The sequence below is a fragment of the Mus musculus genome, chromosome 15, assembly GCF_000001635.26.
Source record: "Mus musculus strain C57BL/6J chromosome 15, GRCm38.p6 C57BL/6J".
Lineage (NCBI taxonomy): Eukaryota > Metazoa > Chordata > Mammalia > Rodentia > Muridae > Mus > Mus musculus.
In genome coordinates this window covers 93,372,219-93,494,114 of record NC_000081.6, presented here as the reverse complement: position 1 = coordinate 93,494,114, position 121,896 = coordinate 93,372,219, and the positions used below count along the sequence as shown (strand labels likewise).

Below are 121,896 nucleotides of genomic sequence, written 5' to 3'. Positions count from 1 at the left end.
TCCCAGCACTTGGGAGGCAGAGGCAGAGGCAGGTGAATCTCTGAGTTTGGGGTTAGCCTGGTCTACAGAGTGCGTTCCAGGACATCCAAGGCTAGAGAAATCCTGTCTCGGAAAAAGAGTACTCAATGTTCCTCAGAGGGTAGAGTTTAGATCCCAGGCCCTGCAATGGGCAGGAGGAGGAATACATGCTACTCTAGCTCTGGGGAGGGATAACACACTTCTGGGACTCTGTGGCTAACACATCTACATATCCCTTGATCCCCAACACACACATACATTTAGAAGAATAGTCTGTAGTTGGGACAGACTCCTGTAACAGAAGAGAGATTAAGACGAAAATGTAAGTATATTAACATGCACAGTGCTCTGCTCAGGAAAAATAGCAACTCAACGCAGCAGGGGATGGGCACGGCTTGAGGAACATTTCAACAAAGACAACACTGCAGGGTCAAGCTAAAGGAAAGCCACCCCAAACGCTGAGAAGTGGGAAATACTGAGAATAACTTCACCGAAGGAAAATAGCAATCTGGAGGGGGAGGAGGAGGACAACGACTACCACAAGGACAACCACGGCCACCGCCGCCACCACCACAGGAAAGAGACAACTTGACAAGAGGATCAGGAGGGGCTGGGGAAATGGTTCAGTGAGTAAGAGCACTAACTGCTCTTCCAAAGGACCTGAGTTCAAATTCCAGCAACCACATGGTACTCACAACTACCCATAATGAGATCTGATGCCCTCTTCTGGTGTGTCTGAAGCCAGCAACAGTGTACTTATAATAATAAATCAATCTTTGAGCTGCAGCAAGCAGGGACCGAGCGAGCAGGGTTGACCAGAGCAAGCAGGGCTGACTGGAGCAAATAGAGGTCCTAAATTCAATTTCCAACAACCACATGAAGGCTCACAATCTGTACAGCTACAGTGTACTCATATACATAAAATAAATATATAAATCTTTAAAAAAAAAAAAAAAGAGGATCAGGAGAAATAGGACCACAGGGAGTAATGGGAGATGGATGAGATTAACCTATGTACACAGGAAAACATAAGGAAACTGACTCTGTATTATTAATGCAAGCTAATCCACATGAAGGAGGTCTGCTGCACAGACACCTGTGAGATGACAAGCGATCTCTGGAGATAATGTATACCCAAATGTAGACAAGCAAAGCAGGAAAAAGGGCAAGAAGGGTAGGTTTTCTTGAAAGACCTTTTCTGTTCTTGGTTGGGGGACATCAAACACTTTATTCGGAGATTTGGGTTTCAAGGTCTCCCCAACACTGAGAGACTGTCCCCTTCCGTCCCTTCCCTGTGAGTGTGAGCACACAGGCAGAGCTCCGAATTCTGGGTCTTCAGCTTGAGCCCTCCGGTCCTGTTTCCTTCACACTTTCCATTGCACGGAACATCCCGATTATTACCATCAACTTTACTGGACTGAGAAGCACCGAGATGATTATTAGAAAGGCACACTTCTGGATGTCTGAAGCTCTTTCTCAAAAGGTGACATCAAGGGGGAAGACACTCCCTGGGTGTGGTATCCAGAGGAGAAGGAAGAGGCCCACAGGTGTCTACTTCACCCCCCCCCCTCCCCCGGGCTCTATGCTATATATGGAGCAATTCTGCTCTGCTACAAGTTCCCCACCATGAAGGCACGCTTTACCACAGATCCAAAAATGGTGGAGCCCAGTAGCTGAGGGCCCACATGCCTAAAATCAAGATTAAAAAGAGAAATCCTATCACAGCAGTGAAAACTGACTTTGGCCACAAAGGGACATACCAACCTTTCCTTCTGAGCTCCTCACACCTCTCAGTCTGAATGAATCCTATTTCTCAAGTTTCACTTGAAGGTGAAGTCAGCTTTAGGCTGACAAGCACCAATACCTATAGCATGCCAAGCTGTGAACCAGACTGGTACAGAGAGCCCGGTTACTGCTGTGCAGGAGTGATGACAGCTCAGGAAGAAGACATTCAGCCTCGTAAGTTCAGCTCTGTAATTACTTAGTGTCACTGGGCCAGGCACTATGAGGACTGGCTTCTGTAACATCAAAATTCCAGAAACCGTCCAAGTTAACAGCGCCTCGATCCTCCGACTTCTACCTGGCTGTCGAGTGGTGAGCTGACTGCTAGAGTCATCGTGCAGGCACAGATGAAAACGCTTACACTTCAGTCACAGGAACCAGGAAAAACGAGAGGAGACGAATTTATTACTTAGTATCGGATGCTTTATTTTGCATTTACAGTATCTGCTTTCCCCATATTGATCATCAAGGCCTTATGGTGAGGCAATGAGAACTTATCATATGAATCAGGTCTATTGAAAAACAATGGATAACTTACAAACATGTCTCCGTAGAATCAAAAACATTTTATAAAACATACTCTAGTACACATGAATTTTAGATGTCAAAAGGCATTTAAAAAAAAACAAAGATGAAGGAAACATTTAACACTGTGGAGCCTGGCAGAACAGCGCGGACGGCAAGCTGGACACAGCTTCGAAGGCCCAGTGTGAGTGGAAGGAAGAGGATGACTGGCTGGGCCTTCACTTAAATAATTTATCAGTAAGATTCTCTTTTTAAATGAATGTTTCTACCAAGTGAACATTTTTTTTTTTTGCCTTGGAAGCTCCTCAAATTTTATACGTATGCTTGTTAATAACTTGATTTAAAGAGCTGAGAATTAGTGGAAGGGAAGAAGGAAAATCGCTTGTGGTATTACTGAAGTGACCGGCATTGCGCAGCACACGCTCAGAAGGGGAGTGTGCGCAGAAAAGGGATGGAAAGACTCAATGCCAAAACGTACAAGTGTTCTCACTTGGGGAATTTAAGAAAACAAACAAAACAAAAAACATGTCGTCAATTAGTTTTAAATTTTCAAAATGGCATAATACAAATCTTCACACATCTATTTTAGGGCTCATTAAAATTAACCATTCTTCTATTTCTACTTAAGTATAATCTGTATGTGGTTTAGGGATATCCGCAGACAGGATCATAGAGGCCACTCAATGGTCACGGCAAGCATTGGGGCTCAGGAAAGCTGAGGCAGGAATCCCGAAAGCTAAAGGCCAGAGCAGTTAAGTTTGAAGCCAGCCTAGGACACACAGCAAAACCCTGTCTCGAATCAAAAAGTAATAAGGACAGAAAAAAAATGAAAATGAAAACAAACAAAAGGATGCTGAGCAGGGTGGCCCGTGGGCTTAACGCCAGCATGTAAGAGGTAGGGGTGGGGAGATGTCTGTGAGTTTAAGGCTATCCTAGTCTACACAGAGATTTTCAGGCTAGCTAGGACTATACTGTAAGACCCTGACCCCCCTCGCCCCCCCCCAAAAAAAGGTAGATAATTTGATTGGGCAGTGATTTTTTTTAAGGTGCCTAATGTCACAAATTTAGTATTTTGCCTCAGTGAACCAGGGACCAGGAAGTGAGCAAGAGATCCTAAGTGTCTCTTCACTGATTCAGTGGCTCACTCAGGACCTGCTGGCAGCTGTGCTGGCCTCAGTGTGTTCTGAGGACACTTGTGAGCAGTGAGCCCCTCTACGCCCACAGAACTGAGATCACGGAGATGGACAGAGTAATCTATAGCTTAATCCCAAGCATGAGTGCCATGTCAGGTCCCGTTTTTGATATAATGTGGGCCTAAAACATAACTTAAGTGCTCTGTATATTCTAATTTTTTTATTATACCCATGAGATGGGTTTCTGAGACCATCTCAACTTAATATTCATCTTGCATCTCAGATTACCTCTCCTGTTAGTCCATAATATTGTCTAGAGAGAGCAGGTAGAAGCCTTAAGAGCACTTCATAGAAGAGATGAACCAAGTTTACTGACTTGGGAGAAGATTTTGTTCTAACAGATCCTTACAGATTTTCAAGTGCATTTTTTTGTATATTGAATAAGAATTATTCTCAAAGCAAATATTGAATGATAGCAAAGTTCTAACTCATTAAGACAGCATATTTTGACATCACCAACTCAAAATGCTAACGGTACCACTAATTGTATGCAATCTGGAATGATCTTAACTACAAATTAAACTCCTGAGACCAAATGATCACTACTGTTAGACTGTTTCGACCCCTGACTCCCAACAATAACACAGAGACTTTTTATTATTTATGAATGCCAAGGCCTTATATCTTAGGCTTCTTCCCAACTAGCTCCTATGGCTTAACTAATCCATTTATTTTGGTCCATGTTTGCCACATGGCCCGTTATCTTTCAGTCCCTGAAAGTCAGACTTCCTTTTGTGATGCCCTGCCCTGCCCTGCCTTTCCTTTCCTGACCTACAGGCCCTCAGTGTTTACCAATCAGAAGGTGGTGGAGAGGAGAGTTTACAAACTACAATGAAGGTGCTTAGCAATTCAAATAACAATACCAAAGAGTATTCAGCTGGAAATCAACATCTGAATACAGCAGTGGTGGCGCACGCCTTTAATCCCAGCACTTGGGAGGCAGAGGCAGGCGGATTTCTGAGTTAGAGGCCAGCCTGGTCTACAGAGTGGGTTCCAGGACAGCCAGGGATACACAGAGAAACCCTGTCTCGAAAAAAAAGAACAAAAAGACAAAAAACACAAAACAAAATAAAAAAGACAACCTTTACACGGTATGCAAAAAGATGACCATAGACGTCATGGAAGACTATGAAACATGGGTTAAATACAGGGAGCTGCTCTCCAGAGCTGCTTTTTTCTTTTGAACATTAAAGTAACTGAATATTATTTTTGGAGGGAGGAAATGTATGAAGATAGAGTAGAATATTCTACACATAGGGGAAACATTCTAATTAAGATACTTTAAGCTATTGTAGATGTTTATTTAGTACTAGAAATGTGCTTAGCTATCATAAAGTATTTCTCTTCATCACAAAATAGTAAGGATTTACACAATCCAAGGAGAAAAAAACAATCTAAGAAAACCTTTTGACCTGGGTACTTCTTCTTCTAAAAGGGGTCTCCAAAGTCCTGAGCAGAGTTGTCATACTCAGTAATGAAACGCTTGAGCTCTTCCACGCAGCGCTCACCTATCTCGTGTAAGTTCTGCCTCAGTGCAAACTGGACAGACTTTTCTAATGAGGGATCTTTTTCAATCAGCATTTTCACCACCATCCCGAAAGTCTCGCAGTCTTGTCGGTAAACCTAGGATGGCAAAACACATTTGGATTAGATGAGTGAATTAAGCCCATGGCTGGCTGAGCCGGTAGAACTCAGCTGCTGAAACCTGTAAGGGAGCTAAACCTGTAAGATGGCTGAACCTCCCCTGTATCAGCACAGCCACATGCCTTGGGTATCAGCTCACAACTGAATAAGCAGGCAGGCAGACAGACAGACAGACGCACCCATCACTGAGAAAAGCACAGGGCTTTACACTTGGGTTAGGTAAAGAAGGTAAGGACAAAAGAAAGGCAAAAAAATCCTCACTCATTTGTTAAGAGAAGAAAGGCTTTGTCATCAGCGTGCCAGCCACACATTTAATCCCAGGAGGGGCAGAAGGATCTCTGAGTTGGAGGCCAGTTTGGTCTACATAGCAAATTCTCTCTCAGCCAGAACTACTACAATCGTAAGACACTGTCTCTGAGGAGGGGGAGAGAGCTTCTGAACTTCAGAGACTCTGAGTCACAACCAGTCAACTCATCCAACAAACATCTGTAAGGACGCCGCGCATCTGTCTGAGGGAAGCACTTTGCCTACAAATATTTAAACAAAGCCGCCAAACAAAAAAATCACGCACGCACAGATGTGTACGCTACATCCATGTATATATAAACACACATGTACATGCGTTGTGTGTTCTTTAATAAATATACTTTTATTTCAAAATATGCAAACTTTATCACTAGCAATTAGATACTTACTGCCCACTAATTGTGTATTTCCTCTACACTAAATGTGTGTGTGTGTGTGTGTCTATACACACTGGGTGTTGATGGATCTGAACACACAGAGGATGGCAGTCAGAGGACAGCTCTGTGGAACTGGTTCTCTTCTTCCGCCTTACATGGGCTCACAGAACTGAATTCAGGATGTCAAATGTGTAATAGGATTTGACTGCTTAAAAACAGTGATTTAGGGGCTGGAGAGATGGCTCAGCAGTTAAGAGCACTGACTGCTCTTCCAAAGGTCCTGAGTTCAATTCCCAGCAACCACATGGTGGCTCACAACCATCTGTAACAGGATCTGGCGCCCTCTTCTGGAGTGTCTGAAGACAGCTACAGTGTACTTACACATAATAAATAAATCTTAAAAAAAAAAAAACAGCGATTTAAGGACTCAATAAATTTATGTTGCTAAATTTTACTAAACTCATTATCATGATCTTGAAATTAATTAACAAAGGGAGGTGTGATGGTGTGAGTTACAAAACCTGATGCAGGAGAACCATGCCTCAGTTTTAGGCCAACCTGAACTATAGAACAGGTTCAAATCCAGCCTGAGACCCAGAGCACACAGGGAGGGAGGGAGGGAGGGAGGGAGGGAGGGAGGGAGGGGAGGGAGGAAGGGAGGGAGGCTGACTGACCAGTTCCAAGAAAATTAAAACATTTTACAAAATGATATGACACAAAGTACAATATATAAAACCCATATCTGTGATCCGGTAAGGAGCTGCCTGCCAAGCCTGAGGGCCTGAGTTTGAGCTCATATGGTAGGAGAGAAACAACTGCTCTGGATTCCACACAAGCATGTATGCATGGATACATACATATCACACTCACACACACACACAGTTATGAAATTGGCTTGTTAGCAATAAAATACACACACACACACACACACACACACACACACACACTTTTATAATGATCACATCTATTTAAAAGCTATCAAGTTCAACTCAACCATTTATTCCAGTTTATCCTGAGGCTTCCAGGACATGGACCCAGTATCAGTATCTTGCAAACCAAGCAGACACAGTCTATTAGTCACGTTCACTACCTGGAGTACTAAGACAACAGCCACATTACAACTGGTCTTACAGCATGTGCTCCCCAAGTCAAGCCACCACAGTCCTACGGAAGAGTCGTCTCAGGATGCTTGGGCATCCTGGAGGTAAACCCCAGCAAACACACTGTTACCTAATAACAGCGCTCTCATCTCACACCAACCACAGGTCTCAGAGGACTCCTTTGTGGGTGGCCTACATTTTACTGGCTTTAAAAAAATATATAACAGATGCACGAGATAAAGATCATGTTACACTGAATGAACCTACAAAGTCTTAAATGCCAATTTAAACCCCATCACAGAACACAGTTGGGCTGCATATCTACATATGAAAAAAGCATGCTGAACTCCTAATACTGAAATCATCACAGGCCACAAGCAATTTTTGCTTAGTATATGTTTTTATTAAAAGTCTTCTTTGGGGGGATTCTGGAGAAATGTCTCAGAGGTTAAGAGCACTCACTGCTCTTCTGAAGTTCCTGAGTTCAAGTCCCAGGACCTAATGGCAGCTCACAAGTGTCTGATGCCATCTGAGAGTATGCAGATATACATGCAAGCAAAATATGCATACACATAGAATAAATTAATTAATTTAAAAATAGGTTTTAAGAGTCTTTTTAAAATTATTTACTGGAATACAAAAATGTTTGTACATTTTTCTACAGAAATAACCAAAACTATTGAAAGCAACCTAAGTCTCTATTTAAGGGAAGTTTAAAAAACAAAACAAAACAAAACAAAACTTTAATGCCCAGTTGCACATCAGATAGGAAATAGTTTTAGTTAAAGGAAGACCTCACCCTGTAACATTTTATAAACACAACATGAAACTGTCAGAAACCTATTTCCGAAATCTGTTCCACAGTAAATCCAATCCATGACAGGAAGGGCGCAGCTCTCTGGGGCGGAGCATGTTTGCTTACGGTCCCTAGTTGGAAATGCATCAATAACCCGCAGATCTGATAGCTACAGGCCACACAGGAAGACTCTATTGCTGATTTTGTTGTGTTTGGACCTGATCAAAATAGGAGGCAGGTCAGTGTGCGGGTGGAGGTCACACATACTGCACAGACAGCTACATTTGTCCGCAGAATGAAAACATCACCCATCGTGGTTTCACAGCCCTTTATTATCGAGGCCAGTGTTAACCAAATTTTACATAGGACTTCTAGGAATAAAAGAGTATATTAAACTAGATAAAATTTTAGTTACTAATTATACTTTCAGATCATATATAAGGTTTTTCAGGTAAATATAAAAGACACCTTGGCAAAGCAAACTCAACAGCAAACCTGCTCTATTAAAGCGGCTTTGCTGGGGCTGCACAGGCAGCTGAGCTGGTGGAGCTCCTGCCACGCTTGCAAAATTGACAGCACTGTAGCAAGTAATTGAACAAAGTCGTCTGTGGGGATGTGAAACTCTTCTAAAAAGAACTTTTATTCTGTGTTCCTGGGGCAGGAGAAGCACAAAATTAAGGCAAGATAAGCTTTGATTAGCACATGCATTCCAAGAATGGAAGACAGGTGGGGGTCGGGGGGGTGGGGACAGGGGGATGAGGGTGGGGGTGGTCCTCTCTGCAGTAAACTGCCTGCAGTGCTCCTTCACTATCCAACAAGACTCTTTCCTCTGCTGTTGCTTCCTCATCATCTCATGTGATTTCCTTTAACCAAACACATTTGCTTAACATGCTTCATGTCCTGCTTCAGGAGGGTCCTAGCCTCATGACAGAGGTAAGCGGAAATGATTCATACCCTTAGGAAGTACCAACAATCTGTCAAAGATTAAGGGTTTTTTGTCTGTTTGCTTTCTTATAAATCTAAGAATTGAACCCAGGGTCTCACCTGTGTTAGATAAACACTCTAATAACCTCTAGCCTAGTATAGTTACAAATAATACACAGGCCAAAGACGTCTCAAGGGAAATTCTAAAACATTATGAATTAAATACAAATAAAATATCCAAATTCGCAATGGGTGACAAAAACTATATTTATAGAAAAATGAAACAATTGAGTATTATTAGAAGACACAAAATTAGTAGTTTATGACACTAGAAATAAAAGATAAAATTCAAATAACTAGATGGAAAAGAAAATATTACAGAAAAAAAAAAAAACTTAAAAACAGGAAATAAGGGCTGGAGAGATGGTTCAGTGGTTAAGACCACTGGCTGTTCTTCCAAAGGTCCTGAGTTCAAATCCCAGCAACCACATGGTGGCTCACAACCATCTGTAATGGGATCTGATACCCTCTTCTGGTATGTCTGAAGACAGCTACAGTGTACTCATATACATAAAATAAATAAATCTTAAAAAACAAAACAAAACAGGAAATAAGGGGTAGGGAAGATGGCTCAGAAAGTAAGGCCTTGCTGTGTAAGCATGAGGGTTTGAATTCGATTCCAAACAGCTCAGTGCACTCCCAGCAGTGAGGATCTCTAAGCCTGGCACACAAGCCTAACCCTCACTCAAAAACTTAAGCAGAGGCTGGAGAGATGGCTCAGTGATGAGGAGTGCTCCCTACTCTGAGCTCATACCCAGGTTTCAAACCCCGGCTAGACAGCTCACAGCAGCTGGCACTGAGCTTTCTGTTCTTCGTACAAATGATTTGTTTATGAAATGAAGAGTGACTGAGGAAGACACCCCACCCCGTGCTCTGGCTTCCTTATTTATGTACACGCATAAAATAAATAAGGAGGAGAATCAGTGTATAAGCAAACGGTTTAGGCTTCTCTAATATTGAGACAGGGTCTCATTTAGCACAGGCTAATCTCTGAGCTACTACTGTGCAGTAGAGACTGGCCTTGAAATGCTGCTGCCGCCTCCAGCCCTGGAGTGCACAGGCATGTAATGACATGTAATGACCACCATGCCCTGTTTGTATCGTGCTGAGCATGGAACCCAGGCTGTAAGCATCCTAGGCAGGCACTCTTACAAGGAAACTACATCCCCAAAACCTGGATCTTTGAAAAGAAAGCAAAACTGCAAACTCTATAATTAAACTAACCAACTCTGGAAAGGAGAGAAGACAGAAGTTACTTGACTTCAAGGATATTCATTAGCAAATAAAGGGATACTATAAACTCTTTTTACTAATTAGATGAAACGGGCCATTTCCCTGAAAGACATAATTTGCTAGAACTCCTAGAAGAGACAGTTGCTATCTGAACAAGCCTACACCCCCCTCACAACACTCATTCACAGAGCAGACAGCACACCCAGATGCTCCACTTGAGGGGAATAGAACAGAGTCTCCAAGAAAACAGGCAGAAGTCCTCCCTAAGTCACAAAAATCTCCTATTTGAATCTACCAGCTCTGGGATGCAGACTCTGGGACTCAGTTAACAGCGCAATCAACACTGGTTTGCCAGCCACATCAATTCCAAATACTTGGGAGAGGAGCAACTCCAAGGACAAAGGTTATTCTCAAAAGTTTCTGCAAATAAAAACTATTTAAAGATTAGTATACGAATTAAAAGAATCAGTATAAATTCATTTTTTTCTTAATTTCTGTGTGTAGTTTTCAGTGTCTGTGTCCAATCACCGATTCAAGGATTAAATGAGACAATACAGAGCATTCACAAGAGAAAGACCCCTAGAAGAGTGTGTATTCTCTATCAGACACAGTGATAGGAGAGGGAGCCTTTCTGTTTTGGATTTGAGGCTGCTGGCCACACTGGATTCTCAGGAAGCAGAGGGGAGGAATTTTAGTTACTGCTGGGCTCATTTTTCCTTTATTTACTCTAGAATTGGGGTGAGCCTTTCACCTCAACAACCAACTGAGGAAATTCTCTCCTAGGCAAGCTAGACATCTCTGACTCCATAGTGAGACCCTGTCTCAGAAACAACACAGAATGTGAAGAGTGGTGGGGACTGGGTTTTCCATGCTTAGTCATTTCCAGGGATAAAGTCAGTACTGGGTATACCAGTCAGAAGCTGGGGGTGAGCCTGGACCTCAGGTAAGGGCAGGGAGAGAGGCACGGACACCATAATCATTGGCAACAACGAAGAAAAATCATTCCTTTTCCATTCCTGTAAAACAAAAGTCAACGAATGTTGAATGGACAGCAAAAGCAAGCTTTAGAAGAACAGGTAACATACGGGCCAAATAAGCTCATCAATTATTCGTCACAGAAGACACAATAAGAAAAGCAATAGCAAGAAAAAGTACCAGCACCAATGCTGGGGAGTTTATACACCAAGACTGTCAGTCAAACGCCTCCAAAAATTACAGAAACAGTCAAAGCACAGAGACTGAGGTCAGGAAATACAGGGCAAAACATGAGAATGTTATTGGGGGTGCAGTTATAAGACCATACTGCTCAGTACCATACAGAGGCCATCTATAGCTGTACACTTATACTGGTATTAATGAAATAACATTAAAGCCAACACTTGTCAGTTTCAAATTCTAGTGCCCGTTACATCAGCCAACATGTGTGTCAAGTACCTCCAGTCCTGCAGGAATTCTAGAGGAGAAAAAGCAAGAGCCGAGTAGAGAAGATGAATGGTGGAAATAAAAACTCTTATCACTGTTAAAGGAGTGCTGTAAAATATAATCAGTGCTCAGAAGTCTGCTGCAAACTTTGTTTCAAACCTGAAAATAAGCCAGGCATGGTGACACATGCTTTCATTCAGCACTCAGGAGGCAGACGCAGATGATCTAAGCCTGAGGTCAAACTGCTCTACAAAGTGGGGCTAATTAATTAATAAAAAAGATGGAAATATAAAAATGTATGTTAAGAAAGAAAGTCCAACTGGGGCATAGACATTCCAAGTATCTAACAGGTTAACAGCAAAAATTGACAGCACCGGTTAAGATGCAGACCAGTTTAAACATCTAATGTGTGTGTACAGAGATGCAAAATGCATGAAAACTTTATAGCCTATGTTGTTTCTAGTATTCTTGTTAATAAAAAAATATCTATTTTAGCATGTGTCTCAAAGCTGCAGCCCCACTGCTTTTTATAAGCAAGCTAAGAACTTATATATCTCAACTAACATTCATTGTGTATAAATTATAATCACAAATTCTCATATATAGCCTACTATTTACACATACATGCATGTGTATATGCATGCATGCATGCTATACACACACACAAGTTCTAAAGGCTGGTGTATAGCTGCTGATGGTCTAGCATGTGCAACAGTGTGTAGCTGCTGGTGGTCTAGCATGTGCAACCGCCCTGATGTCCATGTCCTGCACCACAGCATAAACAAAAAACAAAACAAAATTAAATAATTTCAAAATGAGGTTTATCTGTGATGTTTTCATATTTTAAACATAGAACACAGTCACAAATATTTAACCCTACACACTGGCATATATATATACTCATGTAGCTTAATCTGTTGCAAAGCACTTAGGCATACATGAAAACTAGGATGAGCTACTGAAAGACTAGAGGCAGTTGTCTCATCAGGGTCTACACATGCGTAGCTATGCACCCATGTGCACACTTCTTTTCACTAGAGGGAATATCTCATCGGGGTCTATACATCCATAGCTACATGTCCCACGTGCACACTTCATCATTACTCCTTAAACAGTATTCTACATTGAACTCCGGATTTCAAGTAATCTAGAGATGTGATAACATATATGAATGTTATGCAGGCGGGAGGCAGAAAGGGGCAGGGATCTTGTTGGTAGCAAGCAGGGTTAAAGCAAAAGCATCGACCCACTGCGACAGCGCAGTGTATCTAAGACTACTGCCTCTTAGGATCTTAAGTCTGGACGTGGCACTGGAATCAAAATGGATTTGAAACACAGGAAAGGCAAAGTTTACATTAAAAACCCAAACAAAGTAAAAGAACAACAAAATAACTTCCCCGGGCTGGGGATAGCTCAGTAGACAGACTGTCTAGCATATACTCCCACTTCCACGTCACTGGGCGAGTGATGGGATTACCGACGTGCAACACTGCGTGAGGCTCTTTACATGGTCTAAGAGATGACTCTGGCTATCAGGCTGGGGCAGCTCAATGCTGTGGAAGCTGCTGAGCTATCTCACTGGTCCAAAAGTCTATCAAGTCACACATTACCTATATCAAGGATCCAGGTAGAGCTTAGGGAATGAAAACTCACGTATTAGTTATATGCCTATATTTGTGTGAATAAGAATTGCTGAATATCATTCAATATTTCTGGTTGTAACAAATTGAGGGCAGATGACAATACTACAGCTAAATTGAAATTCTACAGGAAGTCTGCAGGGCTAATCATCTTTGCCACATGTATTTTCACTCCACAGTACATTCTATTGAATGGATATTTTTCAAAGTTGAGCTACTGGTGCACAAAAACTGCTTTAAAAAAAAAAAAAGATTCATTTATTTATTATATGTAAGTACACTGTAGCTGTCTTCAGACACTCCAGAAGAGGGCGTCAGATCTCATTACAGATGGTTGTAAGCCACCATGTGGTTGCTGGGATTTGAACTCAGGACCTTCAGAAGAGTAGTCAATGCTCTTAACCGCTGAGCCATCTCTCCAGCCCTGCTTTTTTTGTTTAGCAAAATCACCAGAATTAAAATAATAAATAAATTTGGAGTAAGAAAAACAGGGAAAATCAGAAATAAAACCTTTTGTTTGGATAACTGTCACCAAATATTCAATTGGTTCAAATAAAATAAGGGTGAAAGGTCTCTCACCTCGTCATGTGAGCCAAAAGAACTGCAAATGGTTGTTTCCTCTCTAATTTTCCCCTCACTGCATTGCCCTGTGCTTGTGCAGATAGGAGAGATGAGAGGGTTTTCATAGAAACACATCCTGGAAAAACGCACTAAGCCACTCTCATCTCCAAACCCATTTCCAGGGTCACATGACAGTAAAACACCAACTTTAACACTGTGACTCCACCAACCAGGGGTGTAGTGTATATATACACTGTGAAACTTAAAGCCCAGAAATTATTATTTATAGTCAGGATTTACCTCTTGAGTAAACACCAATCATCTGTAACTTAACTGGTAAATTAGACTATTATTTTAAAAGGGAATATTTACATGTGTTCCGAGGTACCAACCGCAGTGGTGAAGCCAGTTTCTGCTATGCAGCCTTAATGACTCTGGCTCTGCATCTGTGGCTATAGGTGGACAGGGCCTACGCAATCCAATACTGTGCACTTGGAGTTCTCACCACCACCAATAGATACAATGAGAAACGTTGTAAGAAAACAAGATTAAAGAGGGATAATACAGCTTTTGTAAAGACCCAAAACAAAACCAAGTTTAGAAATAGTAGCATTCAGGGTGGTACCATGTAAAGTGAAAAGGATTACATGTTACCAAGATAAAGCAATAGTTAAAGAGAGATGTTTCTAGTTTCTGCTTTTGTCTCCACTGTGCAGCTATATAGAAAGGCTCTGGAATTCTCTCTCAAATATTGAGTCATCTCCAGTGAGTTCAGCAGTTTTTATGCCAAACAGCTGAGCCGTGTTCCCTCAGTGTTCAGTAGTCTACTCTCCCTAAACAATGGCCATTTCAGCTTCAGAGACAAAGCAGGCCACATTAAACTGGAACAATTACATACAGCGTTAAGCCAGATTTGGATGATAATGTACTAAACAGTAGCAGCCATTCTACTCACGTGCACAGCACGCTGTCAACAGGCCAAATGAGAACCAGGTTAAACAGTCTGTTAGCCTTCAAATGATTTCCCACAGACAGAATTAAAGATGAGGATTCAAATCCAATACTTTGTATATCAAGCACCAACTGTTAAAACCTTGGAAAATACAGCCTTCATATCTGTGTGCACGCCACAAAGGGAAAAAAAATACAAGAACTGCCAGAGATGGGGGTGAGTATCATTTTCCTCTCAAAAAAAAAAAAGAAGGAAGATCTACGAGTACTTGTGTATCTATACTAACAATAAAAATGTAACTTAAATAGTTCATCTTCAAAACTGAAGGGAAAAAAAAGCCTCACTTTTAAAACTTCCATAGATATGGCTACTCTAAGAAGTGGATTACAGCACTGAGAGTTTAATAAACTGTAATTGAAATACAACAGAGCTATGATGAAGTCTATGGCCACAAAACCTCTAGGCTTGGGTGCTGGGAGCCTCTTTCCTAATTCTTATTTTAAGGACTACTACAGTGCCTTAGCTCCTTGGACTTTCCCAAGGGACTAGAAAAATACCATGAAATCCCAGCTTTCCCCTGGTATAAATTATGCTGTATTGTGCACGGTTGTATTCCACTCTCTTCCCACAGTGGTTTTCCTCATGCTTTGCCCCCATGGACTAGTCTGAGGCTGAAGACTCACTCTGCACCTTGGGCCATATGAACAGCACAGTGCCACCTATCTGTCAATGGCACGAGACACTGACTGATAATTCATTCCTAAAAGTACAGACAGTGCCATCCTTACCTGATGAAAGTAAAAGGGAGCCACAGGAACACCCAGACATAATCAATCATATCAAGAGACGCAGCCCAAGAACTCTATTTCCATCTCCACAGGGGTTCTTGGGACTCAAGTAAAGCACCTTTACTTGATAAGTCAGCCACCTTGCCAAAATCCACGCACAGAGGGAGGCAGAAGTGAGGACTGGATGTGTTCGGTACTGGCAATTCTAGTCTGTGAGGGTTCAAAGAAACTACTATAGTTCCAGCCTACATGCCACAGACTAGCACACCCTCCTCCAACACTCCACATGACCAGACAGTAAAACTAAGCCCCAAATATTTAGGAGCAGTTTCCTTTGTGTGAAAATTATGTACTGTCATGGACACTTCTTGCTGAAAACGTTAAATATGAAAATAATACTTTCACCGGGCAGTGGTGGCGCACTCCTTTAATCCCAGCACTTGGGAGGCAGAGGCAGGAGGATCTCTGAGTTCGAGGCCAGCCTGGTCTACAGAGTGAGTTCCAGGACAGCCAGGGCTCCACAGAGACACTTTGTTTCCACCATCCTCTGAATGCACTATGATCAATGTCTGAAGCTGAGTTACAGGCACACGTTTATTTTTATCTCTTGCTTCCTTCTTTAATTCTAAACTGTGCAACATCTAGTAGCTCATGAAGCTGATCAAGAATTAAAGGTTAAAAAGAGTTCCAGCTCTCTTTTTTAATGAAATCATTACCTTTGCTAAATTAGTGAGCATCTTTGGTTACTTGGCACCATGCAGAATATTTTCCCTTGGTCAACCAGCAAGGTTGACAACTTGGTTAATGAAGCAGCTTGGCTTAGCCTGTGTATCCTTACTGTCAGGATGCTAGGAATCGTTGGAAGAAGTCCAAAACTGCAATTATTCAATCCACTGTGAACTCCCTACTCTCTGGTAGACTTCTCTATCAGCACATAACACATTGAGTATTCTAAGCCCTTTCCACACCCAATGCAGGAACTCCAGCGGTCAATAGGACTCCCCTCTTTCCTATCTTGTTTCGCTATGCTCTTAGTAAAATTGCTTCTTTCTAACTTATGTTCGTTCTACCAAAAAACAAAAAACAAAAACAAAACACCTCAGCCCACTCTGTTCTATTCAGGAAGGGGTTGCTCTGAATTTTCAAAGTTAGCTACTCTTCCTTTAGTAATTACTCCGTTTATCTTCAGTTTCCCTCCTACCCTTACAACAAAAACAGCTCCACTCTCCCCCACCCCACCCAGGTGTAATCGGGGCTCTCTAAGGAAAAAGGAGGCAAATATCTCCATAGCTAAACTAATCTGTCCAATACCAACGGATCACAATGTGCCTGTGCTCCAAATTCATCCATAAGCTATTCTGTGCATCACACATTGTTCTTAAATCAAACTCCAACCCAAGCATGCTTATATAACCATGGTGGGAGATGTACTAATTGTTTTCTACAAGTTTCAGTAAATATACTTACACTAGCCCTGCTTCTCGCTCTTCATTTTCCCATCTGACCATCATCAACTGTGGGGTCTATAATAATTTGAATAAGTCAGGATGAAACAGAATCCTTCCATTCTGCTGGTCCCTCACTACCAGAAATGGAGCCGTACAGTCTTCTTGGGTTCTGAGTTATTCTAGTAGGGAGATGTCATTTCCCCTGGAATTCCATGTAAACTCGAATTTATAAATATAAACTAGAAATGCCACATCCCAAGCCCTCAGGGAACTTTCTAAACTGAGTAGAGTGTAAAGAACGGCAGCTGAGCTAAAGCCCCAGGACCTCAGACTCTGTAGTTACTCGGTATGAATTATAAAATGCTTCTTAAACACAGGCAAGCCCAAACACGAGCCTTTACTCTTACATAAAAGTGGCTGGTTAAAAAAATGTTTTCCATGCCACCATTTTTTTTTAATGCAAGGCCAAAAAGCAGTAAAGAAACAGGAAGTTAATTGACTTCATTGAAACTGGCCAGGCACAAAGGGAATCTTGCTTGTTACAGAGTGCTTGGCTTTAAATTTTTTACCCAGAGAAAAGATGTTTATTGATTGTGCTTTATGATTTGTGCAGCTAGTAATTAGTGACTATCTGCCAGTTATACAGACGCAGTATGTATCCTCCAGAGTGCTGCCTCCCTCTACTAGGTAGAAATCAACTTTCCTTAGGCAAGTACCTTTGCTTTAGTCAGCTGACAGAGTCCCTTTTAACAGCACTGAAGCAGTATCTGCAGGACCCTGCCCTGTGCAGTGTGGTTCTGCTGCTAGTTAACTGAGGCCAGTGGACATCAACACTACAGGCAATCTCCACAGAGTTGCTTTTGAAGCTGACCTAAATCTCTCCTGTGCTGTCATGAACTTATGATATGGTGGAAACATAATGAGAAGATTAATATAAGAAATTATGTGGTCTAACTGATCTTGACAACAGGAAGGAATAAGATTTTTTTTTAATTTCAAAATATATTTCCTTTTTATACATAGTTTCTTATAATGTGTCAGGACATGGATCTTTTGAAAAATGGGCTATATTTAAGATAATTTATGCCTGTGAGTTATATTAAAGCTAGTAAGTTGTAAAATGTCCTCCCTGCTGGGCATGCTGCTACACACCTTTAACCCCAACGCGCAGGAGGTCAGAGGTACCCGGAATAAGAGAGGCACTCCATAGGCATTCCACAGTAAATGTTTGTTTACATCTTGAGAAAATGTGACTGAGAGGCGGGGAAGGAAGGAGAGAAAACAAGTAAGAAATAAAAGAGCAAGCCAGGAATGGTAGAAGGTTAGGTCTACCTCATGTCAATCCTGCTCTACGTATGGGCTACACCGCAAAGGGAGGGAGCAGAAGACACAGGAAGCCCGGAGTCCAAGCCCCGGCAAAGCAGTTCTATAAAACACTCAAGGATCCAAAAGTAGTCACTCCCTCAGAGCTGCTAAGAAACGCACGAGTACTACTTAACCTTGGCATAAGTACTTGGGATTTCCGATACAGGGATGGTTTTCAGACAAGGTGTAAATCCTGCTACAGAACCAGTTCTTAATTACATTTAACAAATGTGCAAAGAGGCTCTGAGCCCATAAAGCACCAACTGAAAGCAGTTTCAACTACACTGTGCTTTACAAACGTCCTTAGTGCTTTCTGTAGGACAAATAAAACTACTGAGTTTAAAGTAAAGAGGATTGAGTAGCAGGGACAGTAATTTACTACCAGAGAAAGTCTGTCACACAATGCTGAATAGTGGCGTGAGTGGCCTGCGCCTGCGCTTGATCTTGCCTTACCCAAACATTTACCTAACAGCTGCCTGCATCCCTGGGGGCAGCATCCCCAAGAAAGGTCTAGCATGGACTCCTCATAGTTTGTACCTTTTACAGAATGGTTCTTATAAATTTTGTAAGTGACACTGTCTATATTTTTTACCAAAATGTCATTCAGCTTATTAGGGCCTAAAATGACTAATTAAAAAAAAAAAAAAAAAGGTAGAGCCTTAATTTTGATACTTCCAAAGTGATAGATTATCTGATACTAAGTTATCTCCTTCCCTTCAACCTTGCCGCACAGTCAAGGATGGCCTTGCACTCCTCAGCCTCCTGCCTCCGTCTCCGTCTCCTGAGTGCTGGCCTGCCAGCATGCTGCAGCACACCATGTTTCTGATGTGCTGGGGAAATCAAACCCGCTGCCTTATGCATGCTGGATAACTACCAACGCGGTCAGATCCCCAGCCCCACCTACCTACCTCAAAATGAAGACTTTACCCTAACACTAGAGCAGAAAGTTCCTGTAGTCATACCACAAGTAATATTTAACTAGTAAACCATACATTTCAAAAACTTTAAAATTTGGCAAACTAAATGATTTTTTTAAATTACTGTAGAAATACAATTTGTTTCAGAGGCAAATCTTGTAAGTTGTGTTTTACTAAATCTATATATACAAAGTCTGAAGAAGTGGCTGGTAATGGATTGTGACATACAATTGGGTAGACTTGATGTCTAGACAAGATAATACCCAGTAAGAGCTGTACTTTTAAGAACATTTGTAGCTTGTCTGATAACAAGGAAAAACAAAGAATGTGTCTATTATGTGAGGTGGGCTAAATGCTTCACATATGACAATAGCTAGAACTTCCTCTACTTGAAAACCATTTTATTTTAACCTATCACAAACTGAAAGCTGACTCTTCTCTGTGCCCACACTCTTACTACCATGTCCAGGATGAATGTTCATCTGCTTCATCTTTATTTATGGACTTCTTGAAAGGAGGAGAAGGAACAGGAGCTGGGGAGAGTGCTGGCACCAGGCTGCTGAGAGAAGCTGTGAGCAGATACTGTAAGGAGAGAGCTGTGCCACAGATAACTGCTCTCCCACTACAGAATACAGGCACCACTCTAGCTGGGCGAGCACTAATGACTCACTACGCATATCCAGCAGCTACTAAGAAGGTGGTTAAAAATTCAAAGTACGTAAAATTCTATTATTAAATCTGAAATAACATGGAAGACAGAGTGCAAAAGGCTGGACAGACAGCTCAGCAGCAGCACACTTGCTCAGCACTGGGAAGGCCTGGATTCAATCCCCAGGAAAACAATAAAACACACCAGGCTAAGATATGAAAAGAATATTGAGTTTTGAACATGAAATAATATTTAAATATTAAAAGTCAAAGATTATATAATCTAACCTTTGCATAAAAGCTAATTTTAAAAAGTTACAAAAATAATTAAAATGTGAAATTTAAAGGAAACTAAAAATTGACACACATCACTGGAGCAGAATAATATTTACTATCAGCTTATGACTAGGCAGAGAACAAAATGACTTCTAAATTGACTTGATGTTTCTTAGGTGGAGCTACTGGATAGCAATGCCCTATTGTGATACAACACATCCCAGGGCGATGACTGACAGGCCTGCGAATCTAGTGTGTGTACCTGAACATGTGCATGTGTACTGTGCGGGTAGATAGACATCACCTGAGTCTTCTCCAAGGTTAAAAAAAAGCCAGAATCCCCTTTACCAATGCTATAGGTTTCACTCTACTTTTTATGTTCAAGAACATTTCCCTTAAGATGTTGCTACCCTCAAGATGGGTGGTGGTGGTGGCACATGCCTTTAATCCTGGCATCCCAGAACTCAGGAGTCAGGGGCAGGCAGATGTCTGAGTCCTTTGAAGCCAGTCTAATCTACAGAGTAAGTTCCAAGACAATATCAGGGCTACACAGAGAAACTCAAACCAAAACAAAAACAAAAGCTACCAAACCAAACAAAAAAACAACCAACCAAATAATGTTCCCACCCTCACCATAGTCAACTAGGAATTATCCAAAAAAAAAAAAAAAAAAAAAAAAAAAAAAAAAAAAAAAAAAAAAAAAAATTCAGTGGTCAAGTAAAGTCTCATTAAGCAGCAGTATTTTAGGATGTACTATGACAGAGACAGAGGTGTGGGAATGAACTCAGAGTACCTTCTTTTACTATTATAAAACAAACAAAAGGACTAACTCTATAGACTTTAGGAACACCATGACAGGGGTGTCCTTTAGGCACCTTTAGGCAGAGGACAGAGGACAGAGGACAGAGGACATGCCTGTCAGCCAAGCCATTGCTTAAGACAAGAAATGTAGGTTAGCCTCTGCAAGACAGCAAGAACACAACAACAAAAAAAGATTATTTTCAGCCACATTCCTACAATTATATTTCCTAACTTCAAAGATTCACAAATTTTCCTGTACAAGCAGGAAATTAAGCATCCTGTACAAACCCATGTCCTGTAGCTCTTCTTTGGCCTTCCTCAGGCGGTGGCTTTGATAAAGCACATTAAGAATCTGTGAAACGGGGATCTGCTTCCCAGGCACTCACCCTGGTGACCCCTCTCCTGGGCAGTCTAACCCACTCAGCTCTTCCCTACTGGTGCTCTGTAGGCTGCTTGAACGGAGAGCAGACCCAGCAGGCAGGCAGCATTACCCACCGAGGTAATGGGGATGGGTCCATCGTGAAGCAGCAGCTTTTTCTGGTTGGATCTGAGCCCTGATCCACAGGAGGGAATATCTGGGACTGTACACATGATCAAAAGCCCATGGTAGGGAAGGTGCCACCATATTTTGCTTACATGTCCATGGCATGCTTGTTTCTTGCCATGTAAACAACTGTTTGTGGTCACAGAGCAGAGCTGCTGCCCAGTCTGGTCATGGAAGCTTCGTTCTCCAGTTAGTTGTGACTGTAGAGGCTAAAACATGGTCTAAGTGTCTAAAGTAAGTGATGATGTGGCATGCTTGGCTCTAAATAGGACATCTGTATCACCAACTCCTAGGATTGGGAACATTAAGGAAGAGAGAATGGGCAGAGTGTTATGAGATGTTTTATAGGTTTGCAATGGCCTGTGCACTCTTTAACTCTTAGCAAGTGTGATAACCCTGCACCAAACTGGTTCCCTCAATACTGCACCCTGGAGGGAGGAGCTGATGAGGCCCCACTCCCCACAAGGCTTTACACACAGAGGTTGCTACTGCAGGAGGGAGAGGCATTTCCTTTTGTAACTGATGTAGTCATTGTTGAATTGCCTGCACTCTTACAAATAACACCCTATCCATGTTCCCGTAAGTAACCCTAATTAAACTCACTAACTCACAAACAGACCAATCCTTGGTCCTTTATAATGCCTAATTCTAGGTGTGTGACAGCCACAGCATTAAAGTCAATCCCTAAAAGAGCTCACTCCAAATGCTTCCTTTCTTGCTAACTGCAGGTGGGCTCTCCCAGAGCAGCTCACTGTGTGCTAGTCTGGTGGCCCCGCCTTCAGCCATCTTCAAAGAGCAAGCATCCGTCTTAGTGAAGGTATTCTCAATCACGAAATTGTTTCAAATGGGCAGTAGCACACATGCAGTTAAGTGCCCAAATTCGTTATTTTTCCACCCAAAAGCCTTGAGAAGTATGATTCAGCTGAGCGCAGACACGATGAGCGCAGGCTCGCTGAGCTGAAGCAGTGGAGCGCTCTGCAGGAGCTCTGAGCTGGATGACTAAGTTCAGTGCTGCAGGGTTAAACCGCAGTGGCTGGTTAGACCATTTCTCATTTCTTACATTTTCTCATTCAAAACACAGATGGCTGCAAGCGGAACACACTCAAGTGACTGACATTTCTACGCATTACTTCTATATTCAATTTCAAAACCTTATAGATTGAATATGTTTTAACGAAATTGACATGGCTTCAAGTGAGCCAACCGGTTCTTGGAAATCACATTCAAAAATATAAAATTGACACACAGTGAAACAATGGAAGGCTAAATAATTTGAGAGGAACTTACACACGGAATTAAGACAATAGTGGGACACCGTAACGCAACCTGTGTGGCCCTCAGATGGCCTTTTCACGACGGGCCTGGCTAGCCACTGGTCGGGTCACTGTGCAGTAGGCCGTCTTTCTAGCATCAACTGCACTTGAGTGTGACAGTGAAGACATCGCAAGCACCACAGAACAGCACCCAAGGCCCTGGGCAGAATGGGACCGAGGCTCAAAGATGTGGAGAGTCCTAAAAAGCCTCCAAAGTCATAGCACTGAACAGCAGCATTCTCAGGCCACAGACGGAAAGAAATGCAGCTTCAATGTTGGGCTGTGATTGATTTACTTAACACAAGATTCTTGCTGCGACACATGTAAAATGTGCTGATGTTGACCTGTGTCTTCAAATCCACTCCAGTGCCAGAATCTTAGCAGATCAGGTGCTAGGATACCGGCATGACATTATAGTTAGTTACAGAAAACCCAAATCCCAGGAACTAAGGAGCCCTCATATGGTTCATTTTTTAGTCATTTTAAATATTGATTTAAGGGCCTATATAGGTTTTTTGTTGTTGTTGTTCACTATCGTTTTATATCACCTATATTCAGTATACATGCTTAATCACTGATCATGGAATTTTTTTTTAATTATTATATGTAAGTACACTGTAGCTGTCTTCAGACACACCAGAAGAGGGCTTCAGATCCTGATGGTTGTGAGCCAGCATGTGGTTGCTGGGACTTGAACACTGCACCTTTGGAAGAGCAGTCCGGTACTCTTACCCACTGAGCCATCTCACCAGCCCCCAGATCATGGAATTTTTTAACCAAGTCTTATAGTGATTATTTAATGCCTTTTTGTGTATTTTACTTGGTATTATAATGGGAAATTGCTATCTGATAATCTACACAGTTCTGGAAGCATGTCTTTAATAAATAATGTCTCCTGATCAAAAAAAAAAAAAAAAGCCTTAGGGTTCACATCCTGTTAAATGCAACTTAACAGGAATGGCCTGAAAAAGACAGGGAAGAAGGCATTACATACTTTTAGGAAAGCGTGCCTTGATCTTGTGCAGAGCATGTAGAGAATGCCTCAATACAGAAAATGTTTATTAAAAGGCAGGGATATGGGATATGTTCTTTCTTTGTAGACTATTTGTCCATCCACATAGACTTTTATTTGTATGTACACACACGCGCGCGCAGATACATGTCATGTAGGGGTCAGATACCTGGGTTTCTCGTTCCATCATGTAGAGTCTCTGGGATCAAATGGTTTGGTCATCAGCCTTGGCTGCAAGTGTTTTAATCACTGAGCCATCTTGCTGACCCTAGAGATACTTTCTTATTGTGGATAATTCTAAATCATAAAATGTCTGAAAATCTCTGAACTTGTTTCTATATCAGGACTATGTATTTATCAGCTCACTTTTCTATCCACATATCTATATATCAAGGAACACTGGTAGTTAAAGTAGAACAAAACATCACACGGAATCACACCATGGCTTCTAAATGCCACACTTCTGTCTGCTGTCACCGTAAATGCAGTTCTGTAGACATACGGCTGTCAAAACTCATTCGGTCATATATTTTATTTGTTCACTAACCACATCTCAATTTAAATTATAGATATGTAACCTTTCTAACCCATATCAAGGTGGTAACTGTTTACAGCCTTTCACTTATAAGTAACAGATGTCAGCAAAAAGTTCTCTCCTAATTATTTTATTCTAAACACAGGATGTCGAATCAGCATTAACTAGAAATATGCGAGAAAATCTAAAGCTTAACGGCCCACTCAGAGCTACTGAGTGAGAAGATGACTTTTAATGAAATACTCAAGTAATCAGCAAATGCTCTTGAGGAGCTCTGATACCTAACAGAATAGTTATTCTACATTCAAAAAGTTCTACCTTTCTTTAAGAATAAAATAAAATGTATCATTACTGTGCGCCTCAGCGTGATATATTTGGGCATGTGTGTCTTACACCCGTGTGGAGGACAAGTGGCAACTCTTTGGAGTTGGTTCTCTCACTTTGACATGGGTTTGAAAATTGAATTCAGGTCGTCAGGTGTGTGTGCTACCTTCCTCTGCTGAGGATCTTGTCTTACAACAAAAGCAATTGAGAACTACATAATATGCACCGTGGCTTTGAAGATGAAGACCCTGAAGGCTCTGCTTTCTTCCTAAAACTAGTTCTATTTGTCACTGAAGGCTAGTCACCCCACAGCTATCTAACAGCCACCCCTGGGAACAGCTTCTGCCACTTAACACTGCATCTCATCTGCACGGACCTGTACAAGCACCCGGTACCTGGTTACATTGTATTTGTCTTAACACTGCATCTCATCTGCACGGACCTGTACAAGCACCCGGTACCTGGTTACATTGTATTTGTCTTAACACTGCATCTCATCTGCACGGACCTGTACAAGCACCCTGTACCTGGTTACATTGTATTTGTCTTAACACTGCATCTCATCTGCACGGACCTGTACAAGCACCCGGTACCTGGTTACATTGTATTTGTCTTAACACTGCATCTCATCTGCACGGACCTGTACAAGCACCCGGTACCTGGTTACATTGTATTTGTCTTAACACTGCATCTCATCTGCACGGACCTGTACAAGCACCCTGTACCTGGTTACATTGTATTTGTCTTAACACTGCATCTCATCTGCACGGACCTGTACAAGCACCCGGTACCTGGTTACATTGTATTTGTCTTAACACTGCATCTCATCTGCACGGACCTGTACAAGCACCCTGTACCTGGTTACATTGTATTTGTCTTAACACTGCATCTCATCTGCACGGACCTGTACAAGCACCCTGTACCTGGTTACATTGTATTTGTCTTAACACTGCATCTCATCTGCACGGACCTGTACAAGCACCCTGTACCTGGTTACATTGTATTTGTCTTAACACTGCATCTCATCTGCACGGACCTGTACAAGCACCCGGTACCTGGTTACATTGTATTTGTCTTAACACTGCATCTCATCTGCACGGACCTGTACAAGCACCCTGTACCTGGTTACATTGTATTTGTCTTAACACTGCATCTCATCTGCACGGACCTGTACAAGCACCCTGTACCTGGTTACATTGTATTTGTCTTAACACTGCATCTCATCTGCACGGACCTGTACAATCACCCTGTACCTGGTTACATTGTATTTGTCTTAACACTGCATCTCATCTGCACGGACCTGTACAAGCACCCGGTACCTGGTTACATTGTATTTGTCTTAACACTGCATCTCATCTGCACGGACCTGTACAAGCACCCTGTACCTGGTTACATTGTATTTGTCTTAACACTGCATCTCATCTGCACGGACCTGTACAAGCACCCTGTACCTGGTTACATTGTATTTGTCTTAACACTGCATCTCATCTGCACGGACCTGTACAAGCACCCTGTACCTGGTTACATTGTATTTGTCTTAACACTGCATCTCATCTGCACGGACCTGTACAAGCACCCTGTACCTGGTTACATTGTATTTGTCTTAACACTGCATCTCATCTGCACGGACCTGTACAAGCACCCTGTACCTGGTTACATTGTATTTGTCTTAACACTGCATCTCATCTGCACGGACCTGTACAAGCATCCGGTACCTGGTTACATTGTATTTGTCTTTGAAGAAAGAGGAAGCTTTGTGAAAGTAACATTGGATGTCAGGATTCCAAGAAACCAGAGGATCTCACATATAGATTATTCTGAGCACCACTTTATCAAAGCAGAACGGACTCTGAATCAGCCAAGGCATTGCTGCAAACATTCAAGTGAGTGACTCGCTCATAGCCTTGAGCATTAGATCTCTTTGGAATTAATAAAAGGTCATGAGAAATTCTAAAATTTGTGCCATAAACTCAGAAGCCAGGAAAGGCTACCAACTGGAACCAAAAAATTTAACATGAAAAATGGACCACTCTTTGTTAAGGCTAATTAACAAAATTCTGTCCAGGGATGAAAAAGTAAAAATACATTAAAAGAATGTCCCCACACTGAGATAATGGCACCACAGTCTACCCTATGTCTCCTCAATGAGGTAATCAATCCCACCACAGTCTACCCATGTGCCGCCTTTAAACGTCAAGAACTGCTGTAGTGTGCTCACGATGAAACTTTCAAGTAGAATTTTATTTAAACTATAATATTGCCTCAGTTAAAAGACCTTGGGCTTTAAAACCCAAGGAGAGTTGAAGAGATGGCTCAGCAGTTAAGAGCACATGCTGCTCGCTCTCCAGAGGAACTAGCTTCAATCCCAGCACCCGCATGGCGGCTCACAACTGTCTGGAATTCCAGTTCTGGGAATCTGATGTCCTCTTTTAGTGTCTGGTGGCACCAGGCATACAGATATACAGGAAGTCACAAACTCATACACATAATGTAATTACTACTATTTATTTAAAAAATGTAAGGCGAAATTACCAAAACCCAATGTAGCTACGACCTTGTTTTTAGACCCTCATGACTTTCTATCCATTGATATTTAATCCTTAAATTGGAAAACGTTATCTTGAAAATTATTTGCTCTATTTAAAAATTAGCAATATTTCTAACCATACATTTATTATCATGTGCTAGCTTCCTGAATTTGGGGGGGAAGGGGAAATTCTGGCCTTACTTCTTGCTCATGTGAGGAATCCGAAGTCTCTAACAGAAGAGCGCCCCAGAGATCATCTCTTTCTCAAGGTAGTGCCTCATGATATACACCATACGTAACAAATAATTTTTTCTTGCCTCCATTTTTCATAAACAGGCACCTGTCACCTTGCTCAACTGTTTTATAATTCAGTAACCATTTTAATCCTCTAGTAATACTAAAATGTAGTAATTCCATTTTCTTTATTTATCCCCTACCCCTTGTTTGTCATTCCTTCTCTGATAAGTCTCTGGGTGGCCTGGAACTCAAGAGATCCTCTGGCCTCTGCCCCAGCATCGTAAATAAGTGTACCACCACCCCCATAATAGAGAGCTGGCTCTCCATTTCTTTGGGTCACTAGGCATCCAGTGAGTCTCAGCTTTAGCAACAGCTATTTCATGCATTTGAATAGCAGCTATATATAAACGTCTTTACACTCCAACATGTGTAGTTTTTCACAGAGATCTATAAAAATTGACCTCATGCTAAATAATAGTACACCATCAAGGTATGATAAATTTCTCACAATCAACGTAACCAATTGTAAATAAGAGTACAAAGAAACAGTGAGGATATTCATAAAAGACAACACAAAATACTCCCTGGTATTCCCACTGAGTTTTTCTTCTAGTTATACTCTTAAGAGAACTTGTCTTCAAAAATCTACAACTCAGGAGGCTAGACACGTGTTTAAGAGCACTGGCTGCTCTTCCAGAGAACCTGATTTCAATTCCCAGTACCCACATAGCAGCTTGTAGCTGTCTGTAACTCCAGTTCCAGGGGATCAACACCCTCTTCCACCCTCTGAAGGCACCAGGCACACAAGTAGTGCCCAGACACTCCTACACAAAGCACGTAACATAAAAACTCATAAATCTTAAAAGCGAATAGAGCATAGGAAGCAAAGGGCAGAACATGAATTCACTTATCCCAACAGCATCTTGTAAGCCAGCATTGGTGAGGGTGCCACCTAAGCAGGGCAGGCAGAAACACACGACAGCCTGTAAGTTTAAGTGACCCAGGAACCACCCAAAGGTCACTGTTAGGGTTAGGACTTGCCCATCATCCACCCGGTGAATCCTCTCATGAGTCGGCCACACTGAATGGCTGTTGGAGGTGGTAGAGACAAACCACTAGGCAGCACAAGTCCTGCCCTTGGGAAGTCTCTCTTACAGTAAAGAAACACAAGGAGGCCACCACATGAAGTGAATTTACAGGGAAAAAAAAATGCTGACACGGTGGCTCAAACGAAAAACCTAGCATTGGGGAAACTGAGGCAGCAAGACTGCAGTGAGTCTGAAGGTGGCTTTAGTTCCATATTAGCCAAGGCTACAATATGAGACCCCAACAGGAAACACAAAGGAACCGAAAGACCCAGAGACAGAGACCAGTGTACTCTGGGTCTTCCTGGGTAGCCACTTCATTGGTTCTGAACTAAACAGAACCCTGTCTCAGAAAAGAAGAGACACGCGGAACACCTGAGGCTGTCCTCTGGCCTCTACACACATTCAGTGGAATTCTGGAGTTTCAAGTGGAAAAGACAATCACTCTATTTATTCAGTGCAAACATTCACGTCACAGAACAGAGCGGCCGTGCCTGTGGAGGACGACATTCTCACCTGCTCAATCTCTTTGGTTTTCGAGGCAATGGCTTTAGAGCGGTTGCTGAGCTGGCTGTCTTCATACAGTTCTGTACCATCTACTGTGTTTGACTCGGGTTCTTCTGTCTGGTCAATAAATAAGGGTGCCGTGGATCCCGCCTTGAAAACAGAGGAAGTCCTCGGTTATTTTCTTGAAGGACATAGAGCATTTGGGACTGTGTATACGGTCACTAAGAGAAGATTATATTAAAAGGAAATGCTATTTAATCAATTTTAAGAAAATGTATACTGCCATGATACATAATGAGCGTGTATGAGGAAGGCCAGAGGACATGACTGCTACTTTTCTCAATTTGTTGTGAGACACAAACTAAAAGAATAAAGAGCTGGTTCTATGAAAAAAAATTAAAAAGTGACAAATGCTTTGCCAGATTAAACAAGAGAAAGGAAGGAAAACCCAAATTAGTAAAATTAAAAATGAAAAGGAAGCAAAACAGATGCCTATGAAATTCAGAAAACCATAAAGATATAGGTTTTAAAGCCCTACTACATTAGTGGTTGGAGAGATGGCTCAGCAGCTAAGAATACCAAGTACTCCCGAGGTTAAGGATAGTTCCAACCACTCACATGGCAGTCACTGTCTGTAACTCTGGGCCCAGGCACATACATTCCGACAAAAACTCATACACATAAAATAAACAACTGAAAGAGATCCATTGCCAGCAATAAAACTGGAGCGGTAATCAAGTCTCTGAACTAACAGAGGCCCACAACCAGATGTACTCACCCCAAAATTCTATCAGAATGCCAATAATACTTAAATTATTCCATAACTGGAAACAAATAAACAAAAGTATTCCAAATTATTTTTATGAAGCCGATATGGTATTATTCTGATACTAAATCTAGACAGACAGGCAGACACACACACATGAAAAAACACTTACAGAAGAATCTCCCTGATGAGCTCAGACGCAAAGTCCTCAACTGAACTTAAGATCATATCAAGATCACATCATGACTAAGCTGACTTTATTCAAGAGATGTGAGGATGGTTCAAATATATAAATTAATACACTGTCCATTAAGCAAATATACTTAACAGAAAATACATATGACCATCTCCTTAAATGCATCCTTTCTTGATAAAAGTCACAGCAACTTTACAGAGGAAGCATCTAGCGTCTCTCCTAACAGAAAGAGCCTGTGTAAACAAACCCAGTCAGTCGCCATGTTGTTAACTGAGGAAAGTTAAGGTCAGTAACAAGGCAAGGTTGCTCACTGAATCTGCTACTCTTTCGTGTAGAGCCTGAAGTCTCAGCTAGAGCAGTAATGCAAGCAAAGGAAACGTGTACACCATATAACTCTGTACATGAAACCCTAAAGACTATCCTAGGTTGCGTCCTATTGCTGTGATAAATACCATTACCTTTGTGGGAGAACAAAAAAGGTGTATTTAACTTAAACATCCTGCTCACAGTCCAGCACTGAAGGAATCCAAGGCAGAAACTAAAGCAGAAGCCATGGAGGATACTGCTCACCGGCTTGCTCAGCATGCTTTCTCACACCTCAGGACTACCTGCTTTGGGGTTACACTGCCACCTAGTAAGGTGGGCCCTAGCACATCAATTAATCAATAAAATGTTCTACAGGACATATATGTCTGGGTGTCTGCTTGTCTATACGAGCACTGTGTTCATGATACTCAAGGAGGCCAGAAAGGACGTCAATTGGAGTTAAGTGGCTGTGAACGACCCTGTGGAGGCTAAGAACCCAACCTGGGTGAATACGTTTTACGACAGCGCTCTCTCTCTACCTGCACTACCAAATTCTTATCTGGACAAATACTTTCAGCAAATTAAGACGGTTTTAAAGTATCTTAATCTTTGAAAATACCTAGACCAGTGGTTCTAAATGTTTATAATTCTGAGACCCTGTCATACAGTTGCTCATGTTGTAGTGACCACCAACCATAAAATTATTTCATTGCTAATACATAACTCTAATTTTAATACTCTTATGAATCCTAAATAACTGGCTTTGGGTGGTCTGTGAAAGGATTGTTGGATCCCTGGAGAGGTCTCTACTGACAGGTTGAGAAACCCTGTGCTGGAGGAAGAAGTAGGGGGTGCATGGTAAAGAGTTGGGAACAGGACCTGGCAGTGCAGAGCCAACAGGGAAACCACTTGTGCAGCAAAGGACACCGCCAAGTGAGTGAAGAAGAAGTTGACACAATGGGGGAGAAATCTTTGCCAACCACACATATATCAGAGGACTAGTGGCTGCAATACACAGAGACTAAAAAACTTAAACATAAAGAAAAAATTTTAAAACAGGCTAAGGAACTGAACAGAAAAAAAAAAAAATCAAACGGTTAGTGCACACAAAGTCTTTTCAGTATTCTTAGCTATAGTGGACATACAAATGAAATCTACTCTATGATTTGACCTCACAACAGTCAGAATGACCATCACCATCAAGATGGTAGCACATACAAGTGGCTACCAATGGTGTAGGTGTGGATCCCTAGGCACTGCTGGTGAGAATATACTGGCAGCTTCACAAGCTGATCTGCAGCTTAAACAAACAACTCCCTTTGACCTCTCCTGGGAATGAACTGAAAGGACTTCATATCTTTTTACAGAGAGTTACACTCATGTTCACTGTCACTCTGTTCACAACAACTAAGAAATAGAATCAACCACGACGATGGCCATCTCCTGATGAATAAATAATATAAATGTGTTACCAAGAACACAACTGAACATCACTCAACTGTAAAGGAAAGTGAAATCATGAAATATACTGCTAATGGAACTTGAAAAAATTATACTGAGGCCACCCAGGCACCAAAAGATAAACACTACATACATTCTCTTATGTGGGTCCTAGCTTCAAATGTTGTTTTGCGTACTTAACCTACAGTGGAAGCCAGGGAGCTAAGAAACAGGCAATTGGGTATATTTAGGGATACAGAACAAGATGATACAGGGGAAAGGGAGAGAGGGATATATATATAGAGAGAGAGCGCAAGAGAGAGACTGTGGAGGGAGACAGGGAGGGAGGGTCAAGCAAGCAGTGGAGTGAGAAGGGCAGAAAGACAAAGGTATGGGAGGGTTAACCAAAATGAAGGATAGATCAAGATGAGGTCCAATGATATAGCAGCCCAACTAAAGAGAACATTTAAGACAAGACAGCAAAACACATGTGATATGAAAAGTGAGGGATGGGGGTACTGGTAGCTAAAGAGTTAAGCTAGGAGAAGGCAAGGGGATGGAGCAGTGAGTTAGGTTAACCAAAAATAAGAATGCAGAGGCCACCAGTTTGTGCGCTGACTAAAAGCAACAGCGAAAGTTAAAGGAGTATGAAGAGACAATGCTACTTCCAGAAGACAGGGCTATTACCTGAAAACCTCAGTGCCAGGCGCACCAACTATCACCCCACAAGCTGTTAGTCAGGGAGGCCAGAGACACTGAAAACACTAGCCTCCCACCCTGGCCAGGGAACCTCTAAGATGGACAGGAAGAACCTAAGACAAAACTGGGAGAAAATAAAGCTGGAGGGGAAAGTTCGGAGATATGTTAGGGGAAGCTCAGCTGTATGCAGCTGGACTGAAGGGAGAGACTGAACACACATGATCAACATATATGTACATATGTATAAAATTTTCAATCAATTAAAATAAAATTTAAGAGATGCACTCAGGGGGCTGGGGATGAGCTCTGTGCTCTTCTGTCACTCGAGGAACAGAAATCCTCCCTTCAAAGCACAGGGCATTCAAGGGATCACATTAGAACTCAAGCCCGTTTTAGACTCCACAGCTAACAGCACCGTGACGCCGGCCTCCCTGAATTGTGGACTGCGTAAGCTTCTCAGCCTCAGGTACCCTGGGCACAGGCGAGCCACACATTGTCCTGTACTCCAAAGACGGCAGTATGGGAACAGAATGAACAATCACAGGCAACAAGAGATTCTGTGAGAGCAAAGACAGTGAGGAAAAAGAACGGAGCCGGCAAACGGAGCAAATGAAAGTGCTCCATCCACAAGCCTGATGCTCGAGTCAGATCGTGGGACGCCTCGGAAGGAGAGAAGCACCCCAAAACGTCATTCTCTGACCGCCGCATGTGCATGCGCACACGTGCGCGTGTGTGCGCGCCTGTACACACACACACACACACACACACACACAATTTTAAAAGGAAAAAAAGGGCTGGTGAGATGACTCAGCAGTTAAGAGCACTGACTGCTCTTCCAAAGGTCCTGAGTTCAATTCCCAGCAACCACATGGTGGCTCACAACCATCCATAACAAGATCTGACGCCCTCTTCTGGTGTGTCTGAAGACAGCTACAGTGTACCTACATATAATAAATAAATAAATAAATAAATAAATAAATAAATAAATCTTTAAGAAAAAAAAAAAAAAAAAAAGACAGGTGGATGGACTAGTGTATAAAGGTATTTGTAGCTCAAGTCTGGTGACCCGAGTTCATTATTCTAAATTATTAAAATAATCAATATTAATAAGTAAATAATCCAATAGTTTCCTTATCTATGCTTTAAGTTTTACTAAGTGCTAAGAACAACTTGATATAATTTATATATTTATTTAAGAATATTCAAAAATACCTGTAATCACACCTAAGATAACAAGAAAACTTTGACCTGTTTAAGAGAATATTACTATCTAAACGACAAACCAGCACTTTGCACACAACAAAATAACAAACAAACAAAAGGGAGACAACTCAGACATTCACAAACAAGTCCTTCTGGATACCATAGCTACCACTGCCTGGTGTACATTACCCAGTAAGCATTTGGAGACTGACCCTTTTATCATGCGTGAAGACATGGTTAAGACAGTATTTTTATACACAGGACTCATCAAACACTTTCTACGTAGGGTGGGGATGTAACTGACAGGCCCTGGGGACAGGCCCTGGGCTCACCCCAGGGCCGCCTAAGAGGAGGGAGAAGCAAAACCAAGTTTCTCTTTTTGTTTTGTTTTCCCTAAAACTGGTTTCTCTGTATATTCCGTCCTAGAATTCACTCTGTAGACCTCAAACTCAGAGATCTCTCTACCTTTGTTCCCAAGTGCAGGAACTAAAGGTGTGTGCCACCACCACTAGGCAAGCAAAGCAAGAAAAAAAAGCCATTCATTAAAACACTGTTCCCACACTCCTCCTGTGTGTGGTAAATTCAATAACAACAAAGCTATTCCCCAAGCACACGCCGAGGTACTTTTTGCCCTTTTTTTTTTTTTTCGTTTTAAAGATAGAAACCCATGAACAGCAGGCTGGCCTCAAAGACGCTCTGATGAGGACCCTGACCATCTGATGATGACCTCTGCCTGCACTGCATCTCCTACAGCATGGGATCACAGGTGTGTGGTACCACGTACGACTTCCATCAGTTTAAAACCCAGACAAAACATTCAGGTGTGAAACACAGAGGGGAAATTAAAGCATACCTCAAACTCATTCATTTCAGCCAAGTTACTTTCGTCTGACTTCTCTAGTGTTTCATTAGCCCACTTGCTTTCAGCCTCAGCAAGTTCCTTCTCAGTTAGCCTGCTGGGTTTGTCTAACGCCTATGGGAAATGAAGAGATGTCTTCGTTAGTGTTCTTAAAGGCCTCTAACAGCAGGAAGCACTGTGCATTGAGAGCAACCATACCCCCTTTCACTCCTGCAGAAACAACTGAGAAAGTGCCAGGCCCTTTAACCTAAGGCTGAGCCCGGAGAACTGCAAAAGCCAGAGGAACAGAGCTACACCAGGAGAGAACGTTTCAAAATAACAATAACAACAGGGGCTGGTGAGATGGCTCAGTGGGTAAGAGCACCCGACTGCTCTTCCAAAGGTCCGGAGTTCAAATCCCAGCAACCACATGGTGGCTCACAACCATCTGTAATGAGATCTGATTCCCTCTTCTGGAGTGTCTGAAGACAGCTACAGTGTATTTACATATAATAAATAAATAAATAAATAAATAAATAAATAAATAAATAAAACAATAACAACAGAAACATAAGACCCAACCCAGAATTCCTGTAAGTAGCAATTCACACATGAAGGGCACACCCGTCACTAACAATTTCATTTACATAGAACTTCAAGAACCCAACAAGGGCCAGTGTAAAAACCATGATAAATAGGAATAAATAATACAATGAGAACTGTATTAGGATACAGCAAACATTACACTGATTATTACTTTTTATCTTTAATTTTGTTTGACATTCACTAAGGTAAATCTTTTTTAAAATATGCATTTTTTTGTATTATGTACCAGTGTTATTTATCTGCATGTATATCTGTGCTCCACGTGTGAGCTTGTTGCCTCCCACCCCACACTCCCTCTGCACACAATCAGGCCGGAACAAGGAGTCATGCCCGGGGCCTCTGGAAGAGCGTTTTTCCATCCCTAAGGTAAATTTAATGTATAAGAAAGGCCTAACTATGTTATATTTATAATTTGTGATGAGTTATGTAAAGCATACTTCTTGCACAAGAGGTTAAAGACTTGAATGTCCTTGTTTCTGTATCAAATACCATGCAGTCAGAGCGTGGGCTTTGGAAGGACTGGCAGATTACAGTAGGCAGTGTTGCTCAGTCCCTTGTTAGAGCGGACTTATTTCCTTTACAAAGCAGTTGTGAGAATAACAATAAAGGACTTAAACAAAAATTTAATGTTTGGTACTTTCTCCTTTCTATATTCACTGACAAATTTATTATACTAAAGACGCTTTTGAAAAAAGATGAGTGAGTTCATGGAGAAAATATAAACATCAAAACACCTTTCCAGCCCACTCAGTGCCAGTGGGGGCCTGCGCTGTAGATAGTAAGAGCAGCAGCAGAACTCAGATTAGAAAGAAATCCTTACCTTAGGAAAGTCAAGATTCACAACCTGGATGACTTCCTCAAACTGCTAGCTGCTCTTTATGTACCGTTCCTTATGGCCTGCTGCTGACTTCATCCTATTTCCTATATACCCATTTACCTATTTACCAACTACAAGCCTTCACCTCTAATCTGATCCTGCCTCTCTTCTCTTAGAGTGTGTCCCTGACTACAAATACAACCCTCCCCCCAAGATGATTAATCTTGATTTTCAGCTTGAAGGAATTCGACATCACCTAAGAAATAATGTCTATTAGGCAGCTTCCAGAAGGACTGACTGAGTGGGGGAAGGCTTGTGCTCATGGGGCCTTCCAACAGGCAGCCAACAGGCAGCCAGACGTGAAAAGGTCCAAAGAAAGGGCTGCCGTCCTCCCAAGATATCCGAGCGGTGGTGCCGCACACCTTTAATCCCAGCACTTGGGAGGCAGAGGCAGACAGATTTCTGAGTTCGAGGCCAGCCTGGTCTATAGAGTGAGTTCCAGGACAGCCAGGGCTATACAGAGAAACTATGTCTTGAAAAAAAAAAAGCAAAACAAACAAACAAACATACAAAAACCCACTCTGATAAATACAACTCCTTCACGGAAGGGACTTAGGCAGGCCTCATTACTTCACATTAGAAAAGAGAAAAGGGTTTGATAGTAACGATGATAGAAGGGGACACACAAGCTTCATCCACACCTGATTTAGCTCAGCAAACTACAGACTGACCATGGGAAATATTTAGCATGATCATGATGTATGTGTTTGTATGTATGTATACACACACACACACACACAGAACATACTTGACTATTTTGACTCAAAAAAACTGCAGGTTTCTGAAAACTTAGGAATGGCACCAAAAAAAACTGTCACTTTGTAACAAGAGATCTACATAAGCGAAGTAAGAAAACCCAAAAGAGGCCTTTTATTCTAGGATACCCGTGTCTGTCTACGAAAGTGTATTACAGAGCAAATGCTTGGCCTGGAGAGGCTGCCACAGTGGTCTTCAGAGTCTACTTAGGAAAATTGGTCTGCATAATTTGGTTCCTAGCACCCACATTGTTGGTTCACAACCATCTGTAACTGCAGTTCCAGGGGCTCAGAAGCTGATGATATCTGGCACTAGCGCAAAAATACATAATTTTAAAGTAATAATCATTTTTTAAAAAGCAAAAACAAGATGCCTGGCATGGTGGCGCACACCTTTGATCCCAGCACTTGGGAGGCAGAGGCAGGTGGATTTCTGTGTTCGACGTCAGCCTGGTCTACAGCCTGGTCTACAGAGTGAGTTCCAGGACAGCCAGGACTACACAGGGAAACCCTGTCTCAAAAAAACAAAAACAAAAAAAAAAAACAAAAAGAAAAGAAAGAAAAAAAGCAAAAACAAAACAAGACAACCAACCAGAGACAGTCCTAAGCATCTAGGCCCCTGTGCCCTGCAAGATACAGAGTCAGCTGGGGCTGATGCCTTGTGTATGTGATGCTTGGGTGTTATGGCTCCCATGCTCACAATACACACTGTTAGATTTATCTTCCATAGATCTCTGCTGTCTGCTCATCCTCCTGTCTCAGCCTTCAAGTACTGGGACTACTGGCACATAGAATATAGGTATAAGGCACCTACCCAGCTCAGAAGGTTAAAATAGTATCAAAAGAAAATATATTAATAAAAATATTTTAATTTTTTTAAAAGAAAACAAAGGCATATCCAAGAAAACAATGTCGTTAATTTTAAAGAGAGGTTTATGTTTTCAAAAGAGTTATAAAGAAAAACCAAGCTAATGATTGCTAAGTTCTTGTAAAAGGTAGAGCAAAATCTACCACAGTACCTTTTCTATCTGCTCCTCCGTCACTGGATGTACCTAAAAGGCTATCACTCTGAAAAGATACTCTGAAAGCCATAGTGTGTTGGCAACAAAAAGCCATTGGCTGAGAAGGTAATCTAAGCGCTCAGGAGGCTGATGGGATGTTATCAGGACCAGCCTGAGCTACCTCTTAGTAAGTTCCAATTTCAAAAACACACATAAATACAGATTTTTCAAAGAGCTGGCTTTGTAAGCCTGAGGATGTCCTCTGTCAAAGATTGGCCAGGGCAAGGATTTACAACCCTCCTCCTGCCACAAAGCAAAACAGAAAACAATGTGACATCCCAGAAGCCTGAGATTTCTGAGGACCCTGGTGAAGCTTTGTCACCAAAGGTTATTTTTTCCTCTCAGGGTGAGAAACTGCTGCCCCCTGTAGACCAACACCAGATTGCCAGGTGATAACTATTTTTTCTAATGGTCAAAAACATTAAAAGAAAAACCAAAAAGTAGAGAGTATCTAAAGAAGTTCTGGGCAAGAGAAGGGTATGGGGCTGACAGAGGTAACTAGGTAAAGAACATGCCTTCCACCTTCCCAACACATAAGGCACAAAAGGAGCAGCTAGCACTTTAAGGAAATTATCAGGCTTGTGAATCTTGACTTTCCAATAGAACTGAAATTTAAACTAATTATAGAACTTTTCTATGAGTTAATAAGAGAAGAAATGCTGAATATTAAAATTGAGCTGTTTTAAATTCATGTTGCACTTCTTTCTTGCCTACATTCTCAGTTCCCCAAATCAAAGTAAACCCTGTGAGTACACAGGCCATTAAATACCTATTCCCATTTGGTTATTGGAGAGGAGCAAAGGCTACATAGAAACTTACAGGAAAAGATCAATGAGAAAAAGATCACTTATTTTTCCAGCTGGGATAACTTAAAACTCGAGGTTTCAAATGGGTCCATTTAGCACCGCGGGTATCCACAGTAACAGCTGCAATTCATCTTCACATGCTATGTCTAGCTAACTTCTGAAGTCACAAACCTTGGATGAAGCAACTGCTGAGGAACTTGAGGGTGACGCATCTCTCGAGGTTTTCACTGACTGGATGGATCTCTCTTTACCTATGTGACAATGCCAAGAGAGAATATAAGGAAAGAAACAAAGTAAGACGGGGTTTCTGCTTCGTGTGTTCCTAATTCTGTAGCTGAATTAATGGGGAGAGCTAGATGTGTTCTTCATCATGGAAATTCCTTATCATATTACTGTGTTTAACATCAAACTCTACCTCTCTTAGTAACATCACAAAACATTAAAGTCATGTAGAATGAAATAACACCATAGGCCACAGCACTGTCAGCTGATGACCACAGAAAGGCTGAGAAAGGCAGAAGACATTTCCATTAGTGTGTCTCCTCACACTTCCTTGTCACAGCTAAGCAATCTCTACATACTTGGGCTTCTAACAACCTGGGGTGCAGTATTACCACCTCTTCCCAAGGTCCTGAGGACAGGAAGCCTCTACCCCAGCTGCTCTCAGCAGGGACCATTCTCTTCTTACCACCTCAGTCTTGGGCAGTATGCAAACCATGAGGTTCCCTGTTACTGATAATCTTTAACATATCATAGTATAAACATATGGAATGTTATTACAGTTAGTATGCAGCTATCACAGGGCATTCAGTTAAGGAGCTATACACAGGACATTTAGCAGATACTCCTAAAATATCCACACCATTTAAAAGAATTTAGAAACCCATTAATTCCGAACACTGATCCAGAGCCTGGCATGAATGATGTTAACAAATGTTTTTGTTTATGAGATAAAGTCACCATTGTTAGTTATTTCAGATACTCACATGACGTCTCATGGAACCATCTTTAATAGAAATGTAAGCCAGAAAATATATTAACAAAATTACTGTAGTAGGCTCAACAACCAAAAACTTATTTAATTTAGTTTTTAGTTAGCTAATTTAGTTAAGCTAATTTGTTTAACTTTTAACTTACATTCAACCCTATAATCTTAAATTCTGAAAACCTAAAATATTATTAACACAAAGTTGTTTTAGAAAGTGGCCACACAAATGCTGCTAAAGCCTGGAAAAGGGGAGGAGAGCCAGGAGAGCAGGCAAGGGCGAAGCAGACAACCAAGCCGCCTGCAGAGCACAGCAAAGCCAGCTCCAAATGGCGCCTCTTTAAACTTCCAGGCTACAGCTAAGCAAGCTCTAGAGACCTGGGGCGGTTTTAAAACAACAGCTCTTCCCAAGGTCCTAAAGACAGAAAGCCACTCCACACAGTGGCTCTCAGCCACAGGACACAGCTCTTCCCTGCCTGGCCCCGGGCAGTGTGTAAAGATATTCTGATTGTGTCCGTTAGAGAGTAGTGCTGACTTAAAACAACTGCAGGCCGAAGTGATGAGAGTCTGCTGTGGGGCCAGGCTTTACTAATCATCCGGCTTTACTAATGCTGAGTCTAATGGCGAGAGCACCCTGCTCTAGGATTCCAATTCTGAAGTTCAAACAGGTTTTTGAATCTAGATTCTTGTGGTACCACAATCCTGGTACCATCGGTTTCAAGACAGCCAAGGCTGAATAGCGGGACCTAAAAATAAATTACAATGAATGAAAGGAAGGAAGGAAGGAAGGAAGGAAGGAAGGAAGGAAGGAAGAGAAAGGAAGGAAGGAAGGAAGGAAGGAAGGAAGGAAGGAAGGAAGGAAGAAAGAAAGAAAGAAAGAAAGAAAGAAAGAAAGAAAGAAAGAAAGAAAGAAAGAAAGAGAAAGAAAGAAAGAGGGAGGGAGGATGAGAGAGAGAGAGGAGAGAGAAAGAAAGAGAGAGGGAAAAAAAGGACTGGTACAACCATGACATCTTCCAACAGTCAAGAGCTTAATTCAGTCATTCCCAACTCATGTGGCAAATTCTTTACTACATTGTAAAGTCTATCTTACTGTCAAAAAGCACCTTGAACAACAGTTTGCAACCTGTAGGTCACAACCCCTTTGGGGTCACAGATTAGATATTTACACTACAATCCCTAACAATAGCCAAATTAGAGTCATGAAGTAGCAACAAACTGATTTTGTGGCTGGGCTCATCAGTGCATGAGGAAATGCATCAAAGGGTCAACAAGGGTTCAGGCTGAGAACTCTGCCCTAGAGGACCAAACACAGGGAGAGAGGTAACTTATTCCCTACACTTGGGTTACAAGGTCGTTGTCTTCTCTATTCTGCAACAGTCCTTTGAAAGAAGATGAGGTGCTGAACCAATCAGCACAAAATAGGCTACAAAGATATAATCATGTTAGGTAGCTAGTTGTATATGAGTAGGCTTGAAGATGACCTCTTGAGAGATGACCTCTCCCCCAAATACAGCATACTGTAAAAACTGATGGGTCAAAAATTGGTATATGAGTTATATACCTAGCCCTAATGGAGATCAGCATTCTGACTATCCAGAGGTCTAAAATCACTGGAGCTACATATGTCCTTAAGAGTTAATCCAAATGGGCTTGCCAATCACCTGTGCAGGAAAAAAAAACCTTTCTGAGCAAACTATCTGTCCCAGAGACCTTAGGAGTCCTAGAAAGACTGTTTACAGGTAAATGGGCAATGGTCCCATCGTCCATGGCCATTCTTACCCTGCAAGTGTGCTCTTCCAGTTTTGTAATCCTTTATAATCAACCCAACTGTCATCTAATATACTACACACTGTCTTCTGTGTGGCTCATCTGTTTTCAAGGTCACAAGGATAAGGAGCCCAGGGAAGGCCAGAGCATAATCATGGTGCCAGTTACATATTCAATTTTAGCGTGCATCAGCTAGAACACAGGAAAAACAAACAAACAAACAAACAAAAACCCAGCAACAACACACGCAGAAAAGATGGCAAACAACTGTCAATCTCAGACTTCGCCTTCCAGAAACAGGGCATTACTACTGTAGCTCAGCCAGGTATGATCAAGTGTAGCCCAAGAACGGTTCCTAATTTCAGATGCATAATGGCTAACAGAAGCAGACGTCAACCAATCTTGGTATGCAGAAGCAAAGGATTGCTCAGGGCGAATCTCACACACACTCATTTATATCGGTTACATAAATGAGTGGAGAAGCAAAAAGCAAGAGACAAAGACATAAACACAGATGACAGCAAAAACCGCAGAGTGAGCAGACATCTCTATCTCCCACTGCCAAGGCCTCATTCTACAGCTCTATGCACCCCTGGCAGCTATTCCTGGCCAGGAACCACTGGCCCAGACAACCAACTACCTGGACAGCTGTATTGCTATCCAACCTTGCCGACAGTGGACTTGAGAGCAAAAGATACTTTCCCCATTTCAGTAACTTCTCAAGTCAAACCTCCCACCCTTCAAGATTCCAGATCAGAACCTACTTCCAAACTCACCTCTTCCACGAATTGCTTCATTCTGTCGTTTGTAGGAAGCACCGACACGCGAGGACTCTAGGGAAAGGTGGCAGGGAGGGGTTAACACCAGCGGCTCTGTGCGCAGGGGAGCAAGGGAAGACCCCAGAAGAAGGAGCAAGGAGAAAGGGCCTCTGAGCTCTTGCTGGTGATACTCAACTCCTCCGAGCCCGCCTGAGGCAGAAATGCCAGAGCAGCCCTAACTGAAGAGAAGCCAAGGGAGAACCGGACAGAACATACTGCACTGGCTCCTCAGAGGACACACAGACACCTAGTGGTTCCCAAAACCATCTTTTTAACAAAGAAATGTATACTTATCTAGATTAATAAAGAGCAGAATCCAAGAGACTTTGTATGAGCCCCCTTAACCTGCCTTTAAAGTATCTAGTAATGATTTTCTCACAAGAAACAGACTGGAGATTAGGAGCCCAGCCAGACACTCATAGGCTGTCACCTATTCAGAGAGCTCCTCAGAGCCTATCTGAGACTGCATGTGTATTAAGAAAAGCTTTCTTTTCCGTGTGTCCAACCATTCAAACACCCACAGCTTAACATCTCCCCACCAGAAACCAGTAATCTGCATTCAAAAATTCTATAAAGTTCAATTATCTGGCCTTTGATGGGATATCCCCATGTGTACACACACAATAAATTGGAAGTCTTTTCCTCTGCTAACTTGTCTCCTGTCAATTTGTTTCGCAATTATAAACTATCAGAGAATAAGAAAAAGTTTAATTCTTCTATGAATTTCAGCCAAGTGGAAGAAGTGTGGGGAAGAGAGCAGCTAAGGATAGCATTAGAGGACATAAAACCGTTAAGTGGATAAGTACCAACATGTGTTCATACAATAACCATAAGGTTCACATTTAAAGATGTGACACAGGATCACATATCAAGTGGAGAGGGAGGCAGTCAGTCTACTGGAAGCTAAGTCACCATTAGAAATGTTACAGTGGGGGCTGGAGAGATGGCTCAGCACCAACTGCTCTTCTGAAGGTCCTGAGTTCAAAGACCAACAACCACATGGTGGCTCACAACCATCCGTAATGAGATCTGATGCTCTCTTCTGGTGCATCTGAAGACAGCTATAGTGTATTTAGATATAGTAATAAATAAATCTTAAAAAAAAAAAAAAAAGAAATATTACAGTGACCCAACTACCCCTGGGCATATACCCAGAAGATGCTCCGACATGTAATAAGGACACATGCTCCACTATGTACATAGCAGCCTTATTTATAATAGTCAGAAGCTGGAAAGAACCCAGATGCCCCTCAACAGAGGAAAAGATACAGAAAATGTGGTACATTTACACAATGGAGTACTACTCAGCTATTAAAAACAATGAATTTATGAAATTCACGGGCAAATGGATAGAACTTGAAAATATCATCCTTAGTGAGGTAACTCAGTCACAAAAGAACACACACGGTATTTGTTCACTTGATAAGTGGATATTAGCCTAAAAGCTCCGAATATCCAAGATTCAATTCATAGACCATATGAAACCCAAGAAGGAAGACCAAAGTGTGGATGCTTCAGTGCTTCTTAGAAGGGGAAACAAAATACTCACAGGAGGAAATATGGAGACAAAGTGTGGAACAGGAACTGAAGGAAAGGCCATCCAGAGACTGCCCCACCTGGGGATTCATCCCATATACAGTCACCAAACCCAGACACTATTGTGGATGCCAAGAGCTGCTTGCTGATAGAAGCCTGACATGGCTGTCTTCTGACAAATAGAGGTGGATGCTTGCAGCCAACCATTGGACTAAGTGAGGGGTCCCCAATGGAGGAGTTGGAGAGGAGACTGAAGCAGCTGAGTGGGTTTGCAGTCCCATGGGGGAGCAACAGTGACAAACTGGTCAGACCTCCCGGCTCCCAAGCTCCCGGGGACTGGACTACCAACCAAAGAGTATACATGGAGGGACCCCTGGCTCTGGCTGCATATGTGGACATCAGTGGGAAGAGCAGTACTTGGGCCTGAGGGTGTTCGATGCCCCAATGTAGGAGAATGCCAAGGCGGGAAGACAGGAGTAGGTGCGGTGGGTGAGCACCCTCATAGAGGCAGGAGAAGAAATGGGATAGGGGGTTTCTGAAGGGGAGACCTGGAAAGGGGAAAACATTTGAAATATAAATAAAGGGGAAAAAAGGAAATATAACACAGTAACAGGAAAGTTGTCTGACTTGTTCTTATTAACATGTTTACAGTACTCTAATAGTACAATATCTAAAACTTACTGATTTTTCTGTACAAAGTTTCCCATATATGGATTTTCCTCAGGCAAATTTATGGCTACCATCCTGGCTGAACCCTTTATTACACTGTATTTAGAATCTCAAAACATTTTGTTAGCTTCTTGTAGGGACAAAAAGACCAAAAATAAAGGGCCCCAAATAAAAGGTAGACTCCCTCACTCTCTAACAATCAGGGCCTCCCTGCCTGATGCCTAGCCCAGTAAACCACTATGAGATTCCTAATAACTCCTGAGCTTCACCCCAAATAGCCCTTCTCAAAAAGGAAAGGTATTCGAGAGACCCTTCCATAACAACATGATCTTGCACTTGCCAACTTCTCTACTCATGGAAGACCCGAGCTGTCCCAGAAGGCCAGGCCAAGCAGCTTTTCTTGACCACTACATAGAAACACTAGTGTTTCTAGGCATGTTTCTTCCATACGTCCTCTCTAGCACAGCCACTGTGATTCTAGCGGCTCTGGACTGGTAAAATGCCCTTTTGCTTGGGCACTGTGCACCCCTGCAAAATCCTCAGGCGTTCTCGCCAGGAAACACATCCTGTGCTTCTCGTAAGGTCTCTTGATTGGGTGTCTGTGGTGGCAGGAGGAAGTGGCACTCGAGCCAGTAAGAAAATTCCAAGCCTTCTGGACTGTGCCTACCCACAATCTTCACTAATAAAAGTGTAAACTGACAGTCCCCTGTGGAAAGCCTTACTTCTCATTTGCAACAGACAAATTCTGGTCAGCCTGCTAAGGCCTCCAAGCACAAGGAGCCATGTTTTCCTTCTCTAGGACTGTCCTCACTTTCACCCTTTGGCTGAGGCCAGGGACAGCGTGTCCAGGCTGAACCCACACATACACTGGTGAGCCCCGCCCCATTTCTCCACTCACTCTGTCTCCCAGCCCATCACTGGCTGTCCAGAGCAGGGGAGCCAGAATGTATGATTGACAGGTTTGTGCCTGCCATTTTTTTCCAGGACAGACTTTACAATCCAAGAAGCTTAAAAGCAATCGTGTCTTGTCTGTGCTCAGGATAATAAGCCTCTCCACACTCTTGACAGTTTGTAAAAAATGTACTTCATCTCAAAGGTGGCCTGACCAAGATGGCTTCTTCTCCACAGGCTGGGAGGCCATGTCCTCTTTGGAGGATGTCCAGAAGGGAACACACCTTCGTGTTGCTACAGTGAGACTGGGAGTCACTCCTGACACATAGTAAGTAAGATCCCCCGTCTGTAAATCCCTCACAGGGCCTAGTGTGCTCTACTGGGATGTATTTGCAAACGGTGGCTCTCACACTGAAAAATGCTTCTTTCTTTGTCTTTGGTTTTGGTTTTTGTTTTTTCTAATTGGCCTTAGGGGTAACCTCCAGGGAGTCCAAAAAGCCTGTGGGCTACAACACTGGCCTTCTAATACCACATTAAGCTAAGTGCAGCCTGTAATTAGACCTACTTTGCATAAAGCATAATTTAGGAAAAGATTGAGATTCATTATATCTAAGTTTTCATGGCAGGTCGCAGGACCCTTCACCTGCAGAAGGACGGCACATGCGCCTCACAAAAGCCTCTCTAGCCGCTGCCTAACCTCTCAGCTAAGGTCACATCCTCCCAGATCTCTCCACTTGACAACCCCTGCCCCTCCTCCTCTCTTCCTCTCCATTGGCCGGACAGCCCCGTCCCAACTGGATTCTACTCTCTGTCACGTATTTACTCCAAACGTTTCTCTGGTACAGAGAAACAGGACAATTCATAACTTATTTCTCTCAAAACAGCTAACATGAACAGGCTCAATATCTCTTTAAATACAGAGGTTCACACTTGGGCTTTCTTGTTTGTTTGTTGCCATTACTAGGGCTCTCTCAATGTCTAGTTTCTGAGACTTTCTGTTTTTTACTAATGATGTCTTCAAGTCTATAGTACTACAGGCTTTTTTTTTTAAAGATTTATTTATTATTATATGTAAGTACACTGTAGCTGTCTTCAGACACACCAGAAGGGGGAGTCAGATCTTGTTACGGATGGTTGTGAGCCAGCATGTGGTTGCTGGGATTTGAACTCTGGACCTTCGGAAGAGCAGTCGGGTGCTCTTACCCACTGAGCCATCTCACCAGCCCTACTACAGGCTTATAATGACTGTACATACATGCAGGCAAAATACCCACACACATAAATAAGAAACTATGTTTCTTAGAAACCAAAGGGCTCACTCATCCTCCATCAATACATTTTAATGACTCATAAACAAAATCTTAGTATTTTGACATTAGATTTTTATCTGTGCTGTTCGGCTTTTACCACTGTGAGAAAAAATACCAGAGATAAACAAAATATAAGGAACAAAGCCAAGATAAACAAAATATAAGGAACAAAGCTTATTTGGGCTCAAACTTTATGAGTTCTCACTCTGCAATAACTGGGCCCAGCTATTGCAATCTCTGGTCCTATGACAATCATGGCAGATACAGGTGATAGGAGAGGCCTAGACTTAACTCAGATGGGATGTCAGGAAGAGGACACTGTGCTAGGAATACAGGCCCCACCACTTCCCAGATCTGGACTGAGGACCATGCCTTCCTTCCCCAGGTGGGACTCTCGGTACATTTTGGGCCATACTGCCTTTGTGTCTCTCTTCCTGGCCACATCTTTCTCGCCTCTTTGTTGGCTAACCAAGTCTAAGCAGTCTCTAATCTCATCCCTTTTCTCCCTTGGTACCAACTGAACACAAACGTCTTCAATCCATCTCAGACACTCACTGTTATCAGCTACAGAGGCAGGAATCATCCTCTCCTTTAGAACAGGTAAAAATGCAAGCCACAAACAATCCTGCTTTTTAGTGATACTTGCTTAAAAATAAACAAACTGATCTTTATATTAGGATTCAGGAAAGAAATCAGAAGGGAAATTATGAAAGCAATGGAAGAGTTGAAAGTTATTTATATTTATGATTTAAGGAGTGATATACCCAGCATGGTGACACATGCCTATAATCACTAACACTCAAGAGGCTGAAGCATAAGGATTTTAAGTTCAAAGCCAGGTTGGGCCACAGTTCAGCCAGATCTAGGTAGCATAATCACATCAAGTTCCACAATTTCCCTTTCAATACCTACAGATTCAGGCAGCTCTCACCCCTCCTAGGAAGTTTCCATCTGAAGTAGCTATTAATATATAGTAGTATTAGTATATAGTAGCTCACACACAGCTGGTCAAAGTGCACAGAATAAGCCTGTTAGGTGTTGACAAGGGCATCAGACCCCTTCCTCCCGAGCCTAAAGATCTCCCCTGTGGAAGAGGGGCAGAAGGACTGTTGAGAGCCAAAGGTTCTAGAAGAAGATTGCTGTGAAATGCAGTTTTCCAGATACGACATGGTCCTTACACACAAGAACTCAACAGTGCTGTGACTGCATCACAAGACCTGCACAAGACAAGCCAGCCAAAATCCCAGAATGGATGGGGACAGTCTCACAAAGTCCTGTCCCTGACAGAGGAGCTACTGGCAATTGATGGCTACTGGGAAAGAAATGCATACAGCCCCTGAGAGTGTGCTGAAAGTGAAGTGGCTGTCCCTATACCCATGCACACACTGGCCACAATCTGTGAACTCAGGTTAAAAATAAAAGAAAAAAAGGACCATGAAGTTGTTAGGAATGAGGAGTAGGGAAGGGATATAGAGGATGGAGGATAGAGAGTTTGGTATAGATTATCAAAACACTGTATACATACATACATACATGCAATTTTCCAGTAGTAAAAAAAACTACTAAGAAAAAAACATTAGTACCAATAAAAAGCACAAATGAGGAAGAAAAAATAAATTTCAAATCTTCATTGATTTTTAACTGTTCAACTTACATATTCCTATGTAATGATGGTAGATTACCCATATGCCTTCAAAAGAAGCCTATTCTTCAATATTTGATCTTTTCTAGGGCTGAGGGGTTAATTTTAATCATCTACTTTACATAGTCTACAAATCACCTGATAACAGAGTTTCAATGAGGGGTCCTCTAGATCAGGTATGTCTTGTCTAGTCTGTGGAAGAAGCCATAACTGATTAAATATCTTTATTGATATGGAAAATATCGGCAACTAAGGTTTGTACAGTTCCTAGGCAGGACCCTGTATTGTGCAACACTGGAGGAAGAGAGCTGTGCACGAGGTTCACAGCTCATGGCTACCTCTTGATATGGACATAACCCGACTGGTCACTTCCAACCCCGGCCGGCACCTTGACTTCCCTGAGAGATGGACTAAAACCCCAGCTGTGAGCTGAAATAAGACCTTTCCCCTAAGCTACTTGTTATCAAGATACTTTATCATAGAAATGAAACTAAGTAGTGTCACATGCTACATGAAACACTGGATGCTATCAGGAACAGTAAGCCATTCGGATCATGACAACCAGCAGCCCAAACCGTAAGGTGCTGTTTCTAATTATGAAGCTTGGGGGGGGGGGGGGAAGGTGTATTATTAAGTTCATTACCATCTTAAAGACATATTCAACTTCTAACTGAAACTGGTGCCATTGGAAGCACTTCCACTGGGTCCATATACTAGCGATAAAGTGCTTGGCACTGAAGTGAAGCAAAGTTATAGACATAACTTAAATGCTTCAAACAAATATTAAGTCCTCCAAGAGTTTGTCTTTAGTGACTTCTTACAAGTAATAGCTAAGGATATATCTAATACTCCAAACAATACTTTCTTTTTGAGATAGGATTACCTGCTAAGAGAAGGATAAATGTACCTGTGGGAAGCCGCCCCCACATTCGCCGTTACAAGATGGCGCTGACAGCTGTGTTCTAAGTGGTAAACAAATAATCTGCGCATGTGCCAAAGGTAGTTCTCCACCCCATGTACTCTGCCTTCCCCGTGACTACAACTCGGCCATGGGCTGCAGCCAATCAGGGAGTGATACGTCCTAGGAAGGATAACTCCCCTTAAGAGGGACGGGGTTTCGCTTTCGCTTTGGGCTTGGGGCTTGGGGCTTGCTCTCTTGCTCCTAAAGATGTAAACAATAGAGCTCTTGCTCTGCGCTCTGGCGCTCTGGCGCTCTGGCTCCTAAAGATGTAAGCAGGGGGCTTGGGGCTTGCATTCTTACTCCTGAAGATGTAAGCAATAAAGTTTTGCCGCAGAAGATTCTGGTTTGTTGTGTTCTTCCTGGCCGGTCGTGAGAACGCGTGTAAGATGTACCCAGAGACATCCACTTTAACAACTGCTTTTCTTCAAATCACACAAGAACAAGGGATACTGTAGAAAACCCAAACCAGAAAGCATAATTATAGATAATGAAGTTATTGGTTATATAATACAGACTACTGTACTGAATGCAGTACTTAACAGGCATGGACATGACAGATATATTTTAATTCTAGAAACAAACTCCACAACACAGATCCTATACTGAGTTTCTCTTAACAATGGAAGGTTTAAAATTAAGATGCAAGCAAGGGGACCACAGAGATGACTAGGAATTTTGTGAAATAATTACAAGATTGTAATGACTGAGATAAGGAGACTCAGAAGAAGAAACACTGCATATTTTCTCCCATCTGTGACCTGTGACTGCAGTGTTTAAATGCAGAGGGATAGTATAGATATAGATATAGTATAGATATAGTATAGTATAGTATAGATATAGTATAGTATAGATATAGTATAGATAGGGGAGAACAAGGGGATCACAAGATGGGAGACAGTGGGACAGAAGACAGATGATCAAAGTACATTATATAAATTAATAAAAATATTTTGTACAGTTAATATACACTAATTTAAAAAATACAAGGACTCTGAAGAATGAGTGTGGAGTGTGAACTTAGTGGTTCTGATGTCACTTTTAATGCTAAGCAAATTATAAATGATTAAAGTATAAGGAAATAAAGTAACCCTACATGGTTAGGGTAAGTATGGGCAACTAAAGCCCATGTGCTCACAGCTCCCATGAGGGAGCAGAGAGAAAACTTCCAGGTGCTGAGGTCAAGCTGAGGACTCGGGGCGTGGGTGTGGGTGTGGGGCGGCACACCTGCAGCTAAGAGCTCAGAGAGCAGAGCTAGCAGGCTCAGAGCTCGGAGAGCAGAGCTAGCAGGCTCAGAGCTCGGAGAGCAGAGCTAGCAGAAAGCAGAGCTAGCAGAGAGCAGAGCTAGCAGAGAGCAGAGCTAGCAGAGAGCAGAGCTCCCAGCCAGTTCAGCAAAGTCTGAAGCCAACTTGGGCTACCTGAAAACCCTCCCAAAGTAAACAAACGAAACAAGAGCAAAAAAATCATTCGATGGCTTGTTAATTACAAACCTTGCCAATTGTGACAGTCTGAGTTCAATTACACGGGGCTCACACGGATTTTCCCCAAGCCGTACTCTTGGGGAAAAATCCACTTGGTGACATCCACCCACACAAGGGCAGGGAAAAGACACACTAGCAATAAGGAAAGAACTGATGTCTGGGGAAAGATGGCACCTGCGGTGAAGTGCTTACCTCAGAAGCACGAGAGCCTGAATGACCCCCAGCCTCCAAGTGGAAAATCCAGGCATGCAGTCAGGGAGACGGCTCAGCGAGTGAAGGCAGGAATCTACTTGATGAAAGGAGTTTTCTGACCTCTACACATATGCCAAATGTGTGTATACCCCCACCCCCACAGAAAAATTAAATAAATAGATGAACTTTTTCAGTTGAACAGAAAAATCAGACATGGTTACACATGCTTGAAATCTTAATGTTGAGGAGGCAGAGACAGGCAGAGCCCCAGACCCTGATCACTGCTCTACTCTTAAGTAGAAAGTTCCAGCAAACAAGAGACCTAATCTCAAAGAAGGCAGAAAGCATTCCTGAAGATGACACCCAAGAAGTCCTCTTGCCACACATGTGTACATTCGCACATGCATGCACCCACGCATGCACGCGCACACACACACATACATACATGCACCCACACACGCACATAAGGGCTAGACTTAGCCCAGTAACAAAGCTACTGTATTCATCGAAATTCTTGTTCCGCCCCTAGCTGGAATAGGATTGGGATTGAAGAATTAAAAGAATAAGGGTATAAGGAATAATAAAATTGTTATCTTCACTTAATATTTGTATTTATAGAACTATTTAAAATCATATCAGGATTTCAATTATAAGGTACATTTTAACACACTCTGAAGGAGCTGAGATTTCTACATCTTGTTCCAAAGGCAAACACTTCCTCCAATAAGGCCACACCTACTCCAACAAGGTCACACCTCCTAATAGTGCCACTCCCTGAGCCAAGGATATTCAAACCACCACAACATACTTTTTAAAAAATTCTTTTTTTCGGGGTCTAGACAGAATTTCAGTGGTTAAGAGCACTTGTTGCTCTTCTAGAGGACTCCAATTCAATTCCCACCAACACATTGTGGCTCACAGCATTTATAACTCTAATTCTAAGGGATCCAGTGCCCCCTTCTGGCCTTCTAGGGAACCGGGCAGTCACAGACATACAAGTAGTACAGCTGGTGCACAGAGGAGCAGACAACACATCCATACACATTAAATACGTTAAAACAAACAAACAACCTTGTGGGTGTGTGCATATTCACATGTAGGAACACAGACACAAAAGGATCATGGCACACACGTGGAATTCAGAAGACAACCTTGAATGTTGGCCCTGACTTTCTGCCTTGTGTGAGATGTCTCTCAATGCTCACCACTGTGTACAGTAGGCTAGATGATCGGCAAGCTTCCCATCTGTCTAGGAGAACGAGGAATAGAACCCCTGTGTCTCCCTTTTCTATAGGTTCTAAGGATCAAACTTAGTGCGCAAATTGCTCTTATCCACGGAGCCTTCCTTTTAGCCCTTCAGTGCTACCTCTTCTGTCACCATTCACACATCTATATGCAAAACAGATGTGTTCTGTGAAGCTCTACTGCTTTGCCAATAACAGAAGACTTATATCGATATTCCCTGAACACAAGAATCCAACAAGAACGATAAGTTCTTGTTTGGACTGCTAGAAAGGACGGGGGTGGACTGACTTAGACTTGATGACAAGACTCTCTTTTACACACCGCAAGAATTGAACATGAGTTGTCACACAGAGAATTGAGGAATGCTATGTGCACCACTTACTATACTATTCTGTCAAGTCTCTGAGTGTTCGCAATGACAGAAGAAAAGCATGCCTTGTAGGAACATCTCCCTGGAGATGCACTTTAGAGAGGAAACAAGAAAAGCAGACATACTTCTATGCTGAGACTGATGGAAGGAGTGAGTCCTGCTTCGCTCTGGAGAATAGCTTCTGCTGCTGACACTGGAGCCGGATCTGCTGTGTGGGGAGTCCTTCCGGCCGACAGGGGATTCTCTGAAGAAGGGAGCGTCCCTTTTATGGGGAGACCGATCTCTCGAATAATGTGAAGAGTAGAAACTCTTTCTTCTGAAGCCGTCTCTCATGTCCCTTTGAAGGATAAAAGAAAGATTAGTTAATTGCATTCTCTATCCAGAAATGTACACAAAATGGCAAGTTTCCCCTAGTTAACGGGAAACTTTTACCAACCTATGATTAAGCACATACCACTTTTCTCAGCTGGGGTTTGACCAGGAGATTAAGTGTGCGGCTACTGTATTCCAAAATGTGAAGAAAAACAAACAACAACAACAAACCAGTCTCTTCTGCTCTCAGAAACCCCTAGGAATTGCAAAACTTTCCAAGGAAAGCAGCTCATAAATAGAGGTTTCTCCCTTCTAAACATGTTAGTGATGGGCATCCTTCATCCAAAGGCTGCAGAGTCGGAAGCCTGTCTCCAGCAGCATGGCGCTCTCCAAGAGCATGGCGCTCTCCAACAGCATGGCGCTCACGAGGCTCCCTGCTGGGCCACACTTCAGAGTTCACACCCGAGATGTTCACCCATAAAGTTTATGTAAATGTTTCAAAACATGATCTGAAAATTCCTCACCAGGCACCCAGAAGAGACACCCCACCTGTACATACATTTATCTCCAAAGTTAGAAGTTAATCAGTTTGTTTTCATGGGGAGGCAGGGCACTGATAAGAGAATAGCACGGATACCTTAAAATCCTGAAAGACCCAAGACACCAAGGTCAAACTAAAGAGATCCATCAAACCCAGACATTATTGATGCTGTCTCTAGCTACTACATCCTGGGCTCAGCCTGGTGCCCTCAGGGCACAGACTTACCGATCCTACCACCTTTATAAAATCATTGTGGTCTTTTTCTGTAAATTCAACAACCGTATTAAGCAGTATCAATTCAAAGCGGTAAGTAAGCATAAATAAATAAATCTTAAAATTTAGTCAGGGCTGAGGATACAGCTCAGTCGTTGGGATCACTTTACATGCTCAACACTGGGTCTGATGCTAGCACTGAAAAGAGAAACACAAGAGGTAGGGAGGAAGAGAAGGAAAACCTTATACAGGAGAAACATCCAACTAATTCAAACTTACTAAGTAAATTCAGATATAAACCTCTCTAATAGGAAAAGAAGGCCTGGAGCGATGGCTCAGTGGTTAAGAGTACTGACTGCTCTTCCAAAGGTCCTGGGTTAAAATCCCAGCAACCACATGGTGGCTCACAACCATCTGTAATGACATCTGACGCCCTCTTCTGGTGTGTCTGAAGACAACTACAGTCTACTTACATGTAATAAATAAATAAATCTTTAAAAAAGAAAAAAGAAAGAAAATTAAAAAGAACCTCTATAAAGAGAAGGCTCAAAGAAGTTTTAATTAAGCATATTTCCCATGTTAAATTTAAGTTATCCATTTTTTCTTTTGTCTTTTTTTTTAAATTTATTATGTATAGTGTTCTGCCTGCATACCTGAAGAAGGCATCAGATCTCATTACAGATGGTCCTGAGCCACCATGTGGTTGCTGGGATTTGAACTCAGGACCTTTGAAAGAGCAGTCAGTGCTCTTAACTGCTGAGCCATCTCTCCAGCCCATACTTTTATCTTTATTTTTTTATTTTTCCTTCTTTTCCTTATGCTGAAGACCAAACCCAAAGCCTTTTCTGAAAATAATTTTAAATTGATTATCAGTCCGCGTTACACATGTAGCTCGTTGTCTTAGTTCAGTTGAGCACTAGCTAATCAATAACCCCCTAAATACACTGCCCTTCAGAAACAATTATGTTTCCCTAGGAAAAAGTAAAAATCACCTAAAATTCATTTAGAGTAACTCACATAAAGAAGCATCAATATGGAAGGCATTCAGGAATCCTGATGTAATTAAGTGCGGTTCACTCCGACGTCACTAATCAGTCAGTGGCTAGATACATACTCAGCAGGTCTTAAGAACTGTATTACAGACTCAATGGAGAAGAGGATGCCACAGTGGGCGATACAAGGTCTCTGCTAGCTCTGGACTCTGAGGACAGGAAGAAAACCCGACACTAAACCAATACACACAACAGATGTGGATGCAGTCGGGAAGATAAGAAAGGGAGAAGAGAGAAGAAGGGGAATTTACATATCCCAGGGAAGAAACAGTGGTAGCTTAGATGGAATGATGACTGTCTGCCAGAGCATAAAAGATACAGGATGCGGATTCTCAGAATTCCAGCACAATATCAGTGAAATGAGATTGGCCAATCTGAGAAACAGGGACGGTCCATACATGTGTGGGAGCGGGTTACATGTGAAGTGTGCATGCACTATCTAGGTAAACAAGCATAGACAGCCATGTTAGTTTAGAAGAGATTACTAGCTCTCTCTTTACGACTGGGTACAAAGAACAGGATTTAAGCATGTGAGGATGAAAATAAAAGATAAAAGAAACAGAAGGCTTAGCAAACAGGGCTAGAAACTACCATGCAGAAAGACGTGCGATTAAAGAATGAAAACAGGCAGAAAAGTAAAGCTTATTCCATGGAGAACAAAGACTGTCTACAGAGCTTAAAGGATCATTATTGATTGCTCAGTGAAAAGAGAAGCAGCAGGATCAAAATCAGAGCTAAAATCACCACCTACCTCTTCCTTTGAAAAGATGAACCACTGAGTTAGTTTCCTAACCGCAACACCAGAGGGCAGTCAAAGCACAGCGCAAAATGTGGTGATCAGTACTCAGCCACTTCATCCCTGCCTCCCTGCTGCCTAACATCTTGGGCAAAGGTGTCACAACAACTCCCCAAGGACCTGTTTAGGCAAAGCGCCTCTACTCTGTCAGCCGTGAGGGTATCACAGTGGCTCTAGGGAAGTTCAGCATGTACTAAGGATCCGTGACAGGGGATTAGCAGTAAATGTCTGAGGGAGCTGGTCCTATAATTTAATATTGTTGCTAGATTCTATGACTAGTGGGGAGGGACAGGGGAACTTGTTGCGCTTATCTATCATGATCACAGTCCATCATTGAGAGAAATCAAGGCAAGGACTGAAGCTGACCATGAAGGAGTGCTGTTCACTGGCTTCATCCTTGTGGCTTCTTGAGCCTCTTATGTTTTTTTCTTTTCATACTGGAAATAAATTATTTTCATGCAGTATATTCTGGTTATGGTTTTCTCTCTCCCAATTCCTCTCAGATCCTCTCCACCTTCCCACCCACCAAATCTACTTCCCTCTCAGTAGAATACAAACAAGCATCTAAAAAATAAGAAGATAAAATAAAAAGAAAACAAAAGCTGAGTGTGGTGGCGCACGCCTTTAATCCCAGCACTCAGGAGGCAAAGGCAGAATTATTTCTGAGTTCGAGGCCAGCCTGGTCTACAGAGTGAGTTCCAGGACAGCCAGGGCTACACAGAGAAACCCTGTCTCCAAATAAACAAACAAACAAAAGAAAGAAAACAAACAAACCAGAATAGGACAAAACAAACAGGACAAGAAGAGCCACAGAGAAATCACACAGATGCTGAGACACACACATGCACACAAACATCCCATAAAAACAAACTAGGGAACCATATAACCAAAAGATACGGAAGACTAAAAAAGAAAAGAAAAATAAAACGTCCAAAGCAACATGAGACAAAGAACCTCCAAAATACCATGAGTTCACTTTGAGTTGGCCATCTCCTGCTGGGTGTGGGGCCTGCCCTTAAGTGTGGTCCGTTTCCCAGGTGAGATCTCTTGGAGAAAACGGATGCTTCATCTGGAAGCAGTTATTGACTGGAGCTACTCAGGGTTAGAGGTGGGGACGTGGGCCTATTTTCTTCTCAGCACTAGGAACCCATCTGGCTTAGACCTGTGTGGACTCTGGTGCATGTTGCCACCGTCTCTGTGAGTTTCTAGTGCATCAGTCCTGTTGTGTGTAGGAGGCCTGGTTTCCTTGCTGTCTTCCATCCCCACTGGCTCTTAAGAACCTGTATCCTCTTCCACATAGCTTCCTGAGAACAGAGGGAAGGGAGACATCCCACTTGGGACTGAGAGTTCCAGGATCTCACTGGTAAGATTTTTGTTTATTTGTTTTAGTTTTGTTTTGTAAGCTGATGTGAAGCTGTTGGTAGGGAGCACCATATCAAGCTGAGCACACAGCACACCACAGGTCTGACTGCACACAGCACACAGGTCTGACTGCACACAGCACACAGATATAACTGCAGCGCTCTGAAGGTGGAGGCAGGAGGATCAGAAAGACAAGAGAGCTGATGGGTAAAGGCATCTATCTGCCTGACAGTTGGAATTCAATCCCCGGGACCATGGGGAGAGAATCGCCTCCTACAATTTGTCCTCTGACCACATCATGCGCACTGGAGCAGGAGCACATCCACATTTATACACACACAAAATGAATTAAATTCTTTCCCCTTGACACGAAGTCTCTCTGTGAGTTTCTTTGTGAAGTCCGGGTTGTTGGGAAACTCACTCCTTAGACCAGGCTGGCTTCAAACTCCAAGATTCACCTGCCTCTGCCTCCTGAGTTCTGGGATTAAAGGTGTGCGCCACCACTGCCCGGCTAAATGTAAACTTTTTTTTAAAAAAGTTCAACATCATCCTTAGCTACTTAGTGAGTTTGAAACCATCCTGACTGTGTGTGTGTGTGTGTGTGTGTGTGTGTGTGTGTGTGTGTGTGAACAATAATAAACCCAAACACACTGATCAGCACAACTAAGAGTCGGGTCAAGTCTGTGGTATGAAGTGAGTGAGTCACATATGCAACAACCGTATCTAAATGAAGCTCCTCAGGGTCACACAGTGAGACCCTGTCTATAAAACAAAAATAAACAGATAAGTGAATTAATTTTATCAATTCTTAACCCACTATGTCAGTCTTATCAACACATAATCAGGACTTGAAAATCTACTGAAGTATTTTATACTGTGTTCTCATCTTAAAAACTCAAGGTTATACATTTTTCAGTTATGGAATACTTACTTCTATTTAAATAAGGCAAATTTCAAGTGTTTTAACAACGCCACCCGAGATTTCAATCCTGGAAGGCCAGATTCAGGTGCAAAGAAGCCATGTCAGCTTTACAACACACAGACGAGGTGAAAGGGTATTATGTGGAAAAGTTATCAGGAGAGAAACTACAAAGCAAAGGCAGAAAGCATAGGAGACTTAGGAGAAGCTCCTGAGACACTGCAGACACGGGAAGACACCTACACTTACAATCTCCATGTCATGTGACCGGGTCAGTCACGACTATTGGAAAACAGATTATTAGAAATCAAACACCTGTCAGCCTAGTGATTTATGGTCGAGACAGAAACTTGTGCTGGACCTGGAACTGATCTTGTTTTGATGGGGGCGCCTATTTGCTGTGGAAGGTGGACAAAGAGGCCTCCTTACTGCAGATCGGGAACTGACAACCCAACGCTCAGCCCAACAGGAGCAGAGAGGAGATGAACAGAAGAGAAGACCACAAAGGGAGACAGGCGGAAGGAAGCAAAGCGAGTGGTAGGGAACCCCGTCCATCAGAAGGCCTCACCCAGCAAGTGACTACAGAGGGGCCGAGAGAGAGCGTGGAGAAATGGCTTGAGGAAGAGCTGATGGAATCGGCCCCACACCCCGGTAATTTACACATCACCTATGAACGCCAACAAAAATCCAACTCAATGGACACTCCTTCTGTAGCCACAGCAGAACCTCCAGGCCTTCTAACTGTATTCTAAATTCTGAACTTTAACAACCCGCCCCCCCCCCCCCCGGGACTCCTCTGTTTACAAAACGTCTCTGAGAAGGACTGAAACAGAGGACCTTACTAATGTGTAAGAGTGCATATGTATCGCAATTGTCTACTAGCTAGAAGTCAGAAACTCAAAGCTCAGGAGAGCAGTCTAAGAATTCCCAAAGATTCTCAGGTCTGACCATGCTCTGCTGGAAGACAATGGCTGAAACACGCAAAAAAAATAACTGTTCCATATTTTCAGAGATGGGCAGGTAGTCAGAGTGAGCAGGAAAGAGTGAGCTAGATATTCTAATTATCAAGGAAGAGGGGTCAAGTTCTAGAAACATGTTTGGGGGTGGGTATCTACCTGGGCAAGTTCAAGGACAGCGTTGGCTTGGAGTAGGCACTGAGGAATAAGAACTATTCCCAGAATACATCTCACAAATCACTTAGGAAGCACAAGCTGAGAAAAAAGGGCCTCCACGCAGTTACGAACCAGGTGTGGAAAGTGAAAAAGAGAATGCAGCCACTCTGTTCTGGGTTGTGGACAAGCAAAGGCAGGCAGGGTCACCCAGCAGGCTGAGTGAACTTCCCTACCAGGAAGCTCAGTGCCTATAACTCAAGCTCCAAGAAGATCCAAAGCCTCTGGTCTTCACAGGTATCTGTACTCACGTGCACAAGCACAATTCAATATTAAAAAATCGTTTTATAAAGGTATTTAAAAATAAAAAGGGGGCTGGCGAGATGGCTCAGTGGTTAAGAGCGCTGACTGCTCTTCCGAAGGTTCCAAGTTCAAATCCCAGCAACCACATGGTGGCTCACAACCATCTGTAACGAAATCTGATGCCCTCTTCTGGAGTATCTGAGGACAGCTACAGTGTACTTACATATAATAAATAAATAAATCTAAAAAAAAAAATACTATGTATTGTGTGTTTAAGACCAGTGAACCTGGTAAGGGAGGGCCTGGGTCTCTTAGCAGTTCACTGCTACAGAGTTTAAGCAAGGCAATGAAAAGACCCAATTTAGTTTCAAACGTGACTGACTACTCTGTGAGGACATCAGATGTTAGTGGGAGAACACAGTGAGGGGCAAGGGGCTCTAGGTTTACCTTACTATAGAGCTACTCACAGCAGTCTGTCTTCCATACACAGCAAAGGAAAGAAAAGGTGGTTAGACACAAAGATCCTCTGCACTAGCTTCCTGAGTACTCATGACATCTACAGAGTGACTAGCAAGCAGTATACTCAAGGGGCTAAAGGGTTCTGAAAATATATAAATAAGGTGGACATGCTAGCTCACGCCTATAATCCCATCCTAGCACTCAGGAGGCAGAAGCAGGTGGATTTCTGTGAGCCTGAGGCCAGCCTTGTCTATAGTTCCAGGAGAGCAGCCAGGGCTACACAGTGAGATCCTGTTTCAAAACAATCAAACATCTGCACTTGTACACACACACACACACACACACACACACACTGCATACATACATACACATAAAAAATTATAATACAACCAACATGTTTACAATGAAGTCTCAGGTTACACATTTTTTGAATGAATTGCTGCTTTGTGCTATGACAAAGTGCATTGCTGGATTGAGGACAGCATCTAGCTGCATAACAAACACTGAAGGCCCAAGGCAGTGAAGACAGGGGAAACCCAGGCTGGAGAATGAAGCAGGGGAAGAAGAGCCAGCAAGAACTCCTGGACCGGATCCCGCCCCCGGCCTCCCGCACACCCATTAACTCCCACAGTGAACCTGATGCTGCTTCAGAGGCTCATTTCCTCCTTTCACAGCCCTGGGTGTTGAACCGAGGCCTTCGTACACGCTAGGCAAGAGCGCAGCCACTGAGCACGTCACCACCCCTCAAGAGCTCAGATTCTTCCCTGAACGACTATTTGCAGCTGTCAATGCCACAGGTCAAACCAAATAGGCCATGGCAGATGAGCCCTTCCAGCCTGACAGTTAAAGATGTACACAGCACAGCACAGAGGTCAGGGGTCAGTTTGCAGGAGTCAGTTCTCCTCAGACGATGTGGGTGTCAAGGATGACATAGGTCATCAAGCTTGGTGGCAGATGTTTATACTCACTGAGTTGTTTCATTGGCCAGAGACCCATTTTGCTACAGGCATTTAAGTTTATTAGCTGGGGAGAATTTTCAATGAGGTAGGGAAAGAGCTGTCAGGGAAGGAAAAGGAGAGAGCAAATGCGCCGTACGCACTATCTCAGGACCTCCTCTCCCTCTCAGTGAATTCTATAAAAATACTCCACACAATATACTGGCTGCTTTTCTAGCCCATGGCAACTTAAAAATGAAATTAAGGCTTCATGAATCATTTTAGGAAAGCAGTTTGGTAAAAGTTTTTAAGAATAAATCAACTGCAAACCTCAAGTGTCTCCGATCTTTAATGTGATGCAGTGTGGACAGAGGGAGCGTCCATCTGACCTATTATTCAGTGTTCAGGAGTGGGGTGGGGAGTATCTGCCTGCTCTGACACACTTGATCTTAGCCAAAAGGCCGAGAAGCGATTCTGCCTACTCTTAAAAGACATTAAGAGTGTAGTGGCGCACACTTTGAATCCCAGCACTCCGGGGGAGGGGGGAGGATCTCTGTTGAGTTGAAGCAAGGTGGTCTCTAAAGTTAAGTTCTAAGACAGTTAGGGCTACACAGAGAAACTGTATTAGTAGCGGGGGAGGGGGAGGGAGGAGAAAGAGGGAGAATGAGAAAGAGAAGGGTATGCCCAAACAGTTGTAATTAAAATATCAAAATATTATCTAAAAAGCAGTAAGCTGACCCTCTCAAATACTAACCAGGGTCTTCTCTTCATTGGGAAAGGTAAGTGAAAAACAACAGAATCGACACAAGGTTATTTAGATCTGTAAGACATTGGACAAATGTGCCAGAAGGTTAAAGACCCACCAAGGTGCTCAAGGATCCATGAAGATCACAGATGAAGGCTATGTGTTTAATGCCAAAAGCTGGGCAACGGTAGAACATAATCCAGCATTCTGGAACAGAAGGAAGTGGAATTCTATGCTAACCTGGGCTACACAAAGAGTGCTGGGATCTATGCTAACCTGGGCTACACAAAGAGTGCTGGGATCTATGCTAACCTGGGCTACACAAAGAGTGCTGGGAGTGGGGGTGTAGAAACAGAGAGGGAAGGGATAAAGGGAGCAATGGGGGAGGAGGAGGAAGAGAAGAAACTCCACACACAGGGGCAGAACTCCGACTCACATTCCACTAGAGGTGAACCGGTCATGAGATCACACACCTATCTGCAGAGAAGGGCCAGGGAACATGGTCTATGTGCCTAAGAAGTTGGAGAACATGTAACTGATGGATTAAATGAGAATGACCCCATAGGCTCGAGGATTTGAATGCTTGGTCCCCTGCTGGTGAACTATTTAGGAAGGACTGAGAGGTGTGGCCTTGTTGGAGGAGTCTCTTGGGGTGGTGAGGAAAGCCCACAACCAACCCAGTCTCTCTCTGCTTCCATCTAGAAAGTAAGATTTGCAGGGTCAAGATGAACTGCATGAAGAATGTGAACAAACAAAGCAGATACTGATACTCATGCTAGGTCTGAGATGGAGTTGTGCCCCAATCAGCTCATAAATGATATAATACTCCACAGATACTTGTAGAAGACACGGGATTTCTGGATCAAACTCAAGGACTTGGTTTCAGCAGCAATCAGTGAGAGTATTAGCACGGCAACATCAGTTCCCACTGGTGTCCATTCTAAATGTATGTCACATGAACATCAGTCCCAGAGGGACTCTGCAAATACTACCCTAAGAACTACCCAAATAATGTGTCAGTGCTCAGGCTCCTGAGTACCTTAGTAAGCCGTCTAAAAACAAAAGACTTAAAGGGGATAATCTCTGCTGACAACTCAAAGTCAGGGCCCTCACTGACAGAAATTATAGTGCCACAAATTTATGGTCCTCAATATAAGTAAATATAATATAAAACAAATGGAGTTGTAAAAGAGCGGGCACCTTTGTATATATGCATACCTAGCATATGTCTAGCCCTCAGAGCTCTGGAGACTACAGAGTCTAAGATCAAGGAACCAGCAGAGCTCATGTATAGCAAAGCCCTTCACCTTGGTTTGTAGTTAGTTGTTTCCTTGTTATATCCTCATATGGAGAAGAGAGAATTAAGTTCCACTAATTCTTAATATAGATCCCAACTGCATTTACAAGAATTCAAGCACTATGCATGAAAAGCACCTACCTCCCAAAAGCAGGACTTAAGAGCATCATGCTAGGGATCACAGCTTCATCCCGTAGGGCTTGGGATGTACCTCAGCCGGTAGGGCACTTGTCTAGCACACTATTCTGGATTCTATCCCGAGGACAGCATAAATTAGGTGTACATACCTATAATGCCTGCACTAGAGAAATACAGGCAGCAAATAATAAAAATAAACCAGAAATTAAAAGCCACCCTCCATTATAGAGTAAGCTGAAGACCGTCCTGAGCTACATGGACTAATTCAAAAGCAAAGCAATACAAACAAAAAATGAAATTAAAGTAACATAAGCTTCAAAACATGAATATGAGGGAAGGAAAAAAATGTCTGTAACCATTTCAGCAGGTCATTCGGGCAAGAAAAACTGATGTCATGAAGGTTTAGGAAAGCCTGAGAAAAGACTGGCAGTTGCAAAGCATAGCCTCAAAAGCCACTGCTGATTCCCAAGGGAAAATTAACTCACATTACTAGTGTCCGCAAATTTAGCTTCAACAAGTGACAAAAATCAATACAATAAAACAGCGAACCAATCAACATGTACAATCATCAATCAATCGTCCAATATGCAATTCAAAGAACACATCTCTTTAGGGATTGTCCCAGCAAAGTGTATAACAGACAAGGACAGGCCACATAATCTAAGGCTGGGGATACAGCTCAGTGGTAGCATGCTTGCTTGGCATATTTAAAGCCCTAGGCTCAGTAAATAATACTCTTAGAATTTCTGTGCACTGTACATCTTGCCAAAAACAGGAGACCTAAAGAAAGACTAAGTCGTTACAAAGTAAAGAGGTCACGGTAAAGGTAACTGTGAACCCACTCCAATCTTTCTGTAGCACTAGGGCATGGATGGAGACTCAATGTGACCTCTAGTAGATGGATACAGGAGTCCTCTGAACTGTTCTAAGAACTCGTCTATAAATTTAAAACTTTGAATGCTCTTACAGTTTCTTCCCACAGTTCAAATAATCACTGTGCCTACTCCACTGGAAGGGCAGAAACTTACCACTGACAAGGCTTTCTTTACATGCTCAGAACACTACAAATACATATAACTAGCAATATCTCTTGCTTGGTGTATAATGCAGTCAAGGTTGTTCTAAAGCAACAGCTACGTTCTACGGCTACAATCTTACATGTAGGAAAGAGTCCATGTATCTGTCTGCTAAGACCACAGCCAACAGCCAGATGACAGGCAGTGAAAGCTGTCTCTGTGAGTAAAACTTAAACCCAGACAGGAAGACGGGAATGATCTGCTTCAACCTGCTTTCTTTTTCTGAACGAAGCTACTTTGTTATTTGCTAACTATGAATAATTAATGCTTGCTTACTACTCATAATTTGTTTTCTATGTATTATGAAAATGTAGGCTACATGAATGCAGCACCTTCGTACTCTGAGAGGCTAAGAAGAATATCTGGCATAAAAGAAATATAATAAATGAATGAAGACAGCATATATAATAAACGCCATAACATAAAAACAGAGAATTTATCTTGTTTGAATGCTCATGGACTAGTTAAGAAAACTTACTAATGACGATTGATGATAAATGAATTTTAAAATAGAATAGTATTAGAAGCAATGGTGGTGCATAATCAGAAAATAATCAGAATATATGAAGATAGGACCAGACTAAAAGGCACCAAATTATGGGATATGGTTATAACAGTTACATAAAGGAAATTGCAAACATATTTACATTAAGGAGGAGGAAAAGAAAAAGAACATCATCTAAGTTAAGAGTTAATTGTTTTGTTTTGTTTTGTTTTGTTTTTTAAATGAAAATACTCTTCAGGGCTGGAGAGATGGCTCAGCGGTTAAGAGCACTGACTGCTCTTCCAGAGGTCCTGAGTTCAAATCCCAGCAACCACATGGTGGCTCACAACCACCTGTAATGAGCTCTGATGCCCTCTTCTGGTGTGTCTGAAGACAGCTACAGTGTACTCATATAAATGAAATAAATAAATCTTTTTTTAAAAAAAGAAAATACCCTTCAGCTCTTTAATACTAACACCTGTGAAATTTAAAAGACTTCTTCCCTTTAGTCCATAAACTCATTTGACAACTTACTGGGGAAACCAAAGTAATGTTTCAAAAGGATACTACATACTGAGATCTGCTGCAACTGCTGTGACGCTATAAAACTCGTGTCTGAATAATGTGGCATTGTAGGCACACTGTGGGCTATTATTTGAGCATTACCAAACAAACTCAATGAAACATAAAAATCTTGAAGGCTCTTTCACAAACAACTATTTTTCGAAAATGTAGGTCATGGTATATATATATATATATATATATATATATATATATATATATATATATATAACATAACATGAATCTACCACACAAATTTAAAATTCTAAGTATTTAGGAATGTGGACAAAAAATACAGAATGTACATCAATATGTTGATGTGGCTATAGGGATTAGAAATTCATGTGTGACTTATAAATTCTTTTTAAAAATACTCTTGAATTTTATATGAGTGTTTGTATCCCTATACGTGCACTGTGTGGTGCCTGAAGCCTCCGAAGCCAAGCCCAAGGCTAGCTCCTGGGACTGTGAGGAAAGACAGCCTAGTTGCCATGGTGGTGCGTAAGTCCACCCTGGCCTCTGCAAAAGCAGAATGTGCTCTGACTGCCGATCACTTCTGCCATTTCCCCATTCGCTTATCCATCTCATTGTTCTTTCAAAACAGGGGATTCGCTGGAGAGAGGGTTCTGTGGTTAACTGTATGCTAAGTAAAACCCAAGTTCAGTTCTGAGCACCCATGTCAGGAGGCTGGGAAGCAGTTCACAACGTTCTGCAACTCAAACTTCAGGAGGATCCGATATCCTCTTCTAGCCTCTATGAGCAGTGTACAGGTATGAACAAATAAATACATACACAGACAGACAGACAGACACACACACACAAAAACAATTAAAATTAAAAGTCATTTTTGAAAAGGATAGGGTCTAAGGTGAAGACAGCCTTGAATTCTCCATCCTTGTTGCACCTCCTACGCTCTGGGATTACAGGCTCACATTCAACTCATACCTGATTTTATTTCATTATGTGAAAGTCCGTACACACACAAGGATAGAAAGGACAGTAAAAATTAAAACAGGAACTGTTAATAAAAATGAACAGAGCTGGGTGTTGGTGGCACACACCTTCAGCATGTGGGAGGCAGAGGCGCAGAGGCAGAGGCAGACAGGCACAGAGGCAGAGGCAGAGGGAGAGGCAGAGAGGGAGAGAAGGAGAGAGGCAGTGAGGCAGGTCTGTCCACAGAATCCCAGGACAACCAGGACTACACAGACAGTCTGGAAAAAAGAAAAAGAAAACAATAAAATCTAAGAACTGTTTATAAATCCCTATAATAAACCACAAGCCAACCTAACACAAAAGCGAATTTTATGTCTTCTTTACTCTCTAGGTCTTAATCAGAGACACTGCTGGGACATACTGAGCTCAATATTCCTTCCTTCTAAATCCTTGTCCCAGCAGTGTTTACTCAAGTTTCTTCTTTCTGCTTTGTAGGCACAGAATGCACCATTGCTACAACTCAAACTTCCCCCAACTAGGCCTCCTCCTCCCCTGCTTCACTCGGCCACTGCACTACTGCTGTCTGTGCTGCTGTCCCCCACATATGGTATTTGTATACTATTCACACTTTTTCAAGGCTATCAACCCCCCCCACCCCACTTAACTCTTTATTCTTTCATGTTATCTTTAGAACCAGTTTACCAACTTCCATTAGTTAAAATAAACAAAGAACTGATTTTTTTTATAGAAATAATAAGTGTACGACCTGATGTTGGCAGAACTGACATCTTTATGGAATGGGCGTGCTCCTCAGCCAAGAATGCCATGTAACACTCCACTGTCAGCCAGGACATTTCCTTTATCGGGCAATACCTTCCTTGTGCTGGAGTATTTTAAATTTTACTTGTTTATGGTTCTGACAGTTGATTTATTATTTGCTAATTTTCTAGAATTCCAATGGCCCGTAGAATTTCCTAGACTTCTGGTAAAATTTATCAATAGCTTTTTGCTTTTTTTTTTTTTTTTTTTTTTTTTTTTTTTGGTTTTTCGAGACAGCGTTTCTCTGTATAGCTCTGGCTGTCCTGGAACTCACTTTGTAGACTAGGCTGGCCTCGAACTCAGAAATCTGCCTGCCTCTGCCTCCCGAGTGCTGGGATTAAAAGCATGCGCCACTACCGCCCAGCCAATAGCATCTTTAAATAGTTTGCTGCTGTTCTTGTTTTTCATAATCCTACCCTTTATCACTCTTGCTATAGGAGCTGAGGTAAGTGCTAGCACAAGCAGGGCAAGCAGGAATCCAGTGTAGACAAACCTACTACCACCACTCAGAACAGCAAATACAAGTTCAAGTCAGTGGCCTTCTGCATATGCAGTTGGCTATCCATTGTATACAGTCACTAATGCGGAATGTCTACAAACTCATCCACTGCTCAGGATCTATTATTTCTATTGCTTCTTTGGGGACAGAATCTACTATAAATCTGAAGAATCTACTAAAAATCTGAGCGTTCTTGCAGCTGTGTTTGCCAAACTGTAAGATTCAGACACCCACTGCTGCTGAGCAGTTCCAGAGATGATCATCTAGGTCAGAGTGATCACAGCACCACTCTCAATTAGCTACTCATTCAAGAAAAAGAAAGAGAAGCTGGGCGTGGTGGCTCACGCCTTTATTCCCAGCACTCGGGAGGCAGGGGCAGGTGAATTTCTGAATTTCGAGGCCAGCCTGGTCTACAAAGTGAGTTCCAGGATAGCCAGGGCTACACAGAGAAACCCTGTCTCACAAAACAAAAACAAAAAACAAAAAACAAAAAAGAAAAGAAAAGAAAAAGGAAAAGGAAAAGGAAAAGGAAAAGGAAAAGGAAAAGGAAAAGGAAAAGGAAAAGGTGGCTCTTGATAATGGGTTCCTTAACCAAAGTGCAGCCAAGCTGTCATCTCTGTCTATTATATCACACTCCAGGATTTGGAGCGGATAACTGGCCCTCCCACACTGATCCCTCAGCCGACTGAGAATAGCGACTGACTTGCTTAGATCAAATGGATTTTAGTGTCTAATTCTGGAATCTATAGGATTGTGGCAGGTTAAGTCCTTGCCATGGTAATGGAAGGTCAAGAAAATTTCGACTGTCTCCTTCTCCCTCCCCCCCCCCCCACGACTCTAACCATTACAAGTTGCTATGGCTAATGGGACCAATGAGGATGAAGGTGAGGGAACCTGGAAAGAGGAGGACCCTGGAGCCTGTGAAAGGTCTGACTTAGAGCCTAACCCCATAATTTCTACTTCCAGGGTCCCTATTGGGAGCTGTGTGTGTAAATAGCTCTCTGTTGTTTGTGCACCCCTCATCTGCGGCTGATGCATCGTGGTATCTCCTGTCAGCTCCTTCTCCAGTATAGGCTCCTCTTCTGTACCCTCACTACTTCCCTGCTGTCTGTCTATTGTCTCCCTCCTGTCTGCTGCTTTCCAGTCTTCTTTCTAGGACATACAATCCCTTGTCCATCCCATGGAGTGACCAGGCCCTCTCACCTATGACCCCCGGCCCTAAGAACAATATTCTAGGAGACTGGGGTTCTTTTCCCTTTACAATTCATAAGAGATAGTCAGCCTCTCTTACTGTGATAAATATATAAGAGAAAGTAACTTAAGGAAGGCATCATCTACTCCGGCTCACAATTTCAGGCATTAAGTTGGGGACACACACACCTAGTAACTCACTTCATCCAGCGAAGCCCCATTTTATAGTTTCTAGCATTTTCCTAAATAGCACCAGCAACTAGGAACCATATATTCAACATATTAAGTTATGAGGGGTACTCCATAGCATCCTAGTCCCCAAAAAGCTCACATCCATCCCAGAATATGAAATGTATTCAATTCATTTCTAAGTGTTTTTTATTTGTTTTGGAGACAGGGTTTCACTGTCTAGCCCGGGCTGGCAAAGAACTCAGTATGAGGATAAGGCTGGCCTCAAACTAAGAGACTAGCCATCCCCTGCCTCCTGGATTAAAGGAATCTACCGCTATATATAGTTAGAACAGTTCTATCATTATACAAATGTCTAAGAGGAAAATCTCTTCTGAGTCCCAAAGCAAACTCGTGAGCCCCTGAAAAATCCTGAAACCAAGTCACCTACTTCCAATATACAATGTGCTGTGTGACTTTCCCTTCCTTTTCCCAAAGAAGACACTGATGACCAACGCAAACCAAAATCAGGGCTTACAGCAAACTCGGGTTCCGTACAAGGCAGCTGTGTTACCCCAACGCCCACTTTAGCAGGGAGGACTGGAGCTCCCTGCAGGACTCACAATCAATTCTGCTGGGACAGTTTGGCCTTGGCCAGCCACTGTTCACTGTATATATATTAAGGGGAGTGGCTTTGTGAACCTTGCCACCATCTGAGTTTCTTTGTTCTTGTATCAGTAGTTTTCTGAAGTTTATAAGACTCCCTTCTCCCAGAGAAAGAAGTTTTAAGTCAGAGGAAATAGCTAAGCAATACGGTGGTAAACAGTAAAATACCCATTCCAAAAGGAAAAAACAGAATAGCAAAGAACCAAACCAATGCAAGCCTATCTTGTGGGTTGCCTACAGCTTTCTTGAACAAATGTTCCACATTCCTAATGTCTCCAAATTCCTTAGGTATCAGCAGCATCTTGGGCTTCTTCACTCAATGGCTTCAAACGTTACCCTCTGGGGGCAGGCAGGCACCAGCACTCCAACCTAGCCATACAGTGCCTGACCTCCTAGGGTGTCTTCTGAAATCTCAGTGGAAGTCTCTGGAGACTTCCTGAAAGTCTTTACCTGTCTAAAAAACCAAATATGTGAATAATAGCAAGGTCAGCTACCGGCTTAACGAGCAACTGGGACTTCTGACCTATAGCAGCAGCCTGAGTGCTGTAACAGTTGAACACAGGAAAACTCAATAGTGGGATTAACAACCTTACTTGGGCACTAGTTGCACAGGAAGAAGAAAACAGAATACATAAATAAATAGACAACCAGAGAAAATGCCTTATAATAGAAGACACTTTGTCAGGCTGAGTACTTTCAAAGGCTACTTCTGGAGAAATAAAAAATTTACTTTACAGTTATGTAAAACTACATCTTGTAATTCAAACTTATTTTGAAATATATTATCAATTATAAAATGTCAACCAGGGCTGGTGAGATGGCTCAGCAGATAAGAGCACCCAGCTGCTCTTCCTAAGGTCCTAAGTTCAAATCCTAGCAACCACATGGTGGCTCACAACCATCAGTAAGGAGATCTGACTCCCTCTTCTGGAGTGTGAAGACAGCTACAGTGTACTTACATATAATAAATAAATCTTTAAAGATGGGAGGTAAAAAAATAAAAAATAAAAATAAATAAAATGTCAACCACCGAGGAACATCAGTTACTAGCTACATCACAGTCAAAAAAGACACAATGCTTGCTGCTTTCAAGTTCAAACCATAATGAAGCAGTTCAGCTGCACTTTGATTTGCACAGCAGGTGACAGAGTCGAGAATCAAAGGACTTATGTGTATCTACTTACCTGTAGTCAGGCTGCCGGCTTGTGGAATGATCATCTCTTAGCCATCTGTAGCCAGATTCATCCTGAAAAACACAAAGTAATAATGGGGCTTTGGTCAGCCAGCGTCTTCTGAATAGCCTCTGAGGTAAACTTACAGTGAGAGTAAGATCACGTCTCTCGGGATGCCTGAACTTCCAAAAGAGAGGAAATGAAGACACAAGTCAGCCATTCCATCTACTAAAGATGACCAGGAACCTGAGGCACCACTTACCTGTGCTGTAAAAACTGCATTACTCCCCCAGGAGACTCCAGACTTAGTGCCACAGACACACAAACAGACGTGACAGCAGATCCTGGTGTCTGAGTGCACCCTGCTCAACCTTTTTCCTTCCCGAGCTCTCTCACCAATGTTCAGGCTCAAGTTCAAGGAAGAACTTAGTGCTCGCTCCACTTTACTTGTTTTCTTTTCTCATTTACCACTCAATAAAGGCATAATTAGAAGCAATCCAGCAAGAATTATCTCTGATAAGGAATATTAATATTATATGTGTTAAAAAATTTTAAATTAATCAAGTGAGGCACATTTTGTCCTTTAAGACACAGGTGGATGGAAAGATGGCTTGGCAGTTAAGAGCACTGACTGCTATTCCAGAGGTCCAGAGTTCAATTCCCAGCAACCACATGGTGGGTCACAACCATCTCCTCTGGTGTGTCTGAAAAGAGCAACAGTGTACTCACATACATTAAAAAAATATCTTTTTAAAAAAAGACTCCTGGGGGTTGGTGAGATGGCTCAGTTGGTAAGAGTACCCGACTGCTCTTCCGAAGGTCCAGAGTTCAAATCCCAGCAACCACATGGTGGCTCACAACCATCTGTAACGAGATCTGACACCCTCTTCTGGAGTGTCTGAAGACAGCTACAGTGTACTTTACTTATAATAAATAAATAAATAAATAAATAAATAAATAAATAAAAATTAAAAAAAAATAAAAAAATAAAAAAAGACTCCTGCACAAAGAGACATTAAAAACAAACTACAGGGTCTAAAGAGATGGCTCAGCAGTTAAGAATATTGACTGTTCTTCCCGAGGTCCAGAGTTCAGGTCCCTGGCTTCACATGGTGGCTCAGAACCAACTGTAATGGGATCTGATGTGTGTATGTGAAGATAAAGCACACATATATGTGAAAAAAATAAGTAAATATTAAGAAGAAAAAAACCCAACCATATGGAGCTGGAGAGATGGCTCCATGATAAAGACCACTTGCTACTCTTGCAGAGCCTAGGTTTGATTCTCAACACCCAGAGGTGGCCCACACCCAGCTGCTAACTGGGGTCCAGGAGATCGGACACCACCTTCTGGCCTCTATGGGAACTGAACATACACAATGTAGAGGCACATGCAAGAAAAACATGCATATGATAATATATAAGCTTGACATGGTGACACATACTGTTAATCTCAGCACTCCAGAGGCAGAAGCAGAGGTAGATTTCTGTGAGTTCAAGACCAGCCTGGTATACATAGCAAGTTCCAGGACAGCAAGGGCTATAGAGATACTGTCTCAAGAAAACTAAAAAGAGCCGGGCATGGTGGCGCACTCCTTTAATCCCAGCACTGAGGAGGCAGAGGCAGGAGGATTTCTGAGTTCAAGGCCAGCCTGGTCTACAAAGTGAGTTCCAGGACAGCCAGAGCTACACAGAGAAACCCTGTCTCAAAAAACCAAAAAAAAAAAAAAAAAAAAAAATAATAATAATAATAATAATAAAAAGAAAAAGAAAACTAAGAAATAAAAAAATAAATAACACAACATGCAAATTATTTACAGTAAGAGACTGATATTGCTAATATTATTTTTCATTTTCCTATTCAACATTATAAACCCAACACTTTTATAAATAAAATGTGTCCATATTTTTTTTCAATTTTAAATATAATCAGGAGAAAATAAAAAATTCCATAGCTATAATAATAAAACACTGGATCCAGTAAGAATACATTCGTGTTCTAAAAGAACTAAGGACCATAGGTGTGCCAGTTGGTTATGTGAAGAGAAAAAAAGTTACTTAAAGTTTAAGAACAAACAAGATTTTGTGCTAACATGGCTTTGTTTTGTGGTATTGAGGATTGAACCGCAGGCTTCCTGATGTGCAGAGCTAGAACTCTCACCACTGAACGGAGCCAGCTCGGACAACTTGGGAGGATGACCGGAGCACCCGTGCCGCTCCTGAACCCACACTGTCGGCTTTCAGACAACGCTCATGCTCATGTCAGACATCAGCCAGAGAAAACCAAACTCCTCAAATGGACGCAAGAGTTCTCATGAAACAGCAAGAGATGCTCGTGCTGCAACTAAATCCTTTCTCCCGGAGACTACCTGCAGGATGGGTCTCAGTAACACCTGTATCCCTTGTACAGAAATGCTTCCTTCCCAGCATCTAGACCTTCCCTTCCTAAAGGAACAGCATGGCACTATAAATAAGCACAATGGCAGGCACTATGGTAAGGAAGGATGCTGTAGCACTGCAAACTTCCTCCACGGTCACCAGAAACCACTACCAAGGCCTATCTCCACTTTAGAGCCGTCAGCGTCACAACCGTGAACGACCACGAGGCCTGGAGGTCCATACATACCTCAGGACTCACCTCCCCCTCTTCAACTGAGGTCAAACACACAGTGAATAACCATGCTACTGGTTACCAGGTCAGAGAGAGATGGAGAAAAGAAGAAAAAGATGAACTGTGTACAAGAATATTGTAATTTGCAAGCTAGGACATAATTGCCTCCAACCTGTCAATAAAACAAACTATGAAAACTTTAAATACCTTCTAGATTATCAAAACCACATTAAATCTAAGTAACTAACATTTTAAGTGTTTTTTATTTGAAACCTGGCTTTACTGCCCTATTCTCAAATAGTAAAGCTCTTAAAAGCAAACAGACCTTAAGAATGTGAACGAAAGGTGAGACTGTCAGCTTAAGCCCATCTCCCCACAGTGGTTTTCATGCTAGAATACAGAAATTATAAGCACAACGTGACAAGTGTTGACACCGGCTCATCACTGACTATCAGGTGTGAGTCTGCAAATCCCTGCAAGTTTAAGTTAAAAAGTGAATGAAGCATAGGCTAGGTAGACAGCTAGCTCAGTAGAGTGCTTACCCAGTGCAAGGAAGGCCACGGCCTGGCTACCCAGCACGGCACAAAGCCAATCACACTGGAAGTGTTAATGTCACCTCGAGCTATCTGGGATTCTTCTTCACTGCCCAGAAGACCCTTGACTACTAGCGCCCTCTGGAGCTGTGGCCGGCAGCCAACAGCATCGAACAGGAAGGGTAGCCAAGCTCTGAAAACCTAGCACTCCAGCACCCAGGAGGCTGAGACAGGAGGACAGCAAGCACCAGGCAGGCGGGACCTATACAGTGAGACCCTAGTGTAAAAAGGGAGTTGGGGTGGGGGAGGGAGGCAGAACACAAGCATCAGGCTCTCCTTTCACCCTAACACAAGCACCATGACTCCACTTCAGAGACCTGCACATAGACTTTAGTTACATGGATTTTAAACTTGAAAGAAAGAACAATTAGTACACGGGGGAAATTTACATACTCCACTGTGAGATGGGCCACTTCTTCGATCATGAGAAAAACTGCGGCCCTCGTCACATACTCGGCAATCAACATGACTGTAATATCTACTGTAGCCTCCTTCATCAGGTCTGGCTAGCAGAGGTGGTCTCTTGTCTAGCAGAGGTGGTCTCTTGTCTAGCAGAGGTGGTCTCTTTGGCACAACATTAACTACTCTATGGTAGCCATCCTAAAACAGACAAAAAGAAATATAGAGACATCACTAATTTCTCTATTTGGTTTTGGAAAACTTTCTTATAAGCACAGGAGTTCTTAACCATAATTCAACAGAGTAAATGCAAACCAACAAAAACACACGAATGAAAAATGTGGCTATAGCTAATAGCAACATCTTCATATAGATTAATGGAAATAAAATATTTCAATGAGAAACATTCAAACAAGCATAATAACACACAACAATACAAGATGGAGATCCTAAGAAGGGGGGCTGGAGCACTTGCGGTTTTCTCAAAGAATCTACATTTTGTTCCCAGTACCCAGACAGTGGCTCACAGCTGTCTGTAAAATCAAGCCCAGGGAATATGACATCCTCTTCTGGCCCCTATGGATGGGTACTGTATCCACATAGTGCATATACATGCAAGCAAAACACTTGTACACATAAAATTAAAACAAATCCAAATCATGTCACATAAGTAAAACAAGTCATTTTAACAACTACGGCTGCACACAACAGGTTACAACAGTGCTGTCCCTAATGACAATGAGGACAGTTCGGTCTACTTTGAGTATTCTATTTAGTACACACAGACAGGGCTTGTGCCCATAAACCTGCAAACAGGGATGGGCAGATACCCAACTAGAAGAGCAAAAGGAAGCATTCTGCTCTTTTCCAGAAGCTCGAGAGAGATATCTTTAGCTTTTTACATTCTAATTTGTAAAATTAGAACTAGTTTCTAACACTATACAGTCTAGATGATTTGAAATATTCAGTAACTTGTTAGGGGTTGCAGGGATAGCCCAGTGGTAAAAGGCACTGAGTGCTCTTTCACAGGGTCCAGTCAGTTTCAGCACATGGTCACTCACAGCAGTCGAGAACTCTAGCTCCAGGGGCACTGAAGCTCTCATGCCTCCCTTGGGCACTGCATGCATATGCTGCACAATTTTATTACATGCATGCAAAATACCCATCATACACATAAAAATCAGATGATGTTTCAGTCACTGAGAGGGATTTTGTGGGATTTGAGGGGTCGGAAGGAAAACAAAGTCTGTCTTATGTTAACAGCTAATATGAGATAGAACTCCTAGGGTAAGATGTACAGAGCGGGCCAGAATCTGACCTAATCTTCCTAAGGAACACCACAGACAGACTTTTGTTGTGAGACATGTTCTCACTATGCATGCCTCCAGGATGGCCTCCACCACAGTGCCAAGAGTGCCCTGGAACAGCAACAAGCCCTGTCTTAGCCTCCTGAGTGCCAGAACTACAGGTGCCTTAGCATGCATACAATAAATAAATCAATTTTAAAAATAAGCCATTATCTTCATTTTCCATATATTCCAATTTTTAAAACTCTACTATGAAACATATTTTCATTTTAGAAAGTAAAAGCATCAACCAAATGGTTGAATAATTTGATACACAATTCTGTATTATACTTTCCACACAAATATTAAATCTCATAATTAACTGGATCCAAATGAAATCACTTAGGACATTTATTTCATAGTATTTCTTGAGATTAGGGTAGCATACAGTCATAGAGCAGGGGTTAGGCCCTACATTAATCCATAAAACAAAACCCACCAATTTCCTAATGGATCATTAAATATATGTGAATGCACAAAAACATGATGGCTTTTATTTTTAATATTTTTATTATATGGTGGAAGAGGTCTACATGCTTGCCATAATTTGTTTGTAGAGGTCAGAGGAGAATTTTCAAGTCAGTTCTTCAAATCCACCATGTGGTTCCTAGAGATGGATCCCAGGTAGTCAGGTTTGGTAGCAAGTACTTTTACCCACTGAGCCACTATGCCATCCTATAGAAAATGTTCTGTTTAAAGTTAAAATATTATGTAATGTCCTTCCTTAGACATCTTTATCGTTTGAGACACAACAAATATTTATTTATATTTGAAACATGAATAGTGGATTTACTTCAAAATACCCTCCAAAAGGGAGCCAGTGATCAAGAACACAGGCTGCTATTTATTCTAAAGGGCCTGCGTCCTGTTCCTAGCACCTACACACAGTGGTTCTCAACAGTCTCTATGTACTCCTGTCCCAGGGGCTCCAACACCCTCTTCTGATCTTAAGCACCAGGTATGCACACATGGTCACAAACACAAATGCAGACAAAACACTAATACACATGAAAGCTTTAAAATGAGTTAGAACAACCTGGAAGAGAGGGAAATAGAAGAATAAAATACAACTAACCAAAGCAGACAATTGCTGCTTTCTTGGCACATACTTTGGGAGTCGTTATCTTGCCTACTTTTAAATATTTGATTTTTTTTTTTAATTTATAAAGAGCCAAAACAAGGTAAGCATGGTTAGACATGCCTCTAGTTCCTTAATTTATGATATATATTATAAAATATGCTATAGTGTGTGTGTATATATACACACACACACAAAACACAGTGATTCAGAGGGAATCAAGAAATTTGGAGTCAAGAAAAGACAAAGAGGGAGTCAAGAAATTTAAGCATGCTATATGCACTCTCCTTTGTGACACCTACTTTATGTCACTCATTCCCAGACGTCCCACGTCCTCCGTCCCCTAGGATCCAGCCTGGGGAGTACACTTCTTGGGTAATTTACCATCATAGACTAGCCTTCCCTGCCATCACTGCAAAGATACGTAGGCCAGCATCCTCCTAGCCAACCCCCAAACAACTACACACTTCCACATCACATCTAACCTTCCCACCCAGACCTATCAACCTCCACACTCCTACGTGGAAAAGGAAACATCCTATAGACCACTCCAGTCCCCTCTGCCCACCTGTCTACATTCTAACCAAGCGACACTCAATCTCCAGACCCATGCCACCATAGCATCCCCTTCTCCATAGCCCTGCTCCTTCAATAATAGACCTAACACTCTATATGGAGACAAGGAAAGCCTATATGCCCAGATCTCAGAAAATACTAACAATATGAAAGATCAAGACAACATCTTCCCTCCAGAACTGACCAGTTCTGTAGAAACGTTTACCTATGGACCCCACCCAGTACACTGAAATTAGAAGAACAGTCATAAGCCACCTGGAAGAACACAAAGAATTTCAAGAAGACACAAACAGCTCAGTGAGATCAAGGAGAAAGAGCTTAAGAAGAATAAACACCTGAGTGTTGCCCAAGACAAGGCTGATAGAAATGGCAAAGACAATCCAGGGCAGGAAAATGGAATAATAAAGAGATAGAAACACTGAAGAGGACTCAAGCTAAAATGAAGATAGAACTGAAAAAAAAAAATCAACTAGAAAACTGAAAGGGCCTTACAATCTTAATCATCAGAACAGAATATCAGGTCTCAAAGATAAAATAGAGAACCTAGATCAAATAAGCAGAAACAATGAAAAAGATATTAAAAACATAAAAAGGACACAGAAAATGTGGGACAGCAATAAAAAAACAAACCTTTGGATTACAGGCATAGACCAGGTAGAAACTGTAAGCCAGCCCCATTTAAATATTTGCCTTTTAGAAGAGTTGCCTCAGTCCTGGGGTCTCTTCCCAGCAATGACTCCCTAACTAAGACAGGGGCTGGTAAGACAGCAGAGCGTAGGTTACAAAAGCACTTCTCGATAAGCTTTCCCCAGGTGGACAAAGGAGTTATCCCCCAGATCAAGTCACTGGGCGTCCTTGGGGTCCCTCCCAGTGTTTCTTCTTAATAACAACGGTGCTGGCTCCTTTGGCTTGACTGAAGTGTTTATGTAAAGGAACTCTTGGAGACACACTACTGAACCCAGCTTCTGGCCTTCAGGGATTTGTTTGCCAAGTTCAGCCAAGTTGCTGGGTCTGGCAGTAGGCAGGCCTCTTAGTCCACGAGTGCATTATATCAACAGTTCACACATTCTCCTGTTAGACATTCAGGCTGCTGACAGCTTGACGCCTTACCAATGCTGTTTATAAACAAACATGCAATATGGTTTTAAATTAATGTTAGAAGACCTCTGTTTCGATGATGGCCTAGTCGGCCATCATTGGGAAGAGAGGCCCCTTGGTCTTGCAAACTTTATATGCCCCAGTACAGGGGAACACCAGGGCCAAGAAGTGGAAGTGGGAGGGGAGGGTATAGGGGACTTTTGGGATAGCATTTGAAATGTAAATGAAGAAAATATCTAATAAAAATTATTAAAAAAAGAAGACCTCTGTTTCATAAGCAAGGGTTTTAGAACTTTACTTCTATGTGTATGTGTGTGCCTCACTAAGTGCCAGTGCCAGAGGTCAGAGGCCATCGGCTCTCCTGGAGCTGGAGTTACATACAGGTGGCTGTGAGCTGCCTGACCTGAGTCCTCCAGTCACCTGTATTGAGTCCTCTGGAAGAGCAATACCTGCTCTTATCACAGAGCCAGCTCTCTAGCCCCTTAGAACTGTATATATACAGGGTAGGTTTTTAACTAAGTCCAATGTTAGAAACAACAGTTGCATTTGCAATTTCTTCTGCTAAACACTTTTCTGCAAATTTCAATGTGTCCATTAAAATCAGGCATGAGTATAAAATTACTTTCACAGGGCAGATGACTGTAAGCACTGTTCAACTCTCCAGAGGCTGAAGAAGGAAGACATTTCTTTTTCCTGAACAGAAATCAACACAACAGGAAGAGGCACCTGTGACTTTGTCATTAACTGAAATCACCAGTATAGTCAAATCAGGTGTGGCAGTTTGAATACAGTGTTCTCAGCTGCAGGCATTTGAACGCTTAGCCTCTAGCTGGTGGCACTTTTTGGGAAGGCTTAAAAGGTGTGACCTTATTGGAAGAGGCTAGAAGTAAGTGTTGAGAGTTTAAAAGACTGCCATTTTAGGACCATTTTTTCTCTCTGCTCTGTCCTTACAATTAAAGATTTGGCTCTCCTCTCTCTCTCTAAGCTTCTATCTCTCTTACTCTCTAGCCTTCCTTTCCTTTCTCTCTTCCCCCTTCTCTCCACATGGCCATGGCCAGCTTCTCCCTCTCTTTTTCTACCTTCTCTCCTTTCTCCCTGTGTTTCTACAATAAAGCTCTAAAAAATAAAATTAAAAAAAAAAAAAAAAAGATTTAGCTCTCAGCTTGCTATTCCAGCCACCATGTTTGCCAACTTCTCTGTCATTTTTGATCTGGTACTATAAGCCGAAACAAACCCTTCCTTGTGTAAACTGCCTTGGCCATGGTAGGTTGTTTTTTTGTTTGTTTGTTTGTTTGTTTTTTCCAGAGAAACCAAACCTGTGTGGAAAAGCCATGGCCATCTGTCCACACAGCTGGGTCACTGTACTCATCACAAACCCCTTTCCCGAGCTCTTGATATTTAGCTACCTACTGCTCTAGCTTGCCTCCTGCAGGGGGTCATCTCTTGTGCACCGTGTGGAAGCACCACATGTCAATCAATAAAAAGCCTATGGCCTGTAACAAGGGTAGACTAGGAAGGGGGCTCTCCAGCAGAGAGAGAGGGGAACTATGGGAAGTCAAGCGTGGGAAGATCCCACACTCGAGTTCAGTGGCAGTCGGGCTTGGGAGAGGTGACAAACCACACGGCAGACATAGACTAGTATAAACTAGGAAAAATTACAAGCTAGTTTAGTTGGCGAACAAACTTAGCTTATGGCCTAGTTTTTTATTCATAACAAGACTGAGTCACTATTCCGGAACTTGGGCCTGGATGGAAAAGCTTGCAGTTACACAGTTAAGAGTCTCCGATTAAAGCACTAGACCTTATTATAGGCTGCGATAAAACACATACTGCCTAGTACCTGACCCACCACCTGCCCTTTTTTTGAGGTGTTTGGAATCAGTTCAGGAGACCAGGAATGTTAGGCAAGCACTAACTACGTTACATCCTCTGCCCTTCAATTCTAATTCTCAGACTAACACTGTGACTTCTCAACACACCTAACATCAACTATGTGGCCATTCTAAGCACACCGCTGTGCTCCAAAACACCAACTGCCTCTCCTTCTACCAGAAGGACGGCCTTAGTCCTCAAGCTGTTATCCCTTGTCCCCCCTCCATCTGTTATACCACTCCCCCTCTCAGTTTTCTCTTCTTTTTGACCCGTGACACTTTTATTCAGTTGAATTACTCCATGTACAATGTAGTGTAATCTCTACTTCATATTAGTCAAAATACTGTGTCTGTCTCCTTTGATCATGTCGTGTTTCACACTCCACCCAGCACACCCACAACTAGGAACAGAATACTTCATTAGAGGCAACACAGGAACCAGAGATCTGTTCAAAGTCTGCAAAAGCTAGTCGGCTGGTCTTTTAGAAAACTCACTATGAAATCGAAGAGCTGAGCTGTCACACTCATCACTGTGACGTACAGTACAAAGTTACGTAATGAACATGGGCTGATAAGTTACAGGTGCGTTACGTGGCAACGTGTCATTAAGGAGGCTGTGCTGTGTCACACGGTCTGGGGACTCTGGAAGGGCCTGCACCCCTGACCTGGCTCCAGAAGCTGCAGTCCTTCTTAGCAGCAGAAGTCTCTCAAGAGAGTTTAGTGCTTAGGTGTTCTCAGCACAACGCAACTTAGTTCAGAAGGTTATTTTGGCAATTCTTTTTTTTTTTTTTTTTTTTTTTTTGGTTTTTCGAGACAGGGTTTCTCTGTGTAACCCTGACTGTCCTGGAACTCACTCTGTAGACCAGGCTGGCCTCGAACTCAGAAATCTGCCTGCCTCTGCCTCCCGAGTGCTGGGATAAAAAGCGTGTGCCACCACGCCCGACCTATTTTGGCAATTCTTAATCTGAGCAAGAATGGGGGATTTTAAAAATAAGGCTTGAAGAAGGCTTTGTCATTTTAGGGCTGAATTTTAATAGACTGTAAGTTGGAATTCTTACATTTAAAACAGAACCTTAAACTTATTGGCTGGTTCATTGGTTCAAAATGGTTTTATGGAAAAATTAATCTGTAACAAAAACTCAGCATCAACTGCAAGCGAAGGCTCCGCTGATTTTTGAGCAAAGCGTACAAAGGTTCCAGACAGGACCGAGAACGACAGGCTCCGACATTTACAACAGCAGGCATTCTCTCCTCTTCTTGACAGGAGGGGGACAGAGAACTGCTCGGATAGCTTCGTCAAACACTGTCTTGAGTACTTGCTGTGTGAGAGCTGAGCACTCCAGGTATTTAACAGCACCGATCTCTTTGGCCATGGCTACCCCTGCGGGTAGGTGATGGGAGTCAGCTTCTTCTCCTTCAGCTTCTCAATGGTGTCCTTATCATCCCTAAGATCAAGCTTCGTCCCCACTAGGATGATAGGAGTATTGGGACAGTGGTGTCGCACTTCAGGAGACCACTTTACACAGACATTTTCAAATGATGCAGGACTCACAAGGGAAAAGCAAATTAAGAACACGTCTGTTTGCAGGTAGGAGAGGGGATGCAATCTGTCATGATCTTCTTGTCCAGCTGTGTCCCATAGGCCCAGATTCACTGGTTTTCCATCTACCATAACATTGGCAGACTAGTTGTCAAAGACGGTGGGGATGTACTGTCCAGGAAATGCATTGGTCGGGTAACTGATGAGCAGGCAGGTTTTACCAGCAGCTCTGGACTGGAGGTAGCAGAAGCATCTGAAGTTTGACCTCTGGCTATGTAGAGTTCTCTCAGTTCTCTTCTGGATGAGGTCATTTCACTCTACCTCAATGATCCTGAGTCAGACTCTTCAATATCAGCCTGGGCCAGTCATGCACCTCGCAATCTTAAGTCAATAAGATCTGCTGTTCACATCCATAAATTAAGCTACTCAGTTAAAACACACACACACACACACACACACACACACACACATCTTTCAGATCAATGCCCAGCTGGTAAAATAAAATTTCTATTCAAGAGATATATTCTTGGTGGGAAACATTTTGGGGGGCTGGAGAGATGGCTCAGCGGTTAAGAACACTGACTGCTCTTCCAAAGGTCCTGAGTTCAATTCCCAGCAACCACATGGTGGCTCACAACCATCTGTAGTGGGATCTGATGCCCTCTTCTGGTGTGTCTGAAGATAGCACAGTATACTCATACATAAAATAAAAAAGTAAAGTTTGAAAAAATAAATAAATCTTTTTTTAAAAAATGTTTGGAAAGTATTCCACAGCTATATGACACTTAACATGCATTATTTTTTAATCCTAATCCTATGCAAGTCATAAAATAATTTATCAAGTTAAAGAAATAAATAATTAGAAAGACTCTCAAACAACCAGGAAAGCAAGGACCTATGATAAGTACTGAGTAGACCCTTCCTAATTTAATGGGTTTCTTCATTTGTTTGTTTGTTTTTTCCTTTCTACCTTAAATCATTTTCTATCAATCTCAACATGAGCTATAATTCAGGCCACTGAATGCCAACCTTGAAGATGACCCTGCTCACCCAAGTGAGGGATAGGATCAAGTAATATACTGCCAGCTAGGCCTGGTCACAGTCCTATAAGCTACGTGAAAGGCTGAGGCAGAAGAATCACAAGGACAAGTAGGTCTCAGAGTGAGTTTAAGATAAAAGTAGGTAATTTAATTTAGTAAGTCTTTGTCTCAAAATAAGAAATGAAACAAAAGGGAGGTGGGAGGTGGATCAGTGGTCAAGTACTTGCCCAGCGTGGGAAAAGCCCTGGATTCAACCCTCACTAATACCACCACACACTCAAATCCTTAACACTATAAAAAATTCTTGACAGATAAACAAATATTTATGCCTTTTGTGGTAGAGAAGACATCCACATAACATTCCACCCAATGTTCAAGATGAGCTTGACCTCCAAACCCCCCATACGTAGTTCTCCATGTACACCTCCAGGGAGAATAGCTCCAGCCCCTTAATAAACGCTGAGCCTCTGCTACATACAGGACTAGATACAGCTCCAGGGCTAGTAAATAAAGTTACCAAGAGCATTTAGAGTCTGGCTCAGAAGCCCCAACTCTCCGAATTATTGTCCCTTGAGCTGTCGGCATTCTTCTCACCTGGAGGCTGCCTGCCTGGTCAGGCACAGGCAAACAAGAAGTGCTAACTAGGACCTCCACATGCTTCTGCCCCAGAAAGACTCCGGCAAAATGACTGTCATATTAATTCATAACTTTTAATTTTTAATTTAACTTTTGTTGTTGTAGGCTGGACTAGAACTTGCTATGCAGACCAGGCTTGCCTTGAATTCAGAGACCCACCTGCCCCTGCCTCCCAAGTGCCACCATGCCAGGCTCAATTTATAAACATTAAGGTGACAAAGTAATGGCAGCCACAAGGAGAAGCAGGTGTTCAACAGTTCTTTGCTATTGCATGTTAGAATATTAACAAAAAATTTTCCTCCACCAACTAAATTCAGTTCAAATTCTTTTTCATAGAAACAAGTATAAAATACAGATTTCGTGTTTTACTTAAATAAATTTCTGTGTATTTTCTGGCTTCTAAAAGCTGAATTTGACCTGTATTTCCAGTTAGGCTGGTAAACTGATACCGGAAGAAGCTGGGGAAGTCACAGTGACAGCAAGCTCTGAGCTTTTCTCCACGCAGCCGAGACTTACACTGGGATGGCTCCGGGGAGGCACGCGTTCTCTCGGAAGTCGGTCGTAGTCATAGCGTCCCTCAGACCACATTTCATCTCTTGTGGAAGCCACTAAAAAGAAACAAACAATTCTGGGTTCTCTTTGTCAGCAAGGAAGAGACAATAAAGAAGCAAATGCCTGCCAAGACACCCAGGAAGGTGAGCAAGGAGGGAGGAAGGCAATGTGTCCCTCAACTACACTTATAAATACGTATACCTGCACTCATGAGGTCCTACCTTCCTTCTAGTTCAAATGGTACTGAAAAGTTCAGTAAAACTTTCTCACCCAACATCCTATAAAGCACAGTTTCCTCATTGTCAACCCATTTTAAATTAGGAAAGATAGGCTTTGAGGAACAGTTTGAAGAGCGGGCCAACACGCCTGCTCCAATCAAGGTGGACCGAAATCTGGGAAACAGCCAAAGCTGGCCTGGAAATGCAGTCTTGTCTCAGCCTTCAGGGGTACTAGGATTACAGGTATATCCCAGCATGCAATACTGCAGTTTGACCTTGTTTAAATTCTGTATTATTGTTTAAATTCTGTATTTATTGTTTAAATTCTGTATTAATGTATTTGCATATGTGTACATCATGTGTAGGCAGGCTTGCATGCACATCCATATTTCAGCATGTGTGTCAAAGTCAGAGGACAGTGCAGGAAATTGTTCTGTCATGGAGTACCAGTGTTCAAATTCAGGGCATCAGTCTTGGTGAAGTGGCTTTGCTGACCAGGCCATCTCAAGCCCTCTGGTTTTGGTTTGGTTTTTCTGGTCTTAAACAACTAACCCTCCTGAGTGAATTATAGCAGTATACAATATTCAAAAGATGTTCTGAATATAGCATATTTAAAAATCTGATGAGGGGCTGGAGAGATGGCTCAGTGGTTAAGAGCACCAACTGCTCTTCTGGAGGTCCTGAGTTCAATTCCCAGCAACCACATGGTGGCTCACAGCCATCTGTAATGGGCATCCAATGGTGTCTTCTGGTATGTGTGAAGACAGTGACAGTGTACCCACATATATGAAATAAAAATGAATGGAACGGGGCCAGAAAAAAAAAAATCAGATGAGCTGGTTGGTGGTGTGACATGCCTTAAATCTCAGCACTCAGGAGGCAGAGGCAGGAAGATCTCTTGAGTCTGAGGCCAGCCTGGTCTACAGGATGAGTTCTAGGACAGCCAGAGCTACACAGAGAAACCCTGTCTTGAAACAGGAAGAGAGGTGAGGGGGAGGGCGAAGGAGGAAGAGGGAAAAAGTTTCCAGGCCAGCTTAGACTATATGAGACCCTAAGTGAATAATCAAGCATGATAATGTAAAATGAAGAGGAAGAAGAGGAGGAGGAGGGGGAGGAGGAGGAGGAAGAAGGGGGCCTGTAATGAAAAAGGATTGAATCTGACAAGGATAAAAAACCTAAAGTGGGCCCTGTGTTACAGGCTTGTCTTGTCTTCATGGGAGGACTGCTTGACCTCAAAAGTTCAAGGACAATCTGGTCAACATTAGCGAGACGCTATCTCAAAAAGATCTCAAAAGGGGAAGAGTACAGGTTGGCTAGCTTTATGTCAAGTTGACACAAGCCAGAATTATCTGAAAGCAGAGAACTTCAATTGAGAAAATGCCCCCATAGAATCCATTTCCTAGTGATCAATGTGGGAGGCCCCAGACCATTGTGGGTGGGGACATCCCTGGGCTGTTTGTTGGTCCTGGGTTCTATAGGGAAGCAGGCTGAGCTATCCATGGGAAGCAAGCCCGTAAGCAGCACCCATCCACGGCCTCTGCAGCAGCTCCTGCCTCCAGGTTCCCAACTTTCTTCATTGATGGACTACAGTGATGGACTACAATGTGAAAGTGTAAGCCAAATAAACCCTTTCCTCCCCAACTTGCTTTTGGTCATGATGTTTCATCACAGCAACAGTAACCATAGCTAAGCAGGGTGTGGGAATGGGTGTGCAAGTACTGGAAGTCTTAGCACTTCACATGAAACCCAAAGGCTAACAGAGTGCTCTCTACAAAGACTGTGCTCTTAGGTGCAGCACAGACCTTCCAGGAAGTGACACTACCAGCCTGCAGAATGGAGACCATATTTCCAGGTTGTTCCTGATCCAGTCTGGAGGATAAGTTACCTCAAATATTAGAATCACTGTAAGACCAGTCAAAGCACCGTGAACTATAAAATAGGGATCTCTAACCAAGCTGGCGCCTGGCCTTAGGTTGCCTTTTTCTTTAAGTTCAAGTTGACACTGCCATTTCATACATGCAACTCAGCTATATTCCTTGTTCAAGATGGATCTTGAATTAAATTATCACAAAAAGAAGCAGACACTAAAGGAAGATGATTACAGCACTATAGAAAATATGCTAAAATTGCTTTCAATTCAAATGGTGCCCTGCAATTCTCAAAGTCACTTAGAAGCATTCTTAAGCACAATAATCTTTTGATTCATAGCATGTGTTGCTTATGACATTGTTTGGGTTTAAGGAATCAATCTATCCCACAACCAATCAATGACGCTGACTTGTAACTAAGCTATTCCCTCCCATTACTGGAGTCTCAAAGTACTCCAGGGCCTAAGAAGGGATGGCTCAGTGGCTGAAAGCTCACTTCACTCAATCCTACCACCCACATGGATGTGCACTGTGGTGAGAGTTTTGGGTTCTTTGAAACCCCAGTTATGTTATATGAATGTTTGTGCTTTAGTCCCAGGTGTGGATTGTCCACGGCTCTTAACTATGATTTTCTAGTGCTCTAGGAGGGGCCTGGTTTTTGCCAGCTGCAAATAGTTTAATTCTGGGAACTGTGGAGCAGGTATAAATGTCAGGGCCCCAAGAGAGCCAGGGTGCTCCGAAGAAGGCAGCAGTTACTGCTCCCCCTCCATGCTCCCGGTTGGTTGCTGTTGTTACAGTTTATCAAGTGGTCATGAGTAAAGAATCGAGAAGCCTAACTATCAAGATTAGACTTAGCCAAGGAACCCGATATCCATTATCAGCAGTAAGGAGCCTAAAGAGTTCTATGGCTCCTTTCCCCTCTACCCACTTTCTTTCCTATCTAGTGTTGGGGGGTTGGAAGGGATTAGGTGTGGAATAAGGGCTGGAAGAAAGGTAGAGATATAAAAACCCAATAAAATAGTTAAAAAAAAAAAAGTGGGGGGTGGCTGGAGAGATGGCTCAGCAGTTAAGAGCACTGACTTGCTCTACCATAGGTCCTGAGTTCAAATCCCAGAAACCACATGGTGGCTAACAACCATCTGTAATAGGATCTGATGCCCTCTTCTGGTGTGTCTGAAGACAGCAACAGTGTACTCATATACATAAAAATAAGTAATCTCTAAAAAAAAAAAAAAAAAAAAAAAAGACAACAGCCCACTGTGACTCAACCTGTAGCACCAGTATCTGAGGGGACAGACATGAGGATCATTGAATGACCTCCATGTTCAGTAGGAGACCTGTGTGAAAGGGACAGGCTGAAGGGTAAGAGAAGAACACATTCCTCTAGCCTTTGCATGCACAAGCATATACATATAACACACATATACACACACACACAAAAAGAAAAAATTTGAATTTTTAAAAGTACTCTAGAATAATTCTCTGTATCACAACAGAGAGAATTAGAATTCAATGTGAAAAGTGAAAACTTCTTTTAGAAGTGTGCCAATAATTGATTCCAAAATGTAATAACCTAACTCTTATGCAATAATCAATCCAGGATATAAGCAATATAGTCACTGAGAGCTGTGACTGAGAACTGGCATTGTTAATGAAAGTTATAGGAATCTGATAAAACAAACTCAGTTAATGACCTTGTGTCCAACCAGACACAAGGACTTTCAATGTAAAATCAAAATGATACAACCCTTTCCATGTTATCCAAATTGCTTGTCCCACAGTTTAGGAAATCGAGTAACTTGCATTATGATCTAGACAGTTTCCAGTCCCCTTCAAACTTTCTCACCTCTCCCTGCATAGTCCTTTCATGGTTTACTCTCACCTAGATAATCTGTCGGCCAACTAGAGGCAATGAAGATCCAAGTCCCACTTAAGCTCACACTCTGGATGAGCAGTAGGCACCTGCATTGGCAGCTCCCTTGGATACTCTCCAGACATCTTGGTAACTCCCTCCGCTCTCACCTGAGGATTTTAATGTCACTCAAACATCTCCTGCAGGCGTGGTTTCTTCACAGTGCTAATCATCAAGTGTGGTGACTTACATGCAATGCACATTACCGTCTTACTTAGGGTTACTACTGCTGATGTCTCCATAAGATCAGGCTGTAAGCAAGCCTGCTGGGCAGTATCTTAAATTAGAAAATCAAGGAAAGCCTAGCAGGTTGTGGGTGGGGCCATCCCTGGGCTAGTGGTCCTGGGCCCGATAAGAAAGCAGGCTGATGCTGGACTGGTGGTGCACACCTTTAATCCCAGCACTTGGGAGGCAGAGGCAGGCAGATTTCTGAGTTCAAGGCCAGCCTGGTCTACAGAGTGAGTTCCAGGACAGCCAGGGCTATACAGAGAAATCCTGTCTCGAAAAACCTAAATAAATAAATAAATAAATAAATAAATGAATAAATGCAAGGTGAATAAATCCTAGGTAGCAAGCCAGGAAGCAGCACTCCTCCATGGTCTCTGCATCAGCTCCTGTTTCCAGGCCCCTCCCTGCTTGAGCTCCGGTCCTGATTTCCTTCAGTGATAAATAGTGATGTGGAAGAGCAAGTTAAATTAACCCCCACCCCCAATGCTTTGGTCATTTGCAAGTTTGTTTGTTTGTTTTGGGGATGGGGGGATTTGAGACAGGGTTTCTCTGTGTAGCCCTGGCTGTCCTGGAGCTCACTCTGTAGACCAGGCTGGCCTCGAACTCAGAAATCCACCTGCCTCTGCCTCCCAAGTGCTGGGATTAAAGGCATGCACCACCATGCCTGGCTCACTGCAATAAGAAAGACACCACGTCACTATGCTAGAAACAGGAAGCAGAACCACTACGATGTTCATTAAGGTCAACAATCTGCACAAAGAATGTGATCAGTAATCCACCCAAATTTCCCCAGTTACAACCACGCCTCACAGAGACTCATCTCGCTCCTGTCTTCTCCGTTTTGATCAGTGAAGCCCATGAGGCAGATACCCAAAGAGTCAGATCAGAAACTTAACTACTAAAACGCATCACTGATCATGCCTTAACATCTACTCTTCAACAAAGCACAAGAATCTCTGCACCATCAGCTTATGTTCAGGACTCAGCCCAAATGCCACCCTAGTATTTTCCCAAGGAAGGAAGCTAGTCATCCTCTGTGCCCTCTAGAACACTCTACAGAACTAGTAGACAGTCTCGAGTCCTGCCGGCTCTCCTTCCTTCTTCCTCCACATCCTCCGGGGGAAAGCACAATGACTAAATACCTACACTGCTCCTCTGTCTTAGCGGAGGAAAAGTATTTTTTATCAACAAGTAACAAGTGGTTGGCACCTTGAATTGTTCAGAAAACTTCTTGTGAGACAGTTATGATTCTAGCCACGCTTTTTAAAGCCATCAATTCCACTTCACTTTTAACACAAAATAACACAAAAGAAACCTTTAAATCCAGCAAAACCAAGTGAATTTCAATTGTCAGACACCAGCACTATCCAAGAATTGTAAGAAACAACACTATCCAGGTCCTACCTTTGCAGTCTCCAAAATGCCCTTGGGAGGAGTTAACTGCTTGCTCATCTTAAGGCCATCTCAGGCCAAGATCAACAGATTAAAGTGAAGCAAGTCTACTCCTGAAATCAACACTGAAGCTCTAAGAGATGTTAAGGGCTAACCTGAAGCTAAAAACTGTCATGCTGCTTCTAGCAGAAAATGTTTCCAATGTCAAACAAGTAAACCACAAATCATTTTCTAGAATAAACTTTAAGTCTTTGAAAAAAACTGCATTGATCTCAATTAAACAGTCAAAGCACCAAAATCTCAACTAGAACTGTGGCTTACTTGGCACTCAAGAGTATGCTGTGTGTGGGTGGGGTGGGTGTGGGCGTGGGTGAGGTCCCCTTGAATCTCAGCTCTGTGAATGAGTCCAACTAGGACTCCAAAGTAGTGTAAAAAAAAAGAGTATGCTATGTGAGAAAACTTTTAAGAAAGCTAAAGCAAAAATCAAAACCAAAAAACCTCGTTGATTAACTAGAATCCTGAGTGATGGATGACTCCAGGCAAAGGGCAAAGCATTAGGAGTGATTCTGAAAGGCCTGACAAAGGAGACCACAAAGCAACAGTAAATAAACCCACCCTAGGCAGGTAGCTAGCAAACTTTCATTTGCTCTCCCCTAAATGAAATAATTTGGGTAACACATTTTCAAGACATTTAAACCCTTTATTCACACTATCCTAATGATAGAGATATAATCTCCTACTCCTACATAAAAACCCTGAAGCTTTCAAAACCTGAAATTCCAAAGTTGACCTGGAGTCCCATCTCAACCCTTTCCAACTATCACATAAGAAGCAAGCAAGCAAGCAAGCAAGCAAGCAAGCAGAGAACAGGCTCCAGGACATCTAGACAAGGTTTTTAACACTGGGAACAAAAGGGAAAGAAGGTCCTTTTATAAAGCTAGAGAAGGCAGGAGCAAGAAGAGCATGGATGGCTTTCATAACAAATTACATAGGTTAGGAATAAAGGGGCAGCAGTTTGAGTGTTTCACTAAGTAGCCCTGGTTGGCTTGGGTCTCATTATGCACATCCCTGAACTCCCGCAACGTAGCGCCTTTAAAGTACTTCACTCTTACTATTGTGAGTCACTTTATGCATACAGGTTAGGCCAGGTGTGGTAGTGCGTGTCTGTAATCCAAGAACTCTAGAAGCAGAGGCAGGAGATACTTGTTTAAAGCCAGCTTCCAGTAAAAGCATTGTTTTTGCTCTTGTAAAGGACCCAGGTTTGGTTCCCTAGAACCCACATGGTAGTTAACATTCTATTGTCCCAGTCCCAAGAGCCGATTGATGCCTTCTGACTTCTGTGAGCATCAGGTGTATGTTTATGTACATGTACATGAACATGTATATGTGTAAGTATATGCAAAATACCCATACACATATAATAAAATCTAGCCATGCGTGGTGGCGCATGCCTTTAATCCCAGCACTCGGGAGGCAGAGGCAGGCGAATCTCTGAGTTCGAAGCCAGCCTGGTCTACAGAGTGAGTTCCAGGACAGCCAAGGCTATATAGAGAAACTCTGTCTCAAAAAACCCAAAAAAAAAAAAAAACAAAAAAAAAACCAAAAACAAAATAATAAAATCTTTAATAAACAAATGCTTTAAATAGTGACTGGGCCTCTGAAAGGCTCATTGATTAGAGCATCAGTAATAATGGAGGTTGGGATACAGTATGTTGAGTGAAATTACATGGTATTTATACTTTAAGTGTCCTATAATACAACTACCCAGGATTAAAGATATTTGTTACTTTTGTTTGGTTGGTTTTTGTTTTTTGAGACAGGGTTTCTCTGTGTAGCCCTGGCTGTCCTGGAACTTCACTCTTGTAGACCAGGCTGGCCTCGAACTCAGAAATCCACCTGCTTCTGCCTCCTGAGTGCTGGGATTAAAGTTGTGCAACACCACCACCCAAAACAAATATTTATTTTTAAAATACAATTTAATTCATATTTTACCCATGAAGTTCAGAGGTGAGCTAGCTCATTAAGTAAAGGTACTTGCTACCAAACTAGTGAGCCGAGTTCCATCTCCAAAGCCACAGCAGAGAGAAGCAACTTTTTAAAATTACCCGATGGAAAGTTAAAATATAAAGAATATCAGAATGATTCCAATTTCCCTTTCTGACTAGTAAGATAAAAATATCAGTCTAGCCTCACACTCAGATCTGTGTGCTTCTGCTTCCAGAGTGCTAGGATTAAAGGTGTGTCCCACCATATGGTCAATTTTGTTAAAACTTAAAATACTACAAAAAACTTTAAAAAATATTACCCTGAAAGCATCTGGTCTAAAAGAATACAATACTGTTTTATGTGATTTATTCTGTAATACAACTTTATTTCCCCAAACTAAAACCTGCTTACTACCTAGACGATAAAGCAAAGCAAGTTACTTTCTACAACTAAGAGTGAGAACTTCGGGTAGAGAGAAGGCTCAGTGGTTAAGAGCGCCCTTCCAGATGGACTGCCCTTAGAGAGGCCCTAGAATACAATTCCCTAGCAACCACATGGTGGCTCACCACCATCTGTGATAGGATCTGACGCCTTCTTCTGGTGTGTCTGAAAACAGCTACAGGGTACTTATATGAATAAAGTAAACAGATCTTTAAAAAAAAAAAAATAGTGCCAATACTTTTGCAGCATGCCAGACTTAAAGAACAGTAAGTTATAATAGTCTAGATACCAAAGACCAACTTTACAAAGAATTAGCTCTAACCATTCCACACAAAGTTATAAAGAATTAAATAAACCAAAGCACCAGAATTAAGAAAATAATTTGATTACATACTCCAAAGGAAAAATGAAACTAATTCATGGTGCATTTGTAGGATCTGACATACAATGCATTCATTGTAAATACAACAAGACAAAGTTAATCTAGTTTTTAAACAATGTAATTTCAGCTGGTTTAAACTACATTCCCCCTCACCCTCCACCTACATTATGTGAACTGTTCTTGATTATAACCTTGGGCATATTACTCCATCATAACTGTGATGTCATGTTCCATCACAGTGAGAGGAACGGTAAAGGAAGAGCCAGGCTGGGATCCTAACAGCTAGCAGAGTCTGAAGACCAACCAATCAGAGAGTTCATTCCTTCATGGCTGTCAGAGCTATTTCCCCTCAAGTCTGCTCTCCTGCATACTACTCAGCCCCACCTACGTCACATCCTACAAAGGAATGACCGGAGCCATTACTAATACTTAATAAGCAATATGTGGCCTTCACACTCACAAATGTAACACGTGGCAACAGGAATGAAAGAATTCTAGTCACACTGCACCTCCAGAAATGCTGATTAATCTATTAGAGTAGAGTTGGGAATGTCAAAGCCCTGAGGCCCAATTACAACTTACTACAGGCTATCTTAGCCCTCCAATAAGACATTCCTTTCCTATCTGTGTTTGATCCAACAGCCTTGTGACTAACAGGAACCATTTCAAAAGTATACGTTTGACAGACCACTGGCTTCCACCAACCAAACGGCTCAGAGTGCTGTCAGATACCAATCAAGCTAAAGACAATAGCTGAGCTCTCCAGCTTGGCTGCAATGAGCCTGGCTACCTGATGTTTCTAACAACTTAGTTTAAAATGCCTCCAATTATGACTTTCTTTGCTGTTACTATAAAAACTTCACGAGCCGGGCATGGTGGTGCATGCCTTTAATCCCAGCACTTGGGAGGCAGAGGCAGGCGAATTTCTGAGTTCGAGGCCAGCCTGGTCTACAGAGTGAGTTCCAGGCCAGCCAGGGCTACACAGAGAAACCCAACAACAAGCAAACAACAAACAAAACCTTCATGAAACTGTTGCCGTATTAGGACATGGAATTATTTGCAGTACCTGGAATCTGTGTTTCCAGACCACACTAACTACCACTTGGCTCCAGAATAAACACTAATCCACAATGAGGTATTTTCATGTCAACAACATGCTTAAATTGTTTCTTTTATGATCCCCAATGTATTGTACTACATACTGAGGAAGTTTGACTGTCCATTGCATGTGATAAAATTATATGAGCAGACAATGCCAGACACTTACCTGTGTTTTAATATTTATGAATCCAAACCTTCACATCGGTAGAACTTAAAATCTTATCTGATGAGCATGCTTTCCCTGCCTCACCCTCCATCTCACAGAATACAAAGAATCAAGCAGTTGCCAGTGTATATTCGTGATGAGTGACTTCCTTAATCAAGAATCGTAGAAATCCTAAGTTCAGACTTCTCTACCCTCCACAGTCTCTGGTAATTGTCTCACCTAACCTATTCCAGGCAAAAAGCATTACCTGTGTCTCAAGCCCCACACTGGCTAGCCTGGATCTCTCCAAAGTCTTCCTATTCTCTTTCAATTTCCATCCATACCCATGGCTCAGTTCACAAAGCTGTTACTCTCTAAAAACACATCACCAGACTGTCCCAACACCTAAAAGATCTAAAAGTAGTAATTAATAGGCAACGTGTGACTTTTATCTGAAAAAACACTTAAAAATCTGAAATATAAACCTTGTGTTTGGCATAATATAAACCTTTAGTCTCAACACCTGGGAGGCAGAGGCAGTTGGATCTCTGAGTTTAAGGCCAGGCCAGCCTGGTCTACAAAATGAGTTCTAGGACAGCCAGATGCTACACAGACAAAAGGCTGAGATGGGGGGGGGGGGGGGTTAGTAGTATTTGAGTGGGTATAGGACACACCTTCAATCACTTGAGAGACAGAAGCAGGCAGATCTCTGTTTAATTTGAGACAATTTACGGGGGGGGGGGGGGGGCTGTATTTGAACTATTTCTTGAATAGACTGCATGACCTAGCAACATTGAAATCACTCCACACAAACTACCCATGTGCCATTTGTTGTTCCTAAGTAGCTGATGACCTGACCGGATCCTGCCACCCACTCACTCACTACCTAAAACCTCTAAAAACGGCAAACAGCAGCAGCATTCCAAGGATAAGCAAAACAAACACTCCCACCCTCAGCGTTTAATTTAAATTCAAGATGAAAGACACAATCAGGAAGCAATTGGCTCCTGCTGGAGGGGGCTTAGAAGAACCTAACTTTGGGAACTTAGGGAAAGACTACTCAAAAATAAGAGCTGGGCTAAGCCCGAGGAAGGCCAGTAATCAGAACGTAGGAGGGCTGAGGCAAAACAAGAGAATCACCAGTTCTAGGCCCTGCTTGGGGGGATGGGGGGTAGGGGATGGGGATTATATTAATAGAAAGAGGTAGAAGGCAGGGAAATCATAGGACCAAAAGGAAAAATGAGAACAAAAACTGAAAGAAAAAAAAAATCAAGGAAATGCAATCAATTCGATACAGATGGAGCAACACCAAATCTTAAAACCCAGATGTCAGGGGAAAAAAAAAAAGTTCAATTTAAAGGCAAAAGCCACAGCTTTGTTAAAGAGTCAGAAAACGCAAGACAGTTTCAAAACAAGGCTAATAAGTGTTTGCTAAGCAGACAAAATAAGATTCCAGGAGCACAGACGATGCGCTCAGGGTGAACTAAGGAAGGAGAAGCAGTGGTACCCCCAAATCGAGAGGAAGCACGAAACAGCGCGGAGAGTTAAGGCTCAAACAATTAGAAGACCAAAGGGGCTTACATCGTGGGCGATAACCAAGCACAACCGGGATGTGAAGCCTGGGAGTTTGGGCTGGCCACAAGTTTGCCATGAGAATTAGTCCCAGTGGTCCCTTGGTGGACGCCAAGGAATTAATGCCTCTCAAAACTCAGCGGCGCCCTGGGTGGATTGCACTTCGTCCCTCCGCTTCAGTCAGGATTGATTGTGCAGGCTCCACGACAGGCTCTGGGCTCCGGGCTGCTGACACGCAGGTTCCCAGGGAGTAGTTACAGGCCTGGTCTGTACGTGCTGGTGGGTAGAAGTTAAGTTTAAACTACCGGGCAAAATAAGCATTCGGATTTCTCTGTAGAAACGACGAGCTCTTAAAGAATAATCAGTGTAGCCGGGCGGTGATGGTGCACGCCTTTAATCCCTGCACTCTGGAGGCGAGGCGGGCGGGATCTCTGAGTTCGAGGCCAGCCTGGTCTACAGAGCGAGTTCCAGGACAGCCAGGGCTACACAGAGAAACCCTGTCTCGGAAAACAAAAAAATAATCAGTGCGTACCCATTCCATATTTTCAGAAAGGAAAAAATAGTAATAAACAACGGGACGATGGAGCTGAACATCTGTCCGTGCCAGTACTCAAGAATGGGTCACTGTGTGACTCCAACTGTCCCCACGTGGGCTTTGTCTCCCCGGCCACACTGACATTCTCAACAGCAAGTGGATTATTTTGGCACTCTTTTGTCCGTCTCTCAAAGTGCCTATTACAGAGTCGGTTAGGTCCAAAAAATAAAAAATAAGATAAAAACCCAGACTTCCTGACTGACCTGGCGTCACTGAAGTTGCCTGGCTGAGAACTCCCCTTTTGCTTACTAAACTCCTGCCGAGAAGCGGAACCTGGGTCTCACTCTCCTCCACACTTCGCTTTCCTCCCGCATCCACTGAGTCCCTCTCCAGGTTCCACTAGGAGTCCAGAATAAAGCACATCTCCATCGCCGCAGGAAACGTCCGCCCGCCCGCCCGCCGGCCGCATGCGCCCCTCGCGCCTCTGCGGAGAGCCACTCGCTCACCTACGTCCCACTGCTGAGCCTCCGCCTCTGTCGCCGCCGCCTCTGTCGCCGCCGCCTCAGCCGCCGGTGAAACCCGCGAAGCCAGACGTCCGCTCGCCCTAAAGGCACTTCCGGCGCGCGCGGTGACGTCGCCCGGCGCGCCAGCCTCCGGCCCGGGGCCGTCGGGGTTTGGGGGAGTCGGAAGGAGCGCTGCACCGCGCTGCGTTCGCGGACGCCCGCGCTTTTGCGCGCCGCGGAAGGCAGCCGGAGGTGAAGCCGCCGCGGGCTCGCATCCTCTCCGCTTCGCCTCTGCGCCGAAGGTAAGCTCCCACGGCGCCGGGCCCAGGAGACGGCCGCGGCCCGGGCCTCCGCCTCGGCCTCCGCCTCGGCCTCGGCCTCGGCCTCGGCCTCGGCCTCGACCCTGACCCCAGCTCCGGCCCCAGGAACGTCCAGCCGGGGTTAGCATTTCTCAGAGTGAGAAACTGGAAACGCGACAAGCAGGTTTTGGCTAGCTAAGGCTTTTTGAATAATCCTCCTACTGGGCCAGCGGGGCGCCCTCCGGGGTGCCGGGTCCATTGTCATTCATAGGGGTTCTTAACACTTGCTGCCGACCGACGCGATCGTTTCACCTGTAATTTGCAGAGTTTTAACAGTGACGTTGATTACTAAGCACATTGATAAATATACAGGTTAATGTCCCATTCAAAGTAGGTAATCCATGTAATAGAGTGTCATTTCATGATTTGGTTGTGCACGAAATTTAAAAATCTAAAGAACTTTATCAAAATGTGAAACTACCCCAAGCTTAACAAAACCGAGTCTCTGTCGTCATGGCCTACCTATATCAGTAATCCATATATACAGACGTAGATACAGGAGTTTTTTTAAAAACAAGAACAAAAGAGGCGGGGTAGACAGGTGTCCCTTTCGGAGGTGGGCGAATCCTTGGGAAACATCTTTTCCGCTTTTACCCTAAGAAGGCGTTAAAAATAGCCTTGTGGCTTCTCCATCTCTCTAAAACCCCTCTTCAATCGCACCGCAGCCCTAAAAGGCTTAACACCCGCTGCTAGAAAAGGAATATGGTAATTCACACCCTACCCACACTGGTACTCTAATCTCTTTAAATGAATGGAGCCTGAGGAATTCTACCCTAATTAAGTCAGTGATGGTCCTTGTTTGGTTCTACTTGGAGTAAGATTCCCAATGTCTCCTTTTTTTCCGTTTTAGAAATGAGCGGTGGCTTGGCGCCAAGTAAAAGCACAGTTTATGTATCCAACTTGCCTTTCTCCCTAACAAACAATGATTTATACCGGGTAAGTTGTATGTACATCTAACTAATGGATTCTTTCTTTAGAGACAATCTGAAGCTTAAGCAAAAATACTGCTCCCTGGGAAAATTTTTAGTTGATATCTTCTGCAAATTTTAGTGGGAAATTTTTCAATTTTGTTTTAATTTCCCAAAGAGAATTTGTTGTTTGTGTGTTTTTTCGAGGCAGGGTTTCTCTGTGCCTGACTGGCCTAGAACTCACTCTGTAGAACAGGCTATCATAGAACTCAGAGATCTGCCTTCCTCTGCCGCCTGTACTTGAGTGGTGGAACACTTGCCTAGAGTAGTTATCACACACCTGTAACCCCAGCACAGGGGAAGCTGAGGTAGGAAGATCAGCTTGGACAATTTAGACCCCATCTCACGAAAGAGAAAAGAGATACTGAATTAGGCTTGGAGGTGAGATTTTAGACTGAATGATAAGAAATAACCTTATTTAAAACATACCTGGGGGCTGGAGGTGAAGTATAGTTGGTAGGATGCTTGTCTTGCGTGCACAAAACCCTGTGTTGATTCCCTAGTACCACATGAACTAAGGAATCAATGGAGAACCCGTTAGAAAGCTATAATCCCATAGGAAACTGCTGGACCTCGGAATCCAATGTTGCTAAATGTCTGGCCCACAATTTCAATATTAGACTGCATATGATGGGATCTTCTAAAAGCCTTTGGGGGAGGGTGTTATTTCTGTGTATTAAATAATTAGTCAGAATTATAAGCATATAGATATGTATATATCTATAGAATATAGATCTGGGCAATATATGGGCAACTATATGTAGAAGTAAAAGGAAGACGAGGCCAGAATACTAAGTAAGGATGGAAGAGTTCTGCACCCACCGATAGAAGTAGAAGGATCTTTGCTTTGTTTTTGATCTTTGGCATCAAGTCTTGTTTTGTAGCCTGGGCTCGTCTCAAACCTTCTTGCTTTGCTCTTCTGAAAACCAGGATTGCAGCCATAGACCATCACTGCTGGCTGCAGATGGGTTTTTCATTACAGGAAGCTTTTTTTTTCATTATAGGAAAGTATTATCTGCAGTGAGAGTTCTGTCTGTCCTCAGATGGCAGATTGTGTAACTCACTGGTATGGTTTTATTTGACAACACTGATAATAAAAGGACAGGACCAGCTGGAGCTATGGTGGGTTTGTTGGCCCCACAGATCCATTGGATCAGAAGTCCAGCTGCTGCCTAGTGTATAGGCCATGGATCTAGACATGCTGAGTGGTCCCCCACCCCCATCTACTCCCTGGAGGGAGTTAGGAACTGAAGCTTGTAACTCCAGTAACTGTATTATTCTAGTCACTTAGAAAATGTTTCTTTGGCTTGGTGAATCAGTGTCTTGCTGTGTTGCCCTGTGTCGTGGTCCTCCTCCTCAGTCCCCCAGGTATAGCGATATTTGTTAGAAAGTCGGTTGTATAGGCTGCTAATGGCTGGAGTGTTTCATAAAATATAACAAAGAATCTGGTCAGTAAATACAATCTGAGTATTTAATTTGGTGACATTTTAAATTATAATTATTCTGTGATCTTTTATTTCAGATATTTTCCAAGTATGGCAAAGTTGTAAAGTAAGTATTCACATTACAAAATACTTGGTTGAATAAAGATTCTATTGTTAACATTTTTACATATAGTTCAGTTATTTTCCCATGTACATAAACATTTGACAGTTTTCAAATCATAAGTGACCGTGTACTATAAGGATTTACTAGTTTAATAGTATTGCTTTTACAGTGCTGAGAAACAGTCTCAGAGCCTGAGACATACTAGCCATACTCTTAATCTCTAAACTACCTATTAAGCCCCTGAAGGTTTTCAGAGCTAGTTCTTGTGTGGTGTCAAGCTTACTGGGAAATGTCTAGGGGGACAGTCTTACCTGAGGGACATTATCTTGGTGCTCATAGTGCTGCCAAGCCGTGTCAAAGAATATCTGTAGCCAAACCTCTGATCTGGCTGTAGACATGCCACCTGTTTGCCACCTGGTATGTTAGCCCTTGAACTGTTCTTAACCTCCGTTGACATGTGTATAATGAGCTATCCCCCAAACTACGGAGAGACTGACAGTGAACCCAGTCGTAACTCCTGACTAAGAAGCTCTGTGATTTCAAGCCCATTTGTGGTTTTAAAGCAGTAGCTACAGCACCGTGTTAAAAATCCTTGGGGCGCATCTTCAGGACTAATCGAATCTGTCAGACTGTGCTACAGTCTTCATTAGCTCCAGATAACTCCCTATGCTGTGTACCAATTTCATGTTATTCTCGGCCAATTGAGATGAGAGCAAATTGACGTGGCTAGACTGAAATCTGTAACTGCACCAGGGAAGAAACTTAGAACAGGACAGTCAGATAGAAAGGCTTTTGATCCTTGAGAGACCATTTGGGAGCCAAGTGGATTTTGCTAGGTATACATAAGGACTGGATGCACAGGAAGTCTGTGTCAGGATGGTCTACGGTTCTTGGGATAGTGTCTACTCAGAGGAGTAGCATAAGTGAGCCCTTCACGCCCTGCATCTGAACACAGTGCCACTCTGTCTTTTTGCATGCCAGTAGAATGGAGGGTGTCATGGGTTTGTTTTCTTTAAGGTCTTTTTTTTTTTTAAGATTTATTTATTTATTTTATGTATGTGAGTACACTGTCACTGTCTTCAGACACAACACTAGAAGAGTGCATTGGATCCCATTACAGATGGTTGTGAGCCACCATGTGGTTGCTGGGAATTGAACTCAGGACCTCTGGAAGAGCGACCAGTGCTCTTAACCACTGAGCCATCTCTCCAGCCCTTCTTTAAGTTCTTGCTGTGATTTTTCCCCCAGAGAAGAGCTCTCTAAGGACAGACCCGTGTAACTGGTTTACAGAGTGTCCATCAGCAGACTGAGCTTTCCCTGCGGGTGCTTATGCTTCTGTCTTCTTTCTGTAACATTCACAGTACTCAATGCTGGAGTCCAGAGGTAGTGGTTTTAAAGTTAACAAGAACACATGTAGCTAGGTTTAGAGTTTTTTTTTTTACCTTAGTAATAAAAACAAAGTATCTAATGCAGAGATTCTCAACCTATAGGTCACAGCCCCTTTAGCAAACCTCTATGTCCAAAAAATTTACAATTCATGACAATGTCAAAATTACAGCTATGAAGTATCAGCAACCAAAAAAATGTATGGTTGGGGTCACCACAACATAAGGAACTATAAATTAAAGGGGCACAGTGTTAGGGAGGTTGAGCAGCACTGCCATTAACTACCCCCGCCCATTTTTGGTTTTGTGTGCACACCCCTGGCATATGCATGTAGAGAAGATGGGGGTGGGGGAGTGCGCATCAGGTATCCTGAGCTACTTCTCGGCACCTTACTCCCTCAAGATGGGGCTTCTCACTGAAGCTCACCGTCTCTTGTTAGGCCTGCCACGGAGCTCCCGGGATCCCCCAGTTTCTGCCTGTCCAGAATGAGGGGACAGGCAAGTACAACCATGCCCAGATTTTGGGGGGAGGGGTGCTGGAGATCAAACTCAAGTCCTCATGCTCTGACAGCAAAGCCCTGTTGCCCCGTTCCTACAGAAAGATTTCTTCACCCACGTTCCCCTTCCACTTGCTCTGTAGCTTGCACTGTCCTGACTGTGTGAATATATGCATTTTGTGTACACACCGTTTTTATGAGTTTCAAACTTCATTCTCCTTTATATTTACACACTGAAATGTGTTTAAAACGGTACATTTTATATAATACAGTAAGTTAACAACTGCATGATTTATTTTGGAAGCTTTTATTGAGCCAGTCCTCTAGCCTGTTCTGTCAGTTGAGGTACTGGAATCAGTTCTAGATAACCTTTTCCCCTCGGGTACATGGTCCACTCTAGGCCACCTGTTCTCTTTAACTAGTATTTTGCCTTGCTTAGATGCTGACCATGTCTTCCTGGTTCATAGACTTACCAGAGGACAATGGTATGGCCTGTTCAGAGTCCCATCCCTGAGACACCTTCATCCACTACTGAGAGTTTGGATGACTGGATTCTTCACTTTGTTCTTTATTCTCCTTTAGCAATTATAAACCATGTTTGGGGCAATACAGGTGCTCTGCTCCACAGGAACCTGGTTTTCATTTACCGCACGCTGCTGGCTCTTTCCTGACCCAGTCTTTGCCGTGCTTGTTAAGATGGTGGTTTTCTCACTCACTCCACATTTGCTCTGTATCCAGTCATCTCTTGGCTCCCTTCTTGTTTTTATGGCTGATGTAGACTTGCAAGTGCTTTCTCCATATTTCATAACTTGGTACTATCTTATCTGTGTGTTCTAATTGTCTTGTAGTTGGCTGGTGGGTACTGACTTGTGGGCTTCTGTATGTTAAGTTCATGTTTTGTTTAATTTCTTTCATGTAACATTAAGTTCAAGGTCTTATCACCTTCACCCTGCTCCAGACACAGAATTAACCTTTTTTTCCCCCAAAGAGATCAGCAAGACATTAGTTTACTTTGGTTTTTGTTGTTGTTGTGTTGTTTTGTTTTGTTTTGTTTTTTGGTTTGGTTTGGTTTAGTTTTTCGAGACAGGGTTTCTCTGTATAACCCAGGCTGTCCTCGAACTCAGAAATCTGCCTGCCTCTGCCTCCCGAGTGCTGGGATTAAAGGCATGCGCCACCACACCCAGCTGCTTTATTTTTTAAGATGTGATCTCAGGCTGGGCATACAGCTCAGCCATTGAGAACACTGACTGCTTTTCCATAGTACCCAGGTTCAATTCCAAGCACCCATTGTCAGCTAACAATTGGCTGTAATTCTAGTTCCCAGGGCACCTAGTACTCAGGAACTTCATATATGTACAGATATACATGCAGGCAAAATATTCAAGCACATAAAATAGAAATCTCAAATGAGATAGAGTCTCACTACTTGCTTGAAGCTAACCTTCAGCTTGGTACAATGATTCTGCCTCGGCATGGTAAGCATGTGCCACCACACCAGGGTCAAGCTTTGTTCTTCTAAATTACACTAAATGACGTTCTTGGCGATAGCTGTGTGACACAAGAGCACTCAGACAGGGCTAAGGACCACTACTAGAGATTCTTAGACAGACACACTTGGATCTAAAACTTGAAAAAACAAAATCATTTTGTTTTTTGTATACATGAGAATACCTCAGTTTATGCTTTGGGTTTGCAGGGCAGGCGTTAGTAGGGAAGAGGAGGTGTGCTTTAATATGCACTTGCTGTCAGCTGCATCACTCTGTCTCTTGCTTGGACCCTTTGAAGCTCTGGTTGGTTAGCTCCCAGTTCTGGCTGTGCTCCTCTGCTCTGTCATCGTTGCTTTCTCATTTCTCCTTGATCCCCAGGACTTTGAAGAACTAGGTGGTTTAAATCAGTCTCTCTCTTCAGCAGGATTTCATAGCCTAGGCTGGTCTCAAGCTCTCTAGCCGAGGATGACCGTGGTCTACAGTCCCTTCCATCTCCCCCTGCTGAGTGCTGGGGTCACAAGCAGCCACCACTAGGCATCTTTTTTATTTCTCATGTCAAAGGCCTCATTATTTAACCTTACAAAAACATGTTGAGTTTCCTGAGTAGTTAGTTGTTTTATCTTATTTGTAACTGGTTCTTTGTTTGTGCTTTAAGGGTTACTATAATGAAAGACAAAGATACTAGGAAGAGTAAAGGTGTTGCATTTATTTTGTTTTTGGATAAAGACTCTGCCTTAAACTGCACCAGAGCAATAAATAATAAACAGGTAAGCCATTCATTTAATCAAGGTTTACCCAGAAGTCTCTGTGTTCATCACACAAAAGCTGGGGCTGCGGGAGATCACCAAGTTTGATTAATTTCTGTAATTCAGGAGTAATTCAGGCCTTTTGGAGAAAAGATATCAGCATTGTACTGGATTATCAAAATGCTGGAAGAACCTTAAGAGAAAATTGCAGCATAGAATTCTTGTTACTACAACAAGAAATGAGGAAACAGTATCTGATGACTAGGACTTGGTGACTATGACCCTGTCTGTGCATTTACATCTTTCTCTGACTCAGTTATTTGGTAGAGTGATAAAGGCGAGCATCGCTATTGACAATGGAAGAGCAGCTGAGTTCATCCGGAGACGAAACTACTTTGATAAATCTAAGTGTTATGAATGTGGGGTGAGTAAACCCAGAACTCTGCTACAGTATAAGGTTTTCTTGGTGTTACTCATCTTTGATGCCCACCAGTGGGGTATGTGGGGAACACTCGGACAGGCACAGGACACAGGACTCCAGATGGTCTGCCTGTTCTGTCACTTACACCTTTTTAACAGGAGGCTCTGTCTGAACCTCGGGCTAAGCTGATGACATGCAAACTGCAACAACCTTACGCACGAATGTGTGGTACATGCATGTCTACACACAACAATAATAAAGAGAAAGAATAGTATCTAAAGAAACTTGGAGTGGGATTATGGGCGTAGCTGAGTGCCAGGGAGAGTGCCTGAAGATACGGGTTCATCCTCAGTATCACAAAGCATAGGTAGGTGATGCACACTAAGTTCCATAGTGTATAAGCCCTCAAAACTGTTTTCTAAAACCATAAGGCTAATTATTCATCTTAATGTCTTGGAAGGTTTTAAGTAAAGCATAAATTTCTGTTAGCAGACATTGCATGAGTTTTGTTGTTGTCTCTGCAAGGGTTTAGTCATCGGGGTTCACCATCAATGTGATCGTATGGCCCACCCTCCATAAGATAACAGACTGAGCTTCTCGTAGTTATTGTTGGGACAGGATTGCAGAATGCTTCCAAGGCTGGTATTGAACCCATAGCCTGGAGTGATTCTCCCTTCTTGACCTTCTAAGCAGCCACACCTGTTCTTGTTTTTAATACCAAGAAAAGTTCACTCTAAGTCTCATAGCTGTTAGTTCCTTAAAATGTCTGCATAAAACTTGAACACCAGGTCCAAAAGTATAAGTGGAGAGACAGAGAGGCTATTTCTGCCAGACAGACCTTGTCATAGCTACAAAGTAGCAGGGTAGAGATGACATCATTTACTTCTCTATTTCTGTGATAAACACCATGGCCAAGGCAGCTTACAAAGGAAGAGTTGATTTGGGGCTTTCATTTCTAGAAGTCTAGGAGCTCACCACCTTCCTGATGGGAGCATGGTAGCAGGCAGGCAAGCAGGCATGGCACGCATGGCACTGGAGCAGCAGCCGAGAGCTCACAAAAGGACCAGAAACTGGAAACAGCAAGGGGGCACACGGAGGTTGGTGCCAGCCTTTGGAAACCTGAAACCCACTCCCAGTGACACCCCTCCTCCAATAAGCCACATTTTCGGGTCCTTCCCAATCAGTTACACCAATTCCGGACCAAGTATGCAAGTACATGAGCCTATGGAAGCATTCTCCTTCACATGACAATCTCCTTTCTCCAGCTGCCGCCTTTTATCTCTGTTCCCCAAGACAAGATACATTGTAGATGGGTATGAGGACTAGAAAGGAAGCAAATGTGTTTTGTGCACATACTAATGTGGTCAGTTCATACTGTCTGAATCCTGTTGAAAATTACTTTGAAACTATTGTAAAGTCCTAAGTTATGTTTGTGAAAGAAGTGGTGGCTGTGCAAAGTAGCACAGGCACAGAGTCTGGTGCCAGGAGGCCCTTAGCATGGAGTCCAGCTGTCAGGAGGCTCTGAGCTACGTACTGAGTTCTAGGCTAGCTGAGGCCACAGGGAGACTCTATCTCCATTAGATCTGTTTATTTAAGACCTTACCTACTCTGTCCATGTTTATAGTGAGTACAACAGGGAGACTCTATCTCCATTAGATCTGTTTATTTAAGACCTTAGCTACTCTCCATGTTTATAGTGAGTACAACAGGGAGACTCTATCTCCATTAGATCTGTTTATTTAAGACCTTACCTACTCTCCATGTTTACAGTGAGTACAGATCGTCTGAGAGTTATTCTCTTGGTTTATCAATTCAGACAGATGTTATTGTCATGCTTTACATATTTTGTTGTTAATTATTTGGGGGTTTTTGTTTATTTACTTTATCTTAGTATGTAACCTTAGCTGACCTGAAACCCACTGGTAGACTAGACTGGCCTCAAATTCAGAAAAATATGCCAGCCTGTGTCTTCCGAGTTCTGGTATCAAAGGCGTGTGCCACCACAGCAGGGCCAATACTTTTTTTTTTTTCTTAAAGACAATGCCGCTAGCATAGACCAGTCTTAAACTTGTTACGTAGCAGAACATGGCTTTAAACCTCTCCTCTCCCACACCAGAGTGCTGGGATTACATGTTGTAGGGGAGTCAGATCCCGTGCTCCAGGCAGCACTACAGCAGCTGAGCTACCTTTACACGCCTACTTTGCCCCTAAAAAAAAAAAAAAAAAAAAATCTGCTTACATTTATATATCCAGATTTTCTCCCAAAATAATTTTACTACTAACCTTTTCCTTTAGTGATGGTGTTAACATCTTTTGTTACTATTATTTCAAAACACAATAGAATTCTCTCCATAGTAAATTAACAGTAAATGGTACCTCTTGGATTCTGTCATATGCCAAGTACAAGTACAGGTTATGTAAGGCATTGGGACATATTTTTTTTTCTTCTGTTGAAGTCTTGGCTTAGTCTCTCCTACATGAGTTAACATAATACTATTGCATGTAGTTTAGTGAGTTGATGTACAGAAAGAAAGAGAAATGTTGTATAGGGCTAGACAGAGCTCAAGCCCGGGCCCCGGTCCTGCAGGGCAGGGACTCTGTCACTGAGCTGTCTCCCCAACATCCACTTATTTTCAGAGCTGAATATTCAGCAGCATCTTACAGGTGGGTAGAAATAATCTTATCCCTATTTATCAGGCTAATCTAGAATTTATGTCCGTGTTGATGAAACACTTAGAGTTAGTTCTTTTTTGTTTGTTTGTTTGTTTTGGTTTTTCAAGACAGGGTTTCTCTGTGTAGTCCTGGCTGTCCTGGAACTCACTCTGTAGACCAGGCTGGCCTCGAACTCAGAAATCCACCTGCCTCTGCCTCCCAAGTGCTGGGATTAAAGGCGTGCGCCACCACGCCCCGAGAGTTAGTTCTTTTGTAGGGTAAAAGTTGAGGTTTAAAATGTTTGAGGAGAGAATTCTACTTTGCTCCCTAGTTATTACTGTAGCATGTTAGCACTTAGAGTAGCAGGTGCTCTGCCTCCTCTGTACGAAAGGAGCAGGTGTTCCCTCCTCTGTTCCCACAGCGAGAGTTTTGTTTCCTGGATTCTAGCCTTCGATGCACAGGGTCAGGGCACGTTTCTATCAGTAACAGCAACTATAGTGGTTCATTGTTTTGTTTGTTTGTTTTTTAATGCAAAACAAAAGGAAAGTGGACACTTAAGTTATGCCTGTCCTAAAAACATGCTTGGCGAGCGTGAGCCTCCAAAGAAGAAAGAGAAGAAGAAGAAAAGGAAACTCCCTGAACCGGAAGAAGAAATGTACGTATGTCTGTCTCACTCCCCGAGGTGCTGTGCTGTGTGCCTTTTTCCTGCCAGCTGACCAAATCTGGATTTTCTCTCTTTGCTGATCTAGTGAGGAAGTAGAAGTGAGTGAAGAGGAAGGAGAGGACCCGGCTCTGGACAGTCTGAGTCAGGCCATAGCGTTCCAGGTACTGACATACTGGCTCTGGAGGACTGGGGTCTGGGGACACTGCTCAGCAATGACCACATGCCTGGCAGGCTGGGTCTGCAGCACTAGAAAAGCAGAGGACAGAGGGCAGGAAGAAAGGAAATGGTGTGCCACGGTGTGCAGCTTAGTCTTTCTCTTGGTTTGTTTTAAGTGAGCACAGCTACAGCCTTTAAACTACCTACCCAGGAGGCTGAAGTGGGGAACCACTGGAGCTGAGTAAATCAAGACCAGCCCAGGGATACTGTGTCTCAGAAAAAGGAGGGGATATAGTGAGTACACTGGTCCATACCTGTAAACTGAGCACTTGACTCGAGAAGATGACAGGTTAGCCTAGCCTGGACTACAGAAACCCTGTCTCAGAGATTGAATAAATTGTAACACGGGGCACCGTGATGTACTTCATGTTCTTTGTGGTCTACTCACTCTGTAGACCAGGCTGGCCTGTAGTGCACGGGTTTTATCACTGATCGTCTGCAGTGGGATTCTGTTCCCTCTCACCTCGTGCCTTTGAGGCAGCACATTATACTAAGATCTGTGAATGAAACATTGTAATTTGTCTTTCTGGACTGTAAGGTCCCACGTACTTTTAGTGTGTTATTAATCTGTCTTCATTACAAAATTGGGCAGAGGTATTGATTTAACTGGATATGTTATCACGTGTCTGTAATCCCAGCACATTTGAGGTAGAAATCAGTTCAAGGCCAGGCTGAACAATATGATCTCAGAAATGAAATTAATGTTTAAATTAAAAGTTTAAGATTCTTTAGCATAACCTAGAAAGATCCTTGCGTAGACTGGAGCCGATCACCTCGCACACTTGTCTTCTTACCTGAGAAGGCTGACGCAGGAGGTCATGAGCTCAGGCCTAGCCTGGGATGCCCAATAAGTGCCAGGCCAGCATAAGCTACGTAGTAGAACTCTGTCAGAACAGAACAGGACAGGACAGAAAAGGGGGCTGAGGTAGGAGTTCAGTTTAGTTGGTAGCATGCACAAAGCCCTGGTTTTATTCTCTAGCACTGCATAGGCCTGGGGTAGGAACGCAGCCCAAGGTCATCCTACATAGGGAGTTCAATACTTCTCTCTCAGGGAAGAAGAAAAACCCTACGATAATTTTGAGTAGGGCTGCGATGGGGGACCAAATTTGTCAGTGTGGCCAGGAGGGTGGGAATTATTTGTGTTCTGGTAATTTTCCATGGTAACGTAATTCTTTTGAATTAACATGATATGCCATAAATAACTGGTTTTATTCTGCTTCTGAATCATATTCCAGCAGGCCAAGATTGAAGAAGAGCAAAGCAAATGGAGACCCAACCCAGGGGGTCCCTCGACCTCAGATGATTCCAGACGACCAAGGATAAAGAAAAGTGCATACTTCAGTGATGAAGAAGAACTTAGTGATTAAAATATTTATTTTGTAAATATTCAAATAAAATCTTACTGTACCAAATGCAGTTGTGGAATAGTGACTGGTTTTAGTCTTTGAAAATAAGGACACTTAAAAAGCCAAATGGAGCCGGGTGTGGTGGCGCACACCTTTAATCCTGGCACTCGGGAGGCAGAGGCAGACGGATTTCTGAGTTCGAGACCAGCCTGGTCTACAAAGTGAGCTCCAGGACAGCCAGGACTATACAGAGAAACCCTGTCTCAAAAAAAACAAAAAAAGAGCCAAATGGTATTTACTCTAATATAGTTCAAAAGAAATTTTAAAATAATTTTGAAAAGTTTGAAGTATCATGTTTCTAGCTCGCCTTAGCACAGTGGAAATCCTAAACCTGAAAATCCAGGATCTAAAGTGTTGTGGTCTTTGAACGTGAGGTCTCAAGTAGAACTATGAAGCTTTCATTCACAACTGTATGGGGGCTGGGAATTAAACCCAGCCTTTCTGGAAGAGCAGTCAGTGCTCTTAACCACTGAGCCATCTCTCCAGCCCCTCCAAATACAAAAACTTAATAAAGGCTGGACAATGAGATGATTAAATGTTCTTTTAATGTGAAGCTTTTTGAAGGAATTACGTCTTTAACGCTGAGTGCTTTCTCCCAGTTTGAATGAGCTGCCAATCCTCATGGAGTACTGCATGGGAACTCACAGTGAGAGGCCAGCCCGAGCTATGCCTGTGCACAAAGCTATACCAAGTCCCTGTCTTAATATAATAAAATGAGATAGTAAAGTTGCTCTGAAAGGCTTAAAACTAAAGTTATTCTCTCACTGTGACTCTGACATCCGTTTCCTACAGGTTAACAGACCTCAGCCTTCTCCTTTCATGTTGCTAAATAGACTGGGCCTATGCCCATTCATAAATAGACTGGGCCTATGCCCATTCATAAATAGACTGGGCCTATGCCCATTCATAAAAGGCTTGAGTTCGTGGGGTTGGTTCTTTCTCTTATCTCCCAGCCTTCCCCCATCTTGGCATTGCTTTTAGATTTTTGTTAAATACTGCATTTGGGGCAGGAAGGGTTATAATGATGTAAATATTTTTCATGAATTATATTTCTTTGTATTTGTGACTAAGTATTTCCAAACCCTTTATATTTAGCTGTGTAAAAACTTGTGCCGGGCGGTGGTGGCTTTGATCCCAGCACTCGGGAGGCAGAGGCAGGCGGATTTCTGAGTTTGAGGCCAGCCTGGTCTACAGAGTGAGATCCAGAACAGCCAGGGCTACACAGAGAAACCCTGTCTCAGAAACAAAAAACAAAAATTGTATGAAGTGTTTAACATTTTGTTTAAATTTCTACAGTTTGAATGTGTATAAGAATTCTCACTTTTTAATACTAAAAACAGTAAAACTACAAAGGCAACCCAAATGTTGACCTTTCCACCAGCAAATATTTTTTCAAGATTGATTGATTGATTTTTTTTGTTTGGTTTTTTGTTTAGTTTTTTTGGTTTTTTGTTTGTTTTTGGTTTTTGTTTTGTTTTTTTTTTGTTTTGTTTTTCTAGACAGGGTTTCTCTGTGTAGCCCTGGCTGTCCTGGAACTCACTCTGTAGACTAGGCTGGCCTTGAGCTCAGAAACCCGCCTGTCTCTGCCTCCCAAATGCTGGGATTAAAGGCGTGTGCCAGCACTGCCCGACAGCATATCATTTTAATAGAATAAAAGGTAAAACATGATTTTGATCGAGGAAAAGAGTATCTTATAGTAATTCATAATACCAGATCTCGGCAAACTTGGGACAAAGACCATGCAGTAGCAGTGGCCTTCCCTCTCGGAACAAGGCCATGAGCTTTACTCTCTGGTTTTCCACTTGGCACTTTTGCAATCTGTCAAGGAACAAAACAAAGAAAAACTTCCCAAGAAACCTACAAAAAGGCAGCAGAACTAATAAGCTGAGCAAAAGCATGCGATTCAGGATTGAGATACAAAAATAAAAGAACAAAACCGGGGCCAGTAAGAAGATGGCTCAGCAGGTTAAGGCGCTTGCTGAAAAAGCCTAGAAACTGGAGTTCGATCTCTGGAACCCATGGAAACGTGGATGAAGAGAACCGACTGCACAAAGCTGTTCTCTTGCCTCTAACATGCCCTCAGACACCATTTATTTACTTATCTGTATGTGAGTACATTGTCACTCTATTCAGACACACCAGAAGAGGGCATCAGATCCCATGACAGATGGTTGTGAGCCACCATGTGGTTGCTGGGAATTGAACTCAAAACCCCTGGAAGAGCAGTCAGTGCTCTTAACCACTGAGCCATTTCTAAAAAGAAAAAGAAATTTTGCAAAAGTAATATTTTGCACATTGAAATACGCAACCATTGCAGAAGGCCATCTTGAAAGGTCAAAATGAATATATGTATTAAATCATTCAATAAATAAGTATAGAATAGCAGGGCGGTGGTGGTGCACGCCTTTCATCCCAGCACTTGGGAGGCAGAGGCAGGCAGATCTGGTCAGCCTGGTCTACACAGAGAAACCCTGACTCAAAAAAACAAAGGTCAAAATAAATGGAAAGGCATCCCATCACTTAGTAGATGGAAGATTTGCTAGATTATAATGGTAGTGTCTCCCTAGCTGAAATATAAATTCAATGTAATACCAATTAAAATTCTAATAACTCAGGATTATTACTTTCAAAATTGGCAAGTTATTCCTAAATATGGAAATAAGACATAGCCAAAAGCAGTTGTGAAAATTAAACCAAACTTAGACCAAACTTACCTGTGGTGAGTTTTAAACTTTCACGTAAAGCTGGAGCAGTTCAGAGACTTAGCAGGGACACGAGGCAGGGACATGAGGCAGGGACACGAGGCAGGGACACGAGGCAGGGACACGAGGCAGGGACATGAGGCTAGAAAGACTAGACAAAGTAGCTATGGTGAAACCTCTGACAAGCTCCCTGGCCAGCCAGGAGGGAGATCATCTTTGAAATGCGTTGCCAGCACAATCCTGCATGGACAGTAGGGATACACTTGTAAACAAAGCTTGTGGGCACTAGAGGAACCACAGCTGGAGCTCCAGGTAGGACCCCAAAGGGCCTGTACCCTCTGATAGGACCACATCCTCAGGGAGGGCAAATCCAGATGGACCCAGCCTATTCCCCCAGTGGAGGTTAAACCTGGAATCCAGGCAGTTAGGAGGCAGAGGCAGGAAGATTGCTACAAGGCTGAGGCTAGCCTGCTCTGTGGAACAAGTTAGAGGCCAGGAAGGGCACAACTTCTCAAAGGAGGAGGGAGGAGGAGGAGGAGGGGAGACAGAAATAGAAGAGGAAGAAGGGTAGGAGAAAAAGGAGAGAGAAACAGAGGAAGAGATGGCGGAGGAGGAGGCCGAGGAGGAGGGAAGGAGGAAGAGGGGGAAGGGAGCAGGAAGAGGGGGTAGGGAGAAAGGGGGAGGGGAGAAGGAGAGCTTGTTCTGCCTTTGAGAGTGCTTGATCTTCTTTCAGTACCCAGCACCTGTGAGTGGCTCCCAACTGACTTCAGTTTCAGCATGAGATGATACAACACCCTCATTTGGCCTCCGGGGACTCCAGCACATACCCACACACAGACACACTAATAAACATCAGATTCCACAAAGGATTCTCCAAACTACTGCTAGAACAAAACTCAGAGTATTGAGAGTTTGGGGTCAGCCTGGGCTACATAGTGAGACTCTTGTCTTAGAAAGAGAGGCATCAGCCGGGCAGTGGTGGCACACGCCTTTAATCCCAGCACTTGGGAGGCAGAGGCAGGCGGATTTCTAAGTTCGAGGCCAGCCTGGTCTACAGAGTGAGTTCCAGGACAGCCAGGGAGTGCTACACAGAGGAACCCTGTCTCAAAAAACAAAAACAAACAAACAGAATAAAATAAACAAACATAGAATAAAATTGTTAAATATCCTTCCTCTCTGTAGGCCAAGCGTAAAGTCTGAGAGTGGATAAACTATGACAGAATGTCTGTATCTAGCCAAAAAAACCTGTTCTTTTTTTTTTTTTAACTCTTTTATTTAAACATCTCAATAGCATCTTAATTTGGTGGCAGTAGAAGCACTACCAAAGACAAGTGTTTTGAAAAGCATTTACAAAAATACATTGCACAAAGTCCTAGCTTGCTTTAAAAATAAATATTTGAAATATCTCCACCCCCAATCAATTCCCTAATTTAGTTTAATATAGGAAATTCTTTTTTTTTTTTTTTTTTTTTTTGGACAGAGATTTATGTAGTTCAGGCTAGCCTCAAACTCAATTGTACCAGAGGATTACCTTAAACTACTTTGCTTCTACCTCCTGCTAAGAATTACAGGCAGGTGTGACACTATGCCCAGGCACATTCAAATCCTCAAATCCTTTTGTAGTGCCAGGGAAGGGTTAGTGATCACCCCAAAAAAACAGACAGGAGCCGGATCTGATGTAAATTACAATAGGACCTTTTTATTTGAGCTAGCTCACTGCCCGCTCCCAGCTGCCATCAAGCAGAAGGTTTTGGTGGTGGTGGTGGTGGTGCAAGGCTTTATATTAAGCAGCAAGTGGAGGCTAAATGCAAGCGTCTCTTTGGAAAGCTGCTGTGGCCTTGAACACAATTGGCTGGTGCTGGGAGTCCTATCATAAACTTAACTTGTGCTCCTCTCTGCGTTGGAGGTCATTAGCAGGGGGCGGGCTGTAACCTGGAGGCACAGATCTATTGGGATAATAACCTGGAAACACTGGTCTGGTTGGGAAGGAACCTAGAGACTGGAGCTAGGCTCAAGTTTTGTTGTGGGGAAGGGGGCAACTTGGAAACGAATGCTAGGTACCAGTCAAACTTAGGTCAGGGTCTCTAAAATGGAGTCTGAGCTAGAAGATTTGGCTTCTCACTTTGGACTCATTGTTTGTCGTAATACAAACAAAACTGCCTCTGATCGGTATTACCAAGGAATTCCATACGTTTGCAGCACTGCCCTGGCTCATAATCTCTTCAGTTACTTCTCTTCTACTTCCCTGGAAATACTTATCTCCCCAAACTGAACTTTCAAAATAAACTCAAGTAGGCTGATCAGGTTGCTTCATAGCCTATCCTCTGTCTCATCCCTTAAGGAAAATATGGGGGAAATACTGTGATAAGAGTTGCATATAAAGCCAAGTAATCCAAGATATCAGTTCCAAACTGCGTGTGAGAGAAGGTTTGAAACGTTAAGTCTCCCCCAAGCCCCCAGCAAACTCCTGTGTTTGAATGCTTTACCTACCCATAGGGAGTGGCTCTCTTAAGAGGTGTGGCCTTGTTGGAAGAAGTGTGTCTCCTATGCTCAAGCTACATCCAGTGTGGTTCACAGTCTCCTTCTGCTGCTTGTAGATCAAGGTGTAGAAGTCTCAGCTCCTTCTCCAGCACCATATATCTGCCTGTGTGTCACCATACTTCCCGCCATGATGATAATGGACTAAACCTCTGGAACTGTAAGCCAGACCCAGTTAAACGTCTTCCTTTAGGAGAGTTGCCATCGTCATGGTGTCTCTTCACTGCAGTAGAAACCCTAAGACGTGTGTGTGTGTGTGTGTGTGTGTGTGTGTGTGTGTGTGTTCAGCAATACGTAGACATAGAGAGAGCATAATTCTGCATTTAAATTATTTATGGGACCACCACAGTCAACAGTCAAGAGTCCTCATACGGACACAAGATAATGGATATGATCAGATGTTAACTCTGTACGTGGGACCTGAGCTCTGGGACTCAAGGCAACTCCAAGGAAACCATTTATATCTGGAAAGAAAACTTCTTTGACTCCAGCGATGGGGACTGAAGCAGTCATTTATGTCACTGGGTCTTACAGGTCTGTCTACTGTGTGTGTCCAATATGTCACCTGGTCTTACGGGTCTGTCTACTGCATGTGTCCGATGAATGGGGAGCAGCCTGAGCAGACGAATTTCCCCGAGGGCGAATTTCTCTTCAGAATAAGACACTTGGGGGAGGAGGTTGCTGCTAATGCGGACTTGAATTAACTCTTAAAGTGTTAATAGTTTTAATAGTTTATCCCTGTGTGATTCTTCTTCCGGAAGCATACAGTCAGACTCTAGGACGGACCTTACTTTCTGAGTGCCTCTCTTACTGTTAACTCTCATGCTTAAAGCTGATAGAAAATACTTTTTAGTAACTGGGGAATGGAGGTACACATTTGAGAGTTAATCTCTGTGAGTTAAATCCCAGACTGGTCTACACTGTGCGTTCCAGGTCAACCAGGACTACACAGTGAGAGCTCAGTATATTATTGGATTTTAAAAACAAGCAAACAACAAGAACAACAAAAACACCCAAGCAAACAAACAAAACAAAAACAACACTCTCGATGGGCATGGTGGCGCACGCCTTTAATCCCAGCACTCTAGAGGCAGAGGCAGGCAGATTTCTGAGTACGAGGCCAGCCTGGTCTACAAAGTGAGCTCCAGGACAGCTAGGGATATACAGAGAAACCCTGTCTTGAAAAACCAAAAGCCAAAAACCAAAAACCAAAAACCAAAACCAAAACCAAAACCAAAACAAAACACACTCTCAACTCTGCTCCATACTGGCTGGTCCTGGAATTCTTTTCTGCATCAAAGCCACGGTCCAGTGTTATCTGAGTTGGGGTCCCCATGAGATAAGAGAACCCAGACTAGGGCTGGGGAGATGGCTCAGAAGTTAAGAGCATTGTCTGCTCTTCCAGAGGTGCTGAGTTCAATTCCTTGCAATCACATGGCCGCTCACACAGCCATCTATAATGAGATCTGGCGCCCTCTTCTGGCCTACATGTGTACATGCAGGAAGAATGCTGTATACATGAGAGAGAGAGAGAGAGAGAGAGAGAGAGAGAGAGAGAGAGAGAGAGAGAGAGAGAGAGAGAGAGAGAGCTGACAGCTGACATCTTTTGGGGCTCATCCCTTAGAAGCATTGTTGCCTCAGGAGTCTCTCACAGACAAGACTATATATACTTTTGAACCATTAAGTAATTTAAAAGTTCCCTTTAACCAACAACAATAAAAAAGGCATTTTCTTTTCTTTCTTTCTTTCTGTTTGTTTGTTTGTTTGTTTGTTTTTGGTGCTGGGATTAAAGGTGTGTGCCACCACTGCCCGGCTCTAGGATCTCATTTTTTAAAATTCCGAAGTTAAAATGATGAAGGATGCCATCATACAAAACCAGATGGCCACTGATATACTAACAGCATAAGGAGGATCCTGTGCCATTGGGTTTTGTTTTTTTTTTTATCTTTATTTATTTATTTTATGTATATGAGCACATTGTAGCTGTCTTCAGACACACCAGAAGAGGGCATCAGATCCCATTATCAGCGGATAAGAGCACTGGCTGCTCTTCCAGAGGTCCTGAGTTCAATTCCCAGCAACCACATGGTGGCTCACAATCAACTGTAATGGGATCTGACGCCCTCTTCTGGTGTGTCTGAAATCAGCTACAGTGTACTTATGTACAATAATAAATCTCTGGGCTGGAGCAAGCAGGAACTGAGCAAGCGAAGTTGACCAGAGTGAGTGTATCGAGCAGAGGTCCTAAAAAAATTCAATTCCTAAGGCCAGCCTGGTCTGCAGAGTGAGTTCCAAGACAGTCAGGGCTACACAGAGAAACCCTGTCTCGAAAAACAAAAACAAAAACAAAACAAAAATTCAATTCCCAACGACCACATGAAGGCTCACAGCCATCTGTACAGCTACAGTGTACTCACATAAATAAATAAATAAATAAATAAATAAATAAATAAATCTTTTAAAATATTTGCGTGCAAATATGTATATTATGTGGATGAGAGTGCATGCGACATGCCACAGGGCGCAAATTGAAGTCAAAGGGTCAGTTCTCCTTGTTGTTCCAGGAAAGTTTATGAGCCCCTCCCCCCTAAAGACCACCAAGGAGCCAATTACGATGCAATCGCACTAGGGTCTCTTTATTCAAGCTCGAGCTTGGGCCACACCACCGTCCCTGATGCAGGAGAATGGGAGGAGGCCCTCAGTTTCAGGTAAGCATTTACAGAGGCAAGAAGAGGGTATCTAGACTGGCACACATCTGATTGGGGAAACATTACGGCCTTAAGCATAATTGGCTGGTGCTGGGAACCAGACCATAAACGTAACTTCTGTTCTCCTCCTGATTGGTGGTTGTTAGGAAGTGAAGTGACAGGGGCGGGCTTGTAACTTGGAGGTGCAGATTTGTTGGGGAATAACCTGGAAACTGGTGCTAGGTGCCAGTTTGTTAGTTAACTCAAGTTCAACCTTAGGTCTAGGATGGAGTCTGGACCTAAAAGGTTTGGTCTCCCATTCTCCCCTTTCACTGGTAACTAGAAAGCCCAACCATGGGGATCCCTGGAGCTGGAAGGCTTCGTTGTCTAGGTTTTGGAGAAACTGTTGGTGACTCTTTATAACCGTAAGCTGAATAGTCTCAAGTCTCTCTCGTGTTTAGTAAGGCCCTTTCGAACCTTGGCCATTTATCTTTTGGGTATCTCTGAGTGGCTTTGAGGGCTGTACTATTACTGTATGTATGTAGGCCCCTTCTGTTTTGCACTGTCTCTGCCATGGAGCCTAGAGACTTTGGGAGGTGGGAAACCATATCTCATAATATAACCAGTATTACTCAGTTAATTTCAGCCTGGCAAAACAATATCCCTCATAGAATCAGCCCAGTGCCTTTGAAGGCAGGCAACAACCAACCCACAAGGATTTCTATTGGGATGTGCGCACATATTCATGACAGCAAATTCTGATATTAATTAGCACTTTATTGGTTTATGTACTTACATTATCGTAGATTACATTTGCTATTTTCTTGAGCATCACAGGAAACTCTTGCTCTTGTATTATACAGTCTGTGCTCATTTGCGTTTAGAATTTCCATATTGTATTCTCTTCATTCCTTCTTCTACTTGAGAACTTGTTATTGTGTGTGTGTGTGGTGTGTGTGTGTGTGTGTGTGTGTGTGTGTATGTGTGTGTTGCGCACATTCGAGCACACTTTCTGGAGTTGGTTCTCTCCTTTCACAGTGTGGGTTCCTGAATATAACTTATCAGACTATAAGTGCCTATATGAGCTGAGCCATTTCATAAAACCCTATTTCCTGAGAATGTCTATCTAGAATAATTTCCTTTCCTTTCCTTTCCTCTCCTTTCCTTTCCTTTCCTTTCCTTTCCTTTCCTTTCCTTTCCTTTCCTTTTCTTTTCTTTTTCTTTTCTTTTTCCTATTTTTTGTATAGAGGACACTATTTGGTATTTTTATAACAGGAACTTAAAAACTGTTTTTTGCTGGGCGTGGTAGCACATGCCTCTAATCCCAGCACTCAGGAGGCAGAGGTAGGCAGATCTCTGAGTTCGAGGCCAGCCTGGTAAGGCCAGAGTGAGTTCCAGGACAGCCAGGGCTACACAGAGAAACCCTGTCTTGAAAAACCAAAAAACAAAAACAAAAAACAAAAAACCTGTTTTTTACTAAGAATCACTGACTTCTCGCTTGGGCCTGCAAGCTAAAACCCTCTTCTTCTTCTTTTTTTTTTTTTTTTTTTTTTTTTTTTGAGGTTGGAGGGGTGGTTGTTTTGGTTTTTTTTTGTTTGTTTGTTTGTTTTTTCGAGTAAAACCAGTTTCTTGTCCTTCATTTTGTTTCTGTCTACCGTGTTTTGAGTTTGTTCCTCCTAACGTTTCCTGTAGGCATGCTATTTTAGATCATTTAGTTAAAGACTAATTAATCCTTCCTTCACCCAAACCTGTTTTCGTTACTGTTCTATTGCCATGAAGAGACACCATGACCAAGGCAACTCATAAAAGAAAGAGTTTAACTGGGGGCTTGCTTACAGTTTCCGGCAGTGAGTCCATGATCACAGTGGTGGAAAGCATGGCAGCTAGCAGGCAGGCATGGCGCGGGAGCAGTAGCTGAGAGCTATAGCCTGATTCAGAAGTTACAGGCAAAAGGGGGCAAAGGGCCGGGGGTGGGGGGAGGAGGAGGAGGAGAGAGAGAGAGAGAGAGAGAGACAGAGATAGACAGAGACAGAGAGAGACAGAGAGACGTGTGTGGCATGGGCTATTTATTTATTTATTTATTTATTTATTTATTGAGACAGGGTTTCTCTGTGCCTTGACTGTCCAAGAACTCAATCTGTAGATCAGGCCGGCCTTGAACGAGGGAAATCCACCTCCCTCTGTCTCCCAAGTGCTGGGATTAAAAGCATGCGCCACCATACCCAGGGTGGCATGGGCTTTTGAAACCTCATAGTCTAACCTCCAGTGACACACCTCCTCCCACAAAGCCACGCCTCCTAATTTCCCCCAAACGGTTGTACTGAACTGATGGTGATTAAACATGGAAACATATGAGCCCATGGAAGCCAGTCTTGTTCAAACCACTACACCTCCCCAAATGCAAATGTGTATGTCTAGAGCCCAAGCTGGGAACAAAGCAATATCAAAGACATGACTATCAGGCCATCAAGATGGCTCAGTGTAGGTAAAGGCACTTGCTACTAAGCCAAAAAACCTGAGTTCAACCCCTAGGTGTGGTTGGTAGACAGAGAAAACGGACTCCCAGAGGTTGTCTTCTGACTCCCCCCCCCCCCCCCCCCCCCCGAGACAGGGTTTCTCTGTGTAACCCTGGCTGTCCTGGAGCTCACTTTGTAGACCAGGCTGGCCTCGAACTCAGAAATCCGCCTGCCTCTGCCTCCAGAGTGCTGGGATTAAAGGCGAGCGCCACCACGCCCGGCTTAGTCTTCTGACTTTTTGTATATGTCCTGTGGTATATGCAACCTCATGTGTATGTAGGCAAGCACAAACGCACAGACAACTTTGTAAAAAAAAAAAAAAAAAAAACCAACAAAACAAACAAACAAACAAAAAAAAACCCAAAAAACCAAAAACCCTTAAAAGAGGGGCTGGAGGGGCTGGAGGGGCTGGAGAGCTGGCTCTGAAGTCCTGAGTTCAATTCCCAGCAACCACATGGTGGCTCACAACCATCTGAAATGGGATCCGATGCCCTCTTCTGGTGTGTCTGAAGAGAGCAATAGTATACTCATATACATAAAATAAATAAATCTTTTTTTTTTAAAGATTCAGCAATTAAGAACACTGGCTGCTCTATGAAGACTGGGTTTGACTCCCAGTATCCACACATTTTTACCTCTAGTTTCAGGGAACCAGCTGGCCTCTTGGCCTCTGTGAACACTAGCCACGCATGTGGTACACAGATACCCATGTAGACAAAACACTCAGACACATAAATTGAAACTGAAAGATATGAATTTTCTTCTTCTTTTTGAAAAAACCTGTGAATGTCTGCTTTGGTTCTTAAAGAATTTAATTTTGGGTATCTCGGTATACTTAGAAATATTTTCCATGGTAACAGTTCTTTCCAGTCAAGTCCTGAGGCCGTGATCTGGGGAGGATGGAGACCTCTGACTCATCCATCCTTCGATGGCCACACCCACAGCACGTTTTTAGAAGCTTCCTGTTAAGCACCCTTGAGCCCCTCTTTATTTATTTATTCATTCATTCATTCATTCATTATATGTAAGTACACTGTAGCTGTCTTCAGACAATCCAGAAGAGGGTGTCAGATCTCGTTACAGATGGCTGTGAGCCACCATGTGGTTGCTGGGATTTGAACTCAGGACCTTAGGAAGAGCAGTCAGTGCTCTTAACCTCTGAGCCATCTCTCCATCCCCTCCTTGAGACCCTCTTAACCTCAATCACTCTTCTGAGTGGGCCTATGGACCCTGGCACCAATGGTGCCAATATTGGTGGTGCATTTACACAGCTCTAAGTCTACTGACTCACCCAGCTCCTTCTACACATCTAGGCTGTGCCAGCTACCTCTATTTTCAAGCATGAGGACAGGAACCAGAATGGCACACCCTCCCGCCCCCCATGAGAGTGCTGAACCCCCGATTTAAAGGGCCAGGAGCCTAGATGGATGGAAGCAGAGAAAGGACATGACTGGGAAACGCAGGCATCTCTGCTCTGCCTCCTGGTTGGGATGGCTCTGCTCTGCCACATTGTCTGCCACATTGTCGCCACCACTGAAGAGACTGAGCTGAAACATTTTAACCCCTTTGTTTTTTCTTCTTGTTTCTTTTGGGGATGGAGATCAAGCTGTCATCTCCCTTTTAAGGTCAGTGTTTTCAGGGGTGTTGAGACGGTGACAAAACATACAACTGATAAGCATATGGAGGGAGGCCATATGCTAATGGCCTCCCTGGAAAAAAAAAGAAGAAAAAAAAAGAAAAAGAAAAAGGTCTGTTTACTCACTTTTCTATAACTACATGATAAGTCCTTAGTGCCACAGGAATTTGGCTTGCTTTGGTTAAAGGTGCTTGTGGCTTTGACCCAAGAACACATTCTAAACGTTTTACCCCCCTCTCTGGATTTTACATGAGGGGATTGGCGGGAGCTCTGTTGTTTCTCCATGGGAAGGCACACGGTTGCTCTGTGATGACTGCTCTGTGATGACTGCTTGGTAAAAGGCCAGTGGGAAGGTATCCAGAAGGACAGCGTCAATCCTTAGGAGATGGAGCAGTGATTCCTGCTTACAAGGTTACGGAAAGGCATGACCGATAGATCCCTTACTGGATGGTCTCAAAATTGATGGGGATACGGAGGTAAAGAGGAAGGAACTTGGAGAAGTCAGCTACTTCTGAGCACCTAAGCAAGCCAAGACACTGAGGAGAGGGAGAGTTCAAAATTTACTTAGGGCCTAGATACATAGGGCCTAGACACATAGGGCCTGGAGAGACAGGGCCTGGAGAGACAGGGGCTGGAGAGACTGGGGCTGGAGAGACTGGGGCTGGAGAGACTGGGGCTGGAGAGAGAGGGCCTGGAGAGAGAGGGCCTGGAGAGATAGGGGCTGGAGAGACTGGGGCTGGAGAGAGAGGGCCTGGAGAGAGAGGGCCTGGAGAGACAGGGGCTGGAGAGACTGGGGCTGGAGAGACAGGACCTGGAGAGACAGGGGCTGGAGAGAGAGGGCCTGGAGAGAGAGGGTCTAAAGAGATAGGGTCTGAAGAGATAGGGCCTGGAGAGACAGGGTCTGGAGAGATAGGGCCTGGAGAGACAGGGTCTGAAGACATAGGGCCTAGAGAGATAGGGACTGGAGAGACAGGGCCTGGAGAGACAGGGGCTGGAGAGACAGGACCTGGAGAGACAGGGGCTGGAGAGACTGGGGCTGGAGAGACAGGACCTGGAGAGATAGGGCCTGGAGAGACAGGGCCTGGAGAGATAGGGCCTAGAGAGACAGGGCCTAGAGAGACAGGGCCTGGAGAGACAGGGCCTGGAGACATATGGCCTGGAGAGATAGGGATTGGAGAGATAGGGTCTAAAGAGATAGGGCCTGGAGAGACTGGGCCTGGAGAGACAGGGCCTGGAGAGACAGGGCCTGGAGAGACATAGGGTCTGGAGAGACAGGGCCTGGAGAGATAGGGCCTGGAGAGACAGGGCCTGGAGACATATGGCCTGGAGAGATAGGGATTGGAGAGATAGGGTCTAAAGAGATAGGGCCTGGAGAGACTGGGCCTGGAGAGACAGGGCCTGGAGAGACAGGGCCTGGAGAGACATAGGGTCTGGAGAGACAGGGCCTGGAGAGACAGGGCCTGGAGAGACAGGGCCTGGAGAGACAGGGTCTGGAGAGACAGGGCCTGGAGAGACAGGGCCTGGAAAGACAGGGCCTGGAGAGATAGGGCCTGGAGAGATACGGTCTAAAGGTCATCAGTAGAGAGTTCATTAGAGAGTCTGAATGTTCTGAATTTCTGTATAAATAAAGACGGCTCAAAATATTCCAAGGCCACTCACTTGAACAACGGGAAGTGGTCAGAGCCTTCTTTTCGATGACACTACATCTCTTCTGGGCTACTAAACACACGGACAAGGGCTCCAGCAGGGTAGAAGTAAAAGACACAGCTAAGCATTGTTTTGTCCTGTTTTGTCCGGTTAGGCATGTAGTTCCCCAGT

At 42.9% G+C, this 121,896-nt stretch overlaps 2 protein-coding genes and 1 pseudogene across 29 annotated transcripts; 1 reads left to right on the top strand and 2 right to left on the bottom strand.

Annotated features, from left to right (window-relative positions):
• Positions 1–2,201: 2,201 nt before the first annotated feature.
• Positions 2,202–95,770, bottom strand: Pphln1 (periphilin 1). Of its 24 annotated transcripts, XM_006520850.1 has the most exons (11): positions 95,654–95,741; positions 94,622–94,888; positions 83,332–83,423; positions 73,625–73,831; positions 70,040–70,101; positions 52,403–52,614; positions 41,942–41,998; positions 38,585–38,664; positions 34,324–34,443; positions 28,870–29,010; positions 2,202–5,141 (listed from the first exon to the last, which is right to left on the bottom strand). In XM_006520850.1, exons 2-11 carry the CDS (start codon positions 94,689–94,691, stop codon positions 4,947–4,949), a joined length of 1,236 nt encoding a protein of 411 aa, XP_006520913.1. In that variant the 5' UTR covers positions 94,692–94,888; positions 95,654–95,741; the 3' UTR covers positions 2,202–4,946. The 24 variants fall into 24 exon arrangements, with proteins under 24 accessions (XP_006520913.1, NP_666174.2, XP_030104375.1 ...); NM_146062.3 differs by lacking the exon at positions 94,622–94,888 and having other exon boundaries at positions 95,654–95,765; XM_030248515.1 differs by lacking the exon at positions 73,625–73,831.
• Positions 80,559–81,451, bottom strand: Gm30181 (annotated as a pseudogene). The gene has a single exon (XR_384352.1). The product of XR_384352.1 is annotated as a predicted gene, 30181 (transcript).
• A 3-nt stretch (positions 95,771–95,773) lies between the features above and the next one.
• Positions 95,774–108,009, top strand: Zcrb1 (zinc finger CCHC-type and RNA binding motif 1). Of its 4 annotated transcripts, none has more exons than XM_030248711.1 (9): positions 95,774–95,952; positions 96,860–96,945; positions 98,500–98,528; positions 100,351–100,408; positions 102,550–102,661; positions 102,957–103,064; positions 106,256–106,368; positions 106,463–106,538; positions 107,832–108,009. In XM_030248711.1, exons 5-9 carry the CDS (start codon positions 102,560–102,562, stop codon positions 107,958–107,960), a joined length of 528 nt encoding a protein of 175 aa, XP_030104571.1. In that variant the 5' UTR covers positions 95,774–95,952; positions 96,860–96,945; positions 98,500–98,528; positions 100,351–100,408; positions 102,550–102,559; the 3' UTR covers positions 107,961–108,009. The 4 variants fall into 4 exon arrangements, with proteins under 4 accessions (XP_030104571.1, XP_011244015.1, NP_001334026.1 ...); XM_011245713.3 differs by having other exon boundaries at positions 107,829–108,009; NM_001347097.1 differs by lacking the exon at positions 100,351–100,408 and having other exon boundaries at positions 95,781–95,952.
• Positions 108,010–121,896: the final 13,887 nt, after the last annotated feature.

Bases quoted from the DNA above. Each gene is read 5' to 3' on its own strand.
- Pphln1 (XM_006520850.1), bottom strand. From the start codon at position 94,691: ATGGCAAACTTGTGGCCAGCCCAAACTCCCAGGCTTCACATCCCGGTT. The intron at 70,102-73,624 runs GTATGTAAATTT...TGTGTTTTTCAG, and splicing joins GTGGCCCATCTCACAGTGGA to GATGAATCTGGCTACAGATG. The intron at 34,444-38,584 runs GTTTGTGACTTC...CATTTCCCATAG, and splicing joins CAGCAGTTGCTTCATCCAAG to GCGTTAGACAAACCCAGCAG.
- Zcrb1 (NM_026025.3), top strand. From the start codon at position 96,862: ATGAGCGGTGGCTTGGCGCCAAGTAAAAGCACAGTTTATGTATCCAAC. The intron at 102,662-102,956 runs GTAAGCCATTCA...TCTCTGACTCAG, and splicing joins GAGCAATAAATAATAAACAG to TTATTTGGTAGAGTGATAAA. The intron at 103,065-106,255 runs GTGAGTAAACCC...GCAAAACAAAAG, and splicing joins CTAAGTGTTATGAATGTGGG to GAAAGTGGACACTTAAGTTA.